At 42.4% G+C, this 144,179-nt stretch overlaps 1 protein-coding gene across 2 annotated transcripts; it reads left to right on the top strand.

Moving 5' to 3' along the window:
• The first annotated feature begins 27,703 nt into the window (after nucleotides 1-27,703).
• Nucleotides 27,704-143,787, top strand: LOC126412298 (protein sidekick-1-like). 2 transcript variants are annotated; one of them, XM_050081818.1, is made up of 4 exons: nucleotides 27,704-27,909; nucleotides 47,410-47,478; nucleotides 99,777-100,076; nucleotides 142,551-143,787. In XM_050081818.1, exons 1-4 carry the CDS (start codon nucleotides 27,708-27,710, stop codon nucleotides 142,664-142,666), a joined length of 687 nt encoding a protein of 228 aa, XP_049937775.1. In that variant the 5' UTR covers nucleotides 27,704-27,707; the 3' UTR covers nucleotides 142,667-143,787. The 2 variants fall into 2 exon arrangements, with proteins under 2 accessions (XP_049937775.1, XP_049937776.1); XM_050081819.1 differs by lacking the exon at nucleotides 47,410-47,478.
• The last annotated feature ends 392 nt before the right edge of the window (nucleotides 143,788-144,179 follow it).

Here is a 144,179-nt window from a genome sequence, read left to right as displayed (position 1 = left end):
AGGCATGTACGGAAGTGAAACGTGGACGATAAATATTTTAGACAAGAAGAGAATAGAAGCTTTCGAAATGTGGTGCTACAGAAGAATTCTGAAGATTAGATGGGTACATCACGTACCTAATGTGGAGGTATTGAATAGAACTGGAGAGAAGAGCAGTCGCGCAGTCCCGGACTGAAGCGCCTAGAACCGCTTGGCCACAGCGCCCGTCAGTCCCGATGACATTTCGCCACTAAAGTTGTGGGTGGCATGTTGAGAGGGGAGGGCTAGACCGAATATGAGGATAGTGGCACCTCTGCATATCTATGTAGTGCCTTTTTCTACTAAATTTGGTTCACATACCACTTGCTAAAATTTACTGTGACAGTGAAACAACAGCAAACACCTCTACAGCTAAGGGTGTAGATGAAAAGAGGTGACAGAAAATCTCCTGACTGGTGCCATTTCAACCAACTTTGGTATATACATGTCTCTTTATCTGTAGAAAAATACTGTGGGCTTAGTTAACAATAATACTTTTGTATCCCGCCCAGAAGGTGGTGCGTGGGTAGGAGCAGGAAACTGCAAATACAGTTGAAGCACCTTTACTAGCGTATAAACATATGCAAACATATTACAAAACTTTAGGTGATGACACGTAGGTGCGACGTTGTGGCCCCATCGTAACTGATGAAAAGTCTCAATAGCAAGCTAAGCTGAAGCGATGTTTCCTGGCTGTCTGCACCTGATGAAATGGGGAGAATCTGTAGCGATGCTCGTAGAGCTCCAAAGCGCCGGCTACAAGGCGCTGTCGTCGGTGTCTGTCGTAGTGCCAACCTAAGCAATGGCATCGTAGTTATCGATACCAAACTACCTTACGAGGGTGAGGGTGGACTCATAAGGGGCTACCCATAGAAATGTCCGGCAGCGGTCTGCTGATATATCTGTTGCGTATTTATTTTATTTGGAATACTTCAAAAGTATACAGATGAAATATGTGTACAGATATGTATGTGAAGTATTTCAGTATACGTGACGTACGCGTTCTTGGGGGGGGGGGGGGATAGCGCAGGCAAAAAGTTGGTTATAAATGCTGTGTGCTGTTGACAGTAATGTGGCAGCGAGTCGTGTGCGAAACGTCACGCGCTATACGGCAACTTACTACGCGATGTTTTTAAGACAGGTTCATAAATGCTATTATAACGGTTACTGGCTGTGACCGCGGAGCTGGTTTGAGCGATGGAAGAAGTGGGCGAATGGCTAAGAAAGAAGTACAGTATTTAACATTTAGTGATACGAATTTCTGTCCCGGTATCACTAAGTGAGACGTCACGAAGATCGATTCATCGGTCCACGGTTGACTCATTTTTCATTTCTTTCCCAGCTGATCTAATCGTTAATTTCTTACATTAATTTTTATTCAGCTGTGCTTTCCGATGTTTGCGGAATGTTATTAAAAATTCTGCATCTTCTCGAGGATGTTTTAAATAAAGAAATTTCCACAGCAAAACGGCAGAACCTTAAAATTCTACACTCAAAATAATAATAAACATCTTAAATAGCAGAGGAAGTTCCTTCATTACATTAAGTGTAATAACAGCGAAAAAAAGTAGAAGATGTGGGCCATACCCTGTCAGCAACAACTGTCTTTGTATAGCGTAGGACTGATTCGGGAAAACAACAGAATATTCGTTCAGCTTTGCCTAATCACGTGAACATACACGAAAAATCTTGGCACAGACGGGTTGTTCTCCCCTACTGATACTTGTCAGTCACTATTATCCTAAGGCTATCATGTAATTAGAATGCATTCATTTCTCGTCGTAAGTGAATAGTTTGGCTCAGTAAACTAAGTTTGCAAAACGCAAGTAAATGGACAAAAACTGCGCTGCACGTAATGATAGGACTTTGCCTGGAGGCAAGCACAAAAATGGTGTTTGAAAGTCAACAGTTACTCAGTCTCAGCTTTGAAGACTTGCGCTTCCCAATTTTGAATGTCTCGCAGTAGGTCACACTTAGACAGTAGTCAAGAATTTGTTCGCAACAGTAAGAGCATCCATTGAATTTGTGTTCCTTGAAAGCATGCTGCGCTTCCTCATGAACAGTTTTATAATGGTCAATCACAAAACTCACAAGCAAGCGGAGTTACTGCGATGAAAGTGTAAAACACCAGCTCGTTAAATGCAAGACGTTAAAGACGTAGTTAACAAGTTATGACTTCTGTGTCCTTTGGGCCGTCAGCAGCAGCTTAATGCTACAGCACAGGTAAGTGGGAAAATACCTATACAGCTTCCGCACCATCTGACGCAGCCTGTGTGCTGAGAATCCTTCACGTTTTTCTGTATTGCAACCGTCCGGTCTATTTGTGGGACAAGTTCAATCATTATATCCAGTAATTTCTCAATCAAAAGTATTAAGAGAAAAGAAATGACAGCAAGTGCCGCAAGCCGAATAACCTTGAAAAAATATATCACGTAGTAAACTGAACGAAAATACGACATGCGTCTCTTTTAGTATTTACTACCTCTGGCCCGTGATAGTATTCTATTATCGGGGACAAGCACAATCATCTTCCGCAAGAGATCATATGGACATTGGAAGAAAAATTATTTCCTACACGCAGATGGCCTTTAAAATTTCAGCAGCATGAAGATGGTACGAAACAAACGATAAATTGGCGTAAATCGTCCTAAATTCTTGGATATGCACGTGATTAATATCGAGCTAACGAAGAGACTATGAATAACGCCAACTGCATTTAATATTTACTATACAGGGTGGTCAGAAGCCGTCTGAAATGCTCGAAGGGTGTTGGAGGGTTGGTTGTGCTAAGAAACAATTTTTAAGGAAAAATTCGATACGTTTCGCCGTCTTAAAAGCATATACAAGTGGTCCGCTAGATACAATTAGTGAGCTTTTTTCTCGTAGCGTAGATGATAGTGTACGAGACTGATCAGCCTTTTGATATGTTTCGATCCATACTACCATCCCTCCAACCATTTTTGTGTCGCTCTCTTGTTCGATTTTACGAAACCAAATAAAGAGCACGTTTGGCGACACAGTTTCTGGCATGCCTCTTGAATCTTCGTACGACGGCCTGATTCGCAAACATGAGTGCTAATTAACTCGGAGACAGTGTAACATACCGAAATTTTTTCAAAAAATGTTATTCATCAGCACAATTACAAGTTCTTCAGACGATTTCTGATCACCCTGTATAGAGAAAAATAGCACATCCAGCATCTCATTCTCAAGTTACATTTGGATCTTTGTGTCTTGTGAGAAGACGGTGTAATAGTGCGTCCAATCAGGAGAAGAGTCTACTACCTCATATCGGAATTCAGGTCTATCCAGATTGTAGTTTATCCTGCCATATCGTGTTTTTCGCCTTGTGGTAGTCGGGATCCCACATGTTATGCGAATTCCGAAACGATGGGTAGAGGAGGGCCGTAGTCATCTCCATGAAAGATCTCAACTGCCCCACGTGACGAAAGGACTGGTTCGCTGTTCGCTCAGCCGCACAGGACCGTACTGCTACGTCACATACTCAGACAAGAAATGGGGTTCTTTAAAGCAAATTGCCTGTCCACAAGGACAGTGTGACAATGACTGGATTACCAACGACTGTTCATTTGAGACTTCATCTGATATGTCATGAGACAGAGGTGAATGAGTGTTGCGTCCCAAGATAACGTGGGACACAAAAGTTGCATTACATCCCGGTGTTGTGTACATCATCACGATCGACGAATTCCTGTGTAGAGGCTCCAAGAAGAACCAACGCTGTCACTTTGCATTCATTATCATGATCACATAGACGCAGCTCCTTGGGTGATGGTATAGGATACCATACGGAGCACAATACAATCATATCTGGTACGCACAACGATAATTTCCAAAGGAAACGCAACCTTTCTGATATATTCATACCTGAGGTGTTGCCGTTCAGTCACTGTCTCGCGATGTTACCTTTCACGAAGCCAACGCAAGATCGCATATTGCCTGTCCTGTCCTGGCCTATCTTGATACCGAAAGTGTTCAGCTTCTGTGGCCAGCACGTTTACAGGTCGTTGACCATTGGAAACATCTGGTTGTCTGTTGCTGGGAGACTGACATGCCGCTATTCGTCAGTCACTACAACTGATGAACCCTAAGGTGGCTGCTACACGTGCAAAGTAAGTAAAACTACAGTATTTTCTAGCCTTCGAGACGTTTCAGTTTTAATGGGGTACAATGGGTCTCTTGAACTGAAACGCTCTCGCCGTCGATGGTACGTCACATTCTAGCCTTATGCTCTCCCGTGCCGTTCGATAGAGACTTATTCTTCTGTCCCTTACTGTACGTCAGGGTGTTTGGTAGCCTATAGGAGTGTCGTCAGACGCTTATCGACTCCTCGACGGCCCTTACCCGCTCCCTTGCAAGGCGCACACACTGGAACGAGCTCCATTCGGTACGGGACAGCTGCCAAGGCGCTGCGCGCACAAGGCCCCAGACTGGCGAAGCCATTAGGACAGCAGTCTGCGCGCACCGTCTTTTGTTCGGCCGTCTCGTTAGGAATGCCACCTGGTTCTGCCTCTGCCGTTGCCGGCAGTTGCTCTAATTGCAGCCTGTGCGGTCACAACAGCCAGTATTGATCGGTTTGACATGCGTTCGCCCTTGTAACTGCGAGTGCTGCAGATTTCGCTTCCTTGAGACGAGTTTCAGCTTGTTTGCGCCGACTTTTCCGTGACCACTCTTTGCCGGCATTTATCGGTTTCAGAAAACGTCTCACGGAGATAAAATGTGCTAGTGACTGCCTCTAGGCACCTATAGGCGGTGCCACAAAAGCGAGTACATCTGCACAATACAAAAATAATTTATGCCACGTATTTTTCGAATGTGATATGGTCTTGGAAAAATAATATCTTCTTACCTCTTGTTTCCATTCTCTATTTGATATCACAATAGTCTCACCATTCCTACCGTAATTATCTCTAACCAAAACAGTTATTAACCTCATTTCCTATACTAGCCGAGGTTGTCTCAAGTAGGAAAAAATTTCAGTATGAAAAGTTTTTATTCAAAACATCGTTCATACTTTATTTTTTCTGTAGCGTAAAACACTAAGTCTAAAGCCCCTTCAGCGTAAATTCCTCTTATTTACGTTATACAGTATGCAAACAGCAACAGACTGTATGGAACACTACCAAAATTCTCTACAGAGTTCATTTCAGTTTCACCTTTGGTGCATGAATATTTACTTGGATATTTCCTAAATTTTGCAGTACATTTACGTTTGCATTTTTTAAAATTTTGTAAAGCGTTACACAGATACCAACAACACATGCATAGCAACCTCAAAATTATCTATACAGTTTACATTTTAATAATACCATATGTACAATTAGAATGAAGTATCTACGGTTCAGGTGAGTGATGCACTGCGGAAACTAAGTTGTGTAGAAACTAAGGTCGTTGTGTGACAAGCTTTTTGTACTATTGTATACAGTGTGTAACGGGTATAAGTGCATCTATTTTTATATGTGTGTGTGTTTTTTTTTCTCTGCATGGAACGCTCTCCCACAGACATGTCACATAAAGTACTACCTCATGTTTTCTGCATGGTCTTAATGTACACTAAGTGGACTACGCCTGTAAGTATAGATAATCGTTTTTTGTCCAGGCATCCACACTTCAACACCTGACCTGCTACCCAGGAGAAAACATGCATTAATAGCCTGCTCTTGACACATGTACTTGGAGGTACTAACAAACCTAAAAACGTACTACTCCTAACAGCTGCAGATATTAATTTGCAAATGAAGCAAATAATGAATTGATATTTTTCAGTACAGGAGTCTCAGTCACAAACGAAAGTATGTGCACTTACACCCACGGTCGCAGGCTCGAATCCTGCCTCGGGGATGGATGTGTGTGATGTCCTTAGGTTAGTTAGGTTTAAGTAGTTCTCAGTTCTAGGGGACTGATGACCTCAGAAGTTAAAGTCCCGTTGTGCTCAGAGCCATTTGAACCATTTTTGAACTTACACCCATTACTCCCTTTATGTACATATGTACAGTTTTCAAAACATTATTTCTATGTTGACTTGATAATTTAGTTCTGTGGGCTTCACATCCAGAATATGAGGTGGATCGCCATCGCCATAATCTCAAAGTGACTATTCGAAATGTCAGTTCATATTAGTTAAACTGAATATCTACAGTGGCCAGCCCTGTGTGGCCGAGCGGTTCTAGGCGCTACAGTCCGGAACCGCGCGACCGCTACGGTCGCAGGTTCGAATCCTACCTCGGGCAAGGATGTTTGTGATGTCCTTAGGTTAGTTAGGTGTAAGTAGCTCTAAGTTCTAGGGGACTGATGACCTCAGAAGTTAAGTCCCATAGTGCTCAGACCCATTTGAACCATAACTACAGTGATTAAACCTAATTCCAGTTAGATCAGATGTTTCCTACTTTTGTAGTCGGGAAAGTAATGATTTAGGGTTATTCTTGGCTGATTAGTGATGTACTACTTGCTGAGATAGAATTTATTTCTGGTTTCTTTAAAACATGGCCAAGTGTTAATTTCACCTGTGATTGGTGTGTACAGGTCATTTGATATTCGAAAAGGAAGGAATTTTAATTGTCAGGTGAAAAGGGAGATGTATACTGTGTGTTTGTATATACGTATATACGAGGGTTGGAACTTTAATAGTGGCAACTATTTATTTACAGCTCGTACAAAATAGATACGTCTTTCAAAGTTTTACTGGTCTTCAGAGTAGTTACCAGCATTATGTATAGCCAGTTGCCAGCGATGTGGAAATCGTAGGATATTCTTAGCAGTGCCTGTTGTGTTGACAGTTCGAGCGGCGTGGTCCATTGCCCGACGAATTTGTAGCAGTGCAGAAATGAATGCCATGAAGTGTTCCCTTCAGTTTAGAAATCGGGTTGAACTTACGAGGGCTGAAGTCAGGGAAGTTCAGTAGGTGGTATCGCACTTAGCAGCCCCATCAGTCAAACAAATCCCTAACAGCTTGCATTGTGCTTGCTTGAGCATTGTCCTGCAAAATGATGGCCAGGTCCTGCAGAAAGTGTCATTACTTCTGTCTCTATTCTGTTAATTTTTGGAACACAACCTACGACCAGCTTAGAACAGCTACAAATTCGTCGCGCCGCTCGAGCTATCAACACCACTGGCAATGCTAAGTGCATCCTACGATTTCCACATCGATGTCAACGGGTTAAACACAATGCTGGTGGCTTCTTTAAAGGTCAGTAAATCTTTGAAACACGTATCTAGTTTGTATGAGCTGTAAATAAATAGTTAAAGTTCCAACCCTCACATTATGTATATTTATAACATGTGTATGTGTATTATGTTTCATCATTTACAGAATTCAGATAATTTTGAATTATATTACTGCTTTGATTAACATGCCTCTGAAAAGCATAAATGCTATTTCATGTTTCCATTTATGTGCACGTGTTTCCCAATTCATGTGCGAACTTCCTTTTGAGACAACTTCCATACCGAATAGTTAATATCACTCTATTTGGTGTGGAAGGACCCAGATTCGATTACCAGTATTTCCTTGGATTTCTGTGAGGTAGGGGGGATTGGACAAGGATCCACTCAACCTCGTGAGGCCAGATGAGGAGACTGCCAATTAGGGCGAAATGAAATTGGCGACACGCTAATCACATTTCCCATGACAATAGATTGCCCTTCATATTGCCTTGCAGATTGCAGCTGGTCAACTGAAGAGGCCTAAGAACTAATCCTGGAGTAGTATTTACGTTTCTTTGTATCTTATTCTGTATACTAATTATGTACCATCTTACTTTGGAACATACGTTTTATACGAAGGTTAATTGTGATCTTTACGTTTTCACCTTTTGTTACCATGTGGTGAAATTGATGACACATACGCTACAAAGCATTTAAAGAAATCAGTTTCAGTAAAACAGTTTCTGCAGTGAAACACACGGTGTCAGCTAGTAGAAAGAAATGGAAGGGGAAAGTTACGGTTTAACTTCCCGTTGACAATGAAGTCATTGTAGATGGAGCAAAAGTTCGGGTTGCCGAAGGTGATCGGAGGTACTGAAAGAACCACACCGGCGTTTGGCTGAAGCAACTTACTAGTAAACCTACCCAAAGGATACATTTCGATTGTGGTCGCTTTGAATATGTTGTCTTGTAGAGGAAAATAAGAGACTCCCGTTTTTTTGGTACGTTCGCATACGGCCATTAAGTGGGTGTGAAACACCTCCTAATGAGTTTAATATTAGTCAATGAATACCGTCGAAACGGGAATACACGTGAAAAAGAAACTTAAAACAATGGTCTGTGGTTTTTTAAGTACGTTACAATGGTGTTTCCAGATTTGTCGGAAAAGTCATTTTTTCGTAATTTCTTCTAGACCATTATTTTGTTTTTCATTTTGACATTTGACTAAGAGCAAAACGCATAGCATTGTGAATACCACATTCAACCAGTCACATGTGACGAAGTGGTATTCCAAACACGCATTTGTCAGAAATAAGCTAGGAATTCTTTGTATAAAAGTGTGCAGGGCTTTCTCAGTGTTGTGCAGATTTACAATAATTTTACGACAATAACGTACAAACAATTTCAAATACAGCGTAACTAAATCTTAAAAGGCTGGAAAATAATAAAAAGGACACCAAATGAAAAAAGAAAACAGTGATTTATATTTCATAAAATTAAAAGAAAAATGTACATAGAGCAATATATGTAGAATATATATTTAAACTACATGTATCTGCGAAAGACTTACTGAACAACCCAACATGATAAATGGCGTTCAAGTGAGTATTTCTACTCTTGTTTCTGAAAAAAGTGTGTTTGCAAAACCACATCATATACTATTGAACTTGGTATTCAATCTTAGTCAAATGTCGAAAAGAAAAACAAAATCTAGACAAAATGTTTTGTTCGACAAATCTGAATTCACAGTAGTAACATACATTAAAAACCAGAGAACTTTTATCTGAACGTTTATTTTTTTTATTATCTCTTACGGTTTCGAGGATATTAATTCAGAAATATTAAACTCAATTTTTTTACAGGATTTTTCATCTCCTTAATGGCAATATGGGTGCGTATAAAAAGCACATGTCTCATACATTGCTCTACACTACAACATTTTCAAAGCCGATCAGAATTGAAGTGTATCCGTTGGGTAGGTTTACTTGTTAGTGAAAGCTTCGAGAATATAAATCATGATGTCTGGACAACGGTTTGAAGATCCATGGTTCCGATTATATTTTGCTCACTTGACGTTATTGTTGGGTTTGACTTAGGCATTTAAACCCCACACCAATTGGTTTCCATTGTTTCCCAGGCGACGTATAATTAACATGGTTTGTGTATTTTATCGACACAGAACGCCGCTGTTCCTAATTATATTTTCTCGTTGTTGGGTTTTCATCAGACGTTACCTTCCATACCAGTTATCCTTCGCCACCGCGGAAATAGCATCCTCCATGCCTCAACCGGTATAAACGAATCTTTTATTATCACTTTATTGTCTCTGTCTGTCTGTCCAACTCTTAAAATTTATGTCACACGTTACTGTCTACGGTCTCTCGGAGGTGTAAATAATTGAAGCTTCTAAGTAAATCAATTAAAAGATACAATGTCGTCGGCAAACTTCAAAGATTTTATTTTTTCTTCCTTGAGTTTAATTCTTACAACAAGTTTTTCTTTTGTTTCCTTTACTGCTTGCTCAATACATACGTTGAATAACATCGGGTATAGTCTGCAACCCTGTCTCACTCCCTTCTCAACCACCGCCACCCTTTCGTGCCCCTCGACTTTTATTACTGCCATCTGGTTTCTGTACAAAATGCAAATAGCCATTCGCTCCCTATATTTTATCCCTACCACCTTTAGAAATTGAAGGAGAGTAGCCGGCCGGTGTGGCCGAGCGGTTCTAGGCGCTTCAGTCTGGAACCGCGCGACCCCTACGGTCGCAGTTTCGAATCCTACCTCGGGCATGGATGCGTGTGACGTCCTTAGGTTAGTTAGGTTTAAGTAGTTCTAAGTTGTAGGGGACTGATGACCTCAGATGTTAGGTCCCATAGTGCTCAGAGCCATTTATACCATTTTTTTGAAAGAGAGTAATCCAGTCAACACTGTCGGAAGTTTTCTCTAAGTCTACAAATGCTGTAAAAGTAGGTTTTTCTTTCCTTGACCTAGAAGTCGTAGAGTCAATATTGCCTCGCGTGTTCCTACATTCGTCCTGAATCCAAACTGATCCTCCTCGAGGTCAGCGCCTGCCAGTTTCTCCATTATTCTGTAAAGGATTTGTGTTAGAATTTCGAAGCCGTGACGTATTAAACTGACAGTTCGGTATTTTCACACATGTCAATACCCCCTTTCTTTTGAATTGGGGTTGTTATATTCTTCTTGAAGTCGAAGGGTATTTCGGCTGCTCACTATATGGAACTGTGTTGTCATGGCTGGGTCTCCCAAGGCTATCAGATGCGCTAACGGAATGTTGTCTACTCCCAGGGCCTTGTTTCAACTTTGTCTTTCACTGCGTTGTGAAATTCTTCATCAATATCATAACTCCCTTACCATCTTCGTCTATGTCATCTTCCCTTTGCTAAGGGGATAATATTTCTTTTTGTAATTTGTTGTCTGACTATCTGTCTGTTAAGACCAGTCTCTCTCAGCAACGGACAGACGTATCTAGTTGAAATTTCTGTCACGTACTAAGATCTATGATCCTTGGCCGTGGAGGAAATTAAGATTTCTATGTCAATCAAATCATACGCCATTTATGTCATACATTTCGATACTCGCAAACTCACTCCCGTCAACCTAGGATGATGCTGCTCGGCAAGAAGTAAGGCTCAGCAGTAAAACAAAGGCAGAAGTCCTAAAATTGTTAATATCTAATGATATAACATGAATAAATATTTTGACCATTTGGTATCCGAGGCAACGGCCTTGTCGCAGTGGATAGACCGGTTCCCGTGGGATCACCGAAGTTAAGCGCTGTCGTGCGTGGTCGGCACTTGGATGGGTGACCATCCAGGCCGCCATGGGCTGCTGACATTTTTTGGGGTGCCCTCAGCCTCGTAATGCCAATTGCGGAGCTACTCGTCCGAATAGTAGTGGCTTCGGTCGAGTATACCATCATAACGGCCGAGAGAGCGGTGTGATCACCCCTTGCCCCTCCTATCCGCATCCTCCACTGAGGATGACACGGCGGTCGGATGGTCCCGGTAGGCCACTCGTGGACTGACGACGGAGTGCTTTTGTTATCCGACCGTCTAGCTGTCCTGTTACGACGCCTTATCTCGGGAATGAGTAGACATTTGTCTAACCCATTTCGATATCGGTAACAGGTAAAAATCGTCGAGATTCACAATTCGTGGCGTGGATGAACTCTCTATATACGTAATTAAGTTTGCACCGAACCGTCAGTGTGCCAATTCTACTCGCACATCTTCGGATATGATCGTTACATACGGATACTGGTCAGCCAATACAAACTGAAGTGAGTCAGCTGCTGATGCGCTGGAAACGTGGAGTACTCAGCATGGGATCATTGCATGAAAGCGAAGGGCGAAGAGAATGGGCCAGTGGCATGCTTACGGTAGTGCATGATTGTACTGCGTTGCTCAGTGTTTTCCGCTGTAGCACTAGAGTTTAGATTATGCTGATTTACTTGCTGTGCCATGTGTTATGCTATCACAAATTTGAGACTCAAGCAGTCTTGGAGGAATTCATTGTGTGTTGAGACGTCAGTAAAAAGACCTGCTCATCACTTTACAAAAACCTCTAACTCCACATTTTGTTATGGCGCCAGATATTCGTCCCTTAACATTAGTTTCTAGTCGGGATGAGCTTTGCGAATCTCGATCATCCCCAAACGTAGCTACCCTCAAAACATTCTTGTGTCATCAACGTTTCTGCCTCTTCCTGACAGAAGCAGAAATTTGCTGCCCTTCTTGGGGTTCCCTCAACACAATATTCCTAATATTTAAATCGATGGGGACCATTTCTTGAGATCGCTCCGCTTCAATATGAAGAATAAGCGTAAATGGAGGGGGCGGTCGTGAGCTCAAGCCGACCAGAAAATCCCCGCGTTCTGTCCGCCTAATTGAATCATTAACTCGGCTTTCAGCGGAGCTTCGTCCGCTGACGGCGTCGATTCTGCTCGCAGAGGCTCCCTCAGTTCTCTCCCCCTCTTCTGCCCCCTTCCCACCACCTCCCCCCCTCTCTCTCCTTTCCATCATCGCTGGACGGACGACGCGGCACGGCACAACCTAATTTCGACATTCGAACCCGTCGGGAACAAGCGCTTTCCATTTTAACTGCGCGTAAAAATATAAGGTAGGTTGCATTAGTAGCCATTACGACGCGAACATTGGATTACTTGGTTTTCAGCACACATAAAGACTCTTAACAGTATTACGCCCGACAGCCAATTTCATAACTTTCGTCTTCAATCAACGATTTCAGACTTCTGCTCCTTCAGTACTCACGTGCTGAATTGCTCCAACTGGGTCCGTATTTAAATACAGTTAAGGTAGATTCAAAGAACTACTAAGCTGAAATCAGTATCCAGTATCCTAACACAACCACAATGGTCATATTAAGTTTTTCTTAAACTTATTAATGGCTTTTGAACATGAGCCACACAGCCAGCCTCAGATTGATGCTTTAGCATTTAAATATGTGGCAGCCTGAAATCTTTAAAAGGAAACGTGCGATACAAGTACTATTATAAGAAAAATTTTACAGTTACTTTCACTTTTCCGGTACTCCGTAATCTCACAGAATTAAAATACATTTATTAATATAAAAAGACTGTTGATAACGCTAAGCTTTCACTTACTATATTACAAAAAAATAAAAAATCACTTACGATCTTATTTTCCTTTCTGCTATAAAATCGTACAGCATCTTCTGTCGCTGAAACGGTTTGCTTGTTTGTTAGTAATGCACTGCCAGAGAACATGACATGCAGCGACAGTATCGTGGATTCTTGCTATTTGCTTTTGCAGTTGAAGAGAAAGTTGTTAATAGGTACCTCACTGCCACATTCAAACATTCAAATGAGAAAGATGGCACCGTATGGGGGAGGCAGAAATGCTGTCGTTATCTCCCGTGATTGTATCGAAGACGTATTATTGTCACTATAAAATTTCTGCTTTATCTGTAGTTTTGGTACCGAGGACGTGATCGGAGATTTGGTACCACTGTGGTGTAGAGTCTACCTTTAATTTCAGAAGACCGCTGCAGCGTTTGATTCTATCGGGCCCTGGCTGTAGTTCGTATGGTATGTGGGCGATCAGCAGGTGCCACTTTATCGAATTTCGTTAAACCAGTGTACACAGATTCCTTGGCTTGAGTCCAGAACATAATCGCAGTCTTTTAGGCGGAGAAACTCATGAACTGCTTGTATAATGTGGTACACAAGATAATTTTTGGTGTTGTTGACATTGTAGCGTATTTGACAGTATCGGTGCTGAGGGTGAATCTGATATAGTAATCATTGTTTCTCCTTTAACCTCTTTTGCGTATTTAAGTTCCTCTAAAATCGTTTTAAGCTATACTGTGTACGTAAGCTGCTTACGGGACCTGAAACTCGCCCTCTTGATTATTCGTGCCACCTACAAACTGTTTCTTTGGTAGCTGCAGTTTTAGCAAAAATCTACCCTTCATATTGTATTGTTTTCTTACGATCTTGATGTATGAGGACATTCGACGTAAAACATATTCGAAACAAAATACCAATATTTCATAAACATTTCATAACACGAGCATTGCCTGACATAAGACGACAAATTAACCTTTACAGAATGGAATCTGTATTCATAAAGCGAATTCACATATGGTGAATATGTATTAGCGTCAGCCAGTGGTGACACATGAAGACGGGTGGCGGATCAGGATTTCCCGCTTGTTATGTGTGGTCGCGTTAACCACTTTGGCAGTCCGAGTACGCTCCCAGTGCCAGTCCAAACCACCAATGTGACAATCCAAATGCTCGCACATTCTTGAAACTAAATATAGAAAGACAAATGTTACTTTGTATCTTCATTTTAGCCCCGCCAGGCGTGAATATATTACTAACGACGACAATGTCTGTGTTTATGAAGTAACTGCATTCACTACAATACAATGTCCCTCTTAAATGAAGTGTACATTGGCGTTCTCACCCCCCCCCCCCCCCCCATTCCCAACCTTCCTCGCTATTTAGTCGTAGTCAACAGGAAGCCTGAGGAAACTACGTCGGGGCCTTCAGACGTTCACATAATTTGTCCGCAATGAATTTAATTTCTTTATTAACTGAAGCACAGCTGCAACTGAGCACGTATCCCAATATTTCGATCGTAACTAACAGCAATGACCTGTATTGTTCGTGATTACTACACTCGTTTCAAAGACTCACAAACCCCTATATACACTCAAACACTCACAACACTCAAGTGAACGTGTATTCCGTTGTTTTAGAAGCCATTTCTACACCACAACACAACAAATGGTGCAAAGTGAATACAAGAGTTAACTGACAAAGAAACCGAATATTAACCGGAGATTTACAGCTTAAGCAGTTTGCTCAATAAAACTCTAATTTCAGTAAATCTGTTAATATAAAGCACGGTACATTGCAAAAAATTCTCTCATCTAAAGACATTCAATAATATTTCGCGATGAGAAGTATTTCAGAATGTTGTTGTCAATCTAGGGGCAACATAGTGTGTGGTGTATCTACTGAAAACACCACTCTGACTCTTCTGACACTACTCTGAAGCGTGCATTTGCACTTGGAGGGATGACTGGCGTTGGTGACGGTGGCTGGACGGCACAATAGAGCACTGTCGAGAGTGAATAATGACTTTATTTACCTCCAGTACATGACATGTCATGGCTCAACAAGAGAAGCATGCCTCCCTTTGTTGTCCATGGCCGGCACTGTCGTAATCGTTGCAGATTCCGCCATAGATGCTCAGCTGACCCCCTGCGATGCTAACAGGCCAGCAGCTTCTCGAGTCCGTGATCATTGACGTCCATGGTGGTGTACTTCCCTCGGCGGCGTGGAGCCCTGGCGGACCCTCGATTCCCTACGCGTCATTGCGGCGACACGTAGATACGGCCTTGCGCGAGATTCCATTCGCCGCTCTCTGTCAGGAGTCGGACGACAATTGTCGCTTATTCCCCAAGTCCCACTAGGAATTCAGTGTTGGTAGCAGCAGGAATGGGTGGCAAGTCGGTGGTGTTGTGACACTATTCCCGTGAAGAACTCATTGCTGCTAACGATGCACAGTCGTCTGGCTACCCGGCGGTTTCTTCGCATGGTGATGGTGCTGCTGAACTCCGGCGATGAGAATTGCGCACTTTCTCGAAATTCAGACTTATTCATACGCCTCTGGTGCAGTTTGTGAGTTGGCTTCCACCTCTGCTCACTCTAATATTTCAAATAAAACTTAACCAAAATGAAGTTTTTAAGTGTCCCGGATTGCTTCTGGGTGTGGTGTAACGGAGGATGTGGACCGATGGACTTTTAGAAAATGTAAATTGCTTATCGTGTTTTGACAACCGCTTTATGCTGTACGACTAATTTAAAAACGTTAGACTTCTTCTCCGAATTAATGATTACGTGCTCAGGTCATATGATAAGCAAAACCGAACATTGTCAGTTAATAGCAAAATCACGTCAATGGCAGATCGGTGACAAATCGAAGTGTCGCGTCTTCCCGCGAAAGAAGCTGAAAAAAAAACTTGTAACACAATACGTATTGAAATAAAAAAGCGATCTAGCGTATTAATAAACGTTGGTAAGTCAATATGGTTACTTACATTAGAAATAATTTATAGAAACAGCCCACGATCATCATATTCTGACGCCGTGAGGAAGAAAGACAAATGCAAAGATCCAGTCTTCTCTTAGCCGCTCTTTGAAAAATAGACGACTGTGCCTTCTATTATTAAATAAGCATTAACATAACATCTCTGACCATTAATCGAGACCATGGATTTATACACACAAACAAAAGATATTTTTTTAGAAAATGTATAATAAGTTTTCCACTTAGTGCTCATAGCCTCGTCTTACAATCTCCTTGCGTGTAAGTTATTCTGATGCACCTGTCGCCACAGTGCGGCTGCCTGCCTGCGGCTGGTCATGGAATACTTCACAGAAGCCTGCTCACTACTTATTTCTTTTCCTAAAGACTTATTACCTTTATTGAAAGACTGGGTAGGAACATTACACCACGGTGCTTCATGCATCCCTCTCAGATTGTACGAGTCGTCTGTCCAATATATCAAAAGCCATACCCGCAGGGAATCTTGTTAACGTAAGCCGAGCAGAGCATCAAGTCATCTTTGACAAAAAGATAAAGTACTTCTGTCTTCAGTGGAGGGCAAAACATCACTTTGGCTTCGTTTTCAGTCTGGACTGGACCTATTTTTAACGACAGGTTTCCCATACATGGCAAGATTTAAATCATTCTCTGTCTTTTTTCTTCTTTCTTTATGTCCGCCTTAGGTTTTACTTGTAGAAATAATGTGTACAAACAGCTTTACTTTTTACGAAATATTATTGTTATTCACTTATGGGCGCAATCGGACTATGCGACATACAATCAGTCAATGTCACTTTTGTTGGTTGGCGTTACTTTGTGTCCTAATTTGTTTCATCCTTACGTAATGAAGTCTCTTTCTTTTCATCAGACCACGATGTTCCATTCCGTTTTCTAATTTCGCTCTGATTGACTTTTCCAATCAAATATATTTTGTCTGATTGTTTTTCTATCTGTAACGTCTGCCTGAATGATACCGGCTACTTTAAGATCCTCCTTAATCGCAGCGACCCATTTATTTTGCTCAGTTTTGACGTTACTTCTGCTTTCGTAGAATTCTACTGTTTGTTTTGTCTTTTAATGTACCTATAAAATTTATGTCATTGTTTTCTCATGTCACTATGTATTTCTATATATTCTTCTATTTCCTTATTACTTCTGAGCCTGTAAGTTTCTCCATCAGTGATTTTGGAGCCTACTATTTTCCTAATAATCTTTCTTTCTTTCTTTCGAATTACTTCAATATCCGTCTTTCTATTTAAAACTGAAGTTTCTTCTCTATGAAGACGTTCAGATTTGATTCAGTGTTGTTATACGTAAGTTTACTGAATTTAGAAAGTGATTTTTTATTATAAATATTTTGTGTTAATCTGAATGCAGTGGCCATTTTTTGATTTACGTATGCACTGAGGGCTGGATGTCATCATTCTTTTGGCACAGGGGCCTGAAGATGACACTAACGTGGTGTCGAAATTGGTCAGATGATTGATTCTACAAAAAGTACGGCTGTTGGTAATCCTTAGTTCTAAAAGTTTATGGTGTAGCGTTGCTCTTGGGGGGCGACAAGAAATAGAATTGTTATTTTATATTTCATGAAAAACGTCGAGAAAAGTGAATATTTTGGTGGGCCACTTGGAAACAGAATCAGGGATTGACTACACTATTATAATAACATACGTTGAGCATTAAATAACTGGTTGGATTATTTTGAACAAGAGTAGCAGATTGATTTATTTGAGATCGTTCGGAAGAAACATTATCATTTCTGTGCATTTTTATAGTCGCGATGTAGTCATACACGGAACAACACTAAGGGACCAGAAGATTTATAGACTTTAAAAGAAATGAAACACTACACAATTTAAAAAAAAGAGCTGATTCAGAAATAGGAAAAACGATAATGTTCCTTCTGCCTCATGCTGCGTTCGGCCCATCAGCGTGATCCTAATTTCGGGTGATGAACTAACACAAAATAATTAACATTCACGTAAATGAGGAGATGGAAATCATCAAGGTTAATTTACTAAACTAAGCACACTTATCTTTAACACACTTTTGTTAATGCTACGTACCTTTTCATATTAAATTACAATAGATGACCATTGTGGTTAAATGCTTTATACATAACAGTCAAAATGTCCTGTTGATACTGTCTGTTCGTAATCACTTACAAGAAACTACATGGTTTCTGATTTGAAAAATAACAATTAGCATATTTACTGAATATTTTCACATAAAATATAAAATACCGATGTGGAACGCAGCAAGTCCGCGTCCGCCTTTCATGGAATACAAACAGTAAAAGGTGAGGCGCCCAATGCCTCATTTGTCTTGAAACAACAGAATTCTTTTTTATATCATTAATCGATACATGTACATAGAGATTTCCAGGCACCGCGCAGTAACGGCAAAGATAAAGAATAATCGATTCTGTCGCTGCTATGCGATGGTTCATTTCCTTTACTTTACAATTGTTCGATAACTTTAGGTCATTAGGCGTTAACTATTGAGCGTATATTAATGTTTGTGAGGCGAAAATTACTAATATTACAATGGCCAGTCGTAACCCTGCATCCTCTCCATCGTTGGATCGCCTACACTTAGGTTTCACTCATCGCGCCTTACGAAAGTGCTGTGGAGAATACCCTTTCCCTCTGAAAACTAAGTGTTGAAACTCGTCTTCCAGGCTGTTCTCGTCATCAGCGATATGTGCTCTGTGAACTAACGGACGAATTAGTACGCTACAGGAACATCAAGATGCTATTTGCCGAAGTTATTGTGTTGTGGAATGCCGATGCTCTCACCTGAAACTGTGGAGGAAGCCGAATGCGGACAGAAATTGCGACGGGAATTCGTGTTATCGTCAGTCGGACAGACGTCTGCTTATCGTGTAAAGGGAGCGTCCGTCGCGCATCTGCGGACGCGACGCAATTGTGAGGAGTTCCGTGCGCTCGGCGGAGCGGCAGAAATGCACATCGGGACAGGAGAGCGCAGGGGCCGTGGTTCACGCTGCGTGCGTCTCCAATTGGCTGGAAACAAAGCTGTCTGGCTCTGCGGAGAGTGCTCTCCCCGATTCTGAGAGGATGGGGGGCAGTCGGGAGGGCCAGGAGCGGGATGGGGGACAGCCGCACCGAATAAAAGAGAAGCGAGGGGGTCCCACAAGGACCTGCCGAGCGGTCGTTCTCCATGGGGGACTCGGAGAAACAATGTCAATCAGGAGGCGCCGCAAGAATACAAACCGGCCACTGTCACGATAACTACATCCGATACTAATTAGCTGACACTGAACATGTATACCGCTCCGGCAGTCGGGTGAAGCTCTGTATAGGGGAAATTCGACCACTTTGCCAGCTGCAGCCATTTTAGGTCCAGCACGCTGCTGATGATAAATTGTCCACTACAGTCTACAGGGTTTGGCATCTATCTTGACGACCTGAAACACCTTTTTGTCCAGAAGCAATAAAAAAAGGTTATTAAGCAATTTAATTAACTACGTAGGTAATGGAGGTAATTGTTATTGTAGTTCGCTATGGTCGCAGGTTCGAATCCTGCCTCGGGCTTGGATGTGTGTGATGTCATTAGGTTAGTTAGGTTTAAGTCGTTCTAAGTTATAGGGGACTGATGACCTCAAATGTTAAGTCCCATAGTGCTCAGAGCCATTTGAACCATTTTATAGGGAGAGTGAATCATACTCTTGGGGAAATTTGTAAAGTGCAACCAGCAAGTTTATGGGACTGGGGAAACAAGAAAAAATTTGCGATAATTCTGTCATTTCAGGAAGGAGTTATTTTGATAATTGTGGATTTTCTAATTTTTTTCATTTAATAAACAATAATACAAAAGCAACTACTTTGATTGGTCAGATGTAAAAGACGTTAGAGTGTGTTGTTTGATACTAACATCGGATTATCTATTATGTGTATCATCTAATCAGAGGACAGTACGTTCGCGCATACTTCGTGGACTAAGGGTGTTGCTTTCTAAAGTCTCAGTTAGAAACTCAGCCATGATTATTTTCGGACGTGAGTATAAGGGAACAGATATGATAATTTTGCGAAACAATGGGTTAAACTCGGCCGTAGAGTGTCGCAAAGTAATCGCGAACGACTCGGAAGAACGAACATGCGAAATTCCGGTTTTTATGTGTAAATTATAATTAACTAAAATCCACGTGGAGTCCTGTGCAATCCGGGACCGAGAAGTGACCCATGAAAGAGATCGATGTGGAAACATTAGCGTGGGCATTCTGACACAGACAATCCGTTTTGGTAATACTAGAGCTATTCGGAAAGTAAGGAACAATAGGTAGTGAAATGGAAACCACAGTGAAAATCAATACTGTTTTATTTGCAACAGTTAGCTACAACTTCCAGCTACTTATCTCCATAGTCGCCGATCCAACTTAGACGTTTGTCGTAGCGTTGTACCAACTTTCCAATACTCTCGTTATAGAAGGCAGGCGCCAGTGCTTTAGCCGGCCTTTGTGACCGAGCGGTTCTAGGCGCTTCAATCTGGAACAGCGTGACCGCTACGGTCGCAGGTTCGAATCCTGCCTCGGGCATGATTGTGTGTGATGTTCTTAGGTTAGTTAGGTTTAAGTAGTTCTAAGTTCTAGGGGACTGATGGCCTCCGATATTAAGTCCCATAGTGCTCAGAGACATTTGAACTATTTGAACCAGCCATAGCTTTCTGCCAGTTTTCTTCGCTGACCTACACCTCGCTGTCTGTCTTCATAGGCATCGGTTCATGTGAACAGAGATGAAACTCAGAGGCAGACAATTACGGGCTGTATTGTAGGTAATCAAAAATTTACAGTTGAAAAAGATGCAGGAGCATTTCGTAGCCCCTGCAGAATGCGGCTGAGCATTGTCTTGAAGAAGAAAACGCACGATACTTATGTAATTTTGGCTGCACAGCTTCAGCCGAAATTTCTCACCAGACCCTCGTACTTGGCGGGAGACACTATTGTTCTAGGTATCTGTATGTGCTCCCTGTGTGCTCAGAAATAAAAAGAAAGAAGTAAATCGATCGACAGGCATACTAGGGACACTGCCCAACACACCTGTGCAAAACTTAATTGGATTATCAGTGTGGTTTACATTTCGCGACCGATCTTTCCTTACTTCCATAATAACCCTCGCATTTCCGGTTAAAGGCTTCGCTAAATACCATAAAATGGCTATCATGAGTGACTGTGATTGCGTGTGAGTGTCTAAATTGTAACTGCAGACTGGAGCAAAGACTTGGCGGTGTGTTTCTATCAAAAACAATTTTCTACCTGTTAATAGCCCATAGAAATCCTGAAACTATAAAACATTTGTCGCACCCTCTAAACATGGGTAGCACGATTACATTACAGCTTTTCCAGTCGAAATACGTTGTTCGTTATCGAGCAGGCGTATGTTTGAGCTGCTGAAGATCGCCGCAGGGTGAGTAGACATTTCCTGTAAGTGGAACAATATAACCACGGTGTTGCAGTGTCAAGCAAATGCTTTTCAACTATCTGGCGGACATTAACCAGCATGATTACCTTCCTTGTAACATTCTTCGTTACTTCTTTACGAAGATACGAACAGCAGTACCAATTGCCCTTACGAAGGAAGTTGTAATATGTCCGAAACACCTGATTTAAAGCTTTTATGTTTTAAAGTATTTTATATTTTACTCAATAACGCCGTACAACACCCCGCAGAATTTTAATCTTCGTATTAAGCAAATATATCACTCTCCAAGTTCACTACTTTGACCACATTCTATGTTTTACCTCTTTTTATACACACACTTGGTTACAAAATTATAAAATGGTATTAAAGATCATCGTTTCTCTTTCTTATAAATGTTGTGTTTACGTGAATACTTGACAAATTTTAGTAATGACATGGAAGAGAGAAAATAGATTCTAGAATAAGAAATATAGAGTGCTATTTTAAAAAGGAAGTACTGCTGTTCATACACTATGTGATTGAAAGAGTCCGGACACCCCAAAAACATACTTTTATCGTATTAAGTGCACTGTGCTCCCACCTATTGCCAGGTACTCCATATCAGCGACCTCAGTAGTCATTATACATCGTGAGAGAGCAGAATGAGGCGCTCCGCGGAACTCACGGGCTTCGAACATGGTCAGGTGATAGAGTTTCACTTGTGTCATACGTCTGTACGCCAGATTTCCACACTCCTAAATATCCCTAGGTCCACCATTTCCGATGTGATAGTGAAATAGTGAAGTGGACTGACAGAGACCGCTGACAGTTGAAGAGGGTCGTAATGAGTAATAGGCAGACATCCATAAAGACCATCACACAGGAATTACAAATTGCATCAGGATCCACTGCAAGTACTATGACACTTAGGCGAGAGGTGAGAAAATTAGGATTTCATGGTCGAGCGATTGTTCATAAGTCACACATCACGCCGGTAAATGCCAAACGACGCCTCGCTTGGTTTAAAGAGCATAAACATTGGACGATTGAACAGGGGAGAAATGTTGTGTGGACTGACGAATGACGGTACACAGCGTGGCGATCCGATAGCAGGGTGTGGGTATGGCAGATGCCCCGTGAACGCCATCTGCCAGCGTGTGTAGTGCCAACAGTAAAATTCGGAGTTGATGGTGTTAAGGTGTGGTCATGTTTCTCATGGAGGGGGCTTACACCCCTTATTGTTTTCGTGGCACTATCACAGCACAGGGTTACAGTCATGTTTTGAGCATCTTCTTGCTTTCCACTGTTGAAGAGCAATTCGGAGATGGCGGCTGCATCTTTCAACACGATCGAGCACCTTTTCATAGTGCACAGCGTGTGGCGGAGTGGTTGACAATAACATCCCTGTAATGGACTGGACTGCACAGTCTCCTGACCTGAATCCTATAGAACACCTTTGGGATGTTTTGGAACGGTGATTTCGTGCCACGCCTCACCGACCGACATCGATACCTCTCCTCAGTGCAGCACTCCGTAAAGAATGGGCTGCCATCCCTCAAGAAACCTTCCAGCACCTGATTGAACGTATGCCTGCGAGAGTGGAAGCTCTCATCAAGGCCAAGGATGGGCCAACACCATATTGAATTCAAGAGTTATACCGATCGAGGGTGCCACAAACCTGTAAGTCATATTCAGCCAAGTGTCCGGGTACTTTTGATCACTTAGTGTATCTTCGTAATGAGAAAGATACAAAAATGGCAATGGTGTATGGTAATATTCCCCTTGTTTTCAAGCATTATATTGTACATTTTTTATTTTGTTTCTAGATGAAAAGCTATTTGGAGTAGACACAGTAAATAGAACACACAATGCTTTACTGTATCCATTAAACAATGATGTTTGGGTAGAACATTACCAAAAATTGTAAGCAGAACGTGTCGACAAACGTCTTTCGTGACGATGGCAAAAACCAGTTTGGTGCTGTTGTCGTTTGTTAACAGAGACAACGATAGATTCAGCAGTTCCTGCTATGACAGCGAGCTCAAATTCTTAATGTCATCGTAAGTAGCTTTAAACAGGTCACTTCGATTCTTCAGAAACTGCAATAGAAAAGGTACGCAATATTAGGTCAGAAAACGACTGTTTTACAAAGAAGGAGCAAAACTTTAGGAGAGAGACGAAATTCTGGAGAAGTTTTCGTTAATGATGGCTAAAACTAACCATTTACTAGTAGATAATACTTGCTATTGAAGCGGTCGAATTAAAAATTTTTCTCCTGCGAGGTTTCGTATTGGAATTCATTCGTCATCGAGACGGAATCCTAGCATTTCATATACTACAGGCACGGGCATAGTCTTAGTGTTATATTTTTGCCCGATGCATTCACAATAAGCTTGATTGATGGTTAAGAGCTCCATATACGTATCTGGACTACAGTGTAATTTGTTGATACAGATCACTATATTTAGTTTCCCAACTTTCTGCAGAAGTATGCAGCAAATATAGTTTGGTTCTAATACTTTAGCTAGTATTTGCGTTTATTTATACTTGTATAGAAACAGCTGAAAAATACCGACAATGAAAAAAAAATCACTTGTAGAGTGGTGATAATATTTTCATGTCTTTTAAGCTCTTGTTTTGTTATATAATTTAATTTTTTGTTGCATGAATATACTGAACGCAAGCAAAGAACGGTCTTTAAGAATGTTACGCTGAATGCAGAACAAATGAAATATTTAATATGTACGAGTATGGTAGCTTATTCTAAAAAGCAAACTTTCACGGCAATAAAAAATTTTTTTTAATTATAAGTGCTATTATGCCCTGATCTTATGGTATCTGTTAGATAACGTAGCGTTTCGTCCCCGTCTGCGGATGATATCTTCATGGGGGGTCGTAACTCTGACGTCCCTCCGAAAAACATAGTGGCTTTCCACTGGCTCATCGTTACCCTGCTCCGTTGAATACTGCTGTGCGGAGACATGATGCCACGATTGTTTTTGAATGCGGAAGCTGTTGTTGACCTATTTACGCCACCGTCCTTGTCAAATGGTCCAAATGGCTCTGAGCACTATGGGACTTAACATCTGAGATCATCAGTCCCCTAGAACTTAGAACTACTTAAACCTAACTAACCTAAGGACATCATACGCGTCCATGCCAGAGGCAGGATTCGAACCTGCGACCGCAGTAGCAGCGCGGGTCCGGAATGAAGCTCCTAGAATCACTCGACCACAGCGGCCGGCCTTGTTATCTAATTGCGGAAGACTTCTGCATTTCTTCTGAATCACTCTGTTCAGCTTGACCCTTTCTTCTTGCGATTAAAGTAATCGGCGTGCTTAACAGTCGTCACCGCTTGGCTACACAACCTGTTCGTTGTATCCGCTTATGCCTGCCGGGACTTGTATTTTCTGAAACGCAGATGACTTCTTCGTTGGTAAGAGTGTTCCGCTACACCCGATTTATCGAATTTCACTCTCCGATTGTTGCCTTATTTTTTTCTACTTTTCTCTTGGTGGCATCTACGTACACTTGTGTACAGCTACACTGTTTCCTGTACATTCCTGCTTTACCCAGAGACTGACAATGGTTCTTGATATATTGATATATTAATTAATCTTCCCTGTGGGTTTGTATATTACGATAATGTCCCGTTTCTCTACTGTTTGTGTAATCAGCTGTGCAGTCAACAGTATATAGAGTTCCTCACCCCTTAATCGTGAAAGATGATAGTTAATATATGCTGAAAGAGAGCGGTGCCTGCTACACTTCTACTGTTGACGAAGTAATTTATGTTATTGCCTGAGATAACTGGTGAATTATGGATCTCATATTTTTTGGTGGTATATGTACTGTGTGTGACACCTGATGGTCTGTGGACGAAAACTGATTATGCAACAAAGAAATGTTTATCAGTACCTCTTAGCGGCGACTCGTGATTTTTTTTCACATGCACTCTAGGAAAAAATAAGAATGGAACGAAAATCGATAACAGTGTTGCACATGTAGAGGCAAAAAGATGCTTACAATATCAGAAACATATGATGATATATTCCAGAGCAAGAACTTCACAAATTGACGACGTGAGTCAACAGTTATTCTGCTTGGCATCGACTGACGGAATTACTGGGCGTCCTTCTGAGGGATGCCGTGCCAGATTCTGTCCAAATGGCGCGCAGAAACTCTCACCGTGTTCGGGCGGGCATTGTCTCGCTTTCATGTAAGCCCAGGATTCCTTGCCATGAAGGGCAACAAAAAGTGGCGATGAATGTTGTTAGCGTACCACTGTGCTGTGGGGTTGCCGCGGATGACAATCAAAAGAGTCCTGCTATGAAATGAATCCCCCAGGCATTCACTGTTGTTCGTCGGGCCGTATGTTGGGCGATAGTCACGCTGGTCTCCCACCACTATCTGGGGTGTCTCCACCTTCGTTTTCAGGCTGGAATCTCACTGATTGGGGTAGAACTGTCTTCAGTGATGAGTCCAACTTCGAACTGAGGCCCGATGACGTACCAAGACCTGTCTGGAAACGCCCTGGACAGCGGTGAGGAACCAACCTAACCGTCACCCATCGGACGGACCCACAACCAGGAGTGATGATCTCGGGTGCCAATTCTTTGCATAGCAGGATCCATTTGGTTATCATCCGATGCACCCTTACAACACAGTGGTGCCTCGGAGATATTCTACGCCTTGTTTTGTAGCCCTTCATGGCAAGCTACCCTGGGCTTACATTTCAACCCGCATGCACATGGCGAGAATTTCTACAGCTCACCTTCTTGCTTGCCTAAGCTTGTCTTGACTATCAAGGTCGCCTTATCTCTCTCTAATCTAGAATTTGGAACATTACGGGCAGGGCCCTCCAATCATCTCAGGATTTTGACGATGTAACGCACCAGTTGGACAGATTTTTACAGGGTGTCCTTCGGTAGGACATCCAATAACTCTGTCAATCAATGGCAAGCAGAATACCTGCTTACATAATGGCCAGAGATGGACCAATGGGTTATTGACTTGCCCCATTTGGGAAGCTCTCTCTCTCTTGAATAAATCATCCAGTTTTTTTTTCTGAAAATGTAATGATTTGTTTTTCTGTGCCGGTACAGGCGTGTGGAATCATGCCAATCCGAAGGATGATGACACCGTCCTTTCCCTCCGATCCGGACAGCATACACACTCATACACACACACACGGACGGACGCGCGCGCGCGCGCGCATACAGAAACGAAACACAATGTTGGGGTGTATATCATCCCTAATAAACAAGAAATAAACGCTTTATAAATTGAAATGCTTCTTCTTGCTGAAATTTATTTTATTTTTTGTTGTCTTTGGCGTTAAGGCATCATCAGTGGATTTAATCTCGAGTGAAAAATTGTTATTCTTATAAGCGATAGTTGCTGTTTAGAAAACCGTTCACGTCATAACTTTTGCATGAATAAATTACTGCTTACAGTTATTATTCTCTCCGGCTGACACCTGCGTTTCTTCTCATCTGGTCACTGGTCAGATTACGAAATATGGGAACTACGAAAAAAAAAGTTCGTGACGTGAAAATGCTTACGTTTTTCAAAACTGAAGCGAAATTCGACCTTCCACCTATGACAGATGAGAGGAAACGCATATCGGCATAAAAAGGAATAACTGTAAGCAGTAATTTATTTGTGTAAAAATTAAGACGGGTACTGTTTTCTAATGTATAATTATCGAAGGTAAAAGCAAAACTGCACAGTAAAGGAGAGTCGCGTCTGCAGGAATTATATACTTATTCGCCTAAACCGGGCCCTCGTCACTTAATAAATATGTCCTTCCTGGACAGGAATGTAAGTAACGTACCGTGCAGGTTGTGGCACACAGACGACTATATACGGAAGTTCGATCTAGCAGCGATTCGTGCACGGATAGCCAAAGTGGTTAATGTGACGGCTCGCGTAGAGCAGGAAACCTGGGTTCGAGTCCTGGACTTGTATAAGTTTTCATTGTCGTCACACCAGTACACAGCGGATGATGGTTAATATTCGCAATTGCGAGTACATTTCCTGAAATAAAATATATTGCAGCAAGAAACAGGTGTTAGTATTTGTGAAGCAAACATAAGTAATATGTATGTTTGAAGTGTCCTGCGTATCATATCATTCTGAAAAATAAGATGAACGTATGGCGTTAATGGCTGGAAGACCTTTCCGATTGACCTATAAAATCTGAGCATCTTTAGAGATATTTATTTATTAGCTGTTTTGGCTCAACTATGGCTCCATTGTGAAGGCTAGTATTTGCAGGTTGTCGACTACCGTTGTAAATACGCAAATTCGTCTGTCTGCACAGTTGTCACTCCGCTATGAAGCATTTTGAATAATGGGAAACCGTACAGCCGTGTCGTTCTTTAGCTACCATAGCTACTGTCCAGTCCAGCTCGAAGCTTCCTTTCCGCGTGACCAGATAAGCAGCCGCCTGTTATTTTCTTCTTCGCAGGTGTCCTGGATGCGCAAGCGAGACCTGCACATCCTGACGTCGAGCATTTTCACGTACACGGGCGACGCTCGGTTCAACGTGATGCACCCCGAGGGCACGGACGAGTGGAACCTGCGCATCGAGTACGTGCAGCCGCGCGACGCCGGCATCTACGAGTGCCAGGTCAACACCGAGCCCAAGATCAACATGGCCGTGCTGCTCAACGTGGAAGGTAGGGGAGGGCGGGGGCGGCGCGCTGCAGGCGGCTCGCCGTGACGTCACGTCGCCGGCTCCGGCCTGTCTGCCAGTCGCTTGGCGCTCTTGTCTCTCACACACGCTCCGTAGCAAGGGTGTACATAGCCACGGCCACTTTCGCTTTGGGTCATACCTGGGACAAACACAGGCACTGGGTTTCAATTCATTTGTGGCAACTGAACAGGCTCCATCAATATACGTATGCATAGGAGGCTCCTGATCACCCAGTGTTAGTGTGTGTGTGTGTGTGTGTGTGTGTGTGTTTGGCTGGAGTGCTGCCAGCAGCTAAGTAGCATATTTTTTACTAATTCTGTAAATAGAAATCAATGCTCAATGGAGTACATGTTTGAATTAGACAAAAAATAGAAAATAATTTCTCCTAGCCCACACATATTTCTAGCCCCATACAGATAGCTCTCAAACTTTGTCGTTGTGTGTTTTTAATGGATACGACAATATTCGTAAGGTTTATAATGATAAACCTGGGGCACATAACTGATGCATGAATAACTCACCTCCGAACTTCTACCTACATGATGCACCCACGTTTTTTGTTATAAAGTTGCAAGCGTTATCATAGCTATTAAAAATTCTCAAGCAAAACTTTCAGGACTATTGTTTGGCTTAAGGAATCTGCGTGGAAATGAGAGAAATTATTTTGTGCTTCTTCGCCCGATTTCAAATCACATTATATTAAAAATTTTGTCTTACTTCAACAAGGATTTTCTCCTTTTTAGTCTGGTAGTTGTGAGCTTTCTCAACGGATATAAAAAATTTCGATGAGATATTTTTATTTAAAAATATTTACATATATATTACTTTTTACCCACAGCTTTGCGGATGCACGTGTACGTCACATTTACTGCACACATCTCCTGGTCCCCCTCTCTCTCCTCACCTACGCCTGTCCGCTGGCGTACCACCTGAAACGCATGTCACTACTACCCACCTAACACGTCGGTCCTGCAGGCCAGCCAAGATCCCAGAAATAACAACTCCCCACCCCCACCCCCCATCCCTCCATTAATACCGAAGAGACAGACAAGAAAGTGTTGTCATCCAGCTTTGAGTCATATTTAAAATTTCAGGTCTTAAGCTCATCGCGAAATTAGTTTAATACCAAATGCAAAATTTGTATTTAATTGGGAGACAGACAGGAAAGCGACATAATAGAAACAAAAAGAGGAAGTCACAGAGGTACGCAATATACCCTCCGGCATGTACCATCCAAGGAAGCGAGTTAATACGGCATTGTCTTCTGGTTCAGAGTTACGTTGCAAATTTCAAGTCTCCTGCTCTTCGGGAAGTTAGTTGAAAATCAGTTCCGAAATTTGTACCGAACAGACAGACAAACATGGAAGCGATTTGACAGATACCTGTTAAAACAAAAACAAAGAATTTTTAACAATGTGTAAAGATAACGTGGAATAAGATCAACTTAATTACACAAAGCTATTCTTGATCATTTTCACTAACTGTATTTCAGCTTCATGTAACACAGGTAGGGTAGTTATCAGTTTCGACTTATCATTTGTACACTTCTCACCGCCAGCTACTAGATTGTTGCTAGCCGAGAGCATGTGCAGGGCGGTATCATATATCTTGTTTCTAATCTAATCTGATGATCACTTGGTAATAAGCCCAAAACCCGTAATGGTATCATTTATGAGACGCCAGGCTGAGATACTTAGACCAGTCACATCACTGCGACCACTGCCTATGTTCGATGGAAACGTGCAATAACCACACAGAGACGGCAGGGGTGGCTGCACTAGTAGTGTAGGGTACATAAGGCGCGCCAGGGGGACACGTATAATATAGCAGTCCTTGTAAAAATGCGAAAACAGAGCGATATCTCTGACGTTCAAAACGGGATGATCATTGGCTTTTGAGCCAAGAGTGGAAGCGTTTCCAAAACGATTGTTCGCGTGCCTCCGTAGTTAAAATATAGCGCACACGCCAAAATGACGGTATGCGAAACTTCTGCCGAGGCAACTGTGTTGGGCCACAGGCCATAGACTGTAGGGGTGAATGATGGCTGCAGATACGAGTACGGGTGAATTGACGTGCAGCTCAAAAACGCTGTCGTGGCCACTTGTTGGCAAATTGCCTATTGGCTTCCGTCTCTGGTTCTTCGGCCCTCCACCGGCAATGGAGGGTGAAGCTTTGACAATGCCAGCCAATCGTGCTGACGAAACGTCAGTAAAATCATCAGACAAACGGCCGAAGAACCCGAGACAGAAGCAAATAGGCAGACGTGCAACTGTTGAGCAGCTGACCGGCGAGATAAATCAAAGTGCTAACAACAGTATCTCCTCAAAAACCATACAACGGATGGAGGCCTCAGCAGCCGACACCGTTCATGCACCCATTTTGACTGCCGTTCGTCGGTGATGAAGACGGGAATTTTCACGACAGTCTCGCAACTGGACCTCCACTCATTGTGAGTGGCTACAGGTGGCCTTTTAGATGAATCACGCCGCTGGTGTGTACAGCGTGGAACGCCTGAAAGCAAACACCCTGCAACAATCAACGGAAGGGTACGAGTCGGAGGAGAGAGGATTACGATCTGGAGAATTTTTAACAACACAGATATGCATCTATTCTTGGCACCATATCTACCCCTACATGCTATATGTTTTTCCTCAGCGCGGTGGCATCTACCAGCAGTACAATGCAACCTTGTCACACAGCTCACAGTGTACGTGCGTGGTTCAAAGAATTCCGGGATTAGTTTATAGTACTCCCCTGGCTACCAAACTCGCCGGATTTAATCCCAACCGAGAAACTGTGGGACTACCTCGATTGGGCTGTTCGCGCCACGGCCTCAACAGCAGGTGGCCACGGCATAGCTGTCGCGATGGGTCCGTTTCCCTCTCGGTACCTTCCAGGACGATTAACTCATTTCCTGCACATCTCGCAACGGTCCGCGCTGCAAAAGGTTCTTGCTTTTGAAATGTGAACGCCTAGATATGACTGGACAGTGTATACAATAAGAATAACCATACAAGGCGATCGCTGTGTTTCCATAAGTTAGTATGTGTTCCCTGTATTCTTGATCTATTGATTTATTTACTCGTGTCAGTAGCATACAGACAAGATTCTATAAACTTACAATTTCAGGTGAGGAAACAGAAAGAACTTATGAGGTGCGACAATAAAGTAATGAGGCTGATTTTCTTGGCAAGATGTGGCAACCCTGCAGGCTTGCGTAGGCACAATATCTTTGACCTTGATCTATAAGCTGCTTCTAGTTCAAGCGGCACATCGATGCATTTGCTCAGTCGTGACTTGAGCTGTAATAAGTTAACACGTGTTTGTGTCTCTCATCACGGAAATGGAACCGCATAATATTGAGCAACGGTATGTCATTTCTTTTTGCGTTAAATTGGGTGAAAACACGACGACAGCTTACGGTAAGCTAAAGAAGGCTTTTGGAGAGGAGGTTATGTCAAGAGCTCAAGTTTTTCGTTGGTATAAAAAATATTTAAGATGAAGACCGCAGTGGGCGACCATCAACCTCACGGGCAGAGTACGATCCAGAGACAAAACGCCAAAGTTCGCAATGGTGCTCAAAGGAATCATCCATACCAAAAAAAGCTCGCATGTCAAAGTCAAAAGTGAAATGCATGCTTGTGTGTTTCTTTGATTCCAAGGGAATTGTTCATAAAGAGTTTGTGCCTCCGGGACGAACAGTTAAACAATATTACTACAAAGAAATTTTAGAAAGACTTCGTAAAAGAGTTCTTTGTGTCCGTGCCAACATTGCTGATAATTGGATTCTGCATCACGATAATGCTCCACCCCATACTGCTCTGTGAGTACAGCAATTTTTAACCTCAAAACAAATTTCTGTACTACCACAGCCACCTTATTCACCAAATATCGCTCTGTGCGACTTTTTTCTATATCCAAGAGTCAAAACGGCGGTCAAGGGACACCATTTTCAAACAACACAAGATGTCCAAAAACCTGTGACGAGGGTCTTGGAGAATATTACATAAGACAAGTTCCAGAAATGTTACCATCAATGGCAGAAGCGCAGAAGCGCTGGAAAAAGTGTGGGCAACCAGAAGGGAACTACTTTGAAGGAGAAAACACTAAACTTGACTAAAACGGTAAGTAACATTTTTTTTACATCAGTTTCATTACCTTATTTTGGCACCTCGTATATATATATATATATATACCGCAGTGGGCCTATATATATATATATATAACCATGTAGTCTTTGCCCAGAAATGTATAACTGCTCCTCACTGCAGGAATCGGGGCCATTCAGGGCAACATTAAGGCAGATGTTTCGCTCTCTGTATTTCTCAGTCACACAGTATTAGCCTCTGTAAGTATCCGCATTGCATTAGGTTCTCCGTAGGTTAGCCAGCGCCCGTTCGTTAACTGTCCAGTGGTATCCATGAGGGCCTGTCTAAGTTGTGCCCGGCTGGTAAGCATTCTACTGGCTTTACCCGTGCTTGGAGATAACTTACTTTGGCTGCAAGCGGTTGTCCTCTGGCTTTCTTGGCTGTTTCATTTAGTACAGATTTTGACTGTAAAAAGTTCTTCCAACACTTGAGTCTAGATCTTGGTGGAGTATGCGCATGATAATGACTTGTAAGTGGATGCCAGATTCGCTTATGTAGTGTACCGATGAAACAGGTATCGGAAACGCTATGGTTCAACTGCATGCAATCTCCTGAATGCTTGATTCCAACTCTACATACAGTGTCTAAGTAGAATGGGTATCGTAATTAATGAGAAAAGTGGATGTGGGCAAGGAGATTATTACAAGGTGTGGAGAGAAGAATGGAGACTATTGGGTTGTTGGGTTGGATTAGAAAAGGTATATATATATAAAGAGTAGAATTCGGTTTTGCTGACAGTTTCATTTATCTGAAAAGACAGACTTTGGAGTTCCTGCCATCAGCAGATCTTAGAAAACAGTGATCCACAAGACAAGAAGCTGGGGACTGGTTTTAGTAATGAGCAATGGTGCAAATAAAGTGGGAAGTTTCGCAAGTGTAGAGTGCAATTTGGAGGACAATGTGAACTGTTTCCGATGGATGGACGCTCTCAAGCGAAGCTTATCTTGGGTGTAGCTGGTATGAGAGCTGTATATACACGGCAGGTAGAGCTAGTTAATGTATAGAGACAGGATGTTATGCTTTACAAGCCCATGGTTGACGGCATGGTCACACAGTCATGTTAAGTCTCCATATATCCTTGTGGACTACTTAATTTCACCCTACTATACGACGATTCCTAGATCCCACAACGTTATCGGATTCAGGCCGCCTTTTTATATAGGTTGTTTACGGTAATTTTAGTTGTAATTTTAATTTATGTATCTTGTTTTGTGACGCTAACATTGTTCAACTGACAGCAGCCGTATTATCGCATATAACATTTTCTAGAGCATTTTCTCCAGTTGTTGAAATTACAGTACAGGTACAAATATCTCATATTTACAAAAATGTTCTCGATGTAACACAATGCGGACAGGGTATTCATTAGCACACAGTCATTGCAACGTATGCGACAAAACACAAAATCTAATTAAGGAATACAGTTTATTCGCCTGGCACATTCCCGTATTCAAAACGGCTTTTTAGAATCGAGTTGCGTTACAAAATCGACGACATCTTACCTAAATTCGTAACATCATTTGTCCAAGATAATGCTGTACAGATCGAAGACGTTTGTCGTGTGATAAATTGCGTATTAACACCGTATCTAATAGGGGCAAAGTGGGAGCAAGTCTAATGATCAAAAAGAAAATAGGAATGCGTGTAAGCTACTATGAATAGCATACTGGATGCATTGTGGTAGCCAAATTGGAAAAGAAGTCAATGCCCGCCACAATTGAACAACTTTACACTCCGCAGAGCCAAAACATTATGGCCACCTGCTTAACAGCTTGTTTGTTCGTCTTTGGGACGAAATAGATCTCTAATTCCGCTTATCACGGATCCGAAAGTTTATTGGTAGGTTTGTGGAGAGATGTCGCATTAGATACCTACGTATAGGTCATGTAATTCGTGTTAAAAACGGGCCACTGATTTGCATATGTAGATATGGCACCCGATTACGACTCACATGGGTGCCTTAGGATTTAGGTCAGGCGAATTTGGTTTCCCAGACATCAACGTGAGTTCACTATAATGCTGCCCAAGCTACTATAGCACGGTTCTAGCTCCGAGACGCGGACAATTACACTGCTCAAATATGATTTCGCCGTCGGGGAAGACACAAGCATGAAGGGATGCAGGTGGTTCGCAGCTGTCAGTGGGTCTTGGATTACTGAGACACGTACTATGCAAGCGCAAGAGAGAGTCTCTCAGCTTGCGTCCGTGGCGCACTGTACTGAGGTCATCAGTCCCCTAGACTTAGAACTACTTTAACCTAACTAACCTAAGGACATCACACACATCCATGCGCGAGGCAGGATTCGAACCTGCGTTCGTAGCAGCAGCGTGGTTCCGGACTGAAGCGCCTAGAACCACTCGGACACGACGCCCGGCTCACCGGAATAGCCGATAGGTTACCACTGATCGACGGTTGAAACCTAATGGACAGGAGCCCACGGCAGTCATACTTGACGACGTTATTAGGTCAACATGAAGTTGTTTGCTGCGGAGCTCCATTTTCAACAATGGACGATGAACGGTGTGGTCCGAAACACATGTGCGTTCACCAACATTGTGCTCTTTTGGCAGAGATACCACAAAAATCACTCTCTACTTTACTTTAGCAGACAATCGTCCGAACTCCATGTTGTGTGAAGAGTCGTGGACGTCCAACTATTTATCGCGTAGTGGTAGTTTTATTGTCCTTCTACCTCTTCCGTAGTTGCTCACGACTTCAGCGGGAGAACATTCGACCAACTGTCCCATTTACGAGGTACTCGTCCACAGGCTCTGTGTAATAATAATATGCCATTTGTGAAAGTCACTTACCTCCCCATTAGCTCCCCATATTTTCGCTAGGATGATCCCCGTCCATGTCTGCTCCTCTTAAATACTTTTGTTGCCGTGTCACGTGCCTGCAACGCCACCAGGCAGCATCCATCGTCACGGAGGGCAGTGGTCACAATGTTTTGGCTCTTTTATATAAGTCTACTAGCTCCGCAGGTGACGGAAATGCTAAAATAATGTGTGGTGGAATACAGAAAGTATTCAGATAGTTAAGGGGGAGAAAATTTAACCAGATAAAAAAAGAGACGTCAAAGCAGTAGGAGAACGTGAACTGGGAGAGAGGAATGGAAGAGGAAACAGCGCGTAGACTTTTGCACTGAGCACCATTTATTTATTGCTAATACGTAGTTTTAAAATTCTTGAAAGGAGGTTGTATTCGTACAAGAGAGCTGGAGTATCGGAAGCTTTCCCATAAATTGTGTAAGTGGAAGACAGAGGTTTCCAAACCAGATTTTAAACTGTAAAATGATTCCGCTGGACAGACGTACACTCAGATCATAATTTATTGGTTATGTACTGTATGTTAAAAAAATTATGAAATTGCAGAAACGTAGGAAATTAGGGAGATAGTACCTAGGTAATTTGTCAGAATCCGAGGCTTTGAGAGTATTAGGACGAACTTTAGGCAACGATTGGCTGAAGGAAGCGTAAGAAACACAACGGGTATTGAGTGATTGAATGGCGAAGGTAACATGGGATTGACTAAGCAAAAAAGCTAGGTCAGATAGAAATTCTTGAATAACGCTTGAGATACTTAATCCAAATGACGAAGGGAGAAATATAAAGGTGCAGAACATGAAGCAGGCAACGGGAATAAGAAAACGTCTAGAAATGAGATTAACAGGAAGTGCAAACTGACGAAACACCGGTGGCTATACGAGAAATTCAAGGCTGTTAAGGGAAGAATGAATATGGACGTACTGGAAAAGCACAAAAAATAAAGAAGCAGTCGTATGAATATCAAGAGCTCAGATGGCAAAGAAGGAAAGGATGGGAGGTTGGAAGAAATATAAGGTATACATACGGGTAAATAAATAACATTTGACCATATTGCAGAAACAGAAGAGGATGTAGATGACGATGGAATGGGAGGTATACCGCAGGAAGAATCTGACAGAGCTAAGAAAGACTGAAGTCGAAAGAAATCTCCCGAAGTAGAGGACATTCCCTCGGAATTACTGAGATCCTTCAGAGAGCCAGCGGTGACGAAACTATGCCACGTGGTGTGCAGGGTATATCGCGTGCAGGATATATCGCACAGGTGAAATAAGAAAAATGTAATAATTTCTGTCCCACACAAGACATGTACCGACAGATGTAAATATTACCGAACCAGTGTTGTAGTAAGTCATGGTTGCAAATACTGACTCCATTTATTCATAATAGAATGGAAAAACTGGTAGAAACCGACACCTGGGGAGATCAGTTTACGTTCTGGAGAAATACAGGAACACGCGAAGGCATACTAACCCTAAGTGTTTTTTAGAAGACAGGCAAAAGAAAAGTACACACACGTTTATAGAGCTTCTGGATTTAAAGGAAGCTTTTGATAAGGTAGGTTGAGCCTAAATTAAAGAAGCTATGGCAAATTTCGAAAATAAATAAAGACTTAGAGGTTTGCCGATGAAACTGTGCTTCTGTTAGAGAGAGCAACGGACTTACAACTTCAGCTGAAGGGAAATGATAGTGTCTTGGAATGAGGTTATAAGATGATTAACAACAAAAATAAAACAAACGTGATGGAATTCAGTCGTATTAAATCAGGCAATACTAAGGGTATGAGACAGTAGGAGTAGTGAATGAGTTTTTCTATAAGGAACAGTAAAACAAAAACAAGGCAGTTGGAAAAATGTAAGTAAACTGTTTATTATTTTTAAAGTACTCATCATAACTGTTAGTACATTTATCTCACTGTGATACAGACCTCACGGAAAAATGTTTGCGGTTGAGTACAGAACCATGATTGTACCCAGACATGCACCTCTTCGTCCGAAGCAAATCGACGGGAACGAATACCGTCGTTCACATCTTCAAAAATGTGGATATCGCATAGGGACAGATCGGGGTTGTTTGGAGGATGTGGAAGGGCTGCGCAGTGAAACTTTTCCAGCATGGTCGAAACAACCTTATCAACATGTGGGGCTGCAGAAGTTTTGCTGGGAAGGCCATACAGACCCTATCTCATCTGATACGATTTCCATATGTCTTGAGCTCTGAGGAAAGACATCCGTGGTGACCGATTTGCTTCGGGCGAAGATGTCCTCATCTGGGTACGATCATGGTTCCTTAGGCAACCGCTAATACACTCCTTGAAATGGAAAAAAGAACACATTGACACCGGTGTGTCAGACCCACCATACTTGCTCCGGACACTGCGAGAGGGCTGTACAAGCAATGATCACACGCACGGCACAGCGGACACACCAGGAACCGCGGTGTAGGCCGTCGAATGGCGCTAGCTGCGCAGCATTTCTGCACCGCCGCCGTCAGTGTCAGCCAGTTTGCCGTGGCATACGGAGCTCCATCGCAGTCTTTAACACTGGTAGCATGCCGCGACAGCGTGGACGTGAACCGTATGTGCAGTTGACGGACTTTGAGCGAGGGCGTATAGTGGGCATGCGGGAGGCCGGGTGGACGTACCGCCGAATTGCTCAACACGTGGGGCGTGAGGTCTCCACAGTACATCGATGTTGTCGCCAGTAGTCGGCGGAAGGTGCACGTGCCCGTCGACCTGGCACCTGACCGCAGCGACGCACGGATGCACGCCAAGACCGTAGGATCCTACGCAGTGCCGTAGGGGACCGCACCGCCACTTCCCAGCAAATTAAGGACACTGTTGCCCCTGGGGTATCGGCGAGGACCATTCGCAACCGTCTCCATGAAGCTGGGCTACGGTCCCGCACACCGTTAGGCCGTCTTCCGCTCACGCCCCAACATCATGCAGCCAGCCTCCAGTGGTGTCGCGACAGGCGTGAATGGAGGGACGAATGGAGACGTGTCGTCTTCAGCGATGAGAGTCGCTTCTGCCTTGGTGCCAATGATGGTCGTATGCGTGTTTGGCGCCGTGCAGGTGAGCGCCACAATCAGGACTGCATACGACCGAGGCACACAGGGCCAACACCCGGCATCATGGTGTGGGGAGCGATCTCCTACACTGGCCGTACACCACTGGTGATCGTCGAGGGGACACTGAATAGTGCACGGTACATCCAAACCGTCATCGAACCCATCGTTCTACCATTCCTAGACCGGCAAGGGAACTTGCTGTTCCAACAGGACAATGCACGTCCGCATGTATACCGTGCCACCCAACGTGCTCTAGAAGGTGTACGTCATCTACCCTGGCCAGCAAGATCTCCGGATCTGTCCCCCATTGAGCATGTTTGGGACTGGATGAAGCGTCGTCTCACGCGGTCTGCACGTCCAGCACGAACGCTGGTCCAACTGAGGTGCCAGGTGGAAATGGCATGGCAAGCCGTTCCACAGGACTACATCCAGCATCTCTACGATCGTCTCCATGGGAGAATAGCAGCCTGCATTGCTGCGAAAGGTGGATATACACTGTACTAGTGCCGATATTGTGCATGCTCTGTTGCCTGTGTCTATGTACCTGTGGTTCTGTCAGTGTGATCATGTGATGTATCTGACCCCAGGAATGTGTCAATAAAGTTTCCCCTTCCTGGGACAATGAATTCACGGTGTTCTTATTTCTATTTCCAGGAGTGTATCTTACCCTTAGTGAGATAAGCCTCTACATCCTTACATTTGTCCTCTAGCCATCCCTGCTTAGCAGTTTTGCACTTCCTCCCGATCTCATTTCTGAGACGTTTGTATTCCTTTTTGCCTGCTTCATTTACTGCATTTTATATTTTCTCGTTTCATCAATAAATTCAATATTTCTTCTGTTACCCAAGGATTTCTACTAGTCCTCGTCTTTTTACCTACTTGATCCTCTGCTGCCTTCACTACTTCATCCCTCAAAGCTACCCATTCTTCTTCTACTGTATTTCTTTCCCCCAATCCTGTCAATTGTTCCCTTATGCTCTCCCTAAAACTCTGTACAACCTCTGGTTCTTTCAGTTTATCCAGGTCCCATCTCCTTAAATTCCCACCTTTTTGTAGTTTCTTCAGTTTTAATCTACAGTTCATAACCAATAGATTGTGGTCAGAACACATCTGCCCCTGGAAATGTCTATCAATTTAGAACCTGGTTCCTAAATCTCTGTCTTACCATTATGTAATCTGTCTGATACCTTCTAGTATCTCCAGGATTCTTCCACGTATACAACCTTCTTTTATGATTCTTGAACCAAATGTTATCTATGATTAAATTATGCTCTGTGCAAAATTCCATCAGACGGCTCCCTCTTTCATTTCTTACCCCCAATCCATATTCACCTACTATGTTTCCTTCTCTCCCTTTTCCTACTCTCGAATTCCAGTCACCCATGACTATAAAATGTTCGTCTCCCTTCGCTACCTGAATAGTTTCTTTTGTCTCATCATACATTTCATCAATTTCTACATCATCTGCAGAGTTAGTTGGCATATAATCTTGTGCTACTGTAGTAGAGGTGGGCTTCTTGTCTATCTTGGCCACAATAATGCGTTCACTAAGCTGTTTGTAGTAGCTTACCCGCATTCCTACTTTTTTTAATCATTATTGAACCTACTCCTGCATTACCCCTATTTGTTTTTGTATTTATAACCCTGTATTCACCTGACCAAAAGTCTTGTTCCTCCTGCCACCGAACTTGACTAATTCTCACTATATCTAACTTTAACCTGTCCATTTCCCTTTTTAAATTTTCTAACCGACCTGCCCGATTAAGGGATCTGACATCCCACGCTCCGATCCGTAGAACGCCAGTTTTCTTTCTCCTGATAACGACGTCCTCCTGAGTAGTCCCCGCACGGAGATCCGATTGGGGAACTGTTTTACCTCCGGAATATTTTAGCCATGAGAGCGGCACCATCATTTAATCATACAGTAAAGCTGCATGCCCTCGGGAAAAATTACGGCTGTACTTTCTCCTTGCTTTCAGCCTATCGCAGTACCAGCACAGCCATGCCGTTTTGGTTAGTGTTACAGGGGCAGATCAGTCAATCATCCAGACTGTTGCCCCTGCAGCTACTGAATATGCTGCTGCCCCTCTTCAGGAACCACACGTTTGTCTGGCCTATCAACACATACCCTTCCGTTGTGGTTGCACCTAGGGTACGGCCATCTGTATCGCTGAGGCACGGAAGTCTCCTCACCAACGACAAGGTCCATGGTTCATGGGGGTGGGAATAATCGGTACGATACTCTTTGATGGTACGTTGACTACCGAGCAGTACGTGAAGGTTTTTGAAGGTGATTTCACCCCCATTATCCAAAGTGAACCTCATTTCGATAACATGTGGTTAATGCAGGAAGGAGCTCGACTACATTGAAGCAGGAGAGTGTTTTATGTTCTGTAGGAGCATCTTGGGGACCGCATTCTGGTTCTGGGGTACCCAGAGGCCACTAGCATGGGCCTCGATTGGCTGCCGTATTCTCCGGATCTGATCACATGCGACTCCTTTCTGTGGGGCAGTGTTGAGGACATGGTACGGCAATAATCCCGAAGGTATTGCTGAGCTGAAAACAGCCATTCTGGAGATCATCGACAACTTCGATGTTCCGGCACTTCAGCGGGTCATGCAGAAGTTTGGTATTCGTCTGCGCCACATAATCGCCAATGATGGCAAACGTATCGAACATGTGATAACCTAAATCCGATTATCTGTAGTGACGTTCAAATGTTGAATAAAGTGTCTGCATGTCTTAGTTCGTAACTAATTTATGATTTTTCTCATATAGTTCAATAATTGTCAGACTGTATATTGTATTAAATATTAGTTTTATTTTAGTGCCTGAGTTTTGCGGCGACCCATGCCTTCAGAGGTGCCTTACTCCAGGATTGTCACCTACATTTTTGATTTTTTCTGTTTTGGATGGTGTACTTCGATGAAGCTCGGCTTTTTATGTTCTGTTAACAACAGAATTCTTCCAGGACTCGGCAGAACAGATGTTCTCCACCTGCCACATTTTGGTTGTTAAAAATTGACTCTGTTGAGGCCCGGCACTATGAGATATCTTATCTGCATTGTGACTTCTGTCTTGGGGCAGCTCTTCAAAGCAAATGTCAGCTGACCAAGTATCACTGACCTTCGCTGCGGGCGAGTTCTTCCACGAACACTCCTGGGTGGTGGTCTTCCCTGACTGCCTATATGACCTACTGCATGCTCGCTCACTTGCAATTTTTAAAATGCGGTGCTACCTAGGAATGTTCTCAAAAAACTAATAAGAAGGTATCAACTCAAACGGGAGGGAAACTGTGCCACAATTTCGTTAGAGGAAGGAACTGATTGATAGGACAGATCCTACAGCATAAAATAATTGTGAATTAGGAAGTGGGTTGGAAATTTGTGTGTGTGTGTGTGTGTGTGTGTGTGCAGCTGTAGAGAAAAACAAAGGTCTGAACATAGGAATCAGGTTCAAATAGCTGTACAGTCATGGTTATAAATTGAGGATAGTGCTGATACATGGTGAAACAAGCTGTGGTGGGTGGTTTGCGGGTTTAAATCACCTCGGAGTATGACCATGCGGTGGTGCATTTGACCTGCGGTCATCGCACGATGGCGCTGGCAGCAGTCCACACACGCAGAGGTGTGTCGTTGGATGTCAGAGTACGGTGCAGTGAGTAAGTGTGCAGACGTTTTCAGACGTGCTAATGGTGACTGTGTGTTGAGAATGATTCAAAGAATACATGGTTATGAGGGGTAGGATACCAGGGCGATTGGAGGCTAGTCAAACACAGCAGGTCGTAGCACGGGCCCTCCGCGTGCCACAAAGTGTGATCTCAAGATTATGACAACGATTCCAGCAGAAAGGAAGCGTGTCCCGTCGCAACAGTACGGGACGTCCACAGTGTTCAACACCACAAGAAGACCGATATCTCACCATCAGCGCCCGCAGACAGTCTCGGAGTACTGCAGGTAGCCTTGCTAGGGACCTTACCGCAGCCAGTAGAACAGTTGTCACCAGACACACAGTCTACAGACGACTGAACAGACATGGTTTATTCGCCCGGAGATCTGCAAGATACATTCCACTGACCCCAGGTCACAGGAGAGTCCGTAAAGACTGGAGTCAAGGACACAGTACATGGTCATTGGGACAGTGGTTCCAAGTTATGTTCGCAGACGAGTCCAGGTATAGTCTGAACAGTGATACTCACCGGGTTTTCATGAGGTGTGAACTAGGAACAAGATGTCCTTGAAGGGGACCTATATGGAGGTCATGTTTTGATGGTGTGGAATGGGATTATGACTGGTGCACGTACATCCCTGCAGGTCTTTGACAGAAGAACTGTAACAGGTCAGGTGTATGGGGACGTCATTTTGCTCCAGTATGACCCCCTTTTCAGGGGTGCACTGGGTCCCACCTTTCTTCTGATGGATGATAACGCACGGCCCCATCGAACCGCCGTCGTGGAGGAGTACTTTGAAACAATGTATCAGGCAAATGGAGTGTCCTGCCCGTTCTCCAGACCTAAACCCCGTCGAGCACGTCTAAGATGCTCTCGGTCGGAGTATAGCAGCATGTCTTCAAACCACTACGACATTTCAGGAGCTCCGACAGACACTGGTGCAAGAATGGGAGGCTATACCCCAGCAGCTGTTCGACCACCTGACCCAGAGTAAGCCAAGCCGTTGTGCGGCCTTTGTACATGTGCCTGGTGATCACATCCCATACTGATGTCGCAGTACATGCTCAGGAAACAGTGGCGTTTCCTAGCAGATGTATTTCGGGACTGTTTTCTCAACTTATCACCAATACCATGGACTTATAGATATGTGTCGTGAGTGTTCCCTATGCGCCTATGCTATTAGCTCCAGTTTTGTGCAGTGCCACGTTGTGTGGCACCACATTCTGCAATTATCCTTAATTTATGAGCATGAGTGTAGATTGCAGTACCTATGCGGAGATGAAGTGGTTTGCAGAAGATAGTCAAGCCTGCTAACAAGGGAACCTCCCCATCGCACCCCCTCAGATTTAGTTATAAGTTGGCACAGTGGATAGGCCTTGAAAAACTGAACACAGATCAATCGAGAAAACAGAAAGAAGTTGTGTGGAACTATGGAAAAAATAAGCAAAATATACAAACTGAGTAGTCCATGACAACATAGGCAACATCAAGGACAGCGTAAGCTCGGGAGCGCCGTGATCCCGTGGTTAGCGTGAGCAGCTGCGGAGCGAAAGGTCCTTGGTTCAAGTCTTCCCTCGTGTGAAGAGTTTAACTTTTTATTTTCAGACAATTATTATCTGACAAACTCTTATGTTTTCATCACTTTTTGGGAGTGATTATCACATCCACAAGAAAACCTAAATCAGGCAAGGTAGAAGAATCTTTTTACCCATTCGCCAAGTGTACAAGTTAGGTGGGTCGACAACATATTCCTGTCATGCGACGCACATGCCGCCACCAGTGTCGTATAGAATATATCAGACGTGTTTACTTGTGGAGGAATCGGTTGACCTATGATCTTGCGATCAAATGTTTTCGGTTCCCATTGGAGAGGCACGTCCTTTCGTCTACTAATCGCACGGTTTTGCGGTGCGGTCGCAAAACACAGACACTAAACTTATTACAGTGAACAGAGACGTCAATGAACGAACGGACAGATAATAACGTTGCGGAAATAAAAAAAGTTAACTTTTCACTCGAGGGAAGAGTTCAATCAAAGACCTCTCGTTCTATAGCTGCTCACGCTAACCACGGGACCACGGCGCTCCCGAGCTTACGCTGTCCTTGATGTTTCGTATCTTGCCCATGGACTACTCAGTTTGTATGTTTTGCTTATTTTTTTCATAGTTCCACACAACTTCTTCCTGTTTTCTCGATTGATCTGTGTTCAGTTTTTCAAGGCCTATCCACTGTGCCATCTTATAAATAAATCTGAGGGGGGTGCGATGGGGAATTTCCCTTGTAAGTAGCAACGAACCAGTCATACGATTGAAGAAAACAACAGTAACAGCCATTAAATATCTGTCTGTTATGTGTATACCATTATTTTGACAGTGACTCACTTTCACAAGTTTGCCGGTTACTACTATCATGGACAAGTTTTCGTTTCAGTGCATATTGCTGTTAAGTTGTCATAGTTCACCCATCATTACTGTATTGATTCAGCAGGAATTACGATTCAGTGAAGTATTATTTCATTTTCACCGACATTCCATGAATTTGATGTGGTGTTACACACAACAACTTCTTTCTGGTATAATGGTTGAGGACTGTTTTGTGGCTTTTACGTACTCTATCTGTCTTTTAATGTTATATTTATACATACTCTTAGCTCACTGTTTAATATTATATTATCGTCTCAGTGCTTTTTTGTTTTGCGTTAGTATTTCTTCAGTGAATAATACCAAGAGTGCGAAATGTGCAGCATTGTGGCTTAGTGGTAAAGAGTCAGACCATGCAATCAAACAGCATGTCTAATCGTGTACAGGATTTTTGTATGTCACCCCTTCCACCTCTTGCAGTGTTTATTGATGCGAAAAAGGCAGAGATGTACTGCCGTTCAGACTCCACGTCAAACTCTAAAACTAGCTGGCTCAGTGAAACAGTTCAGAACTCGGAGGAGGCAACATCATACATACTCTTTTAAAAATTTTTACCAAGAATTCAGTAACTAAGTTATTTAATCTCACTTCCTTTCTCTATTTTAATACACCATCTTAAAAGGTTACTAATTACATTGCCGGATTGTTTTTACCATTAACTTAAATTTCCTCTGTCTTCATTTGTTAAGTTTTTCAGAAATAAAATTGAGACAACGTGCCTTCTCTTAATTACAACCTAAAATAAGGGTGTTGAAGTTAGTACAGATAGCATACCAGTATAATTTTTTTTTAGTCTTTCCCTGGTATGGAATGATTTCAGAAACACTAGCATTTACTTTTTTCGATAGATTGTGTTTCATAGAGTAAAAAATCGGAGGTAATTTTTGCAGCATGCCGTAAGGAAAGCAAATCACTCCAGAATGAGATTTTCACTCTGCAACGGAGTGTGCGCTGATATTAAACTTCCTGGCAGATTAAAACTGTGTGCCGGACCGAGCCTCGAACTCGGGACCTTTGCCTTGCGCGGGCAAGTGCTCTACCGACTGAGCTACCCAAGCACGACTCACGCCCTGTCCTCACAGCTTTACTTCTGCCAGTACCTAGTCTCCTACCTTCCAAACTTTACAGAAGCTCTCCAGCGAATCTTTCAGAACTAGCACTCCTGAAAGAAAGAAAATTGCGGAGACATAGCTTAGCCACAGCCTGGGGGATGTTTCCAGAATGAGATTTTCACTCTGCAGCGGAGTGTGTGCTGATATGAAACATCAGTTGGTAGAGCATTTGCCCGCGAATGGCAAAGGTCCCGAGTTCGAGTCTCGGCCCGTCACACAGTTTTAATCTGCCAGGAAGTTTCAAAGCAAATCATTTTTGGAGAGAAACTGAGGTGAAGGTAAGACAGAGTACTGAGTTCATAGGAAGATGGTTACATTTTAGAAGGGGGCAGTGCTTAATGACCAGGTAAAGCGCTTGATTCTTTTCCTTTATAGATTGCCTTTATGGAAAATATGTAAAGTGTTGAGGGAGCGTACGGGCACGCTAGTTATATAACAGATGACAGCAGTTCAAGATTCTGGTAACCTTAGGCACACTGTGTTCGTCAGTGAGCAAATGTAATGTGATGTGTGAGCATGCACGACAAAAGTAGCGAGAAATATGCTCATAGACGTAAAATAAACACTTTGTTGTGTACTACATTTTACTGTTACTTATGTTCTCTGGCATTGGATAACAGCAATTCGGTTCGATACTTATCACTAGTGTCCATTAACTAGTTTCCCTTCGTTCTCACCATTGATGGAGCCTGTTTCGTCACACATATTTGCAATGGGTATCACTTTCGTATAACGCCTACTGCCCAAACAATATGTTCTGAAAGTTATAGTCATATATGATATGGGCAGTCAAAATCACGTAAACACTTAACGAAATTGTTTCTCAACGGCACAGTGGATGATTCAATCTTTATTGTATTTGTAAAACCTCCAACAGAATTAACAAGTGCACTAAAAGCACAGTGTAGATCTATTGAGGGCGTTTACTTAACATCACACGTTATGAAATTGGAGCTATTGCGCTTTTCATGACAACATTAAATACTTAAGGGTTGATACCTGTTTGGATACCAGAAGGATGGAGACATTAGGTACAAAGGTGAAGGGCGGAGCATAGTGTGTGTGTCTACGCTGACAGACGAACAAGGCGAAGCCGATAACACTGCCAAGGCTTGCACGTGAATCGAGGCTCCTGCTTCTATGTCGCATGTTCACTGCTGACAGCTGACTTCCTGTAGGCAGTATCGACTATCCTGCTTCTTACTGTCATCAAGAGGAGCTTCCGTTTCAGAACTTTACTTGCCTAGTCACAAAGAATCCAAGTTTCACGCAATTAACTAAATAACTTTTCACGTTACACATTTACGAAAAGATACAAATGTTAGCCTGTATTCAGTAAAATAATATTTAATTTCCCTGTTGTTAACTTTTCCATTTCTAGCTTTGGACTTCTGCACGTAAGTATAGAACCATGCAACTGCTCAAAACTCCAAACATTTTAAACGATAGGTTCAAACAAATTTTTCTTTATTTTCTATTTTCTGTTTTATTTGTGTCATGAAACTAATACCCATTGAAGAGTAAAATGTGTTTAACACCGGCTATAAAAGAAAATGATAGACATTTTTCCATTTTACAGTAAGTCTCGAGTACATTAATTGATATAATTTTCAGACTATTCCCGAAACATGTTTGTGGTAAAGAAAAAAAACTATAAAATGTTCAACGTAAAACCAGACCTTCAAACCGCTAAAAATAACGATTAAAATTATGCAGGCGGTGCTGTTTCTTGACGTACTTCTATCATCTGTAACAGGAAGAAGGTAGTTCCTATTTTTCCATCAAGATGAAGCACACTTTTCTTAGATTTTAGTCTTTATTTGTGCAGAATTGAAACTTAAGCGTAGAGTAAAGAGTATATTTACGTAATGTAGATTTTGGTTTATGTTTTCTGTCCCCAGTATTTTTAATTTACTTTTGGTAACATAATCTAGTGTGCACATTCTATAGCAAACTGTAGAGTTCTTAAGTTTTAAGTTGCACTGATGCCTATTTGTGAACTGTATTTGTGGCTAGTAGCCAATATCTTCCAAGTATCTACCCTGTGATCACACGCTGTCTTAAGAGTATTTAGTTGCGTACTGTTGGTGACATCTCTAATGTTACATAATGACTGAATTGTTGCTCAAGAGCTGTAGTGTATCATTACTGACGATTTTATTACTATTGCAGCATTTGTTGTTCATCTTCTCTCTATCGTACGTTTAGTTTCTTTGTCTCTGTTTCTCCCTTTCCAGAACAGCCTTCCGATATCCTTGACAGTTCACTCGGCTCTCGGATAACGCCCAGCAACTCCAATAAACAAGGTGGAAATCAAAAGCAGTGGAGTCCTTTCACTTCTGCTCGTTTCTTTTCACATACTGTTCTTTTTTTATGTATCTGGAACGTAGAGAAAGAAACATTAATTTTTTGTGCTTCTATTCGATTTTCATACGCATAGCTGTAGAAGTAATTTGAGCTGCATGCATGTATAGTGAAAAAAAAAAGTATTTCCCGCGGTACTTTCTGCAGTCTTTTGGAATGCACTGCTGCTATAGACATTTCTGAACGTAGTATAGCGCATGCACAGTAGTGCAGTGGCCCGTTGCATCCGTAAGCTCTTCTGCAGACACACGCCATACACATGTACATAAATACACGATACACTGTCCGGGCGGGTAGACATACTAGACGCATTAGTTCACAGTGCCGTCACAGAGGCGCCACTTGCGCAGGTTCTGTGATTGGACGCCAGGACGCCATGGTATCGTTCTGGTCACATGACACGAGTGAACGAATTAGAGGCGCAGCAAAGGGAATGAAGTTGTGAAGCTTGAAACAGAAGTGGGGTATTACTTTCTGTTAACAAAACCGCTCTTTCAGTGATCTAAGAAACCCAGAAGCAGATGAAAGCTTCACAATTTCGTTCACTATGTTTATGATATATTTTATATGTTATAATAACTGTTGTGAATTACTCTTACTATTTTATAAGGACGTACTCCTCTTGCTTTACATTCCCAGCTCAGTTTACGATTTCCTCCCTTGCTTTTTTTTCCTTCCATTTCATTCTGATCATTACATAATTGCATCTCTTGTTTAGTATATAACACAGAAATGACACCATGATTTATCATATTGGAGACAAACATTTCCTTCAAACGAATTCTGTGTCTCAGTGCATTGTTACCTGTTTACCGTGGAATTTGTTGGAATGTGGATGACTGAGCTTAGATCTTCAGCGAAAAACCAAACTGAATATCTTGTCGTCAATTTCAAAAGTGATGTCTACGAGGAAGCTATGACAATGTTCTAGTTACTAACGTATTTCTCATCCCATGCTTACTTCAGAGCTATATTACTAACAATAATAATTTGGTGATTGTTGATAAGAACGTAAGATCAGCAGAGGTCTCAAAATGCAACAGAGTTTCTTTAAAGAATGAGCTGTACAATATGATTAAATTTTCCGACAATTCTTAGTGAAATGTCATCCAGTCGACTGAACAGGTACACCACATCGAAACTTGAGAACGTGTGGGAAGTATCCGTGAGTAGGTAGTTTGATAAAAGTACCAGTGGTAACCTGAGACGCAGCATATGTCGGTGTGGTCAGCTCTGACCCTACGTACATACTCACTGTGATGATTTATCGACTTGTTTCTGCTTGCAACTTTCTCAAGGGTCATCGTCCACATCTGAACGGAGAGGAAAAACCATGGTGCCAACAAGTGGCCGTATTTCAAACAGAATCCAATATTCGTTTCGTGTGATACAGGAAAACTACAGAGAAAGCAATGATTTGCAACCCAGTACGAGTCCCGCATCCTAAGCACATTTCCGTTTCACAAGGGTGTTTCCGATGATGCCAGAGGTAAATGAAAAATCTGACACGGATGTTCACCGGCACTGTATAAAGATTCAGCAGCCTCTGATAATTTGTGAAGTTACTCATACAGTATTGCGCACAGCACTGTAGGTTCCGAGTAGCAATCTGAGGCAGACTTATATCGAATCAGCACGTTGCACTGATCACTGTTAAATTGTTACAATTGCCCAAATGACTATCATTTGACTGTTATCCGACTTTGATTATACAAACATCTGAGTGATTCTTCCCCTCCGCCCCATCAACACAGCACACAGTCAGTTCAAATCTACACATATCCCAAACAATATTTACGTAAGTCTAATACAGAAGCTCGAAGCACGCTTTCTTTAGGGAAACGGTCGTCTCCGATAATAGGACTGGATGTCAGCGGCACAGTCGAACAAGATATAGTTGCTACGTTAAGGGTCAATGAATTGTCGTCGATACATGACCTTTTTTCGATGGAACAATCACTAGAGAGAAAATAAGAAGAGACGTGAACTTAAGTACGCTTTCGTTATCTGAGAGGGGGAAAGTACTTATCATCGATATGGATCTTGTGGTTCCTCAAACATACGGTTGCAAGTTGGTTCCGATTGAACGAAAATCTTGCCCACAAAGTAGATCAACCTTCTGTGAAATTTTAAGATTCTGTGCAGAACCACTGAGTCACGTGACAGTCTGTAACATACAATCTATTTTACAGAGATAGTCGTCAAAGCTGTATTATTATAAGTACTCTATTACATTTGAGCTTTGTGTTAAAAGGAGATGGAAACAAATGTGACATTAGTTTTTTCATATCAAATGGTAGTATCCTGTCTAGTTTTGAGAGTTGTTTCCAGAATGTCTGGCTCGAGTAAACCAGACAAACTATGAAGTGTTGTCTAAACCGGAAACCGCCCACAACTGGCTCGAATTATGCTGATATTATGCAGCCAGGGAGCTTGTTGAGACAGTCGAACACTGCATCCGCCTGACCAAAAGGTGCGAGCGCCACCCGTTTCCCAACACTCAGTGACCACGCGTCGCGGCATCACTCGCTTTCAGCGGCCGCAAGGGCGCGCTCCCCATTCTAAGGAAACATGGCGGTTACCTACGTCAGAAAGCAGGGCGAGGTCTACGGAAGAGCATCGAACTCGCACAACCTGCAACTTCGTGGCCTATGCGAATTCGACTGGTATCCACGCGGCTGTACAATCCTCACAAAGCCCCATTGTCATTAGGCGAGCATGCTACAGTCATCTTCAGAAAACTGTGCCAAGTTGTGCGAAGTGTAACCGAGTTCTCTCTCGCACACTGCAACCGAGTGAACTCCAGGCGGAAATGGTATGCCCATATAGTGTTGCACGAGACAGGAACGCCTTACAAAGCAACATTCCGGGTAAAGTAGGCTAGTTGGCACTGCGTTTTTAATATTGTATTTCGTCAGAAGCTTTTGTATAGCTATTATCACAAAAAAGTGACAGGTACCACGTGGGGAGTTTGCCCCTTGCACCACGAAAACTAGCTCTCTTGCGCCGTGTTACTCCAGTGCTGAATATACACGTTCGGCGGTACAGTCATGCCTTAAAAATAGATGTGCTGCTTCATGAGACCTATCTCATTGTCAAAGGTTCTTTAAAAGCTACACCCGTAGATAAAATTCACTATATTGCTGGCATAGCACCTTAAGAAATCAGACGCGAGGTAGCTACTTGATGCGAGTGAGGCAATGCTATGTCTATGGAAGCCACTTTTAACATGGCCTTCAGCGAACACATCCTAGGCTCAAATGAAGGAAGCGCTTCTTGGCAACTACTAAACCTCTTACAGGAACGCCCCAGCGAGCAAAGATCTCAGAGTGGCAGGGGAAACGTCAACATTTGGAGAAATGGATGGTTCTGAAGGAAGATCAGTCTCCCGGTCTTTCAGAGAAGTGCACAGCATCGAAAGTTCTCAACAGACTTCTGTCTAGTATCACTAGACGTAAGACCAAACTGCAGAAGTGGAGACTTCCTGTGGAATCAGTTTTCTACAAGAGTGGATCTGTGCGGTGTAACATCAGTCTAGTAACCTGTTCCACATCCCCAGCCTCATACATCACGTGTGACGTGACGAGAGCGACACCGAATGCACTCGGCGTGGACAATGTATGGTCAACCAATGTATGAAACTGATGTCAACTATTTCCCTTTGATGATTATACGCTTTGTACTTATGACACGATAATAAGTAAATAAATAAAGAGAAAATGGACAAAGAACAGAGTTCGTATTTTTATGCCTGTGATGGGGCTAGCGCGTTACTCTGTATTGTGGTAAAGGATTAACATGTAATTTATGGCAATAATTCGGGTAGCTTACAATGAATTATTTTGCAGAATATGAGCCTACAACTTTTAAAGGTCGTCAGATTTATACTGCGTAGGGACCAGGGACGGTTAACAGCATGAAAACAATTTTTGATAGTGAACCGCCAATGGACAACAACAAGGGTTCGCATATAGAGCAATATCTGCACAAATATTTTTAAAGTATAAATTTATACGATCATTTCAATAGCAGTATGACACCTGCCACTCGCTGGAAGTGTTGGTCCAGTCTGAACGTTACCTTCATTGGGGATGGAGCGAGAAATACTTGAGATCAGTTTTAAAGGGTGTTCACTATATCTAAGTGACGTTATTGTGCGAGAAGAGAGGAACCACAGTACTATCATGACATTTTCAGAATTTGAATAGTGGTTTATAAATGAAGAGAATTAAGTGTACTGAAAAACAAACAGTGGATAGGAGGGGATAGAATGAATGAACAAGTAGTGAAAAAGTGAAGGAAACTTTCAGAGAGAGAATAAATATGCAAGGCAACAATGAGGAGTTTCACTAGTAGCAAACACATTCTGCTCTGAAATAATAGTTTCTTGGACGTGTTTAAAGGAATATGTATGTTTATTAGCAAGTAATTCTGGCTAGGGATCAATAAGATATAGCCGGTGGTGATGAAAGGTACCAGTAATAGCAACTCGCAGAACGTCGAAATTGGAAAAGTCGCAATAGAATGGTTGAACCGTCTCTTACCTCTGAAGTAATATAACGGAACATCCATAGTGAAATTTTCACTCTGCAGCGGAGTGTGCGCTGATATGAAACTTCCTGCCAGACTAAAATTATGTGCGGGACCCGAGTTCGATTCTCGGTCCGGCACACAGTTTTAATCAGACAAGAAGTTTTATAACGGAATAAGTTTATTACGAGAAGATATGCTCGCAGATGTCCAGACAATTCTCGATTCTTATTTTAAGACTTCCGTGAAATGTAAGAGCCTAGTAACGAGAGTTGAAGATACACTACTGGCCATTAATATTACTACACCAAGAAGGTATGCAGATAATAAACGGGTATTCATTGGACAAATATATTATACTAGAACTAACATGTGATTACATTTTCGTGCAATTTCGGTGCATAGATACTGACAAATCAGTACCCAGAACAACCACCTCTGGCCATAATAACGGCCTTGATAGGCCTGGGCATTGAGTGAAACAGAGCTTGGATGGCGTGTACAGGTACAGCTGCCCATGCAGCTTCAACACGATACCACAGTTCATCAAGAGTAGTGACTGGCGTATCGTGACGAGCAGGTTGCTCGGCCACCATTGACCAGACGTTTTCAATTCTTGAGAGATCTGGAGAATGTGCTGGCCAAGGCAGCCGTTGAACATTTTCTGTATCCAGAAAGGCCCATACAGGTCCTGCAGCATGCGGTCGTGCATTATTCTGCTGAAATGTAGGTTTTCTCAGGGACCGAATGATGGGTAGGGCCATGGATCGTAACACATCTGAAATGTAACGTCCACTGTTCAAAGTGCCGTCAACGCACGTAACGTGCAACCAATGGCACCCCATACCATCACGCCGGGTGATACGCCAGTGTGGCGATGACGAACACACGCTTCCAATGTGTGTTCACCGCGATGCTGCCAAACAAGGATGCGACCATCATGATGCTGTAAACAGAACCTGGATTCATCCGCAAAAATGACGTTTTGCCATTCGTGCACCCAGGTTCGTCGTTGAGTACACCATCGCAGGCGCTCCTATCTGTGATGCAGCGTCAAGGGTAACCGCAGCCATGGTCTCCGAGCTGATAGCACATACTGCTGCAAACGTCGTCGAACTGTTCATGCAGATGGTTGTTGTCTTGCAAACGTCCCCATCTGTTGACTCAGGGATCGAGACGTGGCTGCACGATCCGTTTCAGCCATGCGGATAAGATGCCTGTCATCTCGATTGCTAGTGATACGAGGCCGTTGGGATCCAGCACTGCATTCCGTATTACCCTCTTGAACGCACCGATTCCATATTCTGCTAACAATCATTGGATCTCAGCCAATGCGAGCAGCAATGTCGCGATACGATAAACTGCAATCGCTATAGGCTACAATCCGACCTTTATCAAAGTCGAAAACGTGATGGTACGCATTTCACCTCCTTACACGAGGCATCACAACAACGTGTCACCAGGCAACGACGGTCAGCTGTGTATGAGAAATCGGTTGGAAACTTTCCTCATGTCAGCACGTTGGTGTCGCCACCGGCGCCAACCATATGTGAATGCTCTGAAAAGCTAATCATTTGCATATCACAGCATCTTGTTCCTATCGGTTAAATTTCGCGTCTGTAGCACGTCATCTTCGTGGTGTAGTAATTTTAATGGCCAGTAGTGTATTTTCGGTAAAAGGATTGAACCAGAGTGGTTGGAATCCAGAACATAACTGAGCAATCGAAAGCTCAACTAATGTAAACCGCACATGGTAAAATCTCAAATGACGAATAGAACATGGCGTAAAAGGAAGAATAGTCTCAAATATGGTAGCAGAACATATTTGGCGATCTTGTTACTTTTTGCTTAGTATTCCCTCTGTCATTATTAAATTTTTTTTCAAGATCTGTTTAATATATTTAAACAGCATGCTTCATTGGACTCCAGTTCAACGCACTTAGAGAATTGTATCCATAAAAACTTCATGAGTGAAACTTCGTGAGTGAAGCAGCCATGTAGTGCAGGTAGCCAGAACAGGAGTCTGCAGGCGCAAGCTTACCGGTGCTCACTGGCAGCTAGTGCGGACCGTCCAAGCGCAGTCGAAGAGAGACGTGCGCTTATGCGGATGCCGACAGCATATCATAGATGGCGCGTGTTGTGAAGGCGAAACCTCAGGACATGAATCAACATGAAGACGTACAGCCAGGAAGGCGGGAATCAGGTAATTTGCCCAACAGGTTGTGGCCGGGAGTTTGCAGACACTCGTTAACAGCCCTTCACCAGGGGAAGGTACAGGATGGCCGATTCCTTCTCCAAACTCGGCGACGGCCAAACAGCAGCGGCAGTTTGCAGCGCCTAAGTCCCACTACAGCCGGCCGGTCGTGGTCTCGGAGCTTAAGTATTGTCTCAGAAGCACGCAGCACATCACGATTCGCCAATCAAGTTATTTTGTAACTAGCAAGACTGTCATTCCATTGGAATCGGAGTTGAAAACAGGATGAGCAGACACTGAGACCGAGGCTTCCGAGACGTCGTCGCGTCAGGAGATGCGGTCATTTGCGTTAATTATCCGAAAGTGTCAGCGAATTTGTCTTTTCGTAGTGTCCCAACTATTGTCAGTTCCCCTTGCCTTAGCACTTTCCGTCAGGACACTGTGGAGCAGCTGGTCTCAGAGGTTAAATGATATGTCCCCGTACTGCAAAGCCCGCAGAATGAATCATTAGGTCCCGTTATATTGTGTTGCTTGCGCTTTTTGATTACGTTTCGGCTCGAGTGGCGCCCTGCTTTTGCAACGTAGCATTCTTTGCGTGCCCCAGATACCGGTTGCCACACATGGTATGAGCTGGATCTGAATCTCAGCCGTTTGCACCAAGAGTTTAAAAATTCATTTGTGCACCTGGGATTTGAAATTACCATACAATAATTCGTGTGCAGTTCCCGGCCTGTTATCGAAGAGAGGGTACTGCTTGTTACAGGAACATACAGAAACACGTGGCGTTTCTAAAAGATTCAACCGATTTCAGGAGACTACATTTTCTACATAAATGAAGACAGAAACATGAGGTAAATTTTCTCTAACTCATAGAACTAATGAGTCTTTGTTTTCAAGGAATCATTCGTCTTGCAAGAACCTGCCTTTTACACTCAAATAACCTTCTGTTACATCCAAAAATGACATTTGGGTGAAAGTTTTCACGTTTGTTTCACAAATGTTTAGTGTGCCCCACCCCCCTCCCCACAAGTGGACTCGCTTCTATCGACGCCGCGGTCAGACTAGTCCCATACCGTTTGTGGCCATCTGTGGAACTAACGCATTCACTGCTGCAGCCCCCAAAATCTTTCAGGAGAGCCACATGGACGGAATATTCCATAAATCAAGGAAGAGAAAAAAATACCTAAACAGCAGATACCTTAACCTTTTCAGTAGCATTGGGGCCGGCCGTTGTGGCCGAGCGGTTCTAGGCGCTTCAGTCCGGAACCGCGCTGCTGCTACGGTCGCAGGTTCGAATCCTGCCTCGGGCATGGATGTGTGTGATGTCCTTAGGTTAGATCTCAGTCCAGGGGACTGATGACGTCATATGTTAAGTTCCATAGTGCTCAGAGCCATTTGAATCATTTTCTAGCACTGGGAAGTATGTGTTCCACGGCAGATTAACAAAGAACCACTGCGAATTTTATGTTATTACGATGTACCAATGTCTCACTGGTAAAGGGAAGCTCGTTAACAGTTCGTGTATAATTACACCTTGAACCCTATGGCTGTGTTATCTTCAAGTTTAATTCTTAAACCAGTGCTCCACTCCACATTGTTGCACATAATTAGCTCGCACCATCAGGTAGGCGAAAGTGAACAGTTTTGCAAAGCGGACTGCTGTCACGTCTTCCCGACTATTCGTGTTAATGAATTTAACACGCTTTCAGAAAAACCATTCGGCGCTCAACAACTGATGAGAGTGCTGAGGCCGTCGCCAAAGCACTCAACTGTAGAGGCAATTGACGAATTGTATGACTAGACTTCTTCAAAAATTTTCATATGCTCTGTCGAAAGCTATACACACAGGGTTTCTCAGGGCCAATCTGAAAGCTTTATAAAGCTACTCATCGGGCAGAAGCTTCGCTGTCAGAGTAAAAAATGCGCAATCCACGAACAGATACATCCGAGACGGTGAACCGCAAGGATACGTCATAGGGCCCACATTGTACAACTCGTGCACGGCGGACACAAATACCGAAACCAGTGAGCGCAATATGCTGATAACATGTCATTCCTCGCCAGCACCAGTAACAGAAACCCAGTATCAAAGCCGTTGCAAAATGTACTAGCAAAGACAGACACTTGAGACAAGAAATGGCACATAACACTAAACAGTTGGGTTGGGTTGGATTGTTTGGGGGAGGATACCAGACAGCGAGGTCATCGGTCTCATCGGATTAGGGAAGGATGGGGAAGGATGTCGGCCGTGCCCTCTCAGAGGAACCATCCCGGCATTTGCCTGGAGCGATTTAGGGAAATCACTAAACAGTGATAGGACGCAGTCTACCATGTTCACGCCGACACCCAGAACACACACTGCGTTTATATAAGGGCCTACTGTGAAATACCTCTTGCTGACTACGGACCAACTCTTCACATGGCGTAGGCATGTGGTAGAGGGTGAAGGCAAGTGCCAGACTACAAGCGCTTTACCCCGTTACCCCGTGCTAAATGGACACAGCAGCCTAGCAGCCACCGTAGGGGTGAGGGTGTACGAGTAGCCTGGCACGTCCCATCCCAGAACAAGACTGCTATGCTGCGAAATCACCCCTCATGAAGTTGAAGACAATACAGTAGAGGGACGTATGACGGACATTACATGTCCATCACCGATTCCCGAAGGCAAATCTAGACACTGCCGTCAATGTAGAGAAGCTAAATGTCTCATTCAGAACCCTCGTCACAGCTTCTTAACTCCGAACTGTTGCCTCACCATGTGATTTAAGTAAGACCCTCGGAAACTACAACCGCAGATATTTGTAAATAAAAACATCAATATCCCTAAACTCAGATTGAGCGTGGGACATCAACAACAAAGCTCATAAGCACCAGAAACATCACCAAAGAAAGGACGTACAAAAACTCCACAGTAATGTGAAGACAACAGACCTCCCCATGATCTGCCTTAGTGAAAAAAGCACCAAGGTACTCCTGTTCTACTAGTATGAGTAGATGATGAACCTGACACTTCACCTGAGGGTGACAAGTAGGAAAGTCGTCGAAACGTTGCGACAACTCGACTTGGCTGACAACCAGAGAAGGCTACACCCATCCTGCATGTGTCTTCATATCTTTTCTTTTTATATCTGAGGAAGGTGTTCGTTGTTTTCATTTACTTGCAGGCCACAAAACCTCTGAAACTCCTGACATGTAATCTCATGCTACTATGGTATAATCTCGAATCTCTGCTTCTTCTGATATATTTTGCACATCTTTATATGAGGTTTTAGTTTAACTATCTTTAATTTACTCCCCGCCAGTGTGGCCGGGCGGTTCTAGGCGCTACAGTATGGAACCGCACGACCGCTACGGTCGTAGGTTCGAATCCTGCCTCGGGCATGGATGTGTGTGTTGTTCTTAGGTTAGTTAGGTTTAAGTAGTTCTAAGTTCTAGGGGACTGATGACCTTAGATGTTAAGTCCCATATAGCTCAGAGCCATTTGAACCATTTTCTTAAAAATTTAGTTATTATTTTCTAAGAATTAGCTACTCCCAATAAATTTCCACTATGAGCGATAGTTATAATGTCAATATTATCACTTCGAAATAACACAGAGGTACGTAATGATTTTTTTATATGCATATAGGTACCCTTGAGCTTGATCCAGAGTAGTCTGATGTAATAACTTAATTTCGTACTGAAGCTCTGCTGAGCTAAATACTTCGGGTTTAAACACGAGACAACGCGCTCGTCTCTGCTTTGCGGCTTTAACGGAAAGATGTCCATGTGTACTGCAGCATCAACTCTCCGTCTTAATGCATAAGTGCGTTTTAGTGTAATGAAACGGCTTCATTACTTTGCAGCAAGAATACGGGTTAAGGAAAACAGGACGATGTGTGTGTCTGGTTCTCGACAACAGAGGAATATTGTAGCAAACAACGCCGGAGCAAACTGGAGGAAAACGACACGGCGATAAGGGGGTCAAGCTGTAAAGCTCATTGCTTTATTGCAGGAGGGTATATAATGAAAGATCTGGCCATCTCCAGTCTTGTACGGCGATGGTCTCCGCTCTCGTTTAGTGTATACAGCTATTTACGACGTATTAAAATCTCTAGTGGTGCACTAAAGCACACAGAGGACGCTCTCCGCCATTTCTCTGTGAGACCGGCGCTGCGTGTTCCACTGTGCCAGAGAGCAATAGCAGACCGAGACTCTCCCAGGAGAGTTGGCCTAAGGGGGGCAAAGATAAATAATTTCAAGCTTCTGTTTAAAGCTGGCGCGAGAGGATATGAAAAAGTGGGGCACACAGGAGGAGCAGGAGGAGAAGGAAGAGGAGGACAAGAAGCGGAGGGAAGGTGGTATGGAGGAGGGGCTGCGCTTCTGGAGGTGGAGGAGTTTCGCCTTCGGTCGGACGTTCTCGCACAGCTGTAAACGCGTGAGCCTCGCAGAAAGTGCGCCGTGTAAGGGGGAGCTTAGTGCCCGGCGAAGTCCACGCCTGGCCCTCGGCCAGCCCTGATTCGACCCCCCCCCCCCCCCCCCCACTGCTGTCTAGCCGGCTTCGCCCGTTCTCGTACCGACAGCCCTTGCCTCGGATTACTTAACCATGAGACATCGGGGTCGAACGCCAACTACAGGCTGGCAGTCTCATATCGAATGTTGCCCCTATTCTGTGTATTCTGTTTTCATGTTCCGCACAGTGGTTATTTATCGCGCAGTGGAACGATGAAATTCGAGGGGTACAACGTTGTAATACGAAGCAGGTCATATTGTTCGTCCTACTGAATGAAGTGAGATTTCCCTCTGAGGGAGTTGCGAACTCCCAACTAGTTTACACTGTTATAGTTTAATTGCACAAGTAATATTTTGTCTGACGAAGACACTATGTTATACGTAGTCCATTGACCATACTTACAGTATAAAGCAGGTGTTGACATACAGATGCCAACTCACTGAAAATAGAAAACCAACGTTCCGCAATAGCTATATTTATTTAAGTACACTACCGGCCATTAAAATTGTTGCACCACGAAGATGACGTGTTACAGACGCGAAATTTAACCGACAGGTAGAAGATGCAGTGAAATGTAAATGATAAGCTTTTCAGAGCATTTACACAAGGCTGGCGTCGGTGGCGACACCTACAACGTCCTGACATGACGAAAGTTTCCAACCGATTTCTCATACACAAACAGCAGTTGACCAGCGTTGCCTGGTGACACGTTGTTGTGATGCCTCGTGTAAGGAGGAGAAATGCGTACCATCACGTTTCCGACTTTGATTCGGATTGTAGCCTATCGCGATTGCGGTTCATCGTATCGCGACATTGCTGCTCACGTTGGTCGAGATCCAGTCACTGTTAGCATAATATGGAATCGGTGGGTTCAGGAGGGTAGTACGGAATGCCGTGCTGGATCCCAACGGCCTCGTATCACTAGCCTGTCGAGATGACAGGCATCTTATCCTCATGGCTGTAGAGGACTGTGCAGCCACGTCTCGATCCCTGGGTCAACAGATGGGGGGACGTTGGCAAGACAACAACCATCTGCTCGAACAGTTCGACGACGTTTGCAGCAGCACGGTCTATCAGCTCGGAGACCATGGCTGCGGTTACCCGTGACGCTGCATCACAGACAGGAGCGCCTGCGATGGTGTACTCAACGACGAACCTGGGTGCACGAATGGCAAAACGTCATTTTTTCGGATGAATCCTGGTTTTGTTTACCTCATCATGATGGTCGCATCCGTGTTTGGCGACATCGCGGTGAACGCACATTGGAAGCGTGTGTTCGTCATCGCCACACTGGCGTATCACCCGGCGTGATGGTATGAGGTGCCATTGGTTACACGTCTCGGTCACCTCTTGTTCGCATTGAGGGCACTTCGAACAGTGGACATTACATTTCTGATGTGTTAAGACCCGTGGCTCTACTCTTGATTCGATCCCTGCGAAACCCTACATTTCAGCAGGATAATGCACGACCGCATGTTGCAGGTCCTGTACGGGCCTTTCTGGATACAGAAAATGTTCGACTCCTGCCCTGGCCAGCACATTCTCCAGATCTCTCACCAATTGAAAACGCCTGGTCAATGGTGGCCGAACAGCTGGCTCGTCACAATACGCCAGTCACTACTCTTGATGAATTGTGCTATCGTGTTGAAGCTGCATGGGCAGCTGTATCTGTACACGCTATCCAAGCTCTGTTTGACTCAATGACCAGGCGTATCAAGGCTGTTGTTACGGTCAGAGGTGGGTGTTCTGGGTACTGATTTCTCAGGATCTATGCACCCAAATTGCATGAAAATGATACCACATGTCAGTTCTAGTATAATATATTTGTCCAATGAATACCCGTTTATCATCTTCATTTCTTCTTGGTGTAGTAATTTTAATGCCCAATACTGTAGGTTAGCGTCTCAGATAGTGGGATTCGCAACTTCTAATTCGAATCTTCTCGTGTATCTCCGTGCAGAATTGTTTATATATCAATACTTTAATAGTTACCTGAGATATTTTCAAGGGATTAAGTGCCTTGTTTTACATAAGGAAGGAAATATTACTCGTCTGATTAGGAAATTAAGTGTGGATCACATACACCCCACAAGGATGAGCCCAATCATGCATAACGAATAACATTTGTAATAAACCAAAAGATGTTTATTTACAATGCTATGTCATATGGTATAGGGAGCCGTGACAGAGTACCTTTCAGTAACTGTTGGTGTCGTTAGGCAAAGTGCTCAGCGTTCTTCACTTGCTAAAACCATCAACAGTGATTAATGCCCAGTCTATAAAGGTAAAGGAATAGAATTAGGAATCTAATTCCTTAGAAATCTAAAAACCAACGAAAAGGTAACTAAAATAAAGAGATGAGGACAGTCCAATGTAACATGGAACAACTGACACAAACGGGACTGACCTGTGTCAAAATCACGATGAACTGTGAGGCACTTGAACAACCAAAATAGGTTCCTGTGGGGCTGCGTCAAGCAACGGATGATGACGCTCGTAAATGGTATCCAGGAAAATATTGGGCCCTTGAGCGAATGAAGAATGAAAATAAAATTAAGGTGCAAACTAATATAACTAATGTATAAAACACACTGAATAAAATTATTTTAATACGTTTTGGAGGCAACCAATGAACGAAGGGAAGAAGATTACGTTGAAGGTCAAACTTACTGGTAGCCGATACGCTTAATTGTATTTTTTACCAAAACAATAGTAGTCGTAGCGGCTGACAACACAAGCTAAAGGTGTCTAGTATGTTGCCGGAGCGTGTGCTGTGTCTGTTGTCCGGGTGGTGAGATGCTTCATGAAATCGAACTAATGCGGGAAACGCACAAGATAAGATAACACGCTGCTAGTGCTCTGCTGACGAATTCCGGTGGCCACACAAACTATTAAACATGGCTATCTGTATCACGTAAGGAAGACCTTTATTTACTTATTTATTTTTTGGTCCCCGGAGCTAATAGCTTAGTTGCTAGAGTCGCTGCCTCTAGATTGCGGACTCCCGAGATAGATTCCCAGCACAGTCGAAAATTTTCGTCGCTCGGGAACTGATTTTTTGTGTTGTTCTGTTTCATCTCACCTTCATCACTAACACGCGCAAGTCGCCGAAGTGACGTCAAATAGAAAGACTGGCACCTGGTTGGATCGCCGTGCTAATGATTCTGTACGATCACTTCATCATTTCACAGAAAATGTTTTACATGTTTACATTAGTGGCCGTCATCAGGACCGTTCAAAGCAGTAGCAGATGGTCACCAAGTAACGCTTTGTCAGGCTTGTCTAAATAGTATGGTCTGTGCAGATTTCTTCCCCATAACGATTAGTCTGTTTATCGGCCACTACAGGTGAGGTACCTGACGGACATTAACGCGTTTACAGTGGACTGGATTTAGGCAGATACAATTCCCTTCACGGAAGAAATATTTGTCTGCAGCATTCTGCTTTCTTCGATTTCAAGTCTTTAGTTGTTTGAACCCGAAAGTTTTAAGGTATGTCCATTTTCTTTCAGTTTTCTTCTGCGGTTTTTAGAGCCCCAGTATTCAGAAATGTATCGAGGTGCTCAGTTTTTACGTATTCGGTCAAAACCAAATTGACTGAGATGCTCATACAATGCGTGGATTTATCGCTGCGCGTCCTACTTTTGCAAATAAAAATCTCGAGAATATCAGCATAGGCTAAGGTCCAAGGTATGTTCTCCAGGGAGTGTGCAAGAGCAAGCTCAGTAAGAAAGGTGAGATTTATAATCACTGGTGCACATCACCTGTCACCAAAAAGGAACTCATTAGACTAACAGGAATACACACACAACTTTTCATGTTTCTGTCGTTCCCGTATGGTGTTCTGAGCTAGTCAGTACTGTCGATGTTTCACAGTGGCATACAGTGGAGATGGCATCAGCTATGCAGATGATACAACGAAACACAAATAGTCTTCGAATAGATTGATGATGGTGCTGATGCGGTAACCGTAGGTTCTCTCATATATCTTCATTACATGTGGAAGGACACGGATTAAAAGTAAATTTCTGTTACCGAAGAAAACTTTCATTGACAGAGAAGTCCTGTTGATATTTAACGTTGTTGGATTCAGGAAGAAGTTCAAGAAACTTCACGTTTCACGTAATGTGATAATCGGTCATGGAGTAAGGGAAAAGCGTATAAGAATAAATAGCACGTATTTTAAATGCAGTGAATAGAAAACAAGAGAATAAACTGAAATACTTGTAAAACTTTGAGATTAACAGCTGCTAGAAAGGATGGACGAGGGAAGAAGCCTGTGTCAGAGTTTTATCGCAACACGGGCACCGATTACCGACATGTTGGTTACAGCTTACAGGTGTAATTAACAAAGCGCCTGTTGAAGCAGTAAACTTGGAACGCTACAGGGGCGCACAAAGATTCATATCTGCCAAATAAATTGTTGAGAATATTGAGGTTAGTACCTACAAAGACATGAAAGGGCCAGTACAAGATAGGAATAAATGGAGAACGAAACCAATCCTATTGGTGGAAGAATGCCCCACCCAAAATCGTTCAAATGGCTCTGAGCACTATGGGACTTAACATCTATGGTCATCAGTCCCCTAGAACTTAGAACTACTTAAACCTAACTAACTTAAGGACACCACACAACACCCAGCCATCACGAGGCAGAGAAAATCCCTGACCCCGCCGGGAATCGAACCCGGGAACCCGGGTGTGGGAAGCGAGAACTCTACCGCACGACCACGAGATGCGGGCGATGCCCCACCCGCTGAAAGAAAAGATTATTATTATTATTATTCTGTATTACTATTATTTCTGAAGAAAGAATGCAGAGGAATGAACAACAACTTATGGATATTTCACCTCAGGTGACTCTAAAACGCACCGATCTGCTTCCAGTCAGGCACACAATATTTGGTCGGGCTTTACCGTGCGTAAATAGGTACATAATATTTGTGTTTTAGAGTGTACACATACGAATAAACAGACTAGAGAGTAAGTGGACCAACAAATAAAAGAAGACGTAAATACCTGTTAACCATCCGCTGGATGTTATGGGCTTCTTCTTACAAACAAGACGCCAAACATCTCCAAAATATTTCTAGAATTTCAGTACATAGATAACACACCTCCGTTGTATCAAGTACAGGTAATACTTCGAATCTTAGCGGTGGAAAGTATTTTGTCACTGTTCAGAGTTTAAAGTCATATTCCAACCACGCTTTAAGAGCACAAATCGCAGACAGATCCAAACTCTTGTTAATATCAACATGGTTCAAATGGCTCTGAGCACTATGGGACTTAACATCTGAGGTCATCAGTGCCCTAGAACTTAGAACTACTTAAACCTAACTAACCTAAGGACATCACACACATCCATGCCCGAGGGAGGACGAACCTGCGACCGTAGTGGTCGCGCGGTTCCAGACTGAAGCGCCTAGAACCGCTCGGCCACCAAGCCGGCAATATCAACATGACTCTTCGCACTTCTCTTTGTCCACTCCATTACGTAACTTACGTGTTAAATATTCTAAACGTGGCCTGTGCATCAACTGTAGAAATTTCTGAATGCTAAAAGCTGGTTGTGGAGCCCACATATTCTAATACCCAAGATATTAAATGCGCCAATAATCATTACTGAAGGTCACAGAAGATATAATTTAAAAATGAGAAGGAACTGAAATCATAACAGGTAAAGATTATCCCTAATCACAGAAAACATGAAATTTAACCTTCAGCTCGAACAAATCGAACTCTCCGGTATTGGAGAGCAAATTTCAATTACATGGGAATGAGGTATAATCATGAATGTATATCAAGTGGCCACATGGTTTCTCGACGCTGCGGATCAGTGGGACGACATTCAATATAGAGAATTTCACAATAAAAGTGAAATGATATTGTCAAAGAACTTCTATATGTGGCTTAATACAAAAAGGCTACATTTTGATATCTCTCTTCATGCACCACATATGTGCTTCCTAAATTTAAAAAAAATAAAAAAAAAAATAAAAAAAAAACGTGTGTGCGAGAGAGAGACAAAGTTGAAAGGAAAACGTAACAAAGACGCACAAGAGTAACATAATCAGTAACTAGCATATTAAAAGAAGTAGAAGGAGAAATTGGTTGGCACTCAAAATTTCCTGAAGCACAGCAAGTACAATTGCAAGCCTTGTCACAAAAGACTGTCACTTTCAAATACAAATAATTTATTATCAATTGGCGCACGTTGGTAAGAGGACAATTCGCAAACAATCAAGGTAAATAGGTGACTGATCGCACAACAATGGTGTTCTGCCGGTACTTTATACACTGGATGACTGACCCCGAAATACTGCCTCAAGCTGCGTCTGGTGATAGACTATAAGCTAACCTTAAATATGAGTGGTTTCCCACCGGACAACGATTTTGTACATCCACAGTCGAGTGTCATTTTACTCGAGATGCTTCCGAGAGTGAAAGAGAGATAGATTGAAAGAGCATTTTTACCACCTTAAGTCGAGTTATAAAAATAATTAAACGAACTCCACCGAGAATGCCAGTCTCTAAACTGTTACCGCCGCATAACTACGCTGTTGCTGCTGTTGTGTTTCATGCAGCTCCCTATGTTAGTTTATCCCGCGCAAACCCCCTCGGATATGCATGACTGCTGCAACATAAACACACCTGAACCTGTTTACAATAGTCATGCGTAGATTTCCCTCTATACGTAGATTTAACCCCTCCACACGTACACACTTCCCTCGCATACACACTTCCCTCCTGCATTATAAATTTCTTGATGGCTTAAGAAGTGGCCTTCAAAACGATCCCTTCCTATAGACAAGTTGTACCATGAATTTCTTCTCTCCTCAGTTCGTTTAATCATCTTTTGTTTTTTTGCCTGATCTACCAATCTCTAATCAGCAATCTTCTGTAGCAACACATTTCAAAAGCTTCTACTCTTTTCTTCTGAAATATCATCCACGTTTGACTTCCGTAAAGCTACAGTCCAGAGAAAATTGTTTACTGCGGGAAGATTCATGGTTCGTGTGGGGATAACTGCGCTGTCAAAGTCATTTGAGAGTGGAGTTCACTTCACGATCACCGACTTCATTCAACAGATCGTTCATTATCTTTGCTTGTCAATGATGATTCAAAGGTCATATTTTTTTAACTACTAGTAGTTCGTGTCGCTGCTAAAATTTGGGTCAGATAAAATCATCGTGTCCTTTTCAGAAATATTAAAAAATAAATGTTGGATCTACTACACATTCTCTCCAAGAGAAAGAACTGAAGTCATAGGGACAAATGCAAGCATAATCTACAACGTTTAAGAGAAGTATCTGAAATATTTGGCTGTCAGCAGTGTGTACAAATCCTACATATACCAAAAGTTCATGTTCCCCATAGTTTCCGGTCTTTCCGTCTGTGTCTCAGCGACATAAAGGGGCTCCAAAAATTACGATGTCGGGTGAGAATGAAAATCACATACTTCATATGTCATTAAACAAGAACGAAATACGCCAGAAATATCCAGTATGACTTATATCTACCGTCATCAAAGTGAAATGGTAAAATGAGGGACACATATTTTGCTTTTAGATAAACACATGAGAGTGTGTAGATGAAGAAAAATTTTCAGCGAGAGAAGGATATAGTGATGGAGTATATAAGACTCGCAAGTCGTGAACCTGCAATGAAATTCCTCAGGTATTAAAAAAAAAAAGAAATACTATCGAATACTAACAAAAAACAGTCATCGAAAACGCTTTGAACGTTGACTATCATGTTGTGTTGACTTCTGTCAATTATTTTCCGATGCAGACCTATAGCCGACGTGTAGCGATGTTTACCTCGTAATATCTAATATCTTTCAAAAGATAGCTGTTTTCCATCCTCATAAGGAAGTATTTTTTTAATGGGACGTTATACCCTGACATTTCATCCGTCCGGGATGCGATAATCAACGTCTTCAACAATTTTAAATGAATCCATGCTGTCATTTAGCTTGTAAAGAGTACATGAAAAATTTTGTGGTAAATTTCCTAGAGCTTACACTATGTTACGGAGTAGAAAACGGTTAATGTTCGGTTTGCTCTGTGGGCTTTGAAAATGATGAATCGTGCGTATCCTTCTCTCAAACGAAACAGAAGTCGCAGAGACTGTTTTCTAGTTTCGTATTTGCTCTTCAGAGGATTTGATTGAAGTTTAGCCAAAAGACCATTGTTCGAAGTGGAGAGCATCGACAACGAGGTCATTCAGATGAGACAAAAACCTCGGATTAATGGAGGGAGGGGAAAGAAATTGATGCATGCTTTCAAAGAAAACATCTCTTGAATAATCAGGGAATCTAAAATCGACATTTGCTGTTGCAGATTGGAAACATAATTGTCCCAAATTCATGGCCAATCATTTACCCATAATGAGGCATGTCGAAATTAATTACATCCAGTTGTCTTCAAATTATCCATCTTGCAGCAACATAAAAGAGATTTGCGGTGTACACTACAGCCTTGATTATTTCAAAGAATGACATCATCTCTTCCAGGCTGTTTAGTTAAAACAAGTACTTTATTTTGCACTCCTTGCAGTTTCTCAGTCTGGCTCAATCTTTTTGTTCCCAGTGCGCACACATGGCTGGTGTATGGAAGGATGAGAGGCCAAGAAAATATTTATTACAAAAAAATACCAGAAGTTAAATGCTCTTATCAGAGCACAAAAAATGAAAATATGTTCTTGTTTATTTAAAATACTCTGACTCAATAGTGGGCTAGCAGCTAACACATTCTACCCTCCCCATCATCTTTAAAAATTTTCCCAAATTTTTTGACATGCAAATATATCTGCGTTTTATTTTAGCATGCGTCTCACCTCAGATTCCCACAACATCCCCTAAGTGTAACTTACTCACACTGCGAGTCCATCGCACTGTCGCTCATAGCCATCCACTCCCGGTTGCCCTTTGTCACACACTCATTCAACCCAACACATTGTTATTACCTTTCTGTGAGACACAGTTACAGTACTCTTCGTTCTGTCCTAATACAACAGTGTCCTCTCAGTGTCACTGTCTTCCTATTGCTCTCTCTTAGTTAATATCACTTTCCTTCCTTCCTACTGCTGTTGTCTCTTCCCCCTGTCTCTATGTCTCTCTTCCATGTTGTCATTGTCATGTACTCTATCTCTCATTATCACTGGCTCTCACCCATTTTCACTTTCTCTATCTCTTTATTCGTGCCTCCTGACATTGTCTCCTTCAGTCTTTTCCAAATATTGCTTGTCACTGTCAGCTATGTTCCTCTACCCCTGTGACCTCTTTTTCTCTCACACTGCCATTGTCTCCTTCGCTTTTTCTATACCACTTGCTAGAATCTTCCAGTATTTCTTACTTTTCCGTCTCTTTGCCACTTCCATGGTCTTCTTCTTTCTCAGCGTATAAAAACGCGAATATGTCTGCATAGCAAAATTTCTGGGAAAAATTTTAAAGGTACTGAGGAAAATTCGCATTATTTGTGGCTTGGTAAGAGCACTTTTCAATTGTTTCCCTTATTTTTACTGATGCAGCATGGCATGTAATTCACATCAAAAAATTGTATTGGTCCGTAAAATTAGGTACGCAAAAACGCAAAACTAATTTTACACTTCAGTGCAGATTTTACGTGCCAAAAAATTTGCGTGTGTTTGAGCACTACAAAATGGCGCTACCACTGATAACGGAGACACTTCATAGCATATTTTTTCGTGCTATATTACCTTATAAACTACGTTTTCGCCTCACAACGTATATTACTTGCGTAGTTCACGTGTGCAAGCAGGGTAAATTTGAGCCTCTGTATCTCAAAAATGTATAAACGTAGGAAGGCAGTTCTCTAAGTTGTCTGAGATTAGATTTTAGAAATACATCGTTAAAATTACAGCCATTTCCTTTGCATGGCCTTCTCGGAATCCACGGCTCGATCTTGGTACCGAGAAACCAAGTTTTTGGCTGTTTCTCGACAACGGATAAAGATTTTTGAAAACGAGGAGATGACCCTTCTAGATAATTGTCTACAGAATGTAAAATTAAAGTTACTGCAACTTTTTGCTCTTATTTTTATTTAGTTTTTGCCTCATACCATATTTTTCATGTAGAAGTAGAGTAACTTTAAATCTCTGTATCCTGGAAACGGATAAAGACACTAAAAATTTTGTCAATATTCTTCAGGATCGAAATCTGATGAATACATACAAAAATTTCAGCCCACTTGTGTGCGTAACCATCATGGAATTCTCGGCTTGGTTTTGGTACGCTGGCGATGGCGAAAATATGGTAAAGAAACCCTTTTTGTCTAGCCGTTAATGAATTAATGGTAAATGTAAGTGCCGTGTGACTAGGGCCTCCCGTCGGGTATACTGTTCGCCGGCTGCAGGTCTTCGATTTGAAGCCACTTTGGCGACTTGTGCGTCGATGGGGATGAAATGACCTTGAGGACAACACAACACCCAGTCCCTGAACGGAGAAAATCTCCGACCCAGCGGGGTATCGAACCTGGGCCCACAGGATTGACATTCTGTCGCGCTGATCAGTCAGCTACTGGGGCCGGACATGAACTAATGGTGCCTCCATAAGTCCCATCAGGCTCACGGCAGACCAGATCAAATGCAAAAAGAGCGAATCGATTTGTTCCTTCTGCTTAAGCAGAAGGAAGTGAGTAATATTCATAACTGGGCCATATACTGTAAGGTAGTGACACTAAGACGATCTTTCTGTAGTGTATGCAAATGGTCCCTAGCCCAAGGATTATCAAAAATGCTTGGCTCTACCTTTTTTTTCATCACCAACAGAACCCGTGGTATGAGCACCACAAAATCCCGTTTTTATATGCATGTTTGTGTAACATACTAGGTTCACATACTGTCGCTTGCATTGGCCTACCGTTTATTTTATTTCTTGAAACCTGTACTCAATAAAATGAGTAATACCACACATTCTAAATGCCGAGAGGCTTAGCAATAAATATAAGTAATTAAACTAGTACAAAGCGAACGCTTGAAAGAATTTATAACAACTGATCTAGCGCATACAGTCTTGTCTTTTGCAAATGCACTAGTCACTGTCTCTGGGACACCAAACAGCCGAAAGCAAGTGTTTGAAGTGGTATCTCAGTAAATTAATGTCTTCGGTAGTAGCTGGCGGCGCAGTGAAGGAAGATGCCAACAGCTAGTTCATTCGACTCATTCGATGCATGGTGACAATATGATTTCTCTTTTCCTTACGCGGTCTGTTTGAAATACGCGTTTAGGTGCTGAATGCTTGAGCAAGCCTGTTCCATTACGTGCTACTTTCTATGTGTATGTGGGGGAGAGGGCGAAGGGAACGAGGGGGCGAAAGGCTGTTTGCTTAGGGACGATTGAGACAGGCCCGTACACCCACATATTCGCTTGAGCCCAGATAGTGTGCCACTGACAGTTCCGTCCATGCGCACTTAGCCCACCACCTTTTTTGGCTATAAGCCATTGATATTTACGAGTCGTAAAATTTCACTACGAATGTAAGCACTTATAGCAAATAGTAATTGCGACCATGTGGACCTCAGTGATTTATGTAGTATCCTCAATACAACACAGACGCGAACCACTAGCCGCTTGCAGACATATGCTGTCCGACCAAAAGTATCCGAATGCCCCTATGTATAGCGGAATTGGCCAGCAGATGGTACGAGTGACGGACCCGCAAGCGTAGCCGTAGGAGAGGGTATTGCATTCTCACTAGAGAAATTGTAACAGAAAAATAGATGGGTCAGCTCAATGACTTCGAACGTGGCCTAGTCACTGCATGTCATTGGAGTCACAACTCCGTAAGGGACATTTCAATCCTTCTAAAACTGCCAGGGTTGACTGTTAGCGATGTGACTGTATAGTGGAAATGTGAAGAAACAATCGTAGCTAAACCAAGATCAGCCAGGCCTTATGTAGTGACAGACATGGATCGTCGATGGATGTAGCTATATAAAATTGCAGTAAATCAGCGGAAGGAATCACTCGTGAGTTCCAAAGTGCTACCAGCAGCCCATCAGCCCAGTCTCTGTGCGTATGGAATTAAAAAGTATGCGATTCAATGGTGGATCAGCTCCTTATAAGCCACATGATTCTTTGGTCTGTTCTAAGCGACGCTTGAGGTTGTGTAAGGACGGACGTCATTGACAGGTGATATTGGAAAAAAGTGTTTTGGTAGGATGAATCATGCTAGTCTGTGTGGTAACCAGATGGAATAGTTTGGTTTCGACTCATTCCTCAAGAAAGTTACCTGCCGTAGGGTGTAGTGCCAAAAGTCATATGCTGAGGAGGCGGTGTTAAGAGTAAGGGGGTGTTTTAGTTGACGGTCTACTCATTGCACTTAAGAAAACGCAAAGTGCGGAACGGCATGAATGCATTTTACAGTATTGTCGACTGCTTTACAGTAGAGGGAAATTTTCGGAGACGACGACTGATTGTCTCAGTATATCGATGTGAGCCCGCCCGGCTAGCCGCGCGATCTAGCGCGCTGCTTCCCGAGCGGGAAGGCATACCGATCCCCGGTGGATATGTGTCGAGGTCCGGCGTGCCGGCCATCCTGTGGATGGTTTTTAGGCGGTTTTCCATCTGCCTTGGCGAGTGCAGGCTGGTTCCCCTTATTCCGCCTCAGTTGCACTATTTCGGCGATTGCTGCACAAACACTGTCTCCACGTACGAGTACACCGTAATTACTCTACCACGCAAACATTTGGGGTTACACTCATCTGGTGTGAGATGTCACAGGTGGGAGGTGGGAGGGAAAAGGGGGGGGGGCACTGGGAGCCGAACCTCACAGTAACCCTGGGTTCGGTATGGAGAGGCTTGGGGGGCGTGGTGGACTGCTGTGGCCTGTTGTAGGATTGTGAACCAATGAGGGCTACGGAGGGACAAAGCCTCTCCGCTGTTTCTAGGTCTCATGTACAATACACAATGCACAAATTATGTCGATGTGCCCTTTCATAATGCAGCAACTGTGAGGCAGTGATTTTGCTCATTAATATTCCAGAAATGGCCTGCCCTTTCCAGAGTCCTGAGGTACAACTAGTGGAACAGCTTTGAAGGAATTAGAAAGTCGTCTCAGATCCAGATCTCAGCGTCCAATATCACCAATTTCTTTGGTTTCGCTTCGATAGAAAGAATGGGCTGACATTCCTCTACAGACATTAAGCTACCTCACTGAAAGTGTCCCCAGCAGAGGTAACGCAGTCATAAAAGTGATGAGTGGATATGGATAGACACCATGGTCTGACACATTCCTCCACAAACATTAAGCTACGTCGCTGAAACTGTATCCAGCAGAGGTCAAGCAGTCATAAAAGTGATGGATAGATTGACACCATATTTGCGTCCAGTAACAAATGTCCGGGTATTTTGACCAGACAGTATTCTCGAGAAGTGTGACAAGTCGCTGTACTGCGCAGCCATCATTTAACACCAATGCATGACGCGACATCAGCAGCTTGATTTCTTCAACGGCCTAATACCGAGGAGATTAAAGGAACAGCAGCTAGACAAGATGTAGTCGTCTCCTTAACTCCACAGCTTGAACGTAATTTTTCGAGACTTCGTATTTTACCTTGACAAAAACGCAGAATGTGATTAAAGCATGAGATTTTTGGCAACTCAGACCATAAACGTAGAGCTATTTGCGGATAGAAAAAAAGTCCATCTTAATTTTAGTTCTGCTCTGCTCGAGTCGTGCTGTCCCCTTTACCCTTTTGGTTGTCACTGAGAACTGACAGATTACGTTAAGTTGGTAATTTGTTGCCGCGGAGCTGGGCCCTTCTCGTTCTGCTGGGAACTCTCCCGTCCTCCCGTCTTATTATGTACTCGTCTCGCGGCTGGCGCGCCGCCTCCAGGCTGTCCCTTCTTGAAAGATCGTCGGCAGGCATTTAAGGACTCTTATCCCCCGGGCAAGTATGCTCCGCTGGAACACACATAAAAAACGCTGATATCATCAGCTCCGTCTCCAGATTCATCCGACCAGCAAACAGCTCGCGCTCACCGCATTACGTGGCCTCAAAAATGGACCTTGACGAAGACAGATGGGCGTGTTTTCACGTGTCTGAAGTTAGCGGTAAACATCGTTGACGCAGTATTAACATTCTTTCCCTGTACAAGCCTTCCGCAGGATGCAGTGTACGTGCCGAAACAATAACACAAAAATTTTTTAAAATTATTACAATTCGAAAAATAACTTTCTGTTTCCAGTGGTGGATACATAGTTTTGAAGCGCAGTAGGAGTAAACACGTTCTTGTACATACATACGCTCCACATTTCACATACTGTTTCCTAAATGATATTCTGTAAACTATGAACGTGATACCTTTGTATCTTCTTTGATATAATAACATCTGTGTATTCAGAATGAGATTTTCACTCTGCAGCGGAGTGTGCGCTGATATGAAACTTCCTGGCAGATTAAAACTGTGTGTCGAACCGAGACTCGAACTCAGGAACTTTGCCTTTCGCGGGCAAGTGCTTTACCATCTGAGCTACCCAAACACGACTCACGCCTCTTCCCCACAGCTTTACTTCCGCCAGTGCCTCGTCTCCTACTTTCCAAACATCACAGAAGCTCTTCTGCGAAAGTAGGAGACGAGGTACCGCCGGAAGTAAAGCTATGAGGTCGGGGCGTGAGTCTTGCTTGGGTAGCTCAGATGGTAGAGCACTTGCCCGCGAAAGGCAGAGCTACCGAGTTCGAGTCTCGGTCCGGCAAATAGATTTAATATGCCAGGAAGTTTCATCTGTGTATTTTTAGAAATGGAGGATCTTTGCATTTCAATTTCCTTGACTAATTTTGACATCTATTTACAAAATGTATTGTAGAATGAATATAAGTGCATAAACAACTTTATTCATACTATGCTTCAAAACTATGTATGCACCATTGTAAATAGTAAGTTATTTTTAGATTTGTATCAGATTTGTAAACTTTTACTCACAAGGTGCCCGCTTTTCAATACAGGGTGTTACAAAAAGGTACTGCCGAACCATCGGGAAACATTCCTCACACACAAAGAAAGAAAATATGTTATGTGGACATGTGTCCGGAAACGCTTACTTTCCATGTTAGAGCTCATTTTATTACTTCTCTTCAAATCACATTAATCATGGAATGGAAACACGCAGCAACAGAACGTACCAACGTGACTTCAAACACTTTGTTACAGGAAATGTTCAAAATGTCCTCCGTTAGCGAGGATACATGTATCCACCCTCCGTCGCATGGAATCCCTGATGCGCTGATACAGCCCTGGAGAATGGCGTATTGTATCACAGCCGTCCACAATACGAGCACGAAGAGTCTCTACATTTGGTACCGGGGTTGCGTAGACAAGAGCTTTCAAATGCCACCATAAATGAAAGATAGAGGGTTGAGGTCAGGAGAGCATGAGGCCATGGAATTGGTCCGCCTCTACCAATCCATCGGTCACCGAATCTGTTGTTGAGAAGCATACGAACACTTCGACTGAAATGTGCAGGAGCTTCATCGTGCATGAACCACATGTTGTGTCGTACTTGTAAAGGCACATGTTCTAGCAGCACAGGTAGAGTATCCCGTATGAAATCATGATAACATGCTCCATTGAGCGTAGGTGGAAGAACATGGGGCCCAATCAAGACATCAACAACAATGCCTGCCTAAACGTTCACAGAAAATCTGTGTTGATGACGTGATTGCACAATTTCGTGCAGAATCTCGTCAGCCCACACATGTTGATTGTGAAAATTTACAATTTCATCACGTTGGAATGAAGCCTCATCAGTAAAGAATACATTAGCACTGAAATGTGGATTGACACATTGTTGGATGAACCATTCGCAGAAGTGTACCCGTGGAGGCCAATCAGCTGCTGATAGTGCCTGCAAACGCTGTACATGGTACGGAAACAACTGGTTCTCCCGTAGCTCTCTCCATACAGTGACGTGGTCAACGTTACCTTGTACAGCAGTAACTGCTCTGACGCTGACATTAGGGTTATCGTCAACTGCACGAAGAATTGCCTTGTCCATTGCAGGTGTCCTCGTCGTTCTAAGTCTTCCCCAGTCGCGAGTCATAGACTAGAATGTTCCGTGCTCCGTAAGACGCCGATCAATTGCTTCGAACGTCTTCCTGCCGGGACACCTTCGTTCTGGAAATCTGTCTCGATACAAACGTACCGCTCCACGGCTATTGCCCCGTGCTAATCCATACATGAAATGGGCATCTGCCAACTCCGCATTTGTAACCATTTCACTGACTGCAAAACCACGTTCGTGATGAACACTAACCTGTTGATGCTACGTACTGATGTGCTTGATGCTAGTACTGTAGAGCAATGAGCCGCATGTCAACACAAGCACCGAAGTCAACATTACCTTCCTTCAATTGGGCCAACTGGTGGTGAATCGAGGAAGTACAGTACATACTGACGAAACTAAAATGTGCTCTAACATGGAAATTAAGCGTTTCCGGACACATGTCCACACAACATCTTTTCTTTATTTGTGTGTGAGGAATGTTTCCTGAAAGTTTGGCCGTACCTTTTTGTAACACCTTGCATACTACTGCGATTTTAACAGGACCACAAGTAACCTAAATCTGGAGGAAAAGTGATGTAGACTGTCAAAGTAGATGAAGACAACCCCCAAGTACTCTAAATGCATCGCTCATTGAAATCTAATCACGATTGTTACTGGAGGCAGTCGTTCTTCATTTACCGAAAGTAGTACTGTCACGGAAGAATCGCTGACAACAATGCATGAAACTAAAATGCAAAAAATGTTTATGAAGCGACTAACCAAAGTACATGGTAGAACATTTGTGATGACACACTAATAAATGTAAATGAAACAAGTTTGTAAGACGGTGTAGTTTTTTATTCATTTTAATACGTTGTTTCACGTCGGCGACACTTAAAATATATTTTAGACAATGGTTTTTCTTCTGAGAAAACCGGAACGAGGAGAGAGAGAGAAAACTAGACAGCGAAGAGATACCACCGGAACAAGGAATGGTGCGTCCCAAAAATAGAATGAGTAACTGATACATGTTTTGAAGAGCAGAACTTATCGCGCAGCTCCCTCGTTCAAATAAAAAGTTTGACGTGGATGGCTAACCAGTCCTTCCGCAGACGCTGTGTAACACTCTGCAGTGACCATTATTAGTCTCTGAATGACATGTTTCGATAATACCGTTATTTTGCAATCCATGCCAAAGTACACTTTCCCTAAACTTAAGTATTTTATGCATTTTAGGTACTACTGCCATATACTTTCAACCAAAAGTATGGATTATACTAAAGAGACAAAACTGATACTTCACCAGAGCCAAACAGAAGCCTATTTGATTCATTGATGTAGCTCTGAACAGTTTGAATTTGGCTTTCGTGTAATCTCCACATGAAACTTGTGAGATATACTTTTTATGTTGGGGTAAAACTATGTTCAGAGTTAGACGGACTGTGCTATATGACATTCAGCAAACGATAAACTGTCTCAGGTAGTCTCTGGGCTTTCGCATAATTGTCTTAACTCATAAGCTTTGACCAATGACTTCTTACTTCGGTTACCATTTTTGTGAAGGTGTATGTCCTTATCTTTGTTAGTCACCATAATTTCTACAACAGGAAAAGTAAACAGCAAAAATAATTCTGCTAGTTACATCTGACTGCGTAGACAGGCCGCGTCAGGAGAAATCTTAATCGATGATGCATACAGAAAATAGAGAAAAGAGTCGTGGCTTTTATAGCTACAGTTTTAGTTATCACCCAAGAGGTTTCTCTACGTTGAATTGTCTTATCACAACAGTGCCTTTAAACTGTCATAATACACAAACAACCATCATGAACGTTTCCTAGAGCCATTGGATTGTTCTAAATCTAGTACTATCGCGTCCTCTTTGTCTCCTTAAAGACTGTAATCAGTGCGACCCAAAATCATACCCACAGATGGTTTCTTTTCGATGTTAGCGAAATACTATAATGCATGTTGCAGCTGACCATTCATTCTACTGCTGCATTAATGTCCAAAACTGTAGCTTAATCAGAATAGATGGACAATCACTCAAAATATTCCCATAATCGGGAATTCCAAACTTAGAAAAGACAATATTAAAAGATGAAATTTTGACCCACACTATATACCAGTCGTGGTTGAGAGTTTGTTGTGAGCAGTATACGCTTGCTTAATGACATTTACTGTCTAAGACCACGAAGGCCGCTCTTGTAGCGTGTTTTGGAGACAGAATTCTCGAACATCCTGATGCTGGGCCGGCAAGGGCTGCAGTCTAAGTGGCGTTACTGTAACATGTGTTACTGCAGGGGATGTACTTTCGTAGCTATCGTTCAGTACATTCTCTTCTCCTTTCATGACTGTTTCTTATAAATCGAAACCTTTCACTTACCAAGTAATATGACCGATACGATTTTCTGCTATGGGTTAGCAAATGAAAACAACCTATGATATGGTGCCCTCACGCTGAAAAATACCTATGTCGCAGAGCGCTACGTGATAAACTAATCGATCGATTTTGCCAGCCTTTATGAGACAGAAGTTATTGTTTTGTTTTTGTTTCATAGTTCCATAAGACTTATTCTTTCTTTCTTTGCTCAACTTGAGTCTAACCCCATACACGTTAACTGATATGCGGATACCTCAAAAGCTTTTTTTGGGATTTTTAGGTCTCAGTTCAATGCCAAATTAAATATACCTCGAACATCTCACACATTCATACAACCTTATAAACATTATGCACTTAAGGAACTCTCAACTCTGGTTAACGTATCCATATAACGACACCTACGGTTCAATATGGAAGGAATGTTTCTCATTAAATTCTCTAGTCTTTTAAAAACTGCCGTTATACTCTTTTCGCCATAAACTGATTAAATTTAAGTCATTACGCCCGTACTAGGAACAGCGCGCCTACTAAACATGAATTTTAATAAATGAATGATTCCAATAGGACGTAACTCGCTTCACGGTTTTCTGCGTTGAAATGTTAACTCTCTTTGCCGTTAGAGATTTGCAATGTTGTTTGCGGTTTCATCTGATGCTGGCTGAGCGAACTCAAATCTAGACCACAATAAATTAATTTTCCAGAACTTTCATTAACTCTGAAGTTTAATTTAGTAATGCACACCAGCAGTCACGAACAAAACACTTCATTAACAGAAAAATGTTCGCCAGTTTCAATCGATGTGTGTTGTCTGTAGGCACAAGGGCTCTTCGGCAACCGACAATACCTGTCTCTTGCCCCCAAATAATACTCAGTTGATAATTTCGCAGCACCACGCTTGATTGCAAATATTCAGAGAGCTTTGTGTGCACTATATAGAGGAACTGGTGGTCCTGATCATAAGCGTACGTTGAAGTATTTAGTATGTAAATGGAAGTGTTTGCTTGAATAAGATAAATAATTTCGTTTCGCAGCTTATTCTGCTATTAACTCTATATTTAAATGGGAAAGAAGGAAATGTAATATACAACTGGAAACGGGCGTCTTATTTTTATATTCAGGATAATAATTTGTTGATCTTTCAAAATAAACATGAAAAACAAGTCCACACATTTAATACTGTTTTAGGTATGAACGCTCATAGCTTCAGCCTGTAGGTATTCCTTTAGTATCTTTTTAGCAATCTACACTCTAAGACAAAAAAAAAAAAAAAAAAAAAAAAAGCTACGGACCACAAAGGAGTTATCCAAATTGGTTAAAAATTGATATTCATTCAAGGTCGACGGAAGGTGCAAAATTGTGACTTTTGGTGGCCGATGGATGAATATGTGACGAGGCAGCGTAATTTCACGACGTGTCTGTCAAGGATAATAAACAGGGGACATGTCGATACTAAGTCATAAAATCTTTGCGAATTTCATTCGGTATACGCAGTTGGAGAGTACCTATGTTTCGCAGACACGCAGGTGAAAATACACGCGGTTGTCGACATTTGATGGAGAACGTGTCTTTGGGCTCAAAGAAAGCAGTGGTAGTTATCGGCGAATCACTCATCATTTGAATAAGAACGATGTCATATTGGAGGAATGGGTGAACCATGGCCGAAAACAGTGTCAAGAAGGAAGCAGTCGACCTAGATAGACGACAGAACGCAAGGGCCGAGCTATCGTCAGAGAGCTCCGGATTCATCATCATCATCATCAATGTGACACTCATCTATAGCTTAACCGACCACAAGAACCTTCAATAGGCCGCTCACAGAAAGGGGGATGAGCCCAAGGCTCCCCTTGCGCCGACTACCATTGATCTCTGTACACCAAGAAGCCCGTTTGCAGTGGCGCCAGCTACATTTGGCCTGGAAACTAACTGACGGGAGGTGAATTGTCCTCAGTGATGAGTACCGGTCGGAACTGAGTCCCGATAAATGGAAATGCCGTGTGGATAGGGTCTCCCGTAGGGTAGACCGCTCCCCTGATGGAAGTCTTTCGAGTTGACGCCACTTCGGCGACTTGCGTGTCGATGGGGATGAAATGACGATGATAAAGACAACACAACAACCAGTCCCTGAGAGGAGAAGGTCTCCGACCCAGCCGGAAATCGAACCCGGGCCGTTGGTATGATATTCCGTCGCGCTGACCACTCAGCTACCAGGGGCAGACCTGAGTCCCGATGACCAGCGATGGCATGTCTGGGGGCGTTCCGGACAGCAGTGGGATACCGACCTGAGTATCGCCCGCCGTACTGCCCGACAGCGAGGAGTGATGGTCTGGGATGACATTTCATTTCATAGCAGGACCTCCTTGGTTGTCATCCACTGCATTCTTACAACACAGTGGTAAGTCGACGATATTCAACATCATGTTTTGTTGTCCTTCATGGCCAGCCATCCTGGGCTAACATTTCAGCGAGATAATGTCCTCCAGCAGACTGATTTGTACTGATTGCCTTCGTGCTTGCCATACTCGACCTTCGCCAAAAACTTCGTTGAATCTCTCCTCGGTTGAAAACGTTTGAAGATTTAGGAACAGAGTTCTCCAAAGATATCGAAGTTTTGACGATCTAAAGCACCAGTTGGACAAAATTTTGCACGATATCCCTTAGGATGACACACAGCAAAATGGTTCAAATGGCGCTGAGCACTATGGGACGTCTGAGGTCATCTGTCTCCTAGAACTCAGAACTACTTAAACCTAACTAACCTAAGGACATCACGTACATCCGTGCCCGAGGCAGGATTCGAACCTGCGACCGTAGCGGTCGAGCGGTTCCAGAGACACACAACAACTCTATCGACCAATGCCAAGACGAAGAACTGCTTAGATAAGGGCCAGACATGGACCAATGAGTTACTGACTTGCTCAATTTGTGAAGCTCTTTCTCTTGAATACATCATCCAATTTTTATGAAATCGTATTCATTTATTTGTCTGTACTTCTACATGACATCTACTGATTTCCGTTCCATTCGGATGATTCCCTTGTGATGCGTCTTCTTTTTTTTCTTTCTTTTTTTCCTTTTTTTGTCTTACAGTGTATTTTAGAAAATGGTTCAAATGGCTCTGAGCACTATGGGACTCAACTGCTGAGGTCATTAGTCCCCTAGAACTTAGAACTACTTAAACCTAACTAACCTAAGGACATCACACACATCCATGCCTGAGGCAGGATTCGAACCTGCGACCGTAGCGGTCTCGCGGTTCCAGACTGCAGCGCCAGAACCGCGCGGCCACTTCGGCCGTCGTGTATTTTAGAACCGGATATAAAAACAAATGGGAATATATAAACTGCAGCAAATAACGGGTACCTCTACGACCAGCTACTGAACAGTAATGTCTGGGTCTAGATAGCATGGACTGGTACTGCCGCCTGCCTGATCATTGTTACAAAGTGGTTTCCCACGCGTGCCTGTTCCGGTTAGGTGTTATGTGCCCAGACAAAACATAAAAACACACAGCGAAGTGGCTGCTGACAACTTTCATCAAACATGGCAACTGGCAACGAAGACTACATTCTGTTGAATTGACATACCCTACCACTGACTAGTAAAACGCTGATGTCGAAAACAGGAAGTATGAAAAGACAGCCTTTGACAACGGAAATTCCAGTATAACATTGTAGTGGTTACTTCGCAGGTCACACGTTGGCTGCAAGACACTTGTTAGTTGGCTATGATACTTCCCCATTAGGCCCCATTTATGTCTTACGAGCCGTATTAATAATCTGTAGATTTGGGAACAAATGATCCGAAGACAGTGCCAATAGGGAGCAACATACATTAAAACAAACAATTTCATTCCTGGGTATTCAATGAAATACGTGAATTAAACACTTGTCCAGTTCATCTACGACGCATGGTCAGAGTGGAAGATTACCTGAACATTATCTCACATGGTCTTCTCAATGCAGTTACGTGTTGTGAAATATATGTTATAAGTACTCTCCAAATTGGAGCCATATTTTCCTTTGATAGAGTCATTGTTGACCACTCTACCGTTGGTTATTTGGGCTGGTCAGGTCGCATTGTGTGCTAGAAGGAGCTCGTAGGGCATTTAGGCATGGTATGCTACCTCTAATGGTCGCAGTGTTGTGCATGTTCACTACTCATGGCCCATAGTCCACCAAGTATAACAGAAAAAAAATCCATATAGCAGAAATTTCTTTATTTATCAATTCCAATAACTGGCTTCGGTCTAAGCAATCACCTTCAAACCAGAATCTCTGAAATGCGTAACAAAATGGGTCAAGAATGGTAAAACTATACAAAATAATCTTACGTGTCCACTCATGATTACTGATGGAGTGGTTCCACGGAGCTGCTGACCAGCCAGTGAATCCAAGGCGTTATTATGGGGAAGCTCCACCCATTGTTTCACTCCTATTCGCCGCGCGGGATTAGCCGAGCGGTCTATGGCGCTGTGCGGCTGCTCCCGGCGGAGATTCGAGTCCTCCCTCGGGCATGGGTGTGTGTGTTTGTCATTAGGATAATTTAGGTTAAGTAGTGTGTAAGCTTAGGGACTGATGACCTTAGCAGTTAAGTCCCATCAGATTCCACACACATTTGAACATTTCACACGTAGTCAGTAATATAAACGACATAAATTCACAAATAGCGTGTGTGCAAGTAGGGCAACGTCGTACTGTACATTCCAACTTGATATACGGTTACTTCAAGTCCATAAATGCGTTTAAAACGTTTAAAAGGTTTTAACAAACCTCAAAAGGCATATAACGGCGTCCAGAATATAAGAAACCCTTCCCTATGTTTTGCATTGAGAGAATCCTTTCTCGTGTACATGTTATCAAAGTCTCTAGCATAGAGGATACATTCATTCAGGCAAAGATTACGATGTTGTGGACCCCACTGCTTGCCATAGGAACCTACGCCCGCTAATATTGCCGTACCAGTGATAACTTGGCCTACAGGCGGTCCACTTGAACGATGTGTGTCCTGCCTCACTCTCAGCGTTACACACTGCTTAGACACATAAAACGTTTTCATGCAAATACGAACTCTATTTATTAAAAAATCAGGAACAGTTTAAACAGAGATAAATATTACCGATGACATGTGGAACGACTGGCGGAGCTTCCCCTTTATAATGCGTTACAATCATTAGTTGGTCAGCAGTGATCGACTGTAAATTTTTAGCACACACAAGCAGCTCCGTGACCCGGCTTCCCATGTCGTCAAGGTGACGTACATCAATTTATTATACAAGTAAGAGGGCGTGCTGAAAAATAATTCCTACGAAATTTTTTATGTGAAAACCCACAAAGATTTTTAAACAAAATAAACATTTGGCCTATTAACGTTCCGTAATTTTATTATTAATGTCTACATATTTGTTGCACTTTGGTCTGGAGGGCTCCGATTTGTAGCGTGTGACACGGCAGTAGTGGACGAGCGGTTCTAGGCGCTACAGTTTGGAACCGCGCGACCACTACGGTCGTAGGTTCGAATCCTGCCTCGGGCATGGATGTGTGTGATGTCCTTAGGTTAATTAGGTTTAAGTAGTTCCAAGTTCTAGGGGACTCATGACCACAGCAGTTAAGTCCCATAGTGCTCAGAGCCATTTGAACCATTTGACATGGCAGTATATGACGTAACTATGTGCGTGAGAAGCAGCATGCTGTGATCGAGTTTCGAATTTGAAGATTTCGCCCACACACGGAACTCCCTTTCCTTCAGCACGACAACGCCAGGACACACAAGAGTGCTCTGACATCCACAACAATCCGATGCCTTGGACTCACTGTCATCGAATATCCTCCGTACAGTCCCAACTTGGCACATCCGATTTTCATCAGTTTCCGAAACTTGAAGAACATCTTCGTGGACTTCATTTTTGATATTCGTGAAGCGGTGCGTGCCGAGGTGAAGCTGTGGCTCCGTCAACAATGTTAAACATTCTACAGTCACTGTGTTAACAAACTGGTCTGTCGTTGGGAGAAATAAACATGTAGCCATGAGGAATGAGGATGTAGGATGTTGATAACGTTTGATAAATAGCTTTAAAAGTTTGATAAATAGCTTTAAGAGTTTTCACATAAAAAAACTGGAAGTCATTACTTTTCATTGCGTACTTTTGTGTTACTTGTATGTTAATTTTTAAGATTGCATTGTTTTACCACAGTTGGTCCATTATGTCACGCATTTTGAAGTGTCTGATCTAAAGAGGGACCCTTTGACCGAAACTGGTTACAGGAATTAACAAATAAATAATTTTTGCCTTTGGGACTGCATTCATTACTATGAAATTCAATTCGATCGCTGTTATTTCAATTTGACCTTTTTTAAAAATGCCACCAGTGAATGATGAGACATACTGATCAGTGATGAGCGACAGCCAACACACCGTAACATATTGTCTGTGAAGGCCATTTTAATTGCTTATTGTTTTCAGCTCGTTCTATCTTGTAACTTTCTCTCGATTTACCAGCGTCTGTTTTTCTGTCCCACACTTTGTTGTATTTATCTATTAGACTAAAAAGATCACCAAAGATGATCTTGATCGGCTCCTAGGTGTCACATTCCTTCTCCAATGATTAACGTGGGCTGCATCCAACATCATTTCTAGAAATTTGCACTTTACAGTGTCTTGTAACGTACATTCACCCATAGTCCGCCCCCAGTAGCTGAACGGTCAGCGTGACGGATTGTCAATCATCTGGGCCCGGGTTCGATTTCCGGCTGGGCCGGGGAATTTTCTCCGCCCAGGGACTGCGTGTTGTGCTGCCCTCATCATCATCCTTTCATCCTCCATCGTCTGCAGGTCGCCGAAGTGTCGTCAAATAGAAGGCCGGCACCCGACGAACGGTCTACCCGACGGGGGCCCTAGCCATACGACTAAAAAAAAAATCTATCCACACTGAACGCATCTGCATTGGAATGAGGAATGTAGCAAATGTTGACCACTTTGCCTGACTGGAGACGTTTTTTGGAATACGGCAGGCACAGAGGGGATCAATGCTGCCCCCGCTGGCAGTCGATGTGTAAATGGCTGGCTTGTCGAGAAATTTTTTGGGGGAAGACTTCTTCTTGCTATGTTGAAACCAGACATCACACGGGAGGCAGGTACTACAGTATATTCAGTAAAGATAGAATATATATTTAAAAAGATCCACTTTATAGCGGGATGTGCGTGAAATTTCAATTCTTGGAAGAGTTTTCAAGATAATGTAATGAAATCTGGCATAGTAGTTAAGAAATGTTGTGTGCATCCACATGTTAGTTTTCACGTAACCTTGTCTTTATATATAAACAACTGAATTTTTTTTCAATAGTATGAATACAAATGTTCATTTTCCGCAGGTTTTATCACAACTAAATTCATTTTTGTACGCAGTTCGATATGCGATTATTAAAATTATCTGTGAAACCAAACTCCAACGACTTCCCTTGCAAAATTATTGTCCTTTATAAGTAACGCTGAAAAAGATTCGCCGAATTGTAGAGTATTCTGTTCCGTAAGTGGCTTACCATTTCATTAAATCAAAATTATTTCCATAAAATTTTTCTCTACACTACTGACTAGTTGTATACCAAATTTAACAGCTCCAGCTCCATTGGTTAGAAAGAGTACATGCAGTTTCTAAACTGTAATTTACCAGAAGCCTGAATAAAAAATTTGACAGTGGACTATCAACGTAAACCGACAAACACAGAATCATGGGCGGCGATGTTATTCCACTGGATTCTTGATGTACTTCCCAAACTTTCGCTCCGTTGTAATTGTACAAAACTGGAATCAAATGTCGCAGGAATGAATAATACAAGAAAATAGAGAAGAAGAATGGGGCGTGCAGGTTTTTTTCAAATAATTATTTTTTCACACTTTTAGAAGTGGAATTGATGGTGTAGTATCACGGTATGTAGTGAATGGAGAGCCAATAAAATTTTTTTTTCACAGCTTTGATCCATTTTGCAAGCGCTCCACTTGCGACACGGCATGCGACTCTCTGACCAGAGCTGTCATGTTGAGTCATGCCACGACACCTTTTTGATAATTCTCACTTGATACCAAATGCCTCCACTTCAACTGCTTATGGTTATTTGCCAAATTGTGTTCAACTCCTGATTGATCCATTATAACGCCTTGAACTAGTTATACGGTGTGTCCTCATTTTTTTATTGTGTGGCTTTGCGCTTTATCAAAGAGGTCGCGAACTTTCTTGCAGCCCAATACATGGCTGATTACTCGGACTGAATCGTGTTGACGACAGATCATATTGCACTGATTTCTGCCCTGGCTCATTGAAATTCTCGGACAAAAAACTAATTTGGTTACAAAAGTCAGGCTCCATAGCTACTTTGTAGGCTGAGTGTTCTTGCTGTCTCTTTCTGTTTCTTTTAAATTGATTGTCGTTGAGTTTGTCTTCATACATCCTAGTGACTTTTATTAGGTACCGTCTTGGTTAGAAAGACTGTGAATCTTACTGTACTCGACACAGAGGCTAAAGATAAAACGGATAATGTTGTTTACGGGCACTGTTCAAAATCTTGTACGCTTTAACTATAATTCTCTCAATCGCTACGAAATTACGTTGAGAAGGAACAAACAATTGTACCATTGTCGCAGTATTATTCTTTTGACAAGGTGATACGTATCCAGGGTCTGGTGTTTTCTCAATTACATTATAAATAAGGTCTGTATCAGTCCTATATAGCCGAACGATCTACATCCAGTTAATAGTAATATTCCCTCAACAAGTGAGACATGCTAATGCTGTAGTCATATGAAGTTCTTTTAGCGTTTCTAATAACTGGTCCTATTAATTTGGAATTGTAGGCCAAGTACAAGTTCCATATACATTTATATTTATACATTACAGCCAACGTTTCAGTAAGCTTATGGAGTCTATCAAAGGTGTGTCTTTAATTTTCCGTTTTTCCTGTTACACTAACGTGTTTTGGGGGAACGAATTTCAGTAAACTTGGCCTGAGCGCGACTCTCCTTGATTTTTCGTCATAGTTATTTTTCGCGATACGCGTTGGAGGATGTAATTTTTTTGTGATTTATTTTGGAAACGGCAATCTCGAGAGTTCAATAGTAAACCTCTCCATTATTGAGAACTCCTCCCTCTTAGCATAGGCCATTATCATTTGATAGGATTCTCTCCAATGCCCAGGAGTCATCGGTGGGTGTCGTAGTGTGAGCAGTAGTGAAGAGAGGAACCATGTTTTACTTGCAAGTGACTGGAAACACTCCAGGAGTCATTGTGTGGACAGTGAAAAATGAAACTATGTTTTGTACTACAAATTACCTGAAACAATTTGTGTGTGAATGGAGTGACATTATACACTCAAGCGCCAAAGAAACTGGTATAGGCATGCTTATGCAAATACAGAGATATATAAACAGCCAGAAGACGGCGCTACGGTCGGTAGCGTGTATATAAGACAACAAGTGTCTGGCGCAGTTGTTAGATCAGTTACTACTGCTAGGCAATCGCAGGTTATCAAGATTTAAGTTAGTTTGAACGTGGTGTTATAGTCGATGCACGAGCGATGAGAAACAGCATCTCCGAGGTAGCGATGAAGTGGGGATTTTCCCGTACGACCATTTCACGAGTGAACCGTGAATAACAGGAATCCGGTAAAACATCAAATCTCCGACATCACTGCTGCCGGAAAGAGATCGTGCAAGAAAAGGAGCAACGACGACTGAAGAGAATCATTCAATGTGACAGAAGAGCAACTCTTCTGCAAATTGCTGCAGATTTCAGTACTGAGCCAACAACAAGTGTCAGCGTGCAAACCATTCAACGAAACATCATCGATATATCTGCTTCCTGTGCCGAAGGCCTACTCATTTATCCTTAATGACTGCACGACACAAAGCTTTACGCTTCGCCTGAGTCCATCGACACCGACATTGGACTGTTGATGACTGGAAACATGTTGCTGGTCGGACGAGTCTCGTTTCAAATTGTATCGTGTGAATGGACGTGTACGGGTACGGAGACAACCTCATGAATCCTTGGACACTTCATATCTGTTGGGGACTGTTCGAGCTGGTGGAGGCTCTATAATGGTGTGGGGCGTGTGACATTGGAGTGGAATGGGACCCCTGATGCGTCTAGATACGTCTCTGACATGTGACACGCACGTAAGCGTCCTCTGATAATCTGCATCCATTCATGTCCATTGTGCATTCCAACGGACGGGAAATTCCAGCAGGACACTACGAGGCCCCAGACGTCCATAATTTCTACAGAGTGTCTTTAGGATCACTCTTCTGAGTTTAAACCCTTCCGCTGGCCACCAAGTTCCCCAGACATGAACATTATTGAGGGTATCTGAGATGCCTTGCGACGTAGTGTTCAGAAGTGATCTCCACCCCCCAAGTACTCCTAGGGACTTTTGGGCAGCCCTGCAGGCTTCATGGTGTCAATTCCCTCCAGCTCTACTTCAGACATTAGTCGAGTCCATGCCACGCCGTATTGCGTCACTTCAGCGTGCTCGCGGGGGCCCTACGCTATATTAGGCAAGTGTACCCTTTTCTTTAGCTCTTCAGTGTACAATAACGATTTACCGAATGAGGCAGTGCTTTAGGAAACTGATATATTTGGGAAGATGGAATCGCTCTGTCCAACGATTCCGATTCGGGTGTTCCGCGGTTTTCCAAGATCACTATGGCAAATGCCGTGTTGGTTCCTTCAAGGCCACAGCCGACCAACTGTCCGTCTCTGTAGGCTAGTTGTCCTAAACTCATAAGCATGTTATGTATGCTGTGTGTTATATTTTAGCCAATTGACTGATACTGTATTACCTTGACAAATCCTATATCATTGTGAGATGATCCTTGAATGAACAGAAGTAAATGAATAAACAAGTAACCCATGACGAAATACGCCATTCTTGTTGGTATATTCTGTATCTCTTTTCTTGATCCCACCTTGTAAAGTTTCAGGCTTGTGTGAATCGGTTCAGCGTTTTGTGATCTCCTTCTTTCGGCTGTGAATTACTTTCCATTATGGTTCAAAGTGGTTCAAATGGCTCTGAGCACTATGGGACTTAATATCTGCCGGCCGGAGTGGCCGTGTGGTTCTAGGCGCTACAGTCTGGAACCGCGTGACCGCTGCGGTCGCAGGTTCGAATCCTGCCTCGGGCATGGATGTGTGTGATGTCCTTAGATTAGTTAGGTTTAAGTAGTTCTAAGTTCTAGGGGACTGATGACCACAGCAGTTAAGTCCCATAAAGCTCAGAGCCATTTGAACCATTTGAACTTAACATCTGATGTCATAAGTCCACTAGAACTTAGAACTACTTAAGCCTAACTAACCTAAAGACATCACCCACATCCATGCCCGAGGCAGAATTCGAACCTGCGACCGTAGTGGTCGCGCGGTTCCAGATTGAAGCGCCTAGAACCTCTCGGCCACAACGGCCGGCTTTCCATTTTATTCTCGGAGTGTCAACGTGGCGTGTGCTTTTCCTGGAATTATTACTGTGTTTCCGGTTCGCTTTCGTGTGCTCTGCACGATTCCTCATAGATTCTTCAGTAGTCACTATTTTCAGTGATCCACTTTCACGGAACTTTCCGCTCTTTTCATTTTGCAACAGGATCCACAGCCACCACAGTTCGTTTCAGAGACAGAATTCTGTCAAATTATCTTTCATTGGAGGGTTTAAAATATCCCTTAATTTGGTTTTAATTACTGTGTTTCTGCTGTGGAACTTTTGTCAAGTATTTGCACACTGTACTCATCAAAGTGGACGTACTTTGGGTAGAGGCCACGCACTCACCACATCACACAATGACAGAAACGTAGGGGGTTGAGCAGACTTTATAACTAGAGACACGAAAACAAGATGACAGCAGTTATGTCGCATCGCAGTTAGGAGTTTAAGAACGCTGTGCTTTCTACATCAATACTCCGCAATCCACGTGAAGGTGTATGGTGGACAGTACCTGTAGCGTCACTACCAGATACATCCTTCTCTGAAATGAGATTTTCACTTTGCAGCGGAGTGTGCGCTGATATGAAACTTCCTGGCAGATTAAAACCGTGTGCCACACCGAGACTCGAACTCGGGACCTTTGCCTTTCGCGGGCAAGTCTCTACCAACTGAGCTACCCAAGCACGACTCACGCCCCGTCCTCACAGCTTTACTTTTGCCTATAACTTCTCTACCCCATTCTCGATTGGTGCATGGGAAGAAATAATTTTCCAGAAGCCTCTGTATTAGCTCTCATGTTTTGAATTTTCTAGTTGCTGTCACTTCGCGAGACGTATGTGGGAGGAAGTAAGATGTTGTCCGAACCTTCACAGAAAGTACTCTCTCGAAATTTCAGTAGTAACCGTGACGTTTATTGTCTTCCTTGTAGCGTCAGCCAGTGGAATTTTTTGAACATCTCTGTAACGCTCTCTCACGGACTAAACGATCCCGTGACAAAACGCGCCGCTCTTCTCTCTCTACCTGTCTCTCTCTCTCTCTCTCCTCTCTCTCTCTCTCTCTCTCTCTCTCTCTCTCTCTCTCTCTTTCTCTCTCTACCTCTTCTGTCAGTCCTACCCACTAAGGGACCCAGGCTGATGAACATTACTCAAGAATCGGTCGAATAAGGGGGTAGTGAGCAACTTCAAAAATGGTTCAAATGGCTCTGAGCACTATGGGACTTAACTGCTGTGGTCATCAGTCGCCTAGAACTGAGAACTGCTTAAACCTAACTAACCTAAGAACATCACACACATCCATGCCCGAGGCAGGATTAGTACCTGCGACCGTAGCGGTCGCGCTGATCCCGACTGCAACCCCTTGAACCGCTCGGCTACTTCGGCCGGCTGAGCAACTTCCTTAGTGGATGAATTACATTTCCTCCGGCTCCCCTACCTTTCTCATCACCCTCTTCCATGCCCCAACTGGTCGCATGCAACAACATCATAACAAAGATTACGGCCCCACGAAGAAGCAGAAGCTAACAGAAGGTGACTAAATTTTCATAGCATACCTCCACAGGCGAGAGAGGGCAAAATGGAGTCCTCGAGTTCCATCATCAATATTTCACCTACAACAAGAGCATAGCTAGCGATGTGCAGCTTCGACGCACCATTGAAGGTTAACTGCGAAATATTTCAGCATCCTTTCATTGCTGACGTTGTGAGGTGGTAACCTCACCTAGAGGGGCACTCCTGTCTCATGATATCAATATATCATACAAATACCCACAATGTTTGAATTCATTACAAGCAGTTTTAGACATTTACGTTGAGGTTCAAATGGCTCTGAGCACTATGGGACTTAACATCTATGGTCATTAGTCCCCTAGAACTTAGAACTACTTAAACCTAACCAACCTAAGGACATCACACAACACCCAGTCATCACGAGGCAGAGAAAATCTCTGACCCCGCCGGGAATCGAACCCGGGAACCCGGGCGTGGGAAGTGAGAACGCTACCGCACGACCACGAGCTGCGGACTTACGTTGAGGATTGTAGGGTATATAGAATATGCACAGTGCGTCAGATAAACTGAAAACTTACTTTCTGAAAATTAGATTCGCATCCTTCCTTTAACGGCAACCGACTTGCAGTTTCTCCCCTAACAGGAAACCGAACTGGTTCACAATACAATATTGTTCTTTCCATTGCGACCGCCGTTAATGATCATGCAGTCGACTGGACAGTGAACCCGAATCTCCCTCCCCGTGTTTCCCACTTGGTGTATACGTGTGTCTTTGCCACACGGGTCACGTTGATGTCGATTTTTATCAAGGACTTAATTGAGCTGCTACACTAATTTAAATTCTGTGCTATGAGGGTTCTACTCTGAATACTCATTTTCAGTCTCAACACTACACTCTTCATTACTTCCAAACTCCACCGAGGACTCTCTGTGTTGTTACAGAAATGAGCAATAAACCTGACTGGTGCCACAGATGTACGTAAACACAATTGGACTGGTAATGGAAGTAATTATGTCACAGAAATTAATTACTTAAAGAAGTAGCCGATCATACAGTGGTATTGTTTCTCCAGTGCAAGATACTATCCAGGAATACAGCTGGTTGAAGAAAGAAATTTACTCCATTTTTCCACACTATTAGAAATTTTGTTACCGAAACGAAAGAGGAAGGAGAACCGCAACATCTGCTCACGGTATCCAAGACCTGTCGTTGTCGCGTTCAGTCCGAAATCTGGTTTGATGAAACTGTTCCTTCTAGTCTTTTTTGTGGGCGTCTCTTTATAACACATGCAACTTACATCTGTTAGTATTTGAACCCGCTTATGATAGTAAGCCTTGGTTGTGTTGTTGTGATCTTCAGCCCGCAGGCTGGTTGGATACAGCTCTCCATGTTACTCTATCCTGTGCAAGCCTGATCATCTCGGTGTAACTACTGCAACCTAGTCCGCGGCTCGTGTTCTTAGAGACTATTGTCAGTTTACTATTTTTGGTCTATTTTGTAAGCTTACAAATGGCACTATATTGACATGTGTTCTTCAGTCTATTGTAGGATACAATTCGTGTTGAAACAGTTCCAGCACGTCATTATTTTGTTTTTGTGCTTATGTACATATATGGTTGTTTTGATAATAGAAGAAAGTGGTCTTGCGGTAGCGTTCTCGCTTCCCGCGCACGGGGTCCCTGGTTCGATTCCCGGCGGGGTCAGGGATTTTCTCTGCCTCGAGATGACTGGGTGTTGTGTGTCTTTCATCATCATTTCATCCTCATTCACTCGCAAGTCGCAGTAGTGGTGTTAAAGAACCCGCGAGGGGTCTCCCGGCCATAAATGCCATGCGCTCATTATTATTAGTGCAGCCTACATCCTTTTTTTCAAAGAAAATACCGTACTGGCTGTATGAAAGATTTTTATTACATCTGCGACCGGTTTCGCACCACTTATCGGTGCACCCTCAGGCAATCTCTACAAAAAATAATATAATAAGAACTCGTATAAACTATTCGATCCTCCAATTCTGAGGTGTAAATTAAACTTTTTAAATAGCCAGTTTTTTAATAAAACATGAAAGTACTCACAAACGCTATTTATAACAGAGTAACGTTGAACATTGCCCTGTAGCCACTCCCCACCAATCATGTCCAATATACGGTCATCAGGTGAAAGCGGAAGGTAAAATTTAAAAATCTTTTTAAAAATTTTTTTTGAATGAAGGGAGCGGCAATGACCTAGAAAATTAAAATACAATACGATGCTGATAAAACTCCCCTAAACACGAACGACGAAGAGCGGAGCATTAGCATGAACAAACAGCGGGGGTAGGGCAATGTAAACATATCAGAACGTACCGTGCAAGCTGAGAGGAGCCGCGCGGCAGTGGACACGGCCTGACTGACTGGCCGAAACCCGGATAGCGCTCACGCAGTGGCGCGAGAATTGCCACAGGCCGGATGACATTTACAATGTGTAAAGCGTGGGGGGTGCTGAACATTTGCTAAACAATTACTTATGTCAATTTTTTTAAAAGTGTAATACCTTACTAGGTGGCCCCTATAAAAAATGGGCAGTTAGTTAAATTGGATTTGGATTGGATTGTTTGGGGGAAGAGACCAAACAGCGAGGTCATCAGTCTCATCGGATTAGGGAAGGACGGGGAAGGAAGTCGGCCGTGCCCTTTCAAAGGAATCATCCCAGCATTTGCCTGGAGCGATTTAGGGAAATCACAGAAAACCTAAATCAGGATGGCCGGACTCGGGATTGAACCGTCGTTCTCCCGAATGCGAGTCCAGTGTGCTAACCACTGCGCCACCTCGCTCGGTGGCAGTTAGTTAAAACCATACGAATAATAACTGTGGTGGTTCTGAATGCGCAAGGCCCGGAGTACGCATAAAAATACACTCCTGGAAATGGAAAAAAGAACACATTGACACCGGTGTGTCAGACCCACCATACTTGCTCCGGACACTGCGAGAGGGCTGTACAAGCAATGATCACACGCACGGCACAGCGGACACACCAGGAACCGCGGTGTTGGCCGTCGAATGGCGCTAGCTGCGCAGCATTTGTGCACCGCCGCCGTCAGTGTCAGCCAGTTTGCCGTGGCATACGGAGCTCCATCGCAGTCTTTAACACTGGTAGCATGCCGCGACAGCGTGGACGTGAACCGTATGTGCAGTTGACGGACTTTGAGCGAGGGCGTATAGTGGGCATGCGGGAGGCCGGGTGGACGTACCGCCGAATTGCTCAACACGTGGGGCGTGAGGTCTCCACAGTACATCGATGTTGTCGCCAGTGGTCGGCGGAAGGTGCACGTGCCCGTCGACCTGGGACCGGACCGCAGCGACGCACGGATGCACGCCAAGACCGTAGGATCCTACGCAGTGCCGTAGGGGACCGCACCGCCACTTCCCAGAAAATTAGGGACACTGTTGCTCCTGGGGTATCGGCGAGGACCATTCGCAACCGTCTCCATGAAGCTGGGCTACGGTCCCGCACACCGTTAGGCCGTCTTCCGCTCACGCCCCAACATCGTGCAGCCCGCCTCCAGTGGTGTCGCGACAGGCGTGAATGGAGGGACGAATGGAGACGTGTCGTCTTCAGCGATGAGAGTCGCTTCTGCCTTGGTGCCAATGATGGTCGTATGCGTGTTTGGCGCCGTGCAGGTGAGCGCCACAATCAGGACTGCATACGACCGAGGCACACAGGGCCAACACCCGGCATCATGGTGTGGGGAGCGATCTCCTACACTGGCCGTACACCACTGGTGATCGTCGAGGGGACACTGAATAGTGCACGGTACATCCAAACCGTCATCGAACCCATCGTTCTACCATTCCTAGACCGGCAAGGGAACTTGCTGTTCCAACAGGACAATGCACGTCCGCATGCATCCTGTGCCACCCAACGTGCTATAGAAGGTGTAAGTCAACTACCCTGGCCAGCAAGATCTCCGGATCTGTCCCCCATTGAGCATGTTTGGGACTGGATGAAGCGTCGTCTCACGCGGTCTGCACGTCCAGCACGAACGCTGGTCCAACTAAGGCGCCAGGTGGAAATGGCATGGCAAGCCGTTCCACAGGACTACATCCAGCATCTCTACTATCGTCTCCATGGGAGAATAGCAGCCTGCATTGCTGCGAAAGGTGGATATACACTGTACTAGTGCCGACATTGTGCATGCTCTGTTGCCTGTGTCTATGTGCCTGTGGTTCTGTCAGTGTGATCATGTGATGTATCTGACCCCAGGAATGTGTCAATAAAGTTTCCCCTCCCTGGGACAATGAATTCACGGTGTTCTTATTTCAATTTCCAGGAGTGTATATTGGACTTCGCGTACTTTTCATGTGCATTTGTAAATGGGGTCATATTTCTTTCACCCATGGCCCACGTCTAAGACACTGGCACTTTTTGCTACTCAAAACTGTAGTGTACTGCGCACTCATGGATGCTGTTCAATAACTGTAACATCGAACTGTATAGTCCTGCCAAGATTTATGGTTATATGGAGATGTTTAAACGATTTCGTTACTCAGTGCAGAGATGAGTGCACTATTGCTTCAAAATGAGCGTGCGACACGTGGAACACCTCTTCTAACTGATACAAGCGTGCAGTAATGTGTTGAAGTAGCATTGTATGTCCTACTAAGGTAGGCGATGGATGAAATTTGAGCTCAGTTAGTCGAAGAACTGAAAATTTTACAATACAAATACATACTAGCAAAGTATTTCTTACTTACGGCAGTGGCGGCTCGTAAATACAAATTTGAAATTAAAAAATGGTTCAAATGGCTCTGAGCACTATGGGACTCAACTGCTGAGGTCATTAGTCCCCTAGAACTTAGAACTAGTTAAACCTAACTAACCTAAGGACATCACAAACATCAATGCCCGAGGTAGGATTCGAACCTGCGACCGTAGCGGTCTTGCGGTTCCAGACTGCACCACCTTTAACCGCACGGCCACTTCTTCCGGCATTTGAAATTATCTCGCTTCTTTTAACGTATACTGGGAGATGTAGTCATGATGTTACAAACTACCAGGAATGATGGTGAAGTGTAAATGATTCAATCTGAGGTAAGGCGTCCTGGTCCCTAAAAGACTGAATCTGAATTTATAACAGAAAATCATTATGGTAATATTAACATCGGAGTACATGTACCGGTATTGTGACTGAGACGGTAGGATAGGCAACTTGCTTAGGCGATACTAAGCACCAAAACAAGATAAAATTGTTTAGTAAATATGGTCTCAAAAATGCGTACCTTAAGAGCTATGGGCACTTGTTCACTAGAAGATACGTCTTTCACTGTAGTGAAGATAACCAAGCGCTCTTAACTCTTATGATATGCACCGTACAGCTCATATTTACCAGACTTTTTTTCTTGGCCGGCCGCGGTGGTCTCGCGGTTCTAGGCGCTCAGTCCGGAACTGCGCGACTGCTACGGTCGCAAGTTCGAATCCTGTCTCGGGCATGGATGTGTGTGATGTCCTTAAGTTAGTTAGGTTTAATTAGTTCTAAGTTCTAGGGGACTGATGACCTAAGATGTTAAGTCCCATAGTGCTCAGAACCATTTGAACCATTTTTTTTTCTTGTTTTGGTCCAAACTACCTGCTCCAAAAATATGGAAACCAAAGAGCTTACATCAGAAGAGATGTGTTTCACGGTATTTAAGACGGACAAGTGCTCCTTGCTCTTGGGAGAACTCATGTTTACCAGAACTTTTTCTTGGTTTTAGTCCAAACAAACAGTAGCGGTACATGTATTGCACTGTCAGAGATATAAGTACATATTTCGGTTATAACTCTCGACTCAGTTGTTTCCGGACCGAGGTCCTTTACCTCAAATTATAATCCCCATTTGCTATCATCCGTGAACATTTGTAACATAATATTGACATCACCCCCTCGTTTCACCATTCTGAGTCTCCGTTATTGAATATGATAAATAGTGCGTATACGTGGCCCACAATAGAAACGCTTCACACGTATGAGAATGTGACATTCTCGGATTTCGTGCCGCCTCAGGTTTGTGTATAAACTCAAGCTTTCCTGTGTAGTCATTATCAGGAGTTTTTCTATAGACAACGTGGTGCTTTGCTTAGTTACGAGTACTTAACTGCCCGAATTATGTGATGGAAGCGTCTCGAAACCGCAGAACTTCCATATACCGTCATAGTTTATGTCGATGTCTCTGATGAGCGAACATAAGTAGTGGTGGTGGATAACCCAGCCTTATGCTGATAAACTACGGAGAAATGAGTTTCACATCCTCTGACGAAATCAGTATCACTACTAACGTCCCGCTCTCGCAGTCATCGGTATCTGGTAGTATACGTAACTTCCGTGAATCCTCCATGGCGTAACTCGTCCAACTAACGCATCACACGACTTACAGTTAACTCCTTTTGCTGACAATAGAGAAAGTAGTCGGGAACCTGAGTTTACATATATTTCTGAGGCGGGAAGAAATCTGTGATACATTTATCCGACCTTCCACATTTGTTTTCATCCCAGCCTTAAAGGAGAGATCACGACTTTGGGATCTCGGATTTACTTCAAACTTTGCACACCTCTAGTAGGCCATTAAAACAATACAATGTGCGAGTAGTATGGCACACTATTCTGGAAATTCTGGAAAAATCGCAAGAGAAGTTTTACGCGTGTATTATGTAACTGAAGTATCTGTGCGAGGATTCCGGGAGTAAGAAATCAGTGTGGTCAAGTGGTTAGCATTCGCTCTTTGCAAGAGGATCGTGGACGAGGCCACGGTTCGAATTGTTGTAACATGCATAATCTGCAGCAGTCGATATAAAGTGAAACATCTTCATTTTTGTCATACAAGTGCAAATTCTGTGATATACAAAAAAATTAGCCCTACATTACTCGTTCTTCGTACATTAGCAATGCCTCACCGGTATACAGTTTAACTGTCAAACTGCCTCTGTGCCTGCAGCTCGAAGGGTCGATGTGCAAAGTGGTTCCGGGCACCCTATCAGAGTGCGTATACAAGGGATTTCGCAAATGACGACGGGCATACATTTTCAGGAAAACTCTATGCGTTTCTTGGTATACTTGTCGATAGTTATATAAATGTTTGCTCTAATAATTAAATTTAATTAAAAATAGCAAGTAGACAGAAAACATGAAATTTACTCAAACTTCATGCAAATACACATGACTTTTTTATTGAATTACCTGTCAAATTCTATATAAATTAAACAGTATGACCAGTGATGAAGAAAATGTAGATTAAAAATTATGTTTCAAGGAGAGTCGAACCGTCGCCTGACACGCGTTTGTCTTGCAAACCCCGAACGCTAACCACTTGACAACAATTCTTTTTTTTCTTTTTCTCGGATTCTTAGGGCCACAGACAGATAAAGGTTGGAGGAGACAACGTGGGCAGGGGTCAATCTCGAGGCCTGGCCCGGATGCCTCGCCCTTTTCAGCCGCCGTGCTGCACCCTCACACTGTTCATATTAATTAACTTATTTATTTAGTTCATTTTTGTGCACATATCTACAGAGGAAAAGAAAGTAAAAGTAAAAGTAGCCCACTCATCCGGGACAATGGAAATCCCACAAGGTGATACAGGCTTTCTCTGCCTCGTGATGGCTGGGTGTTGTGTGCTGTCCTTAAGTTAGTTAGGTTTAAGTAGTTCTAAGTTCTAGGGGACTGATGATCATCGATGTTAAGTCCCATAGTGCTCAGAGCCATTTGAACCATTTGGTACAGGCTGGCTGGCGGCCGAATCCAAGGTGTAGGCGTCTCATGCTTCATTCCGAATCGAGCGGGCACCTGCCACGTGGGAAAAGGCCAAATTTGTGGGGGCGATGTAAAAACGCTGTTAAGGTAACTGGTAAAATACGCGTGATACCGTGAAATGCTCGCAACCACTGAATGTACAGTCTGCAAATATTGCCAGAAATCAAGGCGCAAGTGATGAACGTCTCCATGTAGATATGACAGGGTCCAGCCCTTTATCCAGAAAACCGCCCGTGACTTTGTTGCAGGAATGTTCCACCGCTGGGTCATGAACTCTAACGTCCAGCACCTATGCACAGATATACAGAGTGGTCCATTGATGGTGACCGGGCCAAATATCTCACGAAATAAGAATCAAACGGAACAACTACAAAGACGAAACTTGTCTAACTTCAAGGTGGAAACCAGATGGCGCTATGGTTGGCCCTCTAGATAGTGCTGCCATATGTCAAACGGTTATCAACTGCGTTTTTTTTTAAATAGGAACCCCAATTTTTTTATTACATATTCGTGTAGTACGTAAAGAAATATGAATTAGTTGGACCACTTTTTTCGCTTTGTGATGGATGGCGCTGTAATAGCCAAAAACGTATAAGTACGTGGTATCACTTAACACTCAGCCAGTGCGGACGGTAGTTTCTTCGTGATACATTGCCCATGATAAAATGGACCGTTTACAAATTTCGGAAAAGGTCGACATCGTGTTGATGTATGGCTATTGTGATCAAAATGCCTAACGGGCGTGTGCTATGCTATGTATGTTGCTCGGTATCCTGGACGACATCATCCAAGTGTCCAAGCCGTTCGCCGGATAGTTACGTTATCTGAGCCAACAGGAAGTGTTCAGCCGCATGTGAAAAGTCAACCACGACCTGCAACAAATGATGATGCCCAAGTAGGTGTTTAGCTGCTGTCGCGCAAATCCGCACATCAGTAGCAGACAAATTGCGCGAGAATCGGGAATCTCAAAAACGCCGGTGTTGAGAGGAATGTGTTACACGTATTGCCAAATATATTGAGGTTGATACAGATTATTTTGAGCATTTATTGCATTAATGTGGTATTTGCAGGTAATCACGCTGTAATAGGATGCATCTTCAGAAACGATCAGTTCACAAAGGTACATGTATCACATTGGAACAACCGAAATAAAAAGTTCAAACTTACGTACGTTCTGTATTTTAATTTAATAAACCTACCTGATATCAACTGTTCGTCTAAAACTGTGAGCCATATGTTTGTGACTATTACAGTGCCATCTATTACAAAACGAAAAAAGTGGTCCAACTAAAACATTCATATTTCTTTACGTACTACACGAATATGTAATAAAAAATGGGGGTTCCTATTTTAAAAAAACGCAGTTGATATCCGTTTGACTTATGGCAGCGCCACCTAGAGGGCCAACCATAGCGCCATCTGGTTTCCCCCTTCAAGCTAGACAAGTTTCGTTATTTGTAGTTTTTCCGTCTGACGCTTATTTCGTGAGATATTTGGCCCGCTCACGCTCAATGGACCACCCTGTATAAGTGATATAATAGACACGTAAAACCTAGCTTGCTATTTTCTCAGAATTGCCAGAGTAGTGATCCTTACTACTTGCCCATTTTGTTGTTTTAATGGCCTACTAAGAGTTTTGAAGTGAATCTGTGATCCCAACGTCGTGGTCTCCATTTGTAAGATTAATAAACAAAGCAGCAAAATGTCCCTCATTTTATCACCAGTTACGTGTGTAGTCATCCCTGTGCAATTTTCCTTCACGTTATTTTCCATTACTTTCACCAGTCCCTGGTCACTGAGCACGTGTCTTTCGAGCAACTCACCCTCGTGCACCCCACCACCTCCCGCTCGTGTCCTGCCTCGGCGCACGAGTAAGAGCGGAGAGAAACCGTGCTGCCTTTGGTGCCCACAGCGGCGCAGGCCAACATCTGGGGCCCGGAGGACGTGTTCGTGAAGAAGGGCAGCACCATCAGCCTGACGTGCTCCATCAACGTGCACTCGACGCCGCCGGGGTCGGTGCTGTGGTTCCACGGCGCCGCCGTCGTCGACTTCGACTCGCCGCGCGGCGGCATCTCCCTCGAGACGGAGAAGACGGAGGCGGGCACCACGAGCAAGCTGCTCGTGACCAAGGCGCAGCTCGCCGACTCGGGCAACTACACGTGCGTGCCGTCCAACGCCAACCCGGCCAGCGTCTGGGTGCACGTCCTCAACGGTGAGTGCCTCCACCACTAGGCCACTAGCAGGTAGGCAGCGGCCTGCCGGAGTGCCGCTTGGTCAAAAGGTTTATATTAATCGTATATAGAGTGGAAATGGAAAACGTTCCAACATCCAAACCTCCTGGTGTCAGATCTGTACCAAACGTTCTATATCGACAGAGTATGCACCGAAGCTTCGATTTAGTACGTACTATATGCTGTCGTCCAGCAGAACGTCCGTAAACATTAATTACAAGTAACACAAGAACTACGGAGCATAGCAAGAGCATAGCTGTCAGTGAGTAATAGCTTCCGTTGAGAATCTGGTGGAGCGTTAGATCATTGTTCGAAGGGTCCCGGGTTCATAGCCCAAGGCTGACAATTTTACTGTATAATGCATGAAAGTATCATATGAAACTACTAATAAATCACGAACAGTACTGCACGTGTGATGCAGTTGCTTCTTTAGTCTGCTGTTCCAACTGTCTACGTTTATTATGTGAAATTACATAGAGGTAGGGGTGTAAATGTGGAAACCCAGTTTCCTCTTTCAGCTTCAAAAATAAGCCAAAGCTAATTCATAATGTTTTAGCAATGAATGTAATAATATTAAACACAAAAACTAAATATCTTAAAAATTAAAAAACATTTTCTGCTTGAACAACAACTCACTAATTTTTAAAGAAGTGCGGGTAATGTGGAAACGCCTTAAAACTGTGGGAAACTGACTACTTCAAACGAAAACTATTGAAAATGTCAGAATTTTTTTATTTTATGTTAAATTTAACATACACAAAAATATTTTTAAATGCAACTGTATTAGAAAAATGCTTCATAATCGAAGTTCACTTGCAAAAATCGCATATGTAAATATCTGCTTCATTTCCGGCACACAGAGAGTGACTCCATTCCTCACGCACGACACACTTAATCCACAATTCTCCCCGAATGTCTTTGGAAAATGCGCCTTTACAAAAAATACAAACTGCATCTTCGTCAGTAGGTTTTTCTTCCCCAACTGTGAGATTCACATGTGACTCGCCTGAAGAGACAGTTGGTGCATTGGGCTCTTCATCTGAATCCTCAGATAACTTAAGCCTTTTTTGCACGGTTTTCTAGGAGGAGTTTCACGTTTTTTCTTGCTTTTGGCAGGTGCCTTAGGAAGCTTCTGTTTACCCTTCAGCAAGGAGTCTTCAAGGCCTGTTTTATAAGGAGAATATGTCAAAACAACTGATGAACCTGGCTTACGACCTCTGTTGGAAATCGTCCTCTTTAGAGGAGGGACTGGCATGATATCTTGTGGAGACACACACGTATTTGATGAGGTATTTGACAACGATGTTGACCTTCTGTTTTATCCATTGCAATGAGATAATGAACCAACTGTTTCTCAATAGCATCAGGTAGTACAAGCTTACGTCCAAGTCTCAAAGAAACACATACCTCAGGTGACATATCACGATGCACAAACCTTTGAAGTGTCGTCTGAGGTACACTGAAAGCTTTAACTGCTCTTCTTAGCCCCACCTGCTTTCCCTTTAGGCTATTATAGCCTTAATCATGTTTTGAGCATCCCACTTCTTCACAATAGCTCTTGGTTTCCGATCAGTTAGCTTTCGTGGCATCTAGGTACAGATGCTAAACGTATTAGCAGCAATGTATTTTATGTTGGTATTGTGGAAACGTTTCCACAATGACATCGTATGTATGCTTCCACATTACCTACACAATGGCCATTTTAAATTTCGGAAGATTACATTAAGCAAGTATCCATTTAAGGTTGACAAAGGACTGCTAAAACCGTCTATGCGCCTCCCTTTATAAGCTATCAGACCTAAAGAAAGATAGCTACAAAGTATATAGATAAATATAACAGCACAACTTACCTAGAAAAAGGTTTAGAAAACGCGCGAACGTAAATTACATCAGTGCCACGGCGTCTGTTGCTCAACTGACTTCTAACCCTCTACCGTGACAAATAGGAACCACTACAACAATTTCTGGCTGCCCCACTGCAGTACAGCACTCTGCAGGCCAGATACTAGACGTTTCCACATTACCCACACGCTTCCACATTTACACCCCTACCTCTATGCACTAACTGCTTCATCACGAGTGGTATCTATTCTGTCGCACTTGTCCTGCAGAACATCACACCTATTTATACTGATTTACTGTTAGGTTTGCTACTTTTCAGTTAGCAAATCGAAAGCAGAATGCCAGAAGAACATTGCTACAAATTCCGAAAAGTCCTTTTACATGTCGGGAAAAAATTCTCCCTCATAAAAGTTAGACACGTAAACAGTAAAAAAAAAATTGTCATTAGTGGTGTCTGAACGAGAAATCTACAAATCTGTCATTCACAGATACACCTGCCTTGTTCTCCGTAGCTCTGGTGTCACTTTCAATTACCGTTTATTCATGTTCTACTGGGCGACATCACATAGCGCGAACTAAATCGGCGTTTCGGTCGATACTCAATCTACATACAACGTTTTGAACCAGTCCGAGTGTCTGACATCTGGATGTTTGGGTGCAAGTGTCATTTTTCATTTTTTTAAAACGCGTTTTCTCTACAGTTGCGTACAGAGTAGTCGGTAAAATTCCATATTTCGAAATATCGATACTTTTTACAACGTACAGACGTGTACCGGTGACCCCATACTCCCCAATATATCGCTGTATCGATGTCGAAATAGCAATATCGGGTGCCGATAATTTTATTTCATATTTTATCGCAGTTTTCGATAAATATTTGAAACTGCTCTTTTGAAATTGCAGTAGAACATAATTTTACTTTCAATATGTGAAGGAATCATACTACTTTTTGAGCTTTTATCACGTCCACTCTTTCTCTTTGACTGTGTGAAGCACGTAAAGGTTGCACAAAGGAGAAGTCCGAGTGCTAGTTTCAACGCAACTAATGGACTACTGCATCACATCGGCATTCTTCAAAAACAGCTGCTGAAAATGATGAACAAAAATGTAAATGGCAAGAGTGGGCTTTGCGGTGGACGGAGACGTGTGAGTGTAAATGCTAAAGCAGTCGGCTCTCGGCACTACCCACAGAAACTGCAACGTTCAATTTCACCACGCAATTTTGACACTGCAGCTGCTTTGTTGCTGCTGTTTGCAGAAATGAAACAAACAGGGAAGTCGACATGAAGTGTTCCGGACAAATCCGGTACGTGACGCAACCGAACGACGTGCCCGTCGGACGGCCTTTATATGGCCACTTACTTGCAGTTGTCATTGTTTGCAAAATGATTATCGCATCTATTCAATTGTTGCTCTAACAGAGATAATCAGGCTTCTAACTTCTTGATGTACAGAATACCTAATAACATATCATTACTTAGATATACAGCAGTAAAACCAGCAGTGTAATAACAATGTGCTGTCGATATTTTTATAGGCTGCTTCGTCGATATTTCTTCAGTCGATATGTTGCTAGATATACACTTTTCCTCGATATACGTATCTAGGGCCTATCATGACATATTTCTAAATATCGATATATGGGATTCCCGATATTTTTAAAAATATCAACAGTCCTACTTGCGTTATCGGTACTACGTTGCATGTTCCTGGTCTTATTAATAAGGCCTTCAGCAGCTAACGGCCATAACGCTAGGTGAAAGGAAAATAACACTGACCAACACTGAAAATGTTCCTGGGATGAAATAAATGTTAAACAGTCGATCATGCTGATAATGAAAATGACGATGAAAAACTCAAATTAATTCTCGTTTCCAACTTAAAGGTGGTACAATTAATTATATTTTATTAGCAGTCATTCTCCATCCGTTTCCATACAGGCTTCGAAATCCTGCTGATGGTAGATTGACGAAGTTTCAGGCACCAATAGCAGCTTGTGTACTGTCGCTATTGTTAGCCTAGGCTCGTAGCAACGAAGGGAAGCGAAGGATAAAGAGAGGAGCGAAGCATGTTTATTTTAACCGTAGATTCAGTCTGTTAAAACCTGTGTGTTATTCATGTGCTGGTGGAATGTGTTACTGAAGTCTGGTTAGTGCATGTGATCATTAAAATTCCTGTGATTCAGTATGTCTCACAAATGTGCAAACAGTGCTGACAATTTTGGCTACATTGCAGACAGGCTACATTCAAATCATAAAGGAGGCGTACAGACCAAGGAAAAATTTTTTTAATAACTTTTTTTACTTTGATTGCTGATCTTTATAGATTTTTATTAGCTGAACCCAAATCTAGCCTTAGTTTTCTTTGTATCACCCATAGTTTTAGAGTAATTTGCATTGCATTATATACTATGCTATACGGTAAACGGGGAAATCAATGAAACGCTTTGTTACTACATAATGATGGCTTTTATTTACAGTAAGCTACTTAAAACAATGAAATGTGCTAATAGTGGTTTCACTTGTCAGCTGGAATTGATTTATATTTTCTTTCAAATGGTTCAAATGGCTCTGAGCACTATGGGACTCAACTGCTGTGGTCATAAGTCCCCTAGAACTTAGAACTACTTAAACCTAACTAACCTAAGGACAGCACACAACACCCAGCCATCACGAGGCAGAGAAAATCCCTGACCCCGCCGGGAATCGAACCCGGGAACCCGGGATATTTTCTTTCCCTTTTTTCTTTGAAGCTTCTTGTATAGCTTTTTTTTTTTTTTGCGATGAGTCGCTTGCTGAACTTCTCGGTGAAGTGACCAACTGTAGTCCCCCATCATGTCGGTGTTCCAGCGGCCTTGGTAGTGTTTTTCTATCACTTTAATGTCCCGGTGAAAACGCTCTCCTTGCTCCTGACTAACATGTCCCATATTGTCCGGGAAGTAATCAAGGTGACTGTTCAAAAAGTGAACTTTCAAGATCATTAAAGATCCTAAAGTTTTAAACTTCTTTAACATTGTAGCTATAATAGAAACATATTCTGGGTCTTTTTCATGTCCTAAGAATTTGTAACGACTTGCTTGAATGATACCAATGCTTCTTTGGTTCAAATGGATCTGAGCACTACGGAAGTTAACTTCTGAGGTCATCAGTCCCCTGGAACTTAGAACTGCTTAAACCTAACTAACCTAAGGAAATCACAACACCCATGCCCGAGGCAGGATTCGAACCTGCTATCGTAGCGATCGCGCGGCTCCAGAATGTAGCGCCTTGAATCGCTCGGCCACCCCGACCGGCTCATGCTTCTTCTTCATTTACGGTCATTGCGGATTCAAAGTTAACATCAAACATCAATTTTCTAGAGTCAGCTTCTGAAAGGTGTGGAAAATTTTGGCAGGGGTGCTTAAAACATGGTCCATCTTTAGGCAAAGCGTTTACAAACTATTTCATTAGGCCTAACTTTATGTGTAGAGGTGGTAGAGTACGTTTTTTGGATCTACAAGGTTTTTGCGTAGAATGTTCTTCTCACCAGGCCTTAAAGACTGCCTCACAGAGCAGTTCTTTCTGCACCAGTGTAGATCACTAGCCCTGCTGTCCCATTCACACAAGAAACATAGGAATTTGGTAAAGTCACCTTGCTGACCAAGGAGCATACATGTTAATTTTAGTTCGTCACATGTCATCCGACCATGAGCAGAGTAGCCTATTATATTTAGCACTATTTATAGATTTTCATACCTTCCTTTCATTTTTACAGAATGTCCAACAGGTATGGAAGCATACATGTTACTATTGTGTAATAAAACAACCTTTAAACTAGTTTTGGATGCATCAATAAACAGCCTCCTGTCTTCCTTTTTGTATTCAACACCAAACTCATTCATCAGACTGGGAATGTCTGAGCGATACACTAAATCACCTTCTTGTTGAAAAATTTGGATAATCGCTGCTCTCTCTTTCTATACATGTATATGCTGGTTCCAACTTCTAACACGTTATTTTCTTTTAATCTAGAGCCAAGCAATTCAGCTTTTTCTTTTGTTAATCCCAGGTCCCTAACCAAATCGTTAATCTGGGTCTGAGTAAACAGTTAGGGCTCTAGACTTTCTGTATTACAATGGAATTCATCATAATGGTTCATTTAAATCAGATTGTACAACAGAAAATAGTTCTGTTAGAATAGAATTTAAATCATCTAGTGGTTCAGGAACCTGCAAATCTACATCATGCCCTACAGCTCCGATGGAGGATGGCAGGCTAGGGCAGCTTGTTACCTTCTTGTTTTTCTAATTATGACCAATAATAGCAACACTGCAAAAGTAGCAATCATCGGAATGATTTCTTGGCCTCCTCCATATCATAGGAACAGTAAATCTAAAGGCTTTTTACTTCTTTCTGTACCAGTTTCTCAGATCTTCAACACAAACATAACATATCCAAGGTTTATCTTGATCACCAGGCTTAGATCCAATGCTTGATAGATAAACCTTTTTCACAAAGTCTGTAAAGTTCCTTTGGTGTTTTTTAATCACAAATTCACCAAAAAAATATAACAAAAACAGTCAGCAGAGTTTTTACTACTACGATTAGACACTGTACTGAGAATATGTACAGGAAACAGTAAAATGAAATTAGGTTGATAGTAAACCAAACACCATCTGTTAACACAAAAATAGAATCGACCTTTTTTTATCCAGAAATTTTCTTTCAGCAGTGCTATCAACGTCATCTCCATTCATCACACCATCTTTTTAAATTATTTAACTATATAAAAGCTATTAAGTTCTTTAAAAAATCGCTTAATTTAATAAATTTTACTGTAAAATCTGAAGGAATGGTGGGTGATACAGTTTTTTATGTATCATATTTGGATTTCGCAGCACAAAAAACACAAGAATAAGGTATTTTCAGCAAGATAGTTTTTCCATCGTTGGCCTGAGTAATCGACACACATAACCCAAAATATAATTTACGAGTCTGTTGTTGATTGACATAATATTTTACAGTAGGTTTTGGTAATTTAAAGGAAAGGGTAGAAGAACAATCTGTCAGCATTAACGTTTAACACCAATGTAATAGCACGTAATACACGTTTAACTTAACAAACGTATTGGTCGTGGTATGTAAGAATCTTACATTACAGTTCGACAGGATCATTCTTCTAGCACCACGAGATAATAAACAAAACGAAGTGAAGAGGGGAAATAAAAATCCAAATGTTCAGAAGCTAAATTGAAATAATCCCCATGTAGAAGAGATACGTCCGCCTCCATAGAAGAATGGTCATTGTAACACACCATCATTCTGTTGATCCTTGTTCGACTCCCGAAACTACCAGGAATTTTTCCTTGGTGGGATGACTAACCTGGGTTTCACTCTGCCTCGTGACGTCAGTTTAGGGGCTATATGATTGAGGCGTCGCAGTTCCAATGTCGGACCGTCGGCAACGGCGAGGAATGCGTGTGCTGACCCCGGTATCCCTCCATGCTGTATCCGATGATGAATGACTGAGGATGACATAGTAGTTCGTAGAATATTGCGTAGTCTTCAGGGCCTGATGCCAGGGTATCCTTTGTAAGATACACATTAACATAAAACGATGATTAACATAAACGGTAAAAATACTGAACTATACATAATAATATCACCATAACTTACGAACTGTTTGCATAAGGACGTTCAAACTGCATAGCTGGCCGTTGGGCATGATGGGAATTACGACGCTCATGCATTTGCATGGTTGTTAAAAGTCCAGTCGCGGAATAATCGGTGCGATATTCCTTGATGCCACGGTGACTACCGAACAGTACGTGAAGGTTTTGGAAGATGTTTACCCAAAGTTACACTTATTTCGACAAGATGTGGTTCATGCAAGTCGAAGCTCGACGCCATCAAAGTAGAACATCGTTCGATGTCCTGGAAGAACACTTTGGGGACCGCATTCTGTCTCTAGGCTACCCAGAGGCTACTGGCATGGGCCTGGATTCGCCGCCCGGATCCTTGTGGGGATATATCAAAAACAAGGTGTACAGCAATAATCCCAAACTATTGCTGAGATAAAACAGCCATTCAGGATGTTATCGACAGCACTGACGTTCCCACTCTTCAGCGGGTCATGCAGAATTTCGCTATTCATCTGCGCCACACCGTCGCCAATGACGGCAGGCATATGGAACATGCCATAACCTAACTCTAAATATCTGTAGTGACGTTTAAATGTTGACTAAAGTGTGTGCACGCCGTAGTTTGTAACTAATTTACATTTTTTTCATGTAGTTAAATAATTTTCAGCCTTTATTTTGCAGTGCTGCTTTATTATTACAAAGATATCTTGGCAGCTTTAAGGAAGTTCTTTAGTAGATGCGGGATTTCTCAAAGAAAGGAAGCGGCACTCGTAGTAAACTCTTGTTGCAAAGAAGAATGTCAGTGCGTCTCACATTTTGCACATGCAAAGATGATATGACTGATGTGTCTTTCTGTAGTTTTGTACGAAACGGGGAATGGCGAAAGAAAGGGATGTGATGGGTCGGAGTTCGTGACTTCCAGCCGCACAGGGCGCTGCGGATGCAGTTTCGAAAGTTGAGAATTTGTTCTAGAGCGGGTCTGGAACCCAGATTTGCCCCTTCTCATGGATGGCTGGCTTAACCACTTCGGCAATCCGCACACAATCCCTGACTGACTCAGATTTCCAACTTACCGCAAGCTGCAATACAGCGTCCCTTTTGTATTAACCTAGGCATGTCCGAAAGAACAGATACCATCTTCATATATAGAGAGTTAAGGCTCACAGGCCATTTGACCATCTTCTTCTGTGCGGATGCACAAACAGTCCCGAAGTCTGGCGGGAATCGGCAGTAAAGCTGAGGGTAATGAGTATGATGGGCAGGAGCACTATGAATGTAGTGTGGGACAATAAGTTGCGACTGTGGGTCTTACGGGAGGCGTGCCACAGATAAATCCCTGCAGTCGCACTACTCTCTGTGTCCTCGTTGGGTCAGATGGAAAGAGCGTCTGTTATGTAAGCAGGGGATCCTGGGTTCGAGTCCCGGTCGGGGCACTCATTTTCAACTGTCCCCGTTAACTTATATCAACGCCTGTATGCAGCTAAGGGTATTCATTTCATTGTAATTTCATTCTAACGAGCTGCATGGTCACCGATGGTATCTGCTCTTTCGGACACGTCTGAAACAAGAGAATATATAAGGCTCACTGGCCATTTGACCATCTTCTCCTGTGCGGATGCACAAACATTGTAAGAACTTTTTCGATTTCCTCTGTTCATCCTATCTGATAAGGATCAACTACCGTACAACGATACTCTACCAAAAGACGGTCAATGTAGTGCATGCAGTCGCATTAGTGGATTTATTGCATCTTCTAAGTGTCCTGCCAATAAAATGCAGTCTTTGATTTGCCTTCCCCACTACATTAGCTATGTGATCGATGCATTTCACCCCTAGGCATTTAACGGAATGGTTTGATTCATCGTGTAACCGAAATTTAATAGATTCGTTTTGGTACATACGTGAATGACATCATGCTTTTGGTTAATTAGAGTCAACTGCTACTTTTGGCACCATACAAATATCTCGTCCAAATCATGTAGCCGTTTCTTTCACCTTCCGATGAAATTACTAGAGGGTAAGCGACAGCATCATCAGCAAAAAATCTATGAGGGCTTCTGAGATTGTCTCCTAAATCTAGATTACTGAAGTGTTATGTGTAACTGTGTCTGAAGAATTCTTATTATTTACATTTAGACCTATTAAACAGTCATTCGTATAAATCAGCTTGTTTTATTCCAATCTGTGACCACAAAAAACATTGTTCTCAAACTATCGATTTAATTTAGTGGTGGCCATCTTCAGTTCTGTTTGAAACATATCCGGATACAGTGATGCTAGAGCGGTATCTTTAGGATTTATTATTTTAGGATATGTTTTGAACAGATTTGTAGACGGTCATCACTGACCAAAACGATAGTTAAAGGATAAAACATTTTTGTGATCACAGAGTGAAATAAAAGAAAGAAAGAAAGAGTGGAATAAAAGATACACTTTCCGGGTCATCGTTTGTATTCGTAACTCTGTAGCAGCTTGTGAAATTCAGTTGTCTGTTAATTAAAGCAACTAGTAAGAGTTCAACATATTTAAATTTCTATCGATTTAGGTACTCCCACGAACTTCATCAAAGAGTTGATTCACAGAGTGCACATTTAAAGATTTCCAGTTCCGACGAGTTTCTTATGAATACCTCTGGGTACTAGCACGCCTGGGAGAAAGGATACCGGTAGAATGGTTGCCCATAGACACTCAGCTCAACAGAGAGGTACAGAGTAGTGTGTCCTAGAGTCCCATGCATGAAGGCACGCTAACTGCCCATCAAAACTGAAAATGTTATTAGGCAGTGAGAACAACTGGATCCTCTCTAACGTACAAAGCCGTTGAAGGTTTTTGGCCAGTTAGAACTGTGTCCTATAAGAGGAATCAACCCTGGACTCTTGCCATCACGGCTTTACAACCCAGTGAAATATGGCATCCCGGCTATTACACAAGTTGAAAATATGGTCACTATTTTTTTATAAACTTAAATTTGCCATATTTCGTGACAGTACCTTTCCCATTAGACGTTTGCAAGCAAATATAAGTCTTGGCTTCAGTTGTCTAAGTATGATTCCACAATGCATCGTTGTCGGCTGCAGAAAATGACGTGGTTCAGCGTGTTTCTCTTATTTTGGTGTTTCAAATACAGTTTCTTCAAATGTAGTTTCTTCTTTTTAGTTAATACAAATATAATAGTAACATAATTCAAAATTATTTATGACGGCGACCTTCACATTGTTCTTCCGTCAACACACACCAAGAGTTAGCTTCCGACTCGGACTGACTATAGTCAAAGACTATTCCAACGTAACAGATATTTTACACAATCAGTTTCTTTGCTATTCTTCGATACATTTTCTAATAGTAATCAATATGCTTTTACTCTCAAAAACAGAAGTAAATTAACATATAATAAGACAAATTATAATAAATTCTGACAAAAATATAAGAAAACATTTTCAATTCAGTATCGACAAATACGGTAAAAAAAATAACATCTCCCAGATCCATTACAACTGCTCCCCAGGGCTTTTGTTGTTATGGACATATACAACAAAATCCCGACAACACTCAGTGATGGATCTGTATTACACAATTAGTACATTAATCATGCAGTCTGATAACCTCTTCCAAATTTGGACTCTTTGAATCTGTGGACTTGTTACTGGCTGTTGTTGCAATGATACTTCCCCATCAATCCCATACACAAAAATTTCAAGTAAAGAAATTATTTAACATGACAAATATACATGGTATAAAACATACATGAGAAATATTCTAACATACAGCATACAGATTGAAAATAATAGAAAGGTAAAACTCATTTCCTAGAATAAGATTTAATTTTTTAAAAAAATATTAATGTTAATTTCATTATGCTTACATATTGTACAGTAAAAATGATACTGGACATATATAGTGTAATGTGTTTTTCTCTATATTTGCCTTTTATATATATATTTTTTTTAACTTCAGATTTTTTTTAATTTTTATATTTTTTTATTAGTAATGTTTTTTTTTGGTTTTTTGTATATTTTTTTGCTTATGATTTTCTTTTTAAATTTTTTTTACTCATGTTTTTTTTATTTTGTATTTTTTTTTTATGATTTTCTTCTTTTAGTACAGCTAAAGATACATCAGTATTATCTAAATTTTTTGCAATTATTTATGTATACTTTCCTCTCTACTACAATATTACTACAAGTCACATTCTTGTGAAGAGTACTTTTGCTCCCCACAACATCAGTATAAACAACAATAAACTGAAACTTCCTGGCAGATTAAAACTGTGTGCCCGACCGAGACTCGAACTCGGGACCTTTGCCTTTCGCGGGCAAGTGCTCTACCAACTGAGCTACCGAAGCACGACTCACGTCCGGTACTCACAGCTTTACTTCTACCAGTACCTCGTCTCCTACCTTCCAAACTTTACAGAAGCTCTCCTGCGAGACATGCAGAACTAGCACTCCTGAAAGAAAGGATATTGCGGAGACATGGCTTAGCCACAGCCTGGGGGATGTTTCCAGAATGAGATTTTCACTCTGCAGCGGAGTGTGCGCTGATATGAAACTTCCTGGCAGATTAAAACTGTGTGCCCGACCGAGACTCGAACTCGGGACCTTTGCCTTTCGCGGGCAAGTGCTCTACCAACTGAGCTACCGAAGCACGACTCACGTCCGGTACTCACAGCTTTACTTCTACCAGTACCTCGTCTCCTACCTTCCAAACTTTACAGAAGCTCTCCTGCGAGACATGCAGAACTAGCACTCCTGAAAGAAAGGATATATCCTTTCTTTCAGGAGTGCTAGTTCTGCATGTCTCGCAGGAGAGCTTCTGTAAAGTTTGGAAGGTAGGAGACGAGGTACTGGTAGAAGTAAAGCTGTGAGTACCGGACGTGAGTCGTGCTTCGGTAGCTCAGTTGGTAGAGCACTTGCCCGCGAAAGGCAAAGGTCCCGAGTTCGAGTCTCGGTCGGGCACACAGTTTTAATCTGCCAGGAAGTTTCATATCAACGCACACTCCGCTGCAGAGTGAAAATCTCATTCTGGAAACATCCCCCAGGCTGTGGCTAAGCCATGTCTCCGCAATATCCTTTCTTTCAGGAGTGCTAGTTCTGCATGTCTCGCAGGAGAGCTTCTGTAAAGTTTGGAAGGTAGGAGACGAGGTACTGGTAGAAGTAAAGCTGTGAGTACCGGACGTGAGTCGTGCTTCGGTAGCTCAGTTGGTAGAGCACTTGCCCGCGAAAGGCAAAGGTCCCGAGTTCGAGTCTCGGTCGGGCACACAGTTTTAATCTGCCAGGAAGTTTCATATCAGCGCACACTCCGCTGCAGAGTGAAAATCTCATTCTGGAAACATCCCCCAGGCTGTGGCTAAGCCATGTCTCCGCAATATCCTTTCTTTCAGGAGTGCTAGTTCTGCATGTCTCGCAGGAGAGCTTCTGTAAAGTTTGGAAGGTAGGAGACGAGGTACTGGTAGAAGTAAAGCTGTGAGTACCGGACGTGAGTCGTGCTTCGGTAGCTCAGCTGGTAGAGCACTTGCCCGCGAAAGGCAAAGGTCCCGAGTTCGAGTCTCGGTCGGGCACACAGTTTTAATCTGCCAGGAAGTTTCATATCAGCGCACACTCCGCTGCAGAGTGAAAATCTCATTCTGGGAACAATAAACTGCTCATATATCATGGTATATATATTGGTTTTGAAACTTATACCTTTGCATGCATGTCCCCACATGCATGCCTTCACCCACAGGGAAGACTTAGCTTCCAAAAGTAGAAAAATTCAGTAATGCTCACTAGGGAGACTTTTTTTGTAAAAAAGTAAAAATAAATCTTTCTCTCATTCTTTGTTACATCAGTGTTTTTTCATCAGTTTCAATTAACATGTGACTTCAAATTATTAATTTATACATGCAAATATACATACTTGGTTGTACAGGTAGTTTTGTTCTAACAAGCATATTCCAGTGGAGGACTTTTGTTTTAGATGATAATAGAGTATTTAAATTTTGAAATTATGATTTCTGTTTATACAGTTTTAAAGAGATAACATTCCTAAGACCAAATAATTTCTTTGACTTAGGATACACCAAACGATAAGCATTAGGGTGTGGATTTTCTATGACTTCAAAAGGCCCAATATAGATATCAAAGAATTTTTTAATTTCTGAAGTTAACATTTTTGATTTTTCATGAGATTTGACCAGAACAAGATCCCCAATTTTAAAAGTGGTTAATGTTACCCTACTGTTATGTCTTTTATTCCTCTTTTCCCCTTGTTTCCTCATAGTTTCCCTGACAATATCTTCTCTCTCTTGCATAGTTAAAGGTGTACATTTAGGAAATTCAATAAGTTCTGATATAAGTTTGGAGGTCTAATATTAAACATAATTTCATATGGTGAAAATCCTGTGGAACTATGTTGTAGGCTATTCATAATATCTTCAAAATTTCGAATGTGCTCAAACCAAGTTGGATGTTTATGGCTACAATAGGTTCTACAAAGTCTCCCAATTTCCCTCATATATCTTCTGCAGGATTGGTTGACGGAGAATAAACAGATATAAGTATATGCTTCAATTTTGATTTTTCAATAAACTTTTTCCAAATTTTTGAGGTGAACTGTGAACCATTATCTGATAATATAGCTTTTGGTTTACCCACCTGTGCGAAATAATCTCTTTCAATTTTTATTATAATTTCATGGCTAGTAGCTTTTTTCACTGGATATAGTTTAATTAATTTTGAAAATACATCTACCGTAACAAATATGTAACAGTGACCACCTTTACTCTTTGGTAACATTCCATATAAGTCCACTGTGATAAGATCTAAAGGTTTTTCCGGAATAATGTTTTGCATCTCTCCACCACGTCTTTGATTGCTCACTTTAACTCTCTGACATTTGTCACAGGTTACCAATTCTTTTCTTACCTTCTTTCCAATATTGTAAAAATAAACATTTTCTTGTATCTTTTGAATGCACTTCTGTATCCCACAATGACCAAAACTTTCATGTATGTAAATGATCAGCTTTTCAGCATCTGCCTCTGGCCAACATAGTTTCCAATTATCAGAATCTACATCTGTTCTCCAAAATAAAATCCCCTTATGTAATTTGTAAAATTTATCAAGTTTCTCATACCCCTTCTTGCCTAAACATTCTTTGATTAATTTCCAACTCTGATCCAAATTTTGATTTTTTCTAATTTTGTTACACATAGCTCTAATTGTTTTCTCATTTTCCACCCCTTTCAAGTATCTAATTTTAAATTGCTTTTCCTCCTCTTGTTCAAAAATCTCCTTTTCTCCCCCAATTGGTAACCTTGAAAGTGAATCAGCTACTACATTCTCAGAACCTTTTATGTGTTTGATTTCAAAGTCAAACTGTTGCAGAAAAATTGCCCATCCGGTCAATCTACTGTGGTATAATTTGCACTCTTGTAAGTAACTCAAAGCCTTGTGATCCGAAAATACTATGGTTTTATGTCCAATAAGGTAAATTCTAAATTTTGTAAAAGCCCAATGAATTGCCAAAAGTTCCTTCTCTGTTACTGTATAATTTTTCTCATGCTTGAGTAACATTCTGCTTGCAAATGCTATGGTACAATGTATCTTAACTCCATTCTCTACTCTTTCTTGAAATAACTCTGCTCCAAGCCCATAATTACTGCTATCAGTGTTCAAACAAAATGGTAAATTAAAATCAGGTCTGTGTAATAAGTGTTGCTTCTTCAACTCTTGCTAAATTTTATCAAACTCTTCCTGACAACTTTTATCCCAAACCCAAACAGTGTTTTTCTTAAGTAACTGACTTAAACATGGTGCATTCAGACTCTGATCACTTATATGTTTTCGGTAATAACCGCATAACCCAAAGAACGACTTTAATTGTTTTTTAGTCTTAGGAATAGGAATTTCTGAAATTGCTTTAATTTTTTCTGGATCTGCCAAAATTTCCTTGTCTGTGACAACATGACCCAAAAATTTTAATTCAGAAACTGCAAATTTACATTTCTCTAATTTAAATGTCATCCCCCCTTTTCTAAGTTTTTCACAAACTGACTTCAAAATCAAAAAATGTTCCTCCCAATTTTTCCCTGTAACCAAAATGTCATCTACATAGATTATCAGTTTAGACGCAAGTTCTTGCCCCAGTACATGATCCAAAGCTCTTATAAATTCGGAAACAGAAGAATTTAACCCAAATGGCACAACACAATATTGGTAACTCTTGCCATTGTACAAGAAAGCAGTATATTTTCTAGAATTAACCGAAAGTGGTACTTGATGAAAACCCGAAGTTAGATCCAAACTTGACATATATTTTATATCTGTAAATTTATAGAGTAACTCATCAATATTTTCAGGATGGTCTGTCTGTCTGAACAAAATTTTGTTTAAGTGTCTAGAGTCCAAAACCAATCTTACTCCACCATCTTTTTTCGAAACTACTACTAGAAGATTATTATATGCACTGATACTCCTTTCTATTATATTACATCCTTCCATCTTTTTCAGCTCTTTCTCAACAGCAGGTCTTTTTGATATTGCAATAGTGTATGGTTTTATGAAAAATGGTTCATGAGGTTTTACCTGAAGCTCACACTGGTAACCCTTTACACTACCAGGTATGTCACTAAAAACATCACTGTATTCCCACAGCAGATTTTCTAACTGCTATTTTTGCTCCCCAGATACATTTTGTGTTTCTGAAATTTTCAAATTTACTAAATTCCCAAATTCAACTTCATCAGTAACAAATCTATGAATTTCAATATTCTCCAATCTATTTTCTTTTAGTAAATTAATACTGTCAAAATTTCCATTACTCTGATCACCAAGTGTGTTCACAAAATTTGTCTGAATGTATTCCCTTTCACTAGTTTCTATCAAAAGTTTTCTTCCAACGCAATCAAATGCTGTATTTACTTTTACTATGCAATTCATACCCAAAAGAAAATCCTCATTAAATTCCTGAATTACAAAACATCTATGTGTGAACAACTTGCCTTCAATTAAAAATGTCACTAAAGCCTGGCTTTTTACCAGTTTACTGCTCTTCCCAGTAGCACCTTTTATCTCTACCCCAACAACTGGCAGTTCAACATAATCTTTCCCCACTTTCAATTTCTTGCTTAACCTTTCAGATATTCCCGAGATCTCACTTCCTGTATCGATTAAACATTTACCAATCCATGACCCAATTTGAACTTTTATATAAGGACTGCAAAATTGATCACTTTTCTCAGAACCTGTATCCTCATGTAATAACTGTATCCTCATGTAATAAATCACTTTCAATTTCCCCAAACCTATACTTATCAGAATCATATGGTATACCATTATATGTATTATTTGTCACAGTTATAAAATTTGCACAAGATACAAAATTGTCATTAGTACTCTCTATTATCTCAAATAGCCAAGAATTTTCATCCAAATCACATTGTATACTATTGAAGTACTTATCCTTCAGCTTTTCAAAAATAAAATATCTCATCTTTTTCCACCTCTTAGGACATACAGTTTCATATACATTAATAAGCATCTTTCTAAAGTTCTTATCAAAAGAAATAGTTTCACTGTTCAGCCATATATTCATAAGAAATGTGTGTGTATCATTAGTATCTATAAAAGTTTCACTTAGGTAAGAAGTTATACATGTGTCATCGTTATTTGTGTAGTCAGATTCTTTACCAGCAACATCTAAATTCACACTTTTACATACACCCAGATTGCGAGTATTATTCATCCTGGTAACATCCCTGGGAATTTCTATAATATTCTCACTATTTAATCCATTTTCAACCATGTGTATACCCAACTCCCTATTTAAATTAATGAAATACCTTTCCTCAACATCATCATCAATACCATTACCATCATTATCAACTTTATCAACAACATCATTATCATTACACATATTCAGGTCATACACATTCAAATTATCCCCCGAAATATTATTTCCCCTTTCTAAAGTTACCAGATCCCTTTCACCAACATTTTCATTCTCACAGCATGCATTCTCTCTTTCATTCACACACATCTCTGAACTACTGCAAATTACATCATCCGACAAAGTGTTTTTCTTTTCTGCCCAAGTGTAAAACTCTGTTAAATTAAATGAATCACAATTACTTTTATCTACTGTATGTTCTTGTGTATTGAAAATGTTATCTTTATCATTATTATTTTCCTCTTGAAATTTCTTCAATAAGTAACAACTAATGACCTCATGTGATAGCATAGGTTTGGAACTGACCTGTTTGGGTTTATGATAGTCACATCCATTGGTCCTTTCATCATGCTCAGCTTCAACCTCAACCTTGCGGACCTTCAAGGGGGCGTCTACTCGTTTTTTATTTCCGGTTCGTTCGTAGTTTCTATTGTACTGACCTCTATCAAAATTTCTGTGATTTTGATCCCTAAAGTGTTCTCTATTTTGTTGATTATTAACGCGAAAATGTTGTTGTTGTTTTGGATAAAAATTATGGTCCTTCTTTTCAAAATTGTTATATCCCCCTGAATTTTGACTGACACCATGATAATTGTTTTGTTCCCTTTTTTGAAAGTTATCATTTCCCCAATTTTGACCATTACCTTTCTGAGTAAACCCACTGTGTCTTCTTGTTGTTACCCTATCCAACTTTTCAATATAATTGAGAAACTGCTCTACATTACTATCAGGACAATGAACTAAACTCAACTGCATTGCTGATGGCAATCTTCTCTTTAAGGTATCAATTTTGATCAAGTCATCCAAAGGTTTTGTTAAATGAATAAGTTTTTGAAGTTCACTTTTGCAAAATTGTTTCATGTTCCCATCTGATTCCCTATAGTTTCGCCCATTCAAAAATTCACTTTTGATTCTAGTTTGTTTAAGATCATCCCAAAATTTTTCCAAAAATTTTGATTCAAATTCTGAAAAGGTCATCCCAAAAGTTACAATCTGGTTTGCCCAAGTCAAAGCTTCCCCTTCCAATAATTTTTTCACAAATTTAATTTTTATTTCATCTGGTGAGTGAGGTAAAAAACAATCCTTACAATACTGCATAAAATCAATGGGATGTAAGGGTCCATCTACCGAAAAGTGCTTCACTGGAATATTGGATATAAGATTACACGTGTTGACATTGTAATTTTTGCTTTGAAATTCAATGTCAAAACTTTCAATTTTTTCGTTAAGTTCTTTGACAGATTTTTTGTTTTCTAAATCATTGCATTCCACTTTTTCTTCTAAAGTAACCAAACGATTGTCAGTTTCTTGTTGTACATTTTTAACTAAAACTTTTGTATTCTCATCCAAATTTTTAATTTCCCCTTTTATCTCATTAAAATCAATTAAATTTCTTTCCCTATCTACCAGTAACTCATTTTTTACAGTATTAATTTCACCGCTCAATTTAACATCAATTTCATTTACTTTTGCTTCCACAGATTCAATTTTTTCCTCAATATTGCCAACTCTGTTCGAAAGCTCACCCACTTGGGTATTGACTGCTTGGACTTGCAACAAAATGTTATCAATTTTTTCATCCCAGTATGTCTTATTGTCGTCAAATGATTGTTTAATTTCTTTCGTGAAAATTACAAGAAAACTTTTTAAATCAAATTGATCGATTCTTTGTGTTTCATTTAACCTGTCCTGATGTTTGAAGTCTATTAAATTACTACTTTCTACTTTAGGCACAATACTCTCGAAAATCTCATAAATCATTGTGAAGAACAAAAATTTATACACAACAATATAAAACAAGATAAAAATATTGTTTTAACAAAATACGAGGGTTTCGTGACTTATCTGGAACACTCTTCTACTGTTACAAAACCACGTTTTCCATCCATGTGATTGTTGACCAAAATTCTTGAAGTATTTTCTTCTGTCGAAAATTATATTTTTTGCCGAAACATTTCTTCTCCAAAACTTTTACTTCCCGATGAACACAAACACTGTAACACACATTCTGAAGAAACTGGTATTAACACACAAAAATTTTCTTCCTCGTAGCACTGTTGAAAATCTCGTGAACACAATATCCCGGCTACAGTCCCCAGTTGAAATATGGCATCCCGGCTATTACACAAGTTGAAAATATGGTCACTATTTTTTTATAAACTTAAATTTGCCATATTTCGTGACAGTACCTTTTCCATTAGACGTTTGCAAGCAAATATAAGTCTTGGCTTCAGTTGTCTAAGTATGATTCCACAATGCATCGTTGTCGGCTGCAGAAAATGACGTGGTTCAGCGTGTTTCTCTCATTTTGGTGTTTCAAATACAGTTTCTTCAAATGTAGTTTCTTCTTTTTAGTTAATACAAAAATAATAGTAACATAATTCAAAATTATTTATGACGGCGACCTTCACATTGTTCTTCCGTCAACACACACCAAGAGTTAGCTTCCGACTCGGACTGACTATAGTCAAAGACTACTCCAACGTCAAAGATATTTTACACAATCAGTTTCTTTGCTATTCTTCGATACATTTCCTAATAGTAATAAATATGCTTTTACTCTAAAAAACAGAAGTAAATTAACATATAATAAGACAAATTATAATAAATTCTGACAAAAATATAAGAAAACATTTTCAATTCAGTATCGACAAATACGGTAAAAAAAATAACATCTCCCAGATCCATTACACCAGCTAACCAATTACTCCTGACGGTCCGCCTCGTGGTATCAGTCTGGCAATAATGCTCATCTAGTCACCCGGTCCTTCAGCGTACGTTGCTAGCACACTGGTGGACCACAGTCATTTGTTCCATTGTTTTCAAGTGTGCATCCATTACATCATTACTTGTTTTTCTAATACTCGGCTGCCCAAACTCCACCCATTGTCAAAGTAAGTCGTTGACTGCCTTCTGAGCAGGAAAGCGTGAGTTTATATTGCTTGAGATGCCATAAGCCAACTGTCGCCGTGGCTGGCCTACGTTCTCCGTATGGACGAATTTATATGTTCAGGACATTGAAGGGAAATGAGTTAGTAACGTAGTTTTAAAACAACGATATTCAGCAATAGTTCGAGTGCACATTCGTAGTGTTGACCCAGATGAAAAAAAATGATCAAATTCTGGCGGCACTTGACCTCTATTCATAAGAATGCTACCATGGAACGGGAGAAGAATGGATGACTGACGTTTTTGAAAGTTCTAGTTCGATGGAAGAGGGATGAGTCTCTGGCGCATTACGTGCCCTGTAGGCCTATCCCATCACATCACAGTCATCGAGCTGTCACCATGTGTGAGAGGCCATCAGCGTCCTTGGAACTCTGGTTCACAGAGGGCAGGTATCGTCTGTATCCGACAGCCGCCAGAACAAGCTAATATACAAAACTGCATAACAGTGTACACGCCGTTGCAGTGTTAAGGAACCTATCTACACGCAGCTGAATTCTGCTACGTGAAACAGAGCACTAACTAATGGTAGCTTAAGGCACAGTGTGCAGGCTTACGAGGGAAGGAGGTGATCCAAATCCGATTCGAATCTGCGTACCGGATTCACGTCGTCTGGTACTGTTCACCCCGAGGTCGGAGTTTGGCCAGTTTCCCTCGCTCTTTTAGTGAAAAGGCATGCTGTTTTTTACGTTTCACCTCAGAAAACACGAACAACTAAGATATCACAAACACAGACACACAGTACAGAATGCTGCACTAGCGTGCTTCAAGCGTCTACCTATTTGTATACAATGTCTTTGACATGGACTGCAGCGTCGGTTTTCAGATTTATTCACCCGTATACAAATTAACACATAGTTTTAAAGTTCAGAGGGTTACGGAATAATACAGCTTTCACAAGTTGGTAGAGAGTTCTACCCAAAGCTTAAATGGCCGAGTAGCAGCAAAACGAAATCGTACACACTGTTAATTATATGACAGGTATCCGTAGAAAGAACTAAAACGTTGTTTTGCTACGTAGTATAAGTATAGGGCTATTAAAACGTTAACGGAAAGAGGCAGAGAGAGAGAGAGAGAGACAGAGAGAGAGAGAGAGAAAGAAAGGGAGATAGGGAAAGCGAGTCTCCTTTTCTACGACTGTAATCTTGTGGGTCATCCTGTTCGGTGTATGAGGAAGAAACGCTTTCCGTGAACCCTCTTTCAGTCTCATTGTGAGAGCTGTAAGGCGGTCGAGGGCTCAGACGTGCGTCTCAGGTGGCAAAGGGGCCCTCTGGGAAATTTACCGGAAAGCGCTCGCTTCAGAAACCCATTACGTGGTCTCCCCTTACAAGATGTTTGCTTACCTTAGGTTTCGATCCCACCTAAGATCATAATGATTATTGGTGTTCTTCCAAGTATTGTGAAAGTGACTGTGAAGAACCTATAGCAAGCCAGAATATGACAATCATCTTACTTGAAAGTCCGTTGTCGTGCCCGACATATCTAAACATCATTATATTACTTATGTATGATATGACAGTTCTTTTTGTGTACTTTTCGTTCATCATTGTATCATGGCAGTTTGTACCGCCGTTGGCTTACTTTCTTTTCTGAACAAGTCAATGGTTATTACTGTGCTGAAATACATGGCTCACGTAATTGACGGAAGCCGGCCGCGGTGGTCTCGCGGTTCTAGGCGCGCAGTCCGGAACCGTGCGACTGCTACGGTCGCAGGTTCGAATCCAGCCTCGGGCATGGATGTGTGTGAAGTCCTTAGGTTAGTTAGGTTTAAGTAGTTCTAAGTTATAGGGGACTGATGACCTTAGAAGTTAAGTCCCATAGTGCTCAGAGCCATTTGAACCATTTTTAATTGACGGAATCGTGTAATCATGATTACTTAAACGGGCCTGTTGTAGTGTAACTTTCATGTATGTAACAAGGGAAACAAACGTCTCTTCCTCTATAATGGTGATAACCAGATTCCTCCTACCCAGAACATTTTTAAATTTGATGAACGCAGAATCGGCACAGTATTGTCGTAAGTGCTATGCTCTGATTTATGACCCGTATAAGTTAATAACATAAAGTTCGGGAAATGATGTCTTAAAACTCAAAAAGAAATATAGTGAATACACCAGTATTTGCTTTCAAGAGGATCTCCATTTGGCAAAGTGCTTTTTAGGAATGTTTATGAAGGTGCTTCTTCCTATCAGCGAAATTTTATTTTTGGAATGAATTCATTGACGTTATACCTCATTGAAATGTGATGGTAATAGCTGTTGACGTTATCCGTGATTGTTGCGTATCTCACTCCACATACAGCTGGTCGCAGCATGTCTACTCCATTATGGTTACTGGAGAAAAAAGAAAGAAGTGCAACTCTGCCAAACAATCGATGCAGTCTCAGCCTCTTTCAGTCGGTGTTGTCTTATCTGAAACTGTAAATAGATCTTCCGCTGGTCCATTTCTTCGTGAATTCTAAATTTCATTTGATTTTATGTCAACCTTAGAGTGAGTCATCCTTTTTGAACCAACATCGCTCGCGTGTGTCCTTCGTGTTTGTTGATGCAGCTGTTAAGGGTCGACATGAACGAGTCGCAACCTCAACAGTTGCTTTTCAGCCCGAAAGCATTTGAAGCGGCGCAACCAAAATTTTCTGGCAGAAATTCTTGTCCTGTGCACGTTCAGTTATTTCGCATTCGCCGCCGTTACCAATTTTCCAAATTTGTAAGCATACGTAATGGTAACGCAACGTTCTATACCGCTATGGCCTGAGTCTCCAAAAATAGATATGGTTCAAATGGCTCTGAGCACTACTGGACTTAACATCGGAGGTCATCAGTCCCCTAGGACTTAGAACTACTTAAACCTAACTAACCTAAGGACATCACACACATACACGCCCGAGGCAGGATGCGAACCTGCGACCGTAGCAGTCGCGCGGTTCCGGACTGAAGCGCCTAGAACCGCTCGGCCACCACGGCTGGCAAATATGTTTCATCTCACAGATTGATGTGTATCTGTACAAGCCGCCACTTCGTGAGTGAGTATGCATTATAAACACAGGATGCCATTTAGACACAATTATAAGAGTGTTTACCAATTTTTTTAGTTTTCTTGTAAGGTTGTTGTTCTAGTACTTTTCAGTCCGAAAACTAATATGATGCAACTATTTACGTTAATACATCAGTGCAAGTCTCTTCATTTCAGCTTAAGTACTGTAAATTCTGTGCACTGAAACTGCTTACTGGAGAGAAGCGTTCGTTTCTCTGTACAATTTTCGCGCCTTGCTTTATCCACTGTTGCCAGTTTAAGTATTCATTGATGTCTCAGGGTGCGTTCCATCAATCTATCCCCTCTTTAGGTTACACAGTGCCGTACATTTATTTTCTTCCCTATCTTATACGGTAGTTTTCATTAGTTACCACATATACCCATCTAATACTCACCATTCATCTGTAACTCCGCATCCTCCACATCTCAAAAGCTTTAGTTCTCTTCTTCTCTGTATTGTCTATTGCCGATGTGTCACTTTGATGCACTATACACTACACAGTAGACACAAGACAAATACTTGTAGAAAAGGCATCTTCATACATAACTACGTATTCAGTGTTAACATTTTTATTCAGAAAGCCTTTCTTGATATTTCCATTTTGTATTCTATATTACATATAATTCTACCATTGTCAATCATTATCTGTTCAAATAGCAGAGCTCGTCAACCAGTTTCAGTGCCCAAGTTCCTAGCCTACTTTCCTTAGCATTACTTGAATTAATTTGACTAGACTCCATGACCTTATTTTTTGATCTGACTTAACCTGGAAGAGCAACCGACAGGTGTCTTAGCCCCTTGTAGCCTGCACCGAAACTAGGCTTACTTTAGAGTCATCTTTCCTTTCTACTCTTGAAGTTTATGTAATTACTCTTTTAGATATCCTATCCACTCAACTTAACTGATCTTCTAAGTTACTTGAAAATGTGGATAAAACAGTGATTCACTGTTTTAGCTGCAGTCATCACCTGCACTAATATTACAGAGCCGCACATCCAGGGAGTGGACAAAAATATGAAAATACCACGAGAAATCCATTCTTGAACATAAACGCAGTTTCCAGAATGAGATTTTCACTCTGCAGCGGAGTGTCCGCTGATATGAAACTTCCTGGCAGATTAAAATTGTGTGCCCGACCGAGACTCGAACTCGGGAGTCTCGGTCGGGCACATAGTTTTAATCTCCTTGGAAGTTTCCTAAACGCAGTTGCTAGCCAAGCCAGCGGGCTGCTACGGTGTATTTGACCGCTAGCGAACTTGTAAACTGTCCTTAATACACGACAGTTGCAAAAGCTGTTGCAGAGCCGAATGTCACACTCGCGGACCACGTCACCACAAAAACAACATGATGACTACTCCAAAAGCAGAGAACTGCCGGGCGGATTGGAATTCGAAAATAATTCTTTAGTGATGCTAATGCCCCTAACAGGGAAACATGGTTTCGAAGACATTTAACCTGGGCTGCGGAACAATGGAAGAAAGTCATTTTGTTGGATGAGTCTTGTTGGCCGAATTTACGTCCCAAGAGTGAAAGATGATGGGGGTTCGGGGGGGTGGGGTTATTTCAGAAGCCATATAGTGATATTCCATCGGCCCCAAGGTAATTCTACAAGGTCACATTAGCGCCAAGAACTATGTGACCACTTTGGCTGATCGAGTGCTGTGTTCCAAAACGACACGTCGTCTGTACGCACAGCTCCCGGCCTGGTTTTGTGAGCACGAGGATGAACTGCTTATCTACCCTGGCAACAACGGTCACCAGATCTCGGTATTCTAGAGCCTTTATGGTCTACATTGGAGAGAGGAATGTGTGATTATTATCCATCATCGTCACCTGGACATGCAACTGTTTTGGAGGAAGAATGGTATAAGATTCGCTTAACCCGCCAGGTGAGCCGAGCGCGCTAACGCGCTGGTTCCTGGAATCGGGTAGGCGCGTTGGCCCCGGATCGAATCCGCCCGGCAGATTAACGACGAGGGCCGGTGTGCCGGCCTGCCTGGATGTGGTTTTTACGCGGTTTCCCCAGCCCCCTAGGTGAATACCAGTCTGATCTCCACGTCCCGCCTCAATTACACAGCTCGCAGACATCAGAACACTTTCGCACTAATCCATGGATTACACTAGTCGCAGACAGTTGGGGTACACTAATTCCTTCCCAGGGAGTACGGGGTAGCGGTAGGAAGGGCATCCGGCCACCCCTTCAACTAACACTGCCACATCCGATTAACCATGCCGACCCTGCGTCTCCGGGGGAAAATCGGTACAACCAAAAGAAAGAAAAGAAAGAAGAGAATGGTATAAGATTCGCTTGACAACCATACAGGATCTATATTCGTTCATACCGAGAAGACTCGAAAGCTGTTTTGAATGTCAACATTTATCCTACTTGGTATCATGCACGCTGTTGTGTTGCGCTTTTAATTGTTCCATATTTTTGTCCACCAACTGTAGCTTTTAATCTTGTAGGGGCATCTAGATACCGTCTCGTGAAATAGTGTGCTACAACCAGGTAAATAATGACTGTGATGAAATAAACTGTCTCTCCTGTGTTACAAGATTGTCTGTAGTGAAGTTGACCAACCATCTTCACTTGATAGCGGCTGAAACATATTACCGTCAATATAAACAGGTAGTGAAATTTACAGTTCATGGTATACAACTGGAAACATCTTCTGCATAATCCTATAATGACTTCAATCTTGTTTTCGACATTCGCTAGTCTAATTAAGTACCCACACACATCCGTGATCAACAAACGGCTTCGCGTTTTAAAAACAGACCCTTCTTATGGAATGTTCCACTTGGTAAGCGTAACATATGAGGGTTCCAAAATACACTCCCGCAGCAGGAAGAAACTAATTAATCCCAGAATTAAAGAAGACAGGTGGTTAAAAGCGTGCGTATTACTCAACCATACGATTAATTAGTCATGAATGCATAATACGAACACGAATTATCTACAGAATCATGGAATGACTAGTAAAAGTCAATCTGTGGTTCTGGAGGAATTTAGGAATATTCGAGACAAAGCCGGCCGGTGTGGCAGAGCTGTTCTAGGCGCTTCACTCTGGAACCGCGCGACCGCTACGGTCGCAGGTTCGAATCCTCCCTCGGGCATGGATGTGTGTGATATTCTTAGGTTAGTTAGGTACAAATAGTTCTGAGTTCTAGGGACTGATGACCTTAGAATTTAAGTCCCATAGTGCTCAGAGCCATTTGAACCATTCGAGACAATACTGACCTACGACATATCTTAGTGATTACATTCAAGAAGCAAAAACCTTCATTTCTATATCGATGAAAAAGTTTCGAAATAGCTAAATGGCTATCCGCACATAAAACAGGGAGCAGTAGGTCGTATGCAACATATACAGAAACTAGCTTTCAGTCGAAGAATATGAAAGCGAGATAGTAGTTGAGAAGGACGGGAAAGGGCTGCATCCTGTCTCCCGTCTCATTCACTCTGTAGACAGAAGAAAATTCGAAATGTAGTTAACGTGAGGGGAAATAAAAAATAAAATAAAAACCTAAAGTTTTGGCGATAAGACTGTTTATTCTGTCGTAGCGTTGTGTAAAACATAGCATTGTGATATACACATACATTACTGGATAACCGCCCGAAAAGACGATGTGAACTTTCAAATTTATCGGGCCTGTTTTGGTAGGGAACTGAAAGATGAAAAATTTGAAGTAAAACCTTCATAGAGATATAATGTGACGTGAGTGAATCTAAAGGAAAGTCAAAATGACGAAATTAAAGTAATAAATATTTTTAAAATTTAATATTACCGTCACATTCTCTCCTTGTCAGACTAGAATACATGTAGATCTGCTGCAATATAAATACCGCGATGCTCCATGATGATACGAGAATAAACAAAATCCTAGGTCAGTAGACAACTATTACCGTGGCAGTAATCACGTTACGTTTTGTGGAAACCTAATACGAACTCTAAGACACACGCGCACTCACGAGATTGATTACCGCCGTCGATGCTGAATAGGGCACTCGAAGAGCAAGTGTGTGTAGCAGCGGGCCCGGGCGCCGGAAGTGCTGGCTGCTTCCGGCTGCCCGGAGCCCTCGACTCCAGCGCTGGAGCAGCAGCCGCCACTTCCGGCGGACAACGGAGCTTCACCTGAGGGCCGACACTCGTAGGGCGCCGCTCATAACACACAGGTCCGCTCTGATAAACCGCCCTCCACGGGGCTTCGGTCGGCCGCCAGCTTGTACTGCTTCAGGAAATTGGCCACCGGCGAAACTTCCCCTGCGCTCCAGATCTCGATGACTGACTACCTAAAACACGAGCGCACCTCCACCTACAAGGTTACGCCGGGGGATCATGCATATTTTCACAGTATACCGTGGCTCGTTACGCAGAAAATGCATGTACACACATCAAAAAAATTTTGCACCACCTCAGTTCCGGACCTTTACAGAAAATTGGAATAGAGATCAACATAAACATCACTTCCGCCTTTTTTATTGCTCATGAAAACCACACATTGCATGTTGTACCACCATACAACGAGACCGTCAGAAATGGTAGTAAAGATTGCTGTACACACCGGTACGTCTTATAACCAGTACCACGTCCTCTTGCATTGATGCATGCCTATATTCGTCGTGGCATACTATCCACAAGTTCATCAAGGCACATGGTCCTCATTGTCCCACTTCTCAACGGCGATTCGGCGTAGATCCCTCAGAATGGTTAAATGGTCACGTCGCCCATAAAGAGCCATTTTCAATCACAGCGTTTGGTGGGTCACGTCGTCTATAAACTCCCTTTTCAATCAATCCCAGGCATTTTCGATAGGGTTCATGTCTGGAGAATATGTTGGCCACTCTAGTCGGGCGATGTCGTTATCCTGAAGGAAGTCATTCACAAGATGTGCACAATAGGGTCGCGATTTGTCGTCCATAAAGACGAATGACTCGCCAATATGCTGCCGATATGGTTGCATTATCGGTCGGAGGATGGCATTCACGTATCGCACAGCCGTTACGACGCCTTCAGTGACGACCAACGGCGTACGTCGGCCCTACATAATGCGACCCGAAAACATCAGTGAACCACCAGATTCCTGCTCTCGCTGGGCAGTGTGTCTGAGGCGCTAAGCCTGACTGGGCTGCCTCTAAACACGTCTCCGACGATTGTCTAATTGAAGGCAAATGCGACACTCATGGGTGAAGAGAACGTGATGCCAATATCGAGCGGTCCATTCGGCATGTTGTTGGGCCCATCGTTATCGCGCTGCATGGCGTCGTGGTTGGAAAGATAGACCTCGCCATGCCGTCGGGAGTGAAGTCGCGCATCATGCAGCCTATTGCGCACAGTTTGAGTTGTAACACGACGTCCTGTGGCTACACGAAAAGCATTATTCAACATGGCGTTGCTGTCAGGGTTCCTCCGAGCCATAATCCGTGGGTAGCGGTCTTCCACTGCAGTAGTAGCACTTGGGCGGCCTGAGCGAGGCGTGTCATCGACAGTTCATGTCTCTCTGTATCTCCTCCATGTCTGAACAACATCGCTTTGGTTTTCTCCGAGAGGCCTCGGCAATTTCCTTGTAGAGAGCCCTTCCTGGCACAAAGTAACAATGTGGACGCGGTCGAACCGCGGTATTGACCGTCCAGGCATGGTTGAACTACAGACAACACGAGCCGTGTTCCTCCTTCCTGGTTGAACGACTGGAACTGATCGGCTGTCGGACCCCCTCTTTCTAATAGGCGCTGCTCATCCATGGTTGTTTCATCTTTAGGCGGGTTTAGTGACATATCTGAACATTCAAAGGGACTGTATCTGTGATACAATATCCACAGTCAACGTCTGTCTTCAGGAGTTCTGGGAACCGGGGTGATGCAAAACTTTTTTGACGTGTGCGGCTAGATTTATTACCCACTATTTGCCTTCGAATCTGTATCGCACTACTGATGTGTGTGTGAAATCTTATGGGACTTAACTGCTAACGTCATCAGTCCCTAAGCTTGCACACTACTTAACCTAAATTATCCTAAGGCCAAACACACACACCTATGCCAGAGGGAGGACTCGAACCTCCGCCGGGATCAGCCGCACAGTCCGTGATTGCAGCGCCTGAGACCGCTCGGCTAATCCCGCGCGGCGCACTACAGATACAGACAGGGGTTAGAATAAAATATGGAAACACCGCCGTAAATGCATGCTTGAACATAAATGCGGATGGCAGCCAGGTCTGCACGTAGCGCAGTTGTATTTGATCACGAACTACACCTAAAAATACATTTCCAGTAGCCGGCCGGGGTGGCCGAGCGGTTCTAGGCGCTACAGTCTGGAACCGCGTGACCGCTACGGTCGCAGGTTCGAATTCTGCCTCGGGCATGGATGTGTGTAATGTCCTTAGGTTAGTTAGTTTTAAGTAGTTCTAAGTTCTAGGGGACTGATGACCTCAGAAGTTAAGTCCCATAGTGCTCAGAGCCATTTGAACAATTTTAGAACATTTCAAGTATAAACCGTGCACAGAATAGTGCTGTGAGCAATTGTGAGTGCATTATGTCACAGCAATGTGAATTCGTACGTGGACAACATGCAGAAGCTCATATGGTGGATATTGCTGTAACGAAGGTAGACGAAGTGTTTGGTGTTGTAAAAGGGAACGTTACGGCTTATACGGCATACAGGAAAAGCGGAAAAACATCTTCCGCTAAGCCACAACACGGGCGAAATTGTTTGTTGAGTGATGGTGACAGACGCTAATTGAAGAGGACTTTCACAAAAAGTAAGACTACAGGAGCCGCAAAAGTCACTGGAGAACTGAATGTCACACTTGTGAATCATTTACCATCAAAATAGCACGAAGGGAGTTCCTTAATCAGGATGTTGCGTAGCGAGTAGGAATTCCAAAACCACTCATCAGTGATGCAAATCACTATAGAGTAACGGAAGAAAGTCATTTGGTCGGATGAGCCTTGTTACGCATTGTTTACATCTTCTGCTCGAGTTTATCTCCGAACAGTGAAACATGGAGGGGGTTCGGTGATAATGCGGGCAACCATATCATGATGATCTATGTGAATGGTGATGCTGTGTTTAGACGACAGCTCGCATCGTCCAATGAATTTTCGCATCTTCCTTGACCACCAAAGTCACTAGATCTCAAAATTATGGAGCCTTTGTTGTCTAATTTGGAGAGAAGCGTGCTTCATCGCTATCCACATCGTTCTTCGTTACCTGGAATGGACACTGTTTTGCCGGCAGCATGGCATAAGATTCCCTTGAAAACCGTACATAACCTTTATTAATCCACTCCAAGGGGACTGTAACCTGTTTCGAATGCCAACTGTCTTCCTGCATCGTATTATGCGTCGTAATTTGTTGGGGTTTTGGTGTTTCCACAGTTTTTTTCCATCCCCTGTATCTCCACAGCGATATGATCCGAGTGTGTTGTTGGAAACTTCATTCCCACTTTACGCTGCGCCCTCCAGCGTCAGTTCAGCTCAGTTCTGTCTCTGCTTTTCAGTTCCGGGAGTCGCAAAGTTTTGTACATGGCTGCACGTTCGGAGACCGTGAATAGTTACAATTGAAAGAAGACAGCACTCGGTCACTATTTTTAACGAATTAACCGGGTTTCAACACTGCTAGGAGTGTCTTCCTCAGAATTTAAATCAAAGAATGGTCTATAACATGGTCACTCAATTATGACTAAAAACGTATGATACAGAGTATAAGTACAGAATCATCGTGAAAGGCTGGCAGTACTTATATGTCATTTATAAAATAATAAATATGCCAAAAGGGCAATAGTCACAAAGATATTTAAGATAAAAAATTGGGATGGCGAGCCACTAAGGGCTGCTCGTTACTTACGCGGTTACAGGTTGCAAACGGACTGAGGTGCCCGCGTTAACAAATGCGGCCAGGTGAACATGGCACATGAAAACATCATTATGAAAATGTAGATAGGACTGAATGACAACTTGTAGAACGCAATATTGACGTGAATACAGCCAAGAGACATTTGATTATTAGAAAACATAGGACTGCCTTAGAAGGAAAAGAACATTTCGGCAACCTGCACAAGGAGACCCGAAGTCAGATATCGAGTAACGGCTTTATACCGTTGAAAAATTTTTTGTTACGTAGCTGTAGCTGTTTGTTAAAGATGAGGCTATCTTTTCGAGCAAGATGTTTGAAAATCTCTAATTCTTCAAGAATATCTAGTCTACGCCCTTTCTTTTCGGTCTGCAAAATGTTGCTATCGCAGTTGGCTTTAGGTGAATGAACTGTAATTAGAAGATGGTAGGCAAAAGACGAATTTTGGAGGGTAGTGCCATTTTTTCTTAGCAAGTGTTCTTTATATCTGGTAGTGAAGGCACGTCCAGTTTGTCCTATATAGTGAGAGGAGGAAGTATTGCAGACAATTTTGTATACACCAGAATTTTCTAAAGGGGAACGAATAGAATTTAAATTATGAATGAAATTTTTTTTCAAATTGTTATTAGTTGAAAAAGCAACGTTGCAATCGTGTTTCTTTCCAAGAATGCGTTGGATCTGATAAGATATAGGCCCCACGAAAGGAATAGAGAAATATTCTTTTGAGTTAGACTCGATAATAGAAGTACATAGCGTAGCAACTCTTTTAGCAGTTTTCGTTTTAAGGACGTCATCTACTATGTTAGATTCAAATGGCTCTGAGCACTATGGGACTTAACATCTGTGGTCATCATTCCCCTAGAACTTAGAACTACTTAAACCTAACTAACCTAAGGACATCACACAACACTCAGCCATCACGAGGCAGAGAAAATCCCTGACCCCGCCGGGAATCGAACCCGGGAACCCGGGCGTGGGAAGCGAGAACGCTACCACATGACCACGAGCTGCGGGCTTACTATGTTAGGTTTATACTCTTTGTTAACTGCTACTGTTTTAAGTAAATCGATTTCGTCGTTGAACTTTTCTTTAGAAAGTGGGATGGAAATGGCTCGGTGAACAGCAGAATGAAAGAAGGCTTTTTTATGCGAGTGTGGATGAGTAGAACATGCAGGAACGGTCTGGTCGATATATGTTACTTTACGAGAAATAATGAAAGAAATTTTATTTGTTTCTATGGTAAGCGTCAAGTCAAGAAAGTTTAATTGAAGGGCCTCATTTTCAAATTCGATAGTGAAAGAAATTTTCTTAACATCTGAGGTCATCAGTCCCCTAGAACTTAGAACTACTTAAACCTAACTAACCTAAGGACATCACACACATCCATGCACGAGGCAGGATTCGAACCTGCGGCCGTAGCGGTCGCGCGGTTCCAGACTGTAACGCCTAGAACCGCTCGACCACTCCAGCCGGATGAATAGGTTAAAAATACGATCAACACCGTCAGCGGGTCCTTTGTAGATGATAAGAATATCGTCAACGTATCTGGAATAAGAAAGAATGCCTAGTGATGCAGCTGGAAAACAATTAAAAACATTTTCTTCTTGGGAGTTGATGAAAATATCAGGAAGGATACCAGCTAACGGATTTCCCATAGCGAGACCGCCGGATTGCTGGTACAGATGTCCATTAAATTCGAAATAGTTGTACTTGACTACGACTGAGATGAGATTCATTAAGTCTGTGATTTGTTCATCTGAAATATCTTTTTTGAACCGACGTAAATTTATTTCTACAATCATAAGCGTTTCCTGTACGGGGACGTTAGTATAAAGATTTTTGATAGCGAAAGAAACTAACTTGGTGTCTGAACTGCATTCTAAATCTATTTGGGACGGAAAAATTGTTCACAAAATCGAATGATTTTCTCAGAGTTTCATGTAGACGTTTGGCCTCATTATGGGATGCACTATTCATACTATTAGATATCAAGCGTATCGGATGATTAGGTTCGAGGATTTTAAATTGAGACCGAAGTTTTGGGGGCTGAGGGTTCGTGCTAATGAGCATTTTCTTCTGAAACGGTTTCAGTAGGAAATTTGCGCTGTTGATGGCTGTCCGGACCTCTTTTTGTAAAACTGGAGTTGAAACCTGGTTAAATCGTTAAAAATAGTGACCGAGGGCTGTTTTCTTTCAATTATTTCCGCGAGTGTTACTTTCTTGTATGTTACCAGTGGTACACAGCAGTGTGGACAGGTTTGCAGATGAAAAACTCAACGATGCTCACCCCATACGTAATTACTCTGATTGCAATGAAAAAGCAGCACGATGACGCTGTACTGCAGTGTTACCACAGCGATAGCAATTACACTGAAGCGTCAATGAAACTGGTATTGACACACCTGGTATTCATATGCAGACATACACAAACAGACAGAATACTGTGCAGCTGTCGGCAACGCCTATAAAAGACAAGATGTGTCTGACGCAGTTGTCTGATCGATTACTACTACTACAATGGCAGATTATCAAGCTTTAAGTGAGCTTCCGCGTGGTGTTATAGTCGTCGCACGAGCGATGGGACGCAGCATCTCCGAGGTAGCGATGGTGTGGGAACTTTCTCATAAGACCATTTCACGAGTGAACAGTGAATATCAGCAATTCGGTAAAACATCAAATCTCCAACATCGGTGCTGCCGGAAAAAGATCCTGCAAGAACCGGACCAACGACGACTGAAGAGAATCGTTCAACTTGACAGAAGTGCAATCCTTACGCAGATTGCTGCAGATTTCAATGCTGGGCCATCAACAAGCGTCAGCTTGCGAACCATTCAAGTAAACATGATCGCTATTGGTTTTCGGAGCCGAATGCCCATTTGTGTAACCTTGATGACTGCACGACACAAGGCTTTACGCCTCGTCTGGGCCCGTCAACACTGACATTCGACTGTTGATGACTGTAAACATGTTTCCTGGTCGGACGAGTCTCGTTTCAAACTGTATCGACTGGATGGACGTGTACGGGTATGGAGACAATCTCGTGAATCCATGAACCCTGCATGTCAGCAGGGGGACTGTTCGAGCTGGTGGAGGCTCTGTAATGGTTTGGGCGTGTGCAGCTGGAGTGATGCGAGACCCCTGATACGTCTAGATACGACTCTGACAGGTGACACGTATGTAAGCGGCCTGTCTCATCACCTGCATCCGTTCATGTCGATTGTGCATTCCGACAGACTTCGGCAATTCCAACAGGACAATGGGATGCCCCACACGTCCAGAATTGCTACAGAGTGGCTCCAGGAACACTCTTCTGAGTTTAAACGCTTCTGCTCGTCACCAAACTCCCCAGAAATGAGCATTATTGAGCATATCTGGGATGCATTGCAATGTGCCATTCAGGAGATATCTCCACCTCCTTGTACTCTTATGGATTTATTGACAGCCCTGCAAGATTCATGGTGTCAATTCCCTCCAGCGCTACTTTAGACATTAGTCGAGTCCATGCTACGTCGTGTGGCTGAACTTCTGCTTGCTCACAGGGCCCTACACGATACTAGGCAGGTGTATCGGTTTCTTTGGCTCTTCAGTGTATATCGCTGTTGTTTTGTACCTGCCTGAGACTTGTCGCGCTACTCTGTGGTTGGCATTGAACATCTTGGTGACTGAATATTGCAGACTTTGTTCAAAGTGGTGACAAATTGCATAAACTATGATTAAGTTATTACTCTCTAACCGAATTCCATCATTACCTGATACCAAAATACCGGGAAAATATCCCTCAACAATATCCGAAATGGCATAGGCGGAGTCTGATTTCGTCTTGCAATTGATACGCAGTCACAAATGATGTTCTGTTAGCGATTATCAGTATCTAACAAACAAGAAATAGAATATTAGTGAAAACTGGGTGTCTTATCAAAGGGAAAACCGACACATTAGTACATATTGAGACGAAATAGTAGTAACCAACAACTTGGTTCGAACTGAAAGGACTTCGTGGTAAACCACCAAGAGCTGCTAGTAGTTTCAATAATCTTTGGAAGACAAACTGTCATTGGAGTATAACAGCCATAGGTAATGAAATACCATTACGAAACTTGGGCGATGGGTACCATTACATGTTACGCTTATTTTTATCGTCACATGAAGGAATATATGTCCCATTGATTTACAGAGGTAAAGTTCCACCAAACGTCCTGACGGTGTAGTTGTTCAGGGTGCTTGAAAAGGACGGGAAATTTGGCAACAGAGATAAATGGAAAACTACAATTACTTTACACTTATTTATTTATGTCAATGTTTAGTACAGATTATGCCATTACTGAATATCACACGCATTTTTGTTTCTTGAATATCACACCCATAAGAGAGCTCTCCCTCGGAGGGCACGTTAATGGAGCTAGAAACGTTACGCGTTGCTGGGCCCAACATTCTAAAAGGATTCCGGATATTTCCTCTCGTATTCTTGCTTTACGTTCTTCGGCAGTAGGAGGTCGAGTATGTTAAACGCCGCTCTTGAGGTGGCTACACAAGCAAAAAGTCACGCTCTCTCAGCTCAGGCGATCTTGGGGGCCATGCAGTGTCATCGTGCCTTAAACTGACACGGTTACAAAACAGTCGTCGCACAGCTCCCAACGACATCGGCGCCGCACTTGCCGTTGCTCCGTCATGTTGAGTCCAGCTGTTAGTAGGAAAATGGGGCAGATCAAGTGCAACAAATCTTTCCTGAATGGCAACACACCGAGATGCGGTGCAGTGGTGGCGTACCCATCGTCACCTTCAAAACAGTAGAGGATTATAACGCCACTGCATGACATGGCGCACCATACAGTAACCTTACTGCTGTGCAGCGGAGTCTGTTGTTGCAGATGTGGATTTTGCTGAGGCCACTAGCGCAAATTCTGTCTAGTGAAATATCCGCTGAGGTGGAAGTGAGCTTCGTCCGACATCCACAGATTGTTCATTAAATCGTTGTCGTCGTCGTGTACTTTTGTTAAATGCGTTCAGCATTTTGTCTACGCGTTAGCAGATCGTTAGATTCAAGTTGCTGAAACATCTGCAGATCGTACGGATGGAACATTAAATCCACTTTCAGTATTCGATGAACACACTGCGAGACTGTGCGTGACCTCGAATAGGGCACTATGGGCTTCTTCCAAAAACAGCTTACACAGCCCTTGAATTGTATCCCGTACGAACGGTTCGGTGTCTCCCTGCAGATTGCTTCTTCATTGCAAAACCCGTTGTTTCAAAATAGCGGACGCCCATGTTGACTGCAGCCACTAAAAGGACACGATAGTGCCGTCCGATGTTGAAATGACACCGAAATTCTCGACGCACGGACTCTACATTTCCATTCTTGTAACAGGCTCTTACCGCAAAAGTGCGCTACACACCGTTCCATTGCTCCACGTTTACTGTTTACTACGTGGCAAGACAGTGCCAGTAGCATTCGGTATGTCGTTCGACGCCAACTGCCCCGCAGTTTTGCCACAATAACTTCCAAAATTTCCCATTATTTTGAGTCACACCGTAGTTGTTCTAGTCTGTCCTACGAGCGATTTTATGGTCTGATACGCCATTGTATCTTGTGAGAGACTTCTCCGCATCCTACTGCACCCTACTTCCAATTGTTCTGCTTAATGTGTTGAAATCTTAGTCTCCCTCTACTGATTTTGTCTCCCAATCCCTACCCCACTCCCCATTTACAACCATTACCAAATTAACTATTTCTTAATGGTCAGTATGTATTCTATCAACTTATCCCCTGATTTTGTATCATAAAGTGTGTTCTTCTTGATGCGGCACCTCTTCCCTAGTTATTCGGTCAGTTCAGGTAATCTTCAAAATGCTTCTTTGGCAACTATTCAAACCATTTTCGATTCATGTCAACATATGTTCCAACTTGTTACTGACACAGTTACGATGCCATTTGGAAACCTTTAAATTTTATTTCTTCCTACGAAATTCAATTCGTTACCCAAATTTCTCCATTGTTTCCTTTACTATTTGCTCCATGTACATAGTCAATAACTGGGGAGTATGCTATAACTCCGTCTTACTCTATTCTCAGTTACAGATTCATTTTCAAGTTCTTAGACAGAACTTACTATGGTTCCAACGTTTCCTATCCTTTTGTTTGTGACACTGACAAATACACGTATAGCGAAAACAGACGTGGAGCGGTCGGGGATAGTGCAAAAGTAACACAAACGTGAGACACCATTAAGTTCGGCAGCACAAGGGAGAAAATATCAGTGCTCAGCTTTGCAGGTTGTGTGATGCACAATTAGAGGCTCTCTCTGTTGTCTGGATGCTATATGATAAATATTCATGCATTGCACTGCATAACCGAAACTGACCAATGTTTAAAGAGAGCCCCGTCGAGAATAATATCGAATATACCTCGGATGTAGTGTGTTGTTGTCTGTGATGCTGTTTTCCTCCCACGACTATATTCATTCAGCAAAAAAAAAAAAAAAAAACCTTTCAGTCACGAATCGTGATCGTTATTTCAATAAACGAGGCATTTCGTCGAACCCTGGGAGGCCATCTTCAGATGTTTGATCACTTTATATACAAAGACAAAACCGAAAAATTAAATACTGTTTCCAATAGTGGCGACATATTAGGAGTTTTTGAGAATGGTATGAGAATCCGTATTTATTTTCATACACACACTTTTCGTCTCACGAAACGTTTGGAAACAACATTCTAACAATTTAGATAATAGCCAAATGTTAAAGATGTTACATTTCCATATAAACACAGGTGTTGCTATTCCTAAGATGAGAGAAAGTGGTTACAATATCATTTATACATGGATTTCATTTGGAAAAAAAACATTTATGCAGACGTGAGAGGACATTATTTTATGAAACGATTTCATCTACTAAATACTTGTATCTTAAGAAAAAATAAAATTCCGAAAGTGGTGAAAAAAATTCTATTTGTACACATAAAATACTTTTATAAAAAGTTCTCTGTGTAACATTATTTGTAATTGTTCTAGCAGATGAAATTCTTTTTCTATTACTTTCTAGATAACGACCTAACTGTAGTCTGCACAGAAAATAATGCAGGAATATTGGAATACTATGGGATGAAAGAAGTATAGGTGGTAGAGTGTGTTGCAGTAGGTTTCTGTTAAATTTCTAATTGGCATCTGGTACTCATTATTGTAATGGCCAGGTCTAGAAAGTTTATGCCATACCTACTTGTTACCTAGTTATGAACATTATGTTTTCATGGAAGTAATTAAACAAATGGGTTAACTCACTAATATCTTCTTTTGTTTAATTGGTTAAAGTATCATCTCATATCTGCTGTAAGGCAGTAAATGATGTTTTGCGTGTATGGTAGTTGGAATTGAGAGTATTGGCTTCAAAGTTGTTTATAAATATTACAGCTAGGTACCCACATAGGTGTGATGTACCATGGCCATCACATTGCTTGTAGAGTTTATTGTTGATACACAACTAACAACTAATTATTTGTATTTAATTTCACGATGTGTTTCAGAGATGTGATTGGTAACAGTAAAATTATTGTTTTGATCGATGTCAATAACAGTCATGGTGAAACCTAACATGCATGAAACAAAACACCATGTTAATTAGTATCAGCATTCTATAGATCCATAAATCCTTGCTAAAGGCAAACAACTAGACATCCATGTACACACTCCATATGTACAGACACCAAAGAAAATGAAAACACACACACACACACACACACACACACACACACACACACACACACACACACACACAAACACATACACATACACACACACACACACACAAACACACACACACACACACACACGCACACACGCACACACGCACACTGCCCTCTCCTCCCCTTTGTATTTACCAAGAATTAATTATTTGCAGATTTCTATGACAGTACTTAAGTGAACAGATTGACTAGCTTGATGCACAAAACTCAAGAGATCCACCCAGAAAACAAAAACTTGTACCCACTCTCAGCTTGAGAGTGTCTGTGTCTGTTTACTTTAATAAGAGTATATGTATCTGCATTTAAATCATAGTAAGTGTGTTACTTCATCCACTGCTTTGATATAGCATGTTACAAATATAACCTTAACAAATCACAGCTGTGTAATAATCTTGGATACCCACATCTCTATCATAACCATAACTTTGCTCTCTGTCCATCTTTAACTAAGATCTATGCCTCTAAATTTCACCACTCCCCAATCTATCTCACACACACACACACATCACTACCGAAGTAGCACATTAATAAATAAGTAAATTCTTATATACACAATTTTCAATACCACTGTAAAAATAATTATTTCATAGGTTCTTTCCACTTTACATTTATGACAAGCCATTCAGATTATTAAAGGTATGCAATGTATTGAGTTATGTAAACTTGACAGAAATAATGTGTGACCACTAGAAATATTTACAGTTATATTTCTGACCATCTAAGCAACATATATTACCACTGTGCTATGTGACTTGTGCAAAATAGTGTCTGGTTTTATTAAATCTTCTTTGCACTTACTACATTCTATAAGCCATCAGTCCCTATTCGTAGCTAAGTGGTCAGCATGGTGGAATGCCATGCAGGAGGCCCCGGTTCGATTTCCGGCTATGTCAGAGATTTTCTCCACTTAGGGATTGGGTGTTTTCCTGTATCCATCATCATGATCGTGTCATCCTCATCGACATGCAAGTCACTGAAGTGGCGTCAACAAAAAAGACTTGCATCAGGCGACAGGTCAACCTACTGGGAGACTCTATCCACACGTCATTCCATTTCATTCGCCATCTGTAATCCATTCAGTGATTACAAAGTGTATGATGGTGAAAGTGGTGTAGCATCACTGTCTATGTAGCTTGTGACCATTGGGGGTATTTATAATTTTACATAGTTTCGTCCATGTTTTCTATTAGAATCCACAACAGAAGTATGAGACCTGTATAGAAATAGTGTTTTATTTTTATCTCCCAGTAGACAATGCCACAACTTACCCCAAAGACGAGGCCAACACGCACGTGTCATATTGATGCACGGAAATCAACCTGAAGAGGGATGTTTGAAACCTTAATTTGCGTCGTGGAAGCATATAAATTGTGACTGATGACAATGAATTTGTTCTTTCATTCAGTATCAATAGCAGTCATTTTAAAGCCATATCAAGAATGTTCACATTTAAAGTTCATGTGATCATAGCTAAGTATGTGGAACTAATGGCGATTCGACACACTCTCAGGAAAAGGAGTAAGCAATGTTCGTCATTATAGATTTGTGTCATTATTTCATTAAAGTGATTGCAGCTGCTAGCCCAAAAGAGTGCTACTTATTAATCAATGTATCACATGCTGATGACAGCGTCAGACTAGCTGCATACTTCATTTTACACTACCTAGCTATTAACGCCCCGGGTGTCACTGTATGTAAGTTTGCCATGCCTAAGAGACCAAACAAACAAAATAGAAGGTTTGAGGCTGTGCAACATTATACAAGCCAACAGAGCTTTATTTTGTTCATTTTTTTGGGAATATCTGCTTTAGAGAATCGTCTACTATGTAATTTGAATGTTAATCTGTCCTGTTTTGAGGAAATATAAGCAGAAAAAGTGATGTTAATTATCTGTCCAATGATTTTATTTCAAAGAAAAAGAAATGAATTATTTTTGCCATTGCTGAGTTTACTAATGATATGCTCTGCTAGCCATTAAAGTTGCTACACCACGAAGATGACGTGCTACAGACGCGAAGTTTAACCGACAGAAGGAAGATGCTGTGATATGCAAATAATTAGCATTTTAGAGCATTCACACAAGGTTGGCGCCGGTGGCGACACCTACAACGTGCAGACATGATGAAAGTTTCCAACCGATTTCTCATACACAAACAGCAATTGACCGGCGTTGCCTGGTGAAACGTTGTTGTAATGCCTCGTTTAAGGAGGAGAAATGGGTACCATCACCTTTCCGACTTTGATAAAGGTCGGATTGTAGCCTAACGCGATTGCGGTTTATCGTGTCGCGACATTGCTGCTCGCATTGCTCGAGATCCAATGACTGTTAGAGGAATATGAAATCGGTGGGTTCAGGAGGGTGATACGGAACGCCGTGTTGGATCGCAACGGCATCGTATCACTAGCAGTCGAGATGACAGGCATCTTATCTGCAGCCATGTCTCGATCCCTGAGTCAACAGATGGGTACGTTTGCAAGACAACAACCATCTGCATGAACAGTTCGATGACGTTTACAGCATCATGGACTATCAGCTCAGAGACCATGGCTGCGGTTACCCTTGACGCTGCATGACTGAAAGGAGCGCCTGCGATGGTGTAGTCAACGACGAACCTAGGTGCACGAAAGGCAAAACGTCATTTTTTCGGATGAATCCAGTTTCTGTTTACAGCGTCATGATGGTCGCACCCGTGTTTGGTGACATCGCGGTGAACTCACATTGGAAGCGTGTATTCGTCATCGCCGTACTGGCGTATCACCCTGCGTGATGATATGGGGAGCCATTGGTTACACGTCTCGGTCACCTCTTGTTCGCATTGACGGCACTTTGAACAGTGGACGTTATATTTCAGACGTGTGACGACCTGTGACTCTACCCTTCATTCGATCCCTGCCAAACCCTTCACTTCAGCAGGATAATGCACGACCACATCTTGCAGGTTCTGTACGGGCCTTTCTGGATACAGAAAATGTTCGACTGCTGCCCGGGCCAGCACATTCTCCTGATCTCTCACCAATTGAAAACGTCTGGTCAATGGTGGCCGAGCAAATGGCTCATCACAATTCCACAGTCACTACCCTTGATGAACTGTGGTATCGTGTTTAAGTTGCATGGGCAGCTGTACCTGTACCTGACATCCAAGCTCTGTTTGACTCAATGCCCAGGCGTCTCAAGGCCGTTATTACGGCCAGAGGTGGTTGTTCTGGGTACTGATTTCTCAGGATCTAACCATCCAAATTGCGTGAAAATGTAATCACATGTCAGTTCCAGTATAATATATTTGTCCAATGAATACCTGTTTATCATCTGCATTTCTTCCTGGTGTAGCAATTTTAATGGCAATTAGTGTACAATAACTTCTCTTAATTAATTTTCATCATATGCTTCAGAGGTGTGACTGGTAACAGTAAACTTGTTCCTTCTTTCGATGCCAATAGCAGCTATGGTAAAGCCTAAGCTGCATGAAACTAATTGTTTTCTTGTGTGCCATTGCAGGAGAGCACCCAGCAGCAATGCAGCACGGCGAGCTCGGAGGGGCAGCGACGAGGAGCGCGTCGTTGCTTCTTGCGGCATCGTTGACGGTTCTTCATGCGTTGGCCGCCGGCAGGTGATGCGGCCGCCGTTAACTGGGCAGTAGCGTCCTCGTACTGCGCATGCGCTGACAGTAGCTGGTGACGCGTTCACACACTGCGCACGCGCTAGCTGCCGACTGGTGACGTTCTCACCGGCGGCGCATGCGCCGGTCGCCAGCTGGTGACACTTTATTACCGCCGCACATATTCTGCGTGCCGACAGGTGATGCGTCAACCGACTGCGCATGCGTCCTGGGAGCGGAGCGTAGCATCGCCTCTGGGATATTCCACTTCTGTGACGCTACACGTATTTTACATTCCTTTTTGGGGTTCACACCTCGTGCGATGAGTAGAGCTTCACCCCTTTACATTTCCAGGGTGAGGATACACCAAAACACTGTACACATAGTGTGCTGGTCCATCACGATTGGACTGTTCAACACAAAATCAGAAACTTAAACAAAAATATAATCACCAGACATTATTTTAAAATTGTTTCACTTGGAAGTGTTGACTGCCATATATGGCGACACCATTACCGCAGGGAACTCCTATGGATTTAGAGAGACTGCTGTGGAGGGGTGACCTCTTCACTTCTCACATAAACGTTATGGGAAAACGTGCACCTCAAGTTGTGTCCCTATAATGTGGAGTGATGAGTGTTGTTATTTCAGTTACGATCTAGAATTTCATACTTGGCAGTCAGACATCAAAAGAGAATCATTAAGGCGTTGTGGTATATTGTTCTTGCGACTGTACGCTTGAGAATCTGTGATGTCGGTACCTGCGTAACGTCGTAAAGGAAGAAGACAAACCTAAAGTGCTCTCAGAGATTTAGCATGTTATGTCAAGAAGCGCCAGGGCGCCCCAGTAATTCATAATTCGCATGTTGCATCTACAATAGTGATTAGTTTTCTTTGGAAGTTATTCCTTAGCTGTAATGTCTAAGAGAGAGTATGATTTTGCAGAGTCTTGTTTTGTTACAATGGGAAAAATAGGTGAAGGCGTATAGCAAACAACCTAGTCTGGGTCTGTTGACAGAGAGACTGATTTGTACAACGTAATGGCGTAAAAATAAACGTATTTCTCCTTGGTTTGATGTTCAGATAACCTTTGGTTGTACACAAGATGTAATTAAACTCACTGTATTCTCTGTAAATTGTGAGAGGTATTAATAAATGTTTATATTATATGCTATGTTTCAACACACCATTATTTCAGACATGCCACCCCCCCCTCCCACCAAAAAAAAAAATAGTGTAATACTGCAATATACCTACATGCCCAAATTACATAGCATCCTGATTTCAAGCTATTGTTCAGTGTTCAGTGCAATTTACTCCTACAATATGTAGCAGTAAAGCAATCCATTCAAGATTAGTTCATGAAGCAGCTATTGGTTTTATTAGATTCAAACACAAATTCGTTCATATATACAGATCCATACACATAAATACAAGTGTAATGTGTACCAAAATTACTTAAAACACATAAACTCTCTCTCTCTCACACACACAGATAAGTGCGACAGAAAATAGCTGCAGATTACGGC

The sequence above is a fragment of the Schistocerca serialis genome, chromosome 7, assembly GCF_023864345.2.
Source record: "Schistocerca serialis cubense isolate TAMUIC-IGC-003099 chromosome 7, iqSchSeri2.2, whole genome shotgun sequence".
NCBI lineage: Eukaryota > Metazoa > Arthropoda > Insecta > Orthoptera > Acrididae > Schistocerca > Schistocerca serialis.
Note: the sequence above shows the minus strand (reverse complement) of the source record. Positions and strands in the feature narration are given on the sequence as shown.

Excerpts from the sequence above, each read along its gene's own strand:
- LOC126412298 (XM_050081818.1), top strand. The coding sequence starts at position 27,708 with ATGCGCAAGCGAGACCTGCACATCCTGACGTCGAGCATTTTCACGTAC. Across the intron at positions 47,479-99,776 it reads CAGCAACTCCAATAAACAAG|CGGCGCAGGCCAACATCTGG; the intron begins GTGGAAATCAAA and ends TGGTGCCCACAG. Across the intron at positions 100,077-142,550 it reads CTGGGTGCACGTCCTCAACG|GAGAGCACCCAGCAGCAATG; the intron begins GTGAGTGCCTCC and ends GTGCCATTGCAG.